The following is a 144,179-nucleotide window of genomic DNA, read 5'->3' as shown; positions in this document are numbered from 1 at the left end:
TGGGCACAGGGGAGAATCCACTCCATGGTAACAGAAACTGCCCACCTACCTCTCCTCAGGGCCAGATGGGCATATTCTGTTTTCCACTGGTACAACCATTTGGCCACCACCTTTATTCCTTCCATTGGCCTGGAGGACATTATAGCACACATAGAAGCCCTTATTAATTCACCCAGTAACACTTCATTAATAGCCAGCAAAGCTGGTCCTTACTGAACACTGAAATGTCTCTAATGAGAAAAGCTGTCCTCCAAAATAGAAGGGCCTTGAACATTATTACTTCATTGCAAGGAGGCACCTGTGCCGTTGTCCAAGCAGAATGTTGCGTGTTCATACCTGATGAGTCTGCTCAAGTATCATCTTTATTAAATATGAGGACACAAGTGAAGGCCCAGAGTGATCTGACCCCCAGCCTAGGGGACTTAGTCAATCAGTGGTTCCCATCATGGGGCTCTAGGTGGAAAGAACTGTTACTGGGGAATTATTATCGTAATCTGTGTTTTCTCTTGCATGTGCCTGTATTGTCACTGTGGTGTCTGCCTCCAGTGCAGCCAGACAGCCGCCAAATGAGCCACCTCCATGCTAGTGTAACCCCTCGCCGATCGCTCAGGGCGCCTTGCAGAAGAGGGCAGCATGTGAGACTGTAAGAGCCGGGCACAAGGGGAAGAGTGTTGAAAGAGGGCATCGAGAGGACACGACCACCAGTTGACCTGTAAGCTGAACCCAGGCGGTCAAAGGCTCCTCACGCCCTCCCCTGTCCTTGGGATGTATGTTCTGTCCCCCTTTTTCACAACCAGAGCCATTTTCAGGGATGCAGCCTGGAGAGAGCAATGTAGTGTTGAAACCATCTGGACAGTGTACGTGACTGAACCCAGGTAAAGCCACTGTATAAACTTTTAAGATTCTGGCGAGTGGGTGTGGAGATCTGCTCGTCCAGAGGCAGCCCAAGCCTGCTTATTAAACCTGCCACCTACCAGCCTGCAGTGGGCGGCTGCTTCCTTCTTCAGTCTTTCCTTGCCCTCCTTGTACTGGGGCCAGTTTCAGACTTCACCCGGCGAAGTTCCCAAGGTCGCAAAGCAACACCCCAGCACCTGGCCTTGGGCCTGACACAAATAGGTGCTCAACGAATGGTGGCTGAAGGCAGGGATGGAGGGAAGGAGAAAAGGGAGGGAGAAGTGGGCAGCAGGATGGCAGGGCACAGAACTTTGGCACGAAGACCTGCCAGGCTCTGTTACTTGGGTGCAAGTTTGCCTCCACTCTAGATTTTGAGCTTAAGAACAAAGATCGTAATCTAGAATCCTCTATATACTCTTCCAGCCAAAATGCCTAATATGGGATCAAACATAATAAAGCTTCACTAAATTAAATTTCCTCAGTGCGGTGAGTCTGCTCTTTTCTTTCATTTTAGGGAGGGTGATGGGTAGGCTAGCCATAATTTTTAAAATCCACAGATTTTTGTAGATAGGTAACTGCTAAATTCAAAATTATAACGGGGTCAGTAGGGGGAAGTGCAGCAGCATCACTGTTACTACTGTTACTGTTACTACTGCTGCTATTCCTATCTCTTGTGCCCAGGAGTATTTAAACATTCCCGTGGGTAAAGGAGACCGGAGTCTTTTAAAGACTCAAAACTAAAGCATCAGCCTTCACCTTCTCTCTAGCACACCAGCAAGAATTAATTACCTACCTGCGGGGAATTAACAGAAGCATTTTCCCATCTAGAATGGGAAAACCAGGGCCTCAGGATTCAGAGGGCTCCAAAGCTGAGCCTGCCAAGCTGCATCCATTTAAGGAAGATTTAAATGCTCTACCCAGCTTTCTCTCTGTCAGAAATGAATAACATGGCCATGAAAAGGAAGCCTAGCAATGACAGCAAGCCCCGGCTTGAGGTCTGTTGGCATAGTCTATCCTAGATACTTGAAATGTGAAGATGGCAACTGGGTCTCTGCAGTCAGTGCACCTTTGAGTTATTAAGAACAGGGATTAGAAAGAAGCCTTTCATTTAAAAACAGGTGGGTTTCTCTTAATTTCTAGGAAAGTTAGGAGTGCCCAGATGCCGCTGCTGATAGAATTGACTTCTATTCGCGTACTGCAGGTTGATGCTGTGTCATTTGTGCTTTATAAAAATCCAAAATCCTTAAGTGCTCTGATCAGTCACAGCCTAAGTAAACTGGAGCTGAAGGAGCTCCTTTGTCCACATCACCATCTTCCACTTCCCCTCTTCTGCTCTGCACCGAGCACTCTCTGATTAAAAGGCAGTCACCTATAAAAAGAATGCAGAGGGCTTCCCTGGTGGCGCAGTGGTTGAGAGTCCGCCTACCGATGCAGGGGACACGGGTTCGTGCCCCGGTCCGGGAAGATCCCACATGCCGCGGAGCGGCTAGGCCCGTGAGCCATGGCTGCTGAGCCTGCACGTCCGGGGCCTGTGCTCCAAAATGAGAGAGGCCACAACAGTGAGAGGTCCGCATACCGCAAAAAAAAAAGAATGCAGAAGCCCAGCACAGGTCATGTGTTCTTTCCCTTTGCACAATGAATGAAATCTCAAGCTTTTAACCAATCTAGCAGCAACCATTTTTAAAGATCTTCAGCAAGCTTCCTTGGTGGTAATCAGTGCAAAAGAATTCACTGATTAGTTCAACAGACTTTTCTTGAGCATCTATGTTATGTCAGGGATTGGGCTTTCAGAGGTGCTGGGCAGAGTCCATTACTAAGAGTGTATGGCAAAATGCCCCAGGCCCAAAACTCACATGCACTAAGGCCAATGTAGTCCAGACAAATGTGGGCTGTGGTATCTTCCCAAGGATACACTGGCAAGATTGAAAGATGTTCTTCATAGTACCTGTAATGGACTTTGAAACAAGTTTTTATAAATCTTGTGACTATCTTGTGAAAACCCTATTTATAGTGCACTGTATTTTTGTCTTAACAGAATTAATTGATCATAGATAAATAGGTATACACATATTTTTAATACTCTATGGTTTTTAGCCCTATTTTAACATTTCTCCATTTGTAAACATACTGGCTACCTCAAAATGTGAAAGTAGCTCAGGCGTCTCAGAGTATAAAATAATAAAGATAGCATGAAACCAAAATGACATCATTGTTTTCTAGCCCTTAAATCATCTCAAAGTAACTACTCTTTCCTTTCAAATCTTCACTAAAGGTTTCTTATTGACTCTCTTTATAATGGCATTTCACTGTGGTTTGAAATTGTATTCTGCTGCACTTTAATCTAAATCCCTCCTGCATCAGTTTCACTCCATTCTTTCTTGACCTATTGGTGTAAATAGAAACAAAGAGTCATTTACCATCTTTTATACTGGCCCTGCCTTACCTTTTTGCAGTGTATGTGGACAGAGTACTTTACTTATCATAGATGCTGAACAAATGTTCAAATTTAACCAATCAGGTCAAGTGGATTTATACATGCACACACACACACACACACACACACACACACACACATATAGGCTACTGAGCAAACTACTTCTTCCAAAACACTTAACACATATTATTTTACAACATTCCTGTAAAACTTGCTTTTATTATCCCTGATTACGCAGCTGAGGAAACTGAGACTCAGAGAGGCTAAGTAACTTGCCCTAGGTCACACAGCTAATGAATTTTAGAGTTGGAACTTAGGCCCAAGTCTATCTGACCTCAAAGCCCTGTTTTTGGCTCCAGACTAGTAGGTAGCATCTCATCTTTGGTCCCGGGGCTAGATTTGGCTGCTTTTAATTGCCAGTAGACTCTACATGCACTTTCTAATGAAAACAATTCTCAACTCTGAACAACTCTACAGAGAATTTGAAAAAATGAAGAGGAAATTTGAAGAGGTCAGAGCTTTGAAATTTTTTCCCATCATATTTCTTGAAAGTAATTGCTCAGAAAGATAAGGTGGTACTTACTTCCAGTAAAACTGGGACAGTCCCAGAAATGCTGACTCACTTGTAATGGAACATCATTCCTGGAACCATGTCCCATATAAAGTGGCCTCTCAGAGCTCTAGCAGACACAAGAGGCCTCTGTGATCATAGCACCTCTTCCCCTTCACTCCAGCCAGAGTGTTCATGGGACACCTTCTGTCTGCTTGATGCTCAGGTGACAGGTTTGTGTTAGAGAACCCAGCACTCCTCAGGTTGTATCCTAAACTACGTAGCTACCAGGGCATTTGTTTTCTTCAAAATGAACAAAGTTTGCTCATTTTTAATAATTTATTTTGTCTCCTTTACTATTTTTAGCATTTCATTTTTGGGGTTATTTTACCCTATTTCATTGATGTGCAAGTTTCTGTTTTGTTTGGTTTGGTTTTGTTTTACCACGCCACTTGTGGGATCTTACTTCCCCCACCAGGGGTCGAACCCAGGCCCTCAGCAGTGAAAGCGCGGAGTCTTAACCACTGGACCACCAGGGAATTCCCATTTGTGTAAGTCATTTTTATAGAGTTCTGTCCTATATCAGACAGAGCAGGAAGCAGGGCTCTGGACACTTTCTCTCTCCAAAACCCCCTGCCCCAAAATTTCTAGTACTCCTCTCTGGCCAAGCTTTTTAAAGATTCTTTTCTACTCTATCACTTCTCATTCTTTCTTCAGTACTCAGCCTTCAATCCACTATTCCCCTTACTACAGGAAAATGATCTCACACTTGCACCTCCAAAGAGTCACATAGCATGGATATTTGTTAGATTTCTGCAGTATGGGACTCTGTTCACCATTCCCTCCTTGAAACTTTTATACCCCTTGACTTCCTTGGTATAATTTTCTTCTCTTCTCATTTTCCTCCTGTTTGGCCAATCCTCCTCATTTTTATTCATATAAAATCTTTCATATCATTCATCCTTCTTTCTCCTGCATCTTAAATATTAATCATTCCTGGGATTCTGTTTCTGCACTTTTAACCACACTCTTCCTAGGTAACCTCATCCCCAAGACTTCAAATAGGTCCATTATACTGTGTCTACCAAATACTCTAATCATAATGAAAGCAAGGATCCCACTAATCTTGGCCTGAAGTACAGAAAATAATTAATAGATGTTTGGGCTTCCCTGGTGGCGCAGTGGTTGAGAGTCCGCCTGCCGATGCAGGGGACACGGGTTCGTGCCCCGGTCCGGGAAGATCCCACATGCCGCAGAGCAGCTGGGCCCGTGAGCCATGGCCGCTGAGCCTGCGCGTCCAGAGCCTGTGCTCCGCAACGGGAGAGGCCACAATAGTGAGAGGCCCGCGTACCGCAAAAAAAAAAAAATTAATAGGTGTTTGTTGAATGGATTAAATACCCATCTCCAGCCCAGGTCTTCCCCCTGAGCCCCAGACAATAAGTATGTATATATGTATATGTGGGCATACATATTATATACCTACCTATTGGACTACTCCACCTGAATGTCTTACAGGCATCTCACATTTATCTTTTTCAAAAATAGCTATTCTCTACTGGCCCCTAACCTCCTCCTTACCTTTGATTCTCTGTTTTAGTAAATGGCACCATGCAAATCAGACACACTGGAGGTTGTCTTTATGACCACCTCTTCACCTACATGCCCTCCCCCCATATCTAATTATTCATTAAATCCATTTATTTTTCTCTTATAAATCGTTCAAGTCTATCTTCTCTATTCCACTTACTCACACGGCCGCAACCTTAGTTGAGGCCTTCATCCTTCTACAACTACCATGGCCTCCCTCTCTCGCTCTCTCTCCAGTCCCAGATCACCCCAATGCAGCCTCTACACTGCTGTCAGAATGCTTTTTTTCTGAAAACAAACCTAATCACATACAGTTATATATCCAGTATCAAAAGTCCACGAATTTCCCTTTTCTCTGTCCTTAGAAGCACTGCAACAGGCACCTTTCATGAAAGATTCACTCAAGGCAAATGCAACCATACCCCGAAACAGGATTCAGCCAACATTCTCTAATAGGAATCAGAGCCCTAGGTCAAGAGCACCCTAGATTCCTTTGCCTCGTTCATGCAGGGGCAGCGGTGCCTGTGCCACATTCCTAGCCAATATATTTATCTTGAATAGTACTTATTTCACTCCTTTAAAATTATTGCTAGCATCCCTCAGTCTACCTGATAAACCCTCTAGTGCTAGTTGAAATGGCAGAGAGTCAAACATTTACAGTAGCTACCTGAGTAGAGTCTTTCAGATGCTTAACTAACCTCCCTTAGAGTGTGTATTTCGGATTAAGGTACTTCAAACATCAGCAATCTGCCCGTAGAGGTAGGTTAAACTAACTAAACACACACATATGTATTACACTTTCTATGTTGAATATTTTTAAACTAAATTACAAACTATATAACATCCTGTTTTGCAGGGCCTTACAGGCGTGCCTAATTTGCCTACTGTGTAATTAAGCAGAGCTAGTACATACCCAACCCTTGGCATTCTTGTCTCAATGCTCAAGACAAGAAAAGACAGGCAACAGATGCTTTGTTCATGAATAGACCAGTGACTTTACTAATCCATTAAGTATAAGGGCAAAAGTTCTGGATGGGAACTCAGAATTCATTTCATCTATCCAGGCTTCAATCTTGCATTTCTCCGACAGAAGCTAATATTAAGCTGAACCATATGAAAGTGCCGTCTTCAAAGTGGAAAAACACACAGGTTTTGGCAATTTTATATGGTTCAGTCTCCCATGATGCTTCTAAGCCACCTTCAGATAAACAGAGAGAAACTATTTTAAAGCACTTATAAGAATCAAATTCTATTCAAATGCTTAGTGATGAGGTCCCAGGAGGAGAAGCAGATCCTTACCTCTCAGTGTTGCTAGTGCCTCCAAACTCCTTAATATGCTTCGTCATTCAATAAGGGGCTGTGGTTGCCACGAAGTTGTCACAGATCAATTAAATCCTGGGCATTTCTGAGGTGACATTCAGATTAGTGGGAGGATAAAAGGAAATCAATTCTTCCTTTTCAGCCTGCACGTGCCCACTGATTTCCTGGTGTGAATCGTGAACTCTCATCTCAAACAGAAAGGCAAAGATGGCCTCTCCTTTCAGGGCCACTAGTTGATTGCTGAGGTGATGCTGGAAGAATAGAAACCACAGGGGTCTTGCCTTGCCATTAAGGGCACTGACACAAAAAGACATCTTTATACCGGGACTTAGAAAGAGGAGAGGACGGAATTCCAATTTCACCAATCCTTGAAGTAAAATTACCTTGAGAATTTGGGCTTCAAACAGGGATAAGAGCACCAGCCTTCATTTTCTGGCCTACACGTGAAGAGACGTAATGCTTTTTTTTTTTTTTTTTTTTTTTTTTTGCGGTACGCGGGCCTCTCACTGCTGTGGCCTCTCCCATTGTGGAGCACAGGCTCCGGACGCGCAAGGCTCAGCGGCCACGGCTCACGGGCCCAGCCGCTCCGCGGCACGCAGGATCCTCCCGGACTGGGGCACGAACCCACGTCCCCCAGTATCGGGAGGCGGACTCTCAACCACTGCGCCACCAGGGAAGCCCGAGACTAATGCTTTTTGAGGAAGAGTGTCACTGCAGAGTGGGGAGGGGGAAGAAAGACGAGTCAAGGTGAGGCAAAGTGAATTCCACCATTTAATTAGCAATCACCCCTGACCTGCCAGACACTGCTAGTGTAATTCCTGAATGGCTGAATCAAAGCAAAAGAGCAGGTAATTAGATAGCATGCACTAGAGCACTAGAAGCATCACATTTTCAGGGTTTGCACTGAGAGCAAACTGGATATATGTGCTATGCTTTTAATATGTTTTGCTTTCCAATTAGCAATCAGACCTGATTTGTCAGTCATCCCACCTATAATGCATAAAACACTGGAACATGGAAAAAAAGCAAGTTCAGAAAATCAATCATGCTTATATTTATATTCACTCAATGCTGAGGCGTTGCAAAAACTGCCGAAATATTATCTTTCTCTTTACAAAGGAGCAGAAAGGAAGGGTGAGATTGCAATTCAATATAATGAATAAAACTCTGGCTGTTTGGGGTAAAGTACAATAGCTGAATATTTATGAGATTGATGATGGGAAATGCATTTCATATAGTCAGCAATTGTGGAAATATTCTACCATTTATAAAGAGCATAGGAACAAGTACATGTTCAAGAAATAGAGAGTCTTTTGTTTTGTTTTGTTTTTTTTGCGGTACGCGGGCCTCTCACTGCTGTGGCCTCTCCAGCCGCGAAGCACAGGCTCTGGACGCGCAGGCCCAGCGGCCATGGCTCACGGGCCCAGCCGGTGCGCGGCATGTGGGATCTTCCCGGACCGGGGCACGAACCCGTGTCCCCCACATCAGCAGGCGGACTCTCAACCACTGCACCACCAGGGAAGCCCTAGAGTCATCTTTTACATATAAGGAGTTAACAGAAAATGTTTTTAAATCTAGCCTTTTTATTGGAAGGTAATTGGCAGAATGAGAATTTCTCATCTATCTCAAATAACACACTCACACAAGAGTGAAACTGAGTCCCCCCCAAAACCAAGGCCCTCTAAAACTGAGTTCCCCTGCTGAGTTTATGGAAGCCTCTTTATCCAAAATTTTATTCCCTTTCTTGTCCCACTCCTGTCCCCCTCAGCATTGAAGAGTATCAAAGAAAAGGGGGGATCAATACCGAGCAGGATGCTGCAGGGACCTCCCAGCTATAAAAACCTCTCTATGTCCCCCACCCCCACTCAAAGCAAGGGGATGACACTAGAAAAAGGCTTTAGTCTGTTTTTTTTTTTTTTTTTTTTGTAGAAAAAGGCTTTAGTCTCCTAGGCCTTCCTGATTTCCAAAGAGTGGACTGAAGAAGTTACTAATTAGGGAAGTGAGGGAACACAGAAACAAAGGAAAAGCAGTCAAGCAAGAAAAGTAATGATAGCTTAAATAAGAGCTCAGGTATAAAACAGAGTCCTAGTTCATCCTCAAGGGATATACACAACAATCTGATGCATAACTTTGAGTTATTCTGCAGAAACTGAGACCCGCCCCCCACCCATACCCAGGTGACTACTTGCTGACCACAGGCAGGTAGACCCCAGACTGGTTGGAACCAGAATGTTGATGATCAAGATTTCTAAAACATCACTCTGTTACGTCACCACCAACCAATCAGAAGAAAGTCCACGAGCTGCAACCCTCACCCCAAATCTTGCCTTTTAAAAACTCTTTCCAGAAAGCCATCAGGGAGTTCAGGTGTTTTGAGCACCAGCTGCCCAATCTCCTTGCTTGGCACCCTGCAATAAATGCTATACTTTCCTTCACCACAGCCCAGTGTCAGTAGATTGGCTTTGCTGCACAGTGGGCAAGGGGACCCAAGTTTGGTTCAGTAACAGAAGTAGTATATAACTTCTTTCTAGCCTTTTAAAGAGAGTAGTCTAAACTCATTTAGTTTCCCTACTTCCTCAGCTCATATTCAGTTCTCAGCCAAGGAATCTGTCTTCCATTACCCCCATTCCATCAAAACTAGCCTTACCAAGGCCTCCAGTGACCTCTTAATTTCCAATTCAGTGAATACTTCCTGGTACTCATCTTAACAGACGGCCCTGTGGCTGTTGCCACTGATGACTTCTCCCCTCTTCTTCAAAAGCTCTCATCCTTGGTTTCTGTGGTGCCTAGCTCTGGATTCTCCTTCTGCCTCTCTGATCATCCTGTTTCTATCTCTTTTGTGAGCTTCTCTTTATCTGCATGTGTCTTAAATATTAGTGCTCCCCACTTCAGCCTGCACGTTTTCCCTGAGTGTTACTTGCTTCTAGCTTCTGGTTTTAATTGCCACTGGCAGGCTGAAGATACCTAAATCTTTACCTCTTGTTCTGATTCTATACCTGAGCCTCAGGCACAACATCTCATTTCCAGGTGGACCTCTTCACCTAAATATTCACCAACACTTTATACTCAATATGTCCAAAATGGAACTGCTTATCCTTCCAGCTTCCAATCCTGCTCTTCCTCCTGCCCTCCAAGTGGCTATTCGTTGTTTGTGGGAGAGGCAGCCCCAACCATGGGCCCCAATGACTTCCACTTCCTGTTCAGACCCTAGTGTCATCCCCTTGCCTTGAGTGTGGGCTAGTGACTTGCTTCTAACAAATGGAATATGGCAAAATGTACTTCCAAGATTACGTGGTAAAAAAAGATAGTGACCTCCTTCTTGCTTCCTCTCTCTTCCTCTCTCCCTTATTCACTCAGAGGGAAGCCAGCCACCATGTTATGGGCTGGCCTACAGAGAAGCTCCCATGATAAAGAACTGGTGTCACCAACCAAGGAGTACCAGAGTCCTGCCAACAGCCATGTGACTGAGCTTGTTAGCAGATCCTCCCCAAGTGGAGCCTTGAGATGGCTCAGCTCCAAACACCTTGATTGTAACTTTGCAGAGCTGGATCCAGCTAATATACCATATACCATATGAATTCATTGTTTACTAAACAGTACATTATTTAGGAAAAATATATATACATGTGGTAAAACCATAAAAAAAGAAGAGGGAAATTATTAACACACTATTGAGAGAAGCGGTTACCTTTGGTAGAAGAATATGGAGGATAAAATTGAGGAAGGGATCATAGGAACTTCTGAGGTGTTGGTACTATTTAAGCTTAATGGTAAGAAGTGAATATTTGTTTTATTATTCTTTAATCTGTGCTTCATATGTGTGTCTGTGTATATATATAATGTACTCTTTGAATACATGATACATTTCACAGGTGTTCGATTTGGTTGTTTTCTCATAATTAGATTGACCTTAAGCCTTTTGGGTAAGAATACTACATGAAGTAATGTTTTGTCCTTCTCAGCACATATCAGAGGGTCATGCCTTATTACTGGTCATATTAACCTTGATCAAGGTGGTGTCTGTGAAGTTTTTCCTCTCTGAAGTTACTATTATTCCCTTTGTAATTAATGGAGATGGTTTGAGACTGTGCTAAAACCCTGTTTCTCCTCAAACTTTTGCCCAATGATTTTAGCATCTATCTTACTTAGTGGCTCTTTCTATTGGGTTTGCCCAGTAATGATTTTATATTTCCTTCATTCCTTCAACATTTTTTAATTGAAATTTTTTCTGTAGGGAAGAGTTGTCCCTTCTCCTTACATAAAGAGTTTTCCTTTCATAAATAAATGAAATTTATTTATTTCATTATGTATTTATATCCGTATTGACTCAAGGATACTTATTTTACTCTACTGGTCATAATCCAATGTTACTGTTATATATTTTTATTGTTTGAATCATTCCATTCTTGGCCATTGGGAGTTCCACCTTAGCTCCTGTGTCCTTATGACACAATGTCATCCTTTTTTTGAATACTTCTTTTTTCTGACATCACAAGATGTTCCAGTCGCATCTTTTATTTTTTTCCTCCCCAGCTTTTCCAAAGAGTTTCGGTTTCTTTCATAGGACAAGCGAATTTATAAACCGAGATTTTGCCACTAGGAGTACTCATGGCTACTAGAGTATCATTACTCCTGGGCTCTCTCAGTGGACAAAGATGGGAAATATACATATGAATACTAACCCACACATACACACATCTACATTTATTTCTACATATATCGATCTGTGTCTATACATATATAAAATCTGTAAATTCATATTCATGAATCATACCTATGATTCCAATCCAACACCATGAGGCTCATTTCACCTTTTTCCCTTGATTTATCTCTAACTTCTTTCCCCAACAGTGACAGATCCAGCTCTCATTTTCTACAATATATTCATTTGTTTGTTCAATACTAGTATCCACATAAAGTAGTTACACAATTGCTCATCTATACCCCTATGAGAAACAGATTTACTAACTAGATAACAGTATTTGCATACAGTTCTTTTTATCTTTAGCCTCACAGCATCCAGCCAAAATATTATTTTCCAAAGCTATTTAGGTTTGTGCTTTTCTGTCCGTTCAACCTCAGTGCAATAATGTCATCCATTTGTAATACAGTTAGGTTCATTTGTTACTGATTACATTCCATTTTGGATTTTCTCCCAGTTCTTGGTTGATTTTAATTATTAAATGGGGAGAAGGTATGTATGTGAAATATCACTATGGTTCTAAAAGTCAAACCTATAAAAAAATACTCAGAAAAGTATCTCTTCCTTTTCATCTCTACTAACCTGTCCCCATCCATTCCTTCTTCCTGCGCCTTTCCTACCAATCTCTGTAGATAACCAATCTCTTTAGTTTCTCGTTTATCTTTCCTGTATCTCTTTTGTATACATGTGCAGATACATGTGTATTTTTTTATTTCCCTTCCTTCTCACATAAAGGGTATCATGCTATATATATTCTTTTGTACTTTTCCTTTTCACTTACTAGTAAATATGTCCTGTAAACCACTGCATGTCAGTTCACAGAGATCTTTCTCATTCTTTTTTTACAGTAGCAGAGTACTCCATTGTCTAGGTGTACTATAATTTATCCAATCACTCCCCAATGTGTTGGAATTTACTTCTTGTCAATATTTTCTAATTACAAACAATGCTGTCTTAAATAACCTTGGCATATGTATTTTGTACATATTGGAAGTACATCTTCAGGGTAGAGCCCTAGAAGTGGGATTTTCTGGGTCAAAGACCAAGTACATACGTAGGTCTTTTAAGTATTACCAACTTTCCCTCTAGAAGAGCTGTACTGGTGCACATTCTCACCAGGTACTTACTAGGGAGTGTCTGTGTCCTCACAGCATCACCAACAAAACATGTTGACATAGTTTTTTATTTTTGCCAGTTTGATAGTGAGAAATTACACTTCAGTATTGTTTGAATGTACATTTCTCTAATTATAAGTGAAGCTGAACATCTTTCCATATGTTCAAATGCTCCTTATATATTTTTGTGTCTACTCATGATTTTTTCCCATTTTTCTAATAGGTTTTGGTCCTTTGTTTCTCAATTTCTACAAGTTCTCTCTTCCTCTCTCATATATACATATACCACAGACAAAGATTATATATATATGTATTTATATATATATATATATATATATATATATATATATATATATATATATAAAATCTTTGCCTGTGGTATATGTTACAGATATTTTCTCCTAGTTTTTCCTTTGGTTTTGTTTATGATATGTGGTTTTTTTGGTCACAAATCTTTTTTTATTAAACTTTTATGTAGTCAGATTTCTTAATCTTTGCTTTTATTGACCCTGGATTTTGAGTCACAGTTAGAGCCCCTGTGTCTTTAATAATGTTAAAGAGGAATTTATCCATGTTTTCTTCACATACTTGTATGTTTGTATTTTTTACATTTAGATCCCTCACTCCTTTGGAGCTTCTTCTTGGGTATAATGTGAGACGTGGATCTAATTTTAACTTCTTCCAAATGATTACCCAGTTGTCCAGCACCATTAAAAAGTCCAGCTTTAACCCAATGACTGGAGATGCCATCTGATAATTTCTAAATCTGCAACAATGAAGAGGTTATGAAAACCAGCAACAGACAAGACATTTCAAAAAATTATTTGTTACAAAAAGCAGATAGAAGAGCACTATAGAAGAGGAAGCCAAGCTAAGGAAGTTCATACAGGGGAAGGACATTTTATAATGATTTTTTAAAAGCCAATTCATCAAGAATACATAAAAAGCTTAAATGTGCGTAACTGTACTGTGTCTCTTGACTGATTTTCTAATCTAACAAAATGCTATGGCTCTCACTTAACACAAAAGTTGAGTTGGAAAATCATTTCTTTATTTGTTCTGCTGAAATTGTTTTCCATTTCACCCCGCAGGGCCAGAAGTATAATGAGGAGCTTCCAGCCACATCTACAATAACATCTTGACATCCCCAACATACTCTAGGTCCTTGGAAGACAGCTGGATATAGGAGTCATTCAATTTTTCCAGCTGTGAGTTTTTATCTTTTGCTTTTGGCTTTTCAAAATTTTACCAATTCACTTCCATTCTCCTAGAAAAGCTTCAGAAAATAAAAACATCAATTTGTTTTAAAGGGAGTGGTTCTGGGACAGCACTTTTTGTTCTAAAAGACCATAAAAAGCCAAGTAAGCAGGTTTGGCTACCTTACATAGGCCTTCCAACTCCATGCTAGACCTGAGTACTAATCTGCTTCCCAATCAGCAAAAACATTGAGAGATGAATCATTGAATTTCATAAATACTTGGTGTTAATTACAAACTGTATGATGAATTTGGCTGTAAGTAGGATCAGTTTGACATTTTGGAAACTCTCCAGAATCCACTTTTAAGGTGTTTGTGAGGTGGGTAGACTAAGTAGCGAGGGCTCATACCAAAAGATTTATCCATATCTCTGAGCTGATAGAATTCATGAGTCAGCCAAGTCTTCATTTCACGTTTATGAAATGTCTTTCCTCCAGGAAGCTCTTCTCACATTCATTATCTCTTTAATCATTCACCTATTCCGTTAGAGAAAGCAAAGTGGGGAAACATGGGTTATATTAGCCCTTTTACTCCCAGGAGAGACTATTGAGGTTCAGAAAGAACAAAAAATTTAGTAATTCAAATCTGTGAAGTTAAAAAAAAAAAAAAAAAAGCTGTTCTAGGAAATTTGTGGAGTAATCATGTAAATTTTATTTTTTTTAATCCCTTATATGTATACTGAGAATAAGAGGCGAACACTGCCTAATGAGTATCATTAGCGTTAATTCATAGTTTAATGTGATAAAAGCTTTAGAGAACTGTAGCAAAAATGTTAGTCAAAGTTTTCACATAATACACAAGCCTATCAGATTCTCTTCTGGTCAAGCTGCTGAAAGTCCTATTCCCTTGCCCACATTATGAGGATTTATGAGATCGGTCTCAGTTAGGAATAAATCACTGAATCTCCTCATCTGTAAAATGAGGCCTCTGGCCTAACCCATGCCTTGTGCCCTAGGTACTTGGTGAGGATGAAAGATCTGAAAAGTTCCTTACCCCTTAGGAAAAACAAAATTACATATGTCTAGTCAGGCAAATTATTACAGGACGAATGCCTCATGGCTTTAAGAGAAACGAGGACTTTATGACACACGATGATCTGAGTGAGAATATTAATAAAAATGAAAATATATTATACAAGTACCTGTTACTCCTTTGTGACTCCCAATATTTATTTCTGGTGGATCATGGTTATGATCTTAACCAATGAAGCGTTCATAAGTTGGTCACCATTTGAAGGTATTGATATGTTTGTTACACATATGAGGGAACGGAATTAATTAACGTTTGGGGGCTATTGTCTTTGCATGCATAATTTTAATTATTCCTGACAACCAAAGCCAAAAGAAGAAAACATTATTATCCTCATTTTTCAAATTAAATGGGGATACAGATAAAATTACAAAAGAAACTTACTCAGGATATCATAGGCAGTAGGTGGTAGAGCTGAGATTTGAATTCTGGTCTTTTGATTTTTAAAAACATGTTCATTCCAATACATGGAATGTTTGCCATCAATGATATGTTTCATATTAATATGAATTATTCCAATATTTTAAATTACGTAATTCACAAAATGGACAATGTATCTGTATTCGTTATTTTGGAAATACTGGGCTTCTGCACAAAACGGGAACAAACTCAACTGTTATAAGTAGAAGACGGATAAATGGCATCTCTCTCTGGAAGAGGCATCCCTGGGGAGTTCGCAACACGTAGGGACTCTCTAAAGGATGCTCCATGATTGCTCTATGACCTGGTATGTCTAGGGAAGGAGGTTTTATGGGTATTTATAAAATATCTGACAAAAGAACAATGTTCAAGGCTAAGATTATTACTGCCATACACTATGGCATTAGTTTTCATCTTGTATTTTGTCCCAACATCCCTATGGGATGCAATACACTGATATCAGTAATAGTGGTTTCGTTCTCTGCTCCACCAATTCACACCCTGTCTGAGTACCTTAGGGTAGGGTGGTGAGGCCCCTGCAGAAATCTGGAAGAGTCCCCTTTCTCAGATGACTCAGCTATGGGAGGTGGGAGAGGTAGGGAGAACAGTATTCCCATCCCTAAATAAATTAAGTCATTAGAACAAAACACGCTTTTAAGCAAATTATTAGAAATACAGCCTAAAAAGTTACAAGCAAGTTCCCCTTCCTCCAGCCTGATGGAGCTCCATGCCAGAGCATGTGCCTTGATAAGGATAAGGCTGTTCTTCGGTCTTGACTCGCCTCTCATGGCCAACTGGAACATAGTCTCCACAACCATCGGCAGTGACCCTTCTCAGGGACTATGAAAGCACAGGGCTCCACGTTTCACTAGAAACACAGAATGGCTCTAAGTACCTGTTAGAAGATTAAAATCTCAGTCTCTTTGCCCTTCGATAATTATCAAGAGCTCCGTTTATTTACTAAAAAAAGAAAAACATACATACCAAAAGAAGTTTAGCCTAACCAGAAATTAAAAAAACACAAATTAAAATCATTTTTCGCTTCAGGGAATTTTATCTAAAATAGGAATTTTTAGCTTTTCTTGAAAATCTAAAGATCTGGACTATCCTTAGTCTTTATTCCTGGACGACAACGGTTAGCAAGAGCTGAGTATCATCCTCTCCCTGAAGATAGGACATGCCGTCCCCAGTTCTTTGCTGTCTCCAGTGAACTCTCCCTATTGTCTCACGCATCTGCCTGCTCACTTGCCTGGCCTCTGTTGGCTTTTGAGTTTGCAATCCTTGAGGAAGTACCCTCCTCTGCTCCAATCATTTGTGACCAGAGAGGTGGAGTCAGGTGACAAGAAACAGCTCCCTGTTTGTAAGAAACGATATGGTTCTGCTCCCTCAGCAGGGGCCATGGATATAGAAAACCTTCAGAAGGGAGGTACGGGTGTGGCAGACATTCTGAGGCTTGGCTTATCCATTACATAAACAGGGAAAGTCATCTATTTTTATAAATTTCAACATATACCATTAAATTACATAGAGATATGGTCACAATATATTGTGAAAAAGCAGGTTTAAATCAGTAAGAGAGTAACCCATTTTTCATAACAAATTTATATACAGGCATTGCTTGTGATTTGAATCTAATCCTTTTCTCGGTTTGATATGTTGGATATCAAATTTGGACGGAGTGGAGAATGGGCCTTATATCTGTTTCAAGACCATCCCAAAACCCCAACCAATTTTCCAAAATTTAACTAGATATTCTTAAACACCTATATAGGGAGACAAGATGGTAGAGTAGAAAGACCTTGAGTTCAATTCCTCTCGTGAGAACACCAAAATCACAACTAACTGCTGAACAACCATCGACAAGAAAAGCCTGGCACCTACCAAAAAAGATATTCTACATCCAAAGACATAAAGAAGAAATCCAACGAGACGGTAAGAGGGGCACACTCATGATATAAACACCTATATAATAATAACCCCAAGGATTTCTGCATAAATCCATTAGGTAAAATGTCAAACACATAATTATTTAATGGGCTTTTTAATGGATATATTTTCATGTAATAGGCAACAATACAGTAGAAATTAGCTTTTCTTCTGTACAACAAGCATATACTATAATGTAAACTAAAAACTACTATATATTTAAAGTTATGAAATGAATATAGATAGAACTTAAATAAGCAAATATGAAACATTTAAAAAATGATTCCTTACCAAATAAGGAGGGATTTATGGAGAGGAAGATGGAGCCTCAGTTAGGTAGACAGTGATGCTACTCAGGGGTGGGCGTGGTGAGGGAGTGAGCTCGCAGAGAGCAGGTGAAACAGCACACACCTGAGGTGCACCTATGTTCAAATCCAAGGATCTTGTGGACAGCCTTCTCTTTTTGGCACTTGAGTCTCTAGAAGTGGGTGGCTATAAACCATTATCTGAAATAGCAGATGGCCAAGAACCAAAACTAGCAAACAAACAAAAACTTACAAAAATAAATATTTTATCTGCATAATTCCAAGTTTTCGAAAGATCCAGCAACAGGTATTTATGGCTCCCCTTCTTTCTCTTCCTTTGACCTAGAATGAACATCAGGTTGAACAAGTTTCTTGGTTGTAAGTTCTTTGTACCATCCATTTCACTAAATCTAGCCTCCCGCACAAGATTTAGGATTTTTGCTTTGTGTTAATCACTTCCTTGAAACCTTGGAAGTCAGCAACAATTGCGGGACCAGTTTTTTTCCATACTCCATTCATTGTTTGTTACGATACATGCCAAACCCAGTTGATAAATTTGAAGACCTTCTGAATGTCAAAACTCTTCCATAAATCCTTAATCGAAGCAGTGTTGCCTGCATCACCAGACTATACATCAGCACATAAGTGCCACATAGTGCATCACCATCTGTAAACAATATGCCTTGAAGGCTGCAGGACTCTCAGAGGCTACAATAAGACATAATGCTGGGAAACATAAAGACCACTGTGGTATTATCTCTGTAACTGTCAACACTAGAAGGACATCTGGGAGCATTGTCTATTATCAAAAAAGCATTGTTTGCAAGTTTTCCATCTTTGTGTACCTTTGATGAATAGAGACAGTTAGATCCTCATGTAACGACTGAATACTGCCTTGGTCACCCAATCTTTACGAGTTGATTATCACATAACAGAAAATTTACTCAGTAGTCCCTAAAAGGTACTGGGGTTTTTTAAGTGATACGCCAACGGAGGTTTTAGCTTATAAACAAATTCACTTTAAAGCAGTGTTAGCCTCTTTGGGATGGTTTATGTTCTAGGACTTTTGTCTCCTTTTTCTGAAATGAACATACAAGATAGCATTTGTTTTCAAAATAGCCCAATTTCATCAACATTAAAAATTTGCTTTGCAGTTCAATCACCTTTGTCAATAGTTTCCTCCAGTTCGTGGGCTCATCTACTTTCTTCATAGGCTTTCCAGCATTCTTAGAAAACATTTTCATGTAATAATGTGGGGAGTCTGATGAGATAATGCACAACATGTTTAAACTATGTAAGACAAGATTCAGTATTGCCAAAAGAAGAGCTGAGAATCGACTGCAACATTCTATTTTCTCTCCTGAATTTGTGCACAAATCAAACAGTTTTGCTGCTGTAATAATGTGGATTTGTTATAACAAGTCTTCCTTTCAGATGGTGAATTTTGGGAAAAAATGTTACAAGTCATTTAAACAATGATTTGGATAGTGAGATTCAGATGGCAAGGATTATCCATTATAAGAAGACTATAAAAGGATAGTAACCAAGGTTAATAGTAACTATCCGTGAAAGATGGGACAGAGTAATTTTAACAATTTTTGTTTATCAATGCTTCTAATCTATTGAAAACGAATATCTACCAATTTTATAGTTAAATGGGGAAAGTAGATAATAGAATAAAATGCCATCTACTTGGACTAGCAGAGCACCTCACACCTGAAACACACTGTTTTGGTCCTCTAAGCAGAAAAGCACTTTAACAATATTTCCCATCCACTTTTCCTTCCAAGCTTTATTAAAAATGTAGCAAGATATTAAAATGGGACTCTGTTTTGAATCAGTTTCAGCAGAGGCCACCAAGAAGCTGAGAGCCAAACAATAGATGACAAAGGAGGTGTCAGAAAGCAGTTGTTTCAACCTTTAGTTGAACCCCATATGTCATGGGTATAAGAAGGTTTTGTAGAAGAGGCGGGAAAGAAAACTTGCAGTGCTGTGACATTTTTCACTCGCCCCTCCCTTGGGAGGAAGAAGGATATTTCCTTCAGCTTTACCTCAGCTTGGAGAAAGGGGCTTTAAGGAGAACATTTCAAGAACTTGATATGTGTTTTCTGGAACGTGGAGGGCACAGGAGACTGGTGTCTGGCAGCCCCTAAAGGATCCACCACCTGAGGGAGAAGAGCCTGGAAAGAGACCAGGCGGCAGGGGGCTCTGGCTACTCTTGTCCTACTAGTGAGGGTACAGCACAACCTGCGAAGTATTGATAAGATGCTTCCCGATGCTGACCTCCCCACTCTTCCCCAAAGCAGAGGAATCCGGGACAACTTAGTCACAGTGGTAGGAAGGGAGGGTGTAGTAAGGAAAGAGAGAGAGAACATTGCAAAACCTAGAAGGAAGTAAGAAGTAAGACCTTGCCCTCCTTTATCACCACAGACTTCCAGCCCAGCCCGGAAGGAGAAGAAAAGTTCAACTTCAAATGAAGTTCAGAGTTTTCATTATTTTCATGGCCTGAACATAATAAAAACAAAATGGAGACTATTCTGGTGACCAGAAGTGAGCGGAAACATTTCATCTTTTGAGAATGCTAAGAAAACCTGAGGGACCTGTCCTAAATTTCACACAAGGAGTGGGGGAAATCAACAGGTATTAAATGATGGTAGTGTGGGAGCGGGAGAATAAAGTTGCTTATAATTGTACCCTATTGAATTCCATTTGTCGTATTTACTAAAGCTCCCATATGTGTCATACTGCTACCGTTACTGTGAAGAAGTTATGGAGAACATCACACTCTACACCAAGCATAACTTCTTAACCACAGCCCACAGGAAGTAATTTGCCCCAGCCCCGTTCCAGCAGTAGCTGTCCTCCACAGCGAAGTGTTTGTATCATGCTCACTGGAAATCAAGGAACTAGTCCTGCTGGCAGTGGAACTGGTTTTTGTTCAGCTGTTCGAGCAACCTGAATAAAACGTGTGGTGCTCTTCTAACAATACACCAGACACTCTGCAGGCACTTTGAGTGCCAACCTCAATCCTAGCTTCCACTTACCATTCCTACTCTCTTCCCCATGGTTTTCTTTTATCTTTTTGTGTAGCATGCTTTTATGCAAACCACCTCAAGTTCTTTCTGTAATCTGGTAGAGCAATAAATATACTTATCACAAATAATAAAAATAATTTGCACTAAAATTAATCTTGAACATAATTTAACTTTGTTCTGGTAATTATGAAGGTGCTTTGGCATCTTACATTGCCTGAAGGCCATCGATATGAACATCAGTTATTATTGTGCTATACATGTGATTGAGCTGATAAGGAGTCTAATTAATGGTTGATGCAATAACAAAGTTTTCTCTGTATTACTAGCCTGGGGTAGGGGGGAGGTGAAGAATACTATTCTGAAATCATCTTTAATTCTTAGGTATTTCTAAGTAAACGTTCATTTATATCAAAGGCATTTAGTTTTAAAGAAACAATGCTGTTTTTGTCTAACAGTCCTATTTGTACACGTGCAAGATCTTACATACAGATATAGACATATAGATATAGTCACTTTGACTATTACATTTATAATGTGGGCCAAGTAGGATTTCTAGTTAAAAATGCAGCTTAATCACAAATGATTACCCAATAAAGACTTCAACAAGAAAGAGTGAAGAAATAATGTAATAAAAGTGGACAGACAGAAGGGAAAACATCAATAGAGGAGAGGTTTGAACACATTCCTAAAAGATGGAAAGAGAATAAAAGCCTGTTGAAGGATAAAATCAATGGAGGAAGCAGAGACTTAGAATTCATAGAAGGAAGAAAAGCAGAGAAAAAAAGACTGTTAATCTTGATGCAGAACCCCAGAGAGACAACGAATTCAAGGTCAGAGGTAAGGATGAAGACCAGAAGATAGGGGGCTGAAAAGAGATTAAAATTCCTCTATAAACAACACTCTGGGAGGTGGCAGCGGGTGAGGGGAAGGAACCTTACAAGAAAGTCATGTCCCATCAGAAAGGTCGGGGAGAAAGATCAACAAGGGGGGAACAAGTCTGCAGAGTGAGAGGCAGGACTGGCGGCGTAAGGCAGAAAGAGAGAAAAGGGCAAGAAGAGCCAGAGAGTAGAGGGGAACAAAAACGATGGAAAGAGAGAGAGAGAGAGAGGTATACAGAATGAGAGGTGGAGACACTGAGTAGTGAAGGAAGTGGGGGGGATCCAGACAAGTGGTGAGTTGTTTGGATATGGATGATTAAGTTGTGATGTATTGATTTGTGGTTTTATAATCCTGTAAATTCTAAATTTGTTTCTATTAGACAGATGAGAATGAGAACTGCAAAACTGCTGTCTAGAAGGCATGTGCATTTTGTAACTATCTGTATCAGAAGACAACTTCCCTTTGCAATCCCTATTGAGCCAGGGGGCTGTGTCTTGACTCAGTCAGCTGTGGGTCACCCTCTTCCCTTTTCTTGGGATACGGTAGGGGATGGGGGGAGAAGTGGGGCAAGAAATGACTCTGTCACTATATGGTGCCTTTTTAAAGGAACATTAAAAGTGTTTTTGTTTTGTTTTTTGTGGGGAAGGAAGGGAGGGAGGAAGGGAGAGAGGAAGGAAGGAAAGAAGGTCCTCAGAACAATGTAAACCAAAATGTGACCTGACTTTGAGCATCTGGAAGAGGGCTTGCTGATAAGAAATGGAAATCCATTTGAACTGGATACAAGGATCATTTGGCTTTGATTGGTACCAAAGTTGAAACATCGAGTTTTGAATCCTAACACATGACTTACTTGTCTCTACACTGGACGGTATTCACTTGGTCATAATAATGTGAATGCTGCCTATCAAAGTTTAACCTTTGAATTCATCTGTAAACTGAACCTGGAAAACTTTAAAATGTTACATAACAGAGGAAAATGTTATCAATTTTGACAACATAAAATTTAAAACTTTTTTCAGAGCAGACAGCTTAATGCTCTCCACCCACATGGCCATCCCGCACTGGCCTCCATGAGGCCCCCTGCCCCAGAACACCCCTCGCACTGGAGCCTGGACAGTGCACATGAGAGCACGCCCACCATCAGCACGACCTCTCCCACCCTCAGTGCCCAGGACTCGAAGGGGCTGCCTTTCGCTTCAGGGACCTACAGGCAGACAGAGGAGAGGGTGTGCTCTGAGGGAGAAGAGACAGAGAGCGAAAAGAAGGAAGAATGATACTCCCACTCTAGAAGGTGAACAGGATGTCTGTGGAGAGTGAAAAGGGACAAAGAGCTGTTAGATGCAAGGGGGTCAGTAGACACATGATTCTAATAGTTTCCTCCAAGGGAGACTGTAGAGCATAATAATTAATAGCACAGCTAATAGAGCCATCCCAGCTTTACCACTTATTAACTGGTAACCTTTCACAAGTTATGCAAGAAACTGCTCTGTGCCTCAGTTTCTATGTCTGAAAAATGGGGATAATACTCTCTATTTCATAGGTCCAATTTAGGATAAATGACTTTATATAAAGTGCTTAGAACAGATCCTGGCATACAGTAAGCACTAAATAAATGTTTAATGTTATCTAACATCATTGGGAGTTATGAGATGCTGTCATGGTAAAATTAAAAATAAAACAAAAATAACAGCTGTTTTAAATTGGAGGTGGAAGGGGAGGAAAGTATAGCTTAAGTAGACACAATACCTTTCAGCTTCTCAGAAGTTCAGCTAATAAATAATGCCTGAAGTTTACAGTTGAAGAAACAGCACCGTTTTGTATTATTTGAAGTTAGAAAGGCAACCATTAGAAACACTAAAACCAGAAATAGTTATAAGCATTTTATTATTTTTCTAATCAAGTAAAGAATTATTCATTTAAAAAATAGAGTTATATTTGACCCAAATTAATTCTACAAAAGCTGAACTACAAAAGCCAAACAAATCAAGCCGAATCTATTCTTTTGCAAATGAATTCAGCCTGGCAGATTTATTGGGAAGTGAAAAATAATCTCTCAGCCTATGATATTTTCCTGAGTCTTTGCCACACTTTCCAGGGTTATAGCAATGTCACACCTCTTGACGGCAAGACTCAGTTCTTGGGGAAGTACAGTATTAGTGCCTTTTGTCACATTTTTGAACTCTACAAAAATTATCCTGGCCCATAGCCCAATTTCATCCAGACTCATGTGACAGCTTTGCCAGATCCAGCGTGTGGGTGCAACGTATCTGCAGGGCTGAACTGCTTCCTCTAGCAAATTGTTACACTAGTTATCAGTTTTCACACTTCTTGCAGGCAGGTGAGCCACGAAGTGGTGTTTCCATGAGTAATAACAAGACTGCTCTTTGGACCATTCCAGCATATCAGAGCTGCCACCTCTCTCATCTCTTCACCTACTACTCCTTCATGCAATGCTTAAAATCTGCATTCTCGCTAAGGCACATCTAACAGACACACGTTAGATTAACACCTTCTGAGAGGAACTAAAACATCAAAGGTATTTAGACATACATGAATGTGGTTATTCTTCATTTCAGTAATGCAGTTGGTTCACTTTCCCTGATATGCAGCTTTCCCATAGATTTTGGAACAATTTTAACAGTTATTTAGCACTTATTATGTGCTAGGAATTGACAATCTAGTTTAACAGATAAATTAGACCCCCCAAAACGTAACAGAATATAAGTTCTATGATGAAGGAAAACACAGGGTGCTGCTGGAACAGTTAGGAGGGGGACTCATCCAGCCTGGGAAGTATAGTAGAGTGACAAGTAGGGTTTCTTGAAGGAAAGAATAGTTAAGAAAGAAAGGAGAGGAAGGGCATTCTCGGGAGAAGGTACAGGATATTATAGATAAGGAGCTGGAATAAGAGTCAGACATGTTCTGGGAAGGGTTTATTTGGGGAAGTGGGAGGTAAGAAGGAGCTAGGTCATAAAGAGAGGGCCTTTACGATATGCCAAGGAACATATATTTTTCTGGAATTCTCTAGGAGAGACATTGAAACATTTTAAGCAGGACAATAAAATAATCATTTTGTTTTAGGAAGGTTACTCTGCTCTAAAGGATGGATTTCAAAAGGAGGACAGGAATATCAGTTAGAAGGTAAATCAGACACTTCTTCTGGGCCACTTCAAACCCTCTCAGACCCACCACTTTTTCTGGAAGCCACTGCTGGAGTATGTGCTACTTACCTCTCACTTTCTGCACCAGGGATTCCTGAGGCTTTGGGATGTCAAAATCGCTGCTGGGCATTCATGCCAAGTGCAGCCTGGAATTGCTGGGGACTTGATGACCATGAGACCACCCTATGTCCAGGGCACCACCCTTGAAAACTGGAATGGAAGCTGAGAAATCAATGCTCAGCTTCCTCCTTTCACATAACAGATGGAAAATTTCTACACGACTGAGCAAGAGTGGTTTGTGGTGGTAGCCAGCTTGGTAAAGCAGACTGTGTTGGCTTTCCCTCCTTCTCTGTTTCTTCATTCCTACCCCCCAGGATGAACTACCCAAGTAAACCTGAGCACAAGCCTTGTTCTCAGATTCTGCTTTTGTGGAACCCAGGCTGAGACTAAAGACTACTACATAAATTCTGGAGAAAGTCATGTGTGCCTGAAATACAGCCTGGCAGTGGGAATGGAGACGAGGAAATGGACTCATTCATAAGACCTTAAGGATGTGGGATCAGCAGCATGGCTGTGAGGAATGAGGAGAAGAGACAAGACTAGGCCTAGGATGATTCCAGGTGTCTGATTCTGGTGGTAGGGTGGCCTTTCACAGAAAGCTGTAGAGAAAAAAGAGAAACAGTAGTGGAGGGGTAAAGGAAGAAGAGACTTCAGATGTGAATATACGAAATGTGAGATGGTTTTAAATCATCCAGGGGATGATGTCTTGTGAGCAGTTTCATAAATAGATATAGATATAAATAGATATGATATAGATATAGAGATATACATAACATAGTATAGTATGCATCATAAAATACAAAGAAATGAGGAACAAATGGGGAACATCTATATATAAGGGGTGGACGATGATTCTCTATATATTCAAGGAAATATACTGAGATCTAGTTCAATAAGTGAGAAGAAAAAAACTACCAGATGACACAGAAACCAAAGGAGGAAAAAGTTTTTAAAAGGAGGGGATGGTTTACAAGAACAGAACCAGAGGTCCAACTGATAAGAACTGAAATGTATACATTAGATTTGACAAATGGAAAGTCACAGGTGACCTTGGCAAAGTTTCAGCAGCAAAGTAAGTGCAAAAGCCAGATAGCAGTGGGTTACAGGGTGACTGGAAGAGCAGTAAGAGAGTCAGAAAAAATAACATAGAATTTTCTCCTTCCCCCACCAGAGATATATAGAAAGATGACAGATAGTTGCATAGATGGATGACCTACCTGTTCTACCTATGTGATAGACAGATCATCTGTTCATTATTTGAAAATTTAGACAATAGAGAAGAAATAACTTGAAAAAATCACTGTTTCATTCATAGATACTAACTACTATTATTTTGGTATGTCTCTTTCTAGACATTTTCCTAATCATATGTAATACTTCTAGCAAAAACATGATCATATTCTATATACCATTTTATAAACTTTTTTCATATAATAGGTAATAAACATCTTTCCATGTCCATAAATCTATATCTAAAACATCATTTTTAACGACTGTGTAGTATTCCATTGCATGAATGTATCACAATTTACATAACCAATGCCCAATTAAAGGACATAAAACATGTTGTACTGACAATCCTGTAATACAGCTATGCATGCCTATTTACTTATGATCAATTTCTGGAAGGAGTCTGACTCTACCAAAAGATGCGTTTGGTTTGTTTAAAGATTCTGATAGAACTATGCACCAAAAGTTTACACCACAAGTGCTCCATAAAAGCACTGTTTCCACATACCTTTGAAAATAGTGCATCATTAGTTTTTTTTTTAACATCTTTATTGGAGTATAATTGCTTTACAGTGTTGTCTTAGTTTCTGCTGTATAACAAAGTGAATCAGCTGTATGCAAACGTATATCCCCAAATCCCATTCCTCTAGCGTTTCTCTCCCACCCTCCTTATCCCATCCCTCTAGATGGTTGCAAAGCACCGAGCTGATCTCGCTGTGCCATGCAGCTGCTTCCCACTAGCTATTTTACACTTGGTAGTGTATATATGTCCATGCCACTCTCTCACTTCGTCCCAGCTTCCCCTTCCCCTTCCCCGTGTCCTCAAGTCCATTCTCTACGTCTGCATCCTTATTCCTGTCCTGCCCCTAGGTTCTTCAGAATCATTTTTTTTTTTTTTTAGATTTCATATATATGTGTTAGCATACTGTATTTGTTTTTCTCTTTCTGACTTACTTCACTCTGTATGACAGTCTCTAGGTCCATCCCACTCACTACAAATAACTCAATTTCGTTTCATTTTATGGCTGAGCAATATTCTATTGTATACATGTGCCACATATTCTTTATCCATTCATCCGATGATGAACACTTAGGTTGCATCCATGTCCTGGCTATTGTAAACAGAGCTGCAATGAACATTTTGGTACACGACTCTTTTTGAATTATGGTTTTCTCAGCATATATGCCCAGTAGTGGGATTGCTGGATCCTATGGTAGTTCTATTTTTAGTTTTTTAAGGACCTCCATACTGTTCTCCATAGTGGCTGTATCCATTTAAATTCCCACCAACAGCGCAAGAAGGTTCCCTTTTCTCCACACCCTCTCCAGCATTTACTGTTTGTAGATTTTTTGATGATGGCCATTCTGACTGGTGTGAGGTGATACCTCATTGTAGTTTTGATTTGCATTTCTCTAATGATTAGTGAGGTTGAGCATCCTTTCATGTGTTTGTTGGCAATCTGTATGTTTTCTTTGGAGAAATATCTATTTAGGTCTTCTGCCCGTTTTTGGATTGGGTTGTTTGCTTTTTTGATATTGAGCTGCATGAGCTGCTTGTATATTTTGGAGATTAATCCTTTGTCAGGTGCTTCATTTGCAAATATCTTCTCCCATTCTGAGGGTTGTCCTTTCATCTTGTTTATGGTTTCCGTTGCTGTACAAAAGGATTTAAGCTTCATTAGCTCCCATTTGTTTATTTGTTTTTATTTCCATTTCTCTAGGAGGTGGGTCAAAAAGGATCTTGCTGTGATTTATGTCATAGAGTGTTCTGCCGATGTTTTCCTCTAATAGTTTTATAGTCTCTGGACCCGAGTTTATTTTTGTGTATGGTGTTATGGAGTGTTCTAATTTCATTCTTTTCCATGTAGCTGTACAGTTTTCCCAGCACTATTTAAGAGGCTGTCTTTACTCCATTGTATATTTTTGCTTCCTTTATCAAAGATAAGGTGACCATATATGTTTGGGTTTATTTCTGGGCTTTCTATCCTGGTCCATTCATCTATATTTATGGTTTTGTGCCAGTACCATACTGTCTGGACTACTGTAGCTTTGTAGTATCGTCTGAAGTCAGGAGCCTGATTCCTCCAGCTCCATTTCTCTTTCTCAAGATTGCTTTTGCTATTCGGAATCTTATGTGTTTCCATACAAACTGTGAAATTTTTTGTTCTAGTTCTGGGAAAAATGCCACTGGTAGTTTGATAGGGATTGCATTGAATCTGTAGATTGCTTTGCATAGTATAGTCATTTTCACAATGTTGATTCTTCCAATCCAAGAACATGGTATATCTCTCCATCTGTTTGTATCATCTTTAATTTCTTTCATCAGTGTCTTACAGTTTTCTGCATACAGGTCTTTTGTCTCCTTAGGTAGGTTTATTCCTAGGTATTTTATTCTTTTTGTTGCAATGGTAAATGGAGTGTTTCCTTAATTTCTCTTTCAGATATTTCATCATTAGTGTATAGGAATGCAAGAAATTTCTGTGCATTAATTTTGTATCCTGCTGCTCTACCAAATTCACTGATTAGCTCTAGTAGTTTTCTGGTAGCATCTTTAGGATTCTCTATGTATAGTATCATGTCATCTGCAAACAGTGACAATTTTACTTCTTCTTTTCCAATTTGGATTCCTTTCACTTCTTTTTCTTCTCTGATTGCTGTGGCTAAAACTTCCAAAACTATGTTGAATAATAGCAGTGAGAGTGAGCAGCCTTGTCTTGTTCCTGATCTTAGAGGAAATGGTTTCAGTTTTTCACCATTGAGAATGATGTTGGCTGTGGGTTTGTCATATATGGCCTTTATTATGTTGTGGTAGGTTCCCTCTATGTCTACTTTCTGGAGGGTTTTTATCATAAATGGGTGTTGAATTTTGTCAAAAGCTTTTTCTGGGGGCTTCCCTGTTGGTGCAGTGGTTGAGAGTCCACCTGCCGATGCAGGGTACATGGGTTCGTGCCCCAGTCTGGGAAGATACCACATGCCGCGGAGCGGCTGGGCCCATGAGCCATGGCCACTGAGCCTGCACGTCCGGAGCCTGTGCTCCACGACAGGAGAGGCCACAACGAGAGGCCCGCGTACCGCAAAAAAAAAAAGCTTTTTCTGCATCTATTATCATATGGTTTTTATCCTTCAATTTGTTAATATGGTGTATCACATTGACTGATTTGCATATATTGAAGGATCCTTGCATTCCTGGGATAAACACCACTTGATCATGGCATATGATCCTTTTAATGTGCTGTTGGATTCTGTTTGCTAGTACTTTGTTGAGGATTTTCGCATCTATATTCATCAGCGATATTGGCCTGTAGTTTTTTTTTGTGACATCCTTGTCTGGTTTTGGTATCAGGGTGATGGTGGCCTTGTAGAATGAGTTTGGGAGTGTTCCTCCCTCTGCTATATTTTGGAAGAGTTTGAGAAGGATAGGTGTTAGCTCTTCTCTAAATATTTGATGGAATTTGCCTGTGAAGCCATCTGGTCCTGGGCTTTTGTTTGTTGGAAGATTTTAAATCACAGTTTCAATTTCAGTGCTTGTGATTAGTCTGTTTATATTTTCCATTTCTTCCTGGTTCAGTCTCAGAAGGTTGTACTTTTTAAGAATTTGTCTATTTCTTCCAGGTTGTCCATTGTATTGGCATATAGTTGCTTGTAGTAATCTCTCATGATCCTTTGTATTTCTGCAGTGTCAGTTGTTACTTCTCATTTCTCATTTCTACTTCTGTTGATTTCAGTCTTCTCCCTTTTTTTCTTGATGAGTCTGGCTAATGGTTTATCAATTTTGTTTATCTCCTCAAAAACCAGCTTTTAGTTTTATTGATGTTTGCTATCGTTTCCATTTCTTTTTCATCTACTTCTGATTTGATCTTTATGATTTCTTTCCTTCTGCTCACTTTGGGTATTTTTTGTTCTTTCTCTAATTGCTTTAGGTGTAAGTTTAGGTTGTTTATTTGAGATGCTTCTTGTTTCTTGAGGTAGGATCGTATTGCTATAAAGTTCCCTCTTAGAACTGCTTTTGCTGCATCCCATAGGTTTTGGGTCGTCGTGTTTTCATTGTCATTTGTTTCTAGGTATATTTTTATTTCTTTAGTCATCTCTTGGTTATTTAGTAGCATATTGTTTAGCCTCCATGTGTTTGTATTTTTTACAGTTTTTTTCCTGTAATTGATATCTAGTCTTAAGGTGTTGTGGTTGGAAAAGATAATTGGTATGATTTCAATTTTCTTAAATTTACCAAGGCTTGATTTGTGACCCAAGGTATGATCTATCCGGGAGAATATTCCATGAGCAGTTGAGAAGAAAGTGTATTCTCCTGTTTTTGGATGGAATGTCCTATAAATATCAATTAACTCCATCTTGTTTAATGTGTCATTTAAAGCTTGTTTTCCATGCTTCCCCAGTGGTGCAGTGGTTAAGAATCCGCCTGCCAATGCAGGGGACACATGTTCGAGCCCTGGTCTGGGAAGATCCCACATGCCGTGAAGCAACTAAGCCCGTGCACCACAACTACTGAGCCTGTGCTCTAGAGCCCATGAGCCACAACTACTGAGCCCACATGCCACAACTACTGAAGCCCACACACCACAAGCCCATGCTCTGCAACAAGAGAAGCCACTGCAGTGAGAAGCCTGCGCAATGTAACAAAGAGCAGCCGCCACACGTTGCAACTAGAGAAAGCCCGTGTGCAGCAACGAAGACCCAATGCAGCCAAAAATAAATAAATTAAAAAAGAAAAAAAAATTAAAAAAACATAAAGCTTGTGTTTTCTTATTTCATTTTGGATGATCTGTCCATTGGTGAATGTGGGGGGTTAAAGTCCCCTACTATTATTGTGTTACTGTCAATTTCCCCTTTTATAGCTGTTAGCATTTGCCTTATGTATTGGGGTGCTCCTATGTTGGTGCATATTTACAACTGTTGTATCTTCTTCTTGGATTGATCCCTTGGATCATTATGTAGTGTCCTTCTTTGTCTCTTGTAACAGTCTTTATTTTAAAGTCTATTTTGTCTGCCATGAGAATTGCTACTCTAGCGTTTTTTTTTTTTTAAATAAGTTTATTTATTTTTGGCTGCATTGGGTCTACGTTGCTCTGTGCAGGCTTTCTGTAGCTGTGGTGAGCGGGGGCTACTCTTTGTTGTGGGGCGTGGGCTTCTCATTGTGGTGGCTTCTCTTGTTGCGGAGCATGGGCTCTAGGCGCCTGGGCTTCAGTTGTTGTGGCTCGCAGGCTCTAGAATGCTCTAGAATCCATTCTTCTGCCTCAGTTGTTCTGTTATTGATTCTCATTGTGGTGGCTTCTCTTGTTGTGGAGCATGGGCTCTAGGCGCATGGGCTTCAGTTGTTGTGGCTCGCAGGCTCTAGAATGCAGGCTCAGTAGTTGTGGCTTAGTTGCTCCGCGCGTGTGGGATCTTCCCAGACCAGGGCTTGAACCCATGTCCCCTGCATTGGCAGGCGGATTCTTAACCACTGTGCCACCAGGGAAGCCCCTCCAGCTTTCTTTTGATTTCCTTTTGCATGGAATATCTTTTTCCATCCCCTCAGTTTCAGTCTGTATGTGTCCCTAGGTCTGGAGTGCATCTCTTGTAGACAGCATATGTATGGGTCTTGTTTTTGTATCCATTCAGCCAGTCTATGTCTTTTGGTTGGAGCATTTAATCCATTTACATTTAAGGTAATTATTGATATGTATGTTCCTATTACCATTTTCTTAATCTTTTGGGGTTTATTTTTGTAGGTCTTTTCCTTCTCTTGTTTTTCCTGCCTAGAGAAGTTCCTTTAGCATTTGTTGTGAAGCTGGTTTGGTGGTGATGAATTCTCAACTTTTGCTTGTCTGTAAAGGTTTTAATTTCTCCATTGAATCTGAATGAGATCCTTGCTGGGTAGAGTAATCTTGGTTGTAGGTTTTTCCCTTTCATCACTTTAAATATGTCCTGCCACTCCCTTCTGGCTTGCAGAGTTTCTGCTGAAAGATCAGCTGTTAACCTTATGGGGATTCCCTTGTATGCTATTTGTTGCTTTTCCCTTGCTGCTTTTAATATTTTTTCTTCATATTTAATATTTGATAGTTTGATTAATATGTGTCTCAGAGTGCTTCTCTTTGGGTTTATCCTGTATGGGACTCTCTGTACTTTCTGGACTTGATTGACTATTTCCTTTCCCCTGTTAGGGAAGTTTTTAACTATAATCTCTTATTTTCTCAGACTCTTTCTTTTCCTCCTCTTCTTCTGGGACCCCTACAATTCGACTGTTGGTGCATTTAATGTTGTCCCAGACGTCTCTGAGACTGTCCTCAATTCTTTTCATTGTTTTTCTTTATTGTGCTCCCTGGCAGTTATTTCCACCATTTTATCTTCCAGCTCACTTATCCATTCTTCTGCCTCAGTTGTTCTGTTATTGATTCCTTCTAGAGTATTTTTAACTTCAGTAATTGTGTTTTTCATTACTGTTTGTTTCCTCTTTAGTTCTTCTAGTCCTTGTTAAATGTTTCTTGTATTTTCTCCAGCCTGTTTCTGAGATTTTGGATCATATTTACTATCATCACCCTGGGTTCTTTTTCAGGTCGGTTGCCTATTGCGTCTTCATTTATTTGATCTTGTAGGTTTTTACCTTGCTCCTTTGTCTGTAACATATTTTTGTCGTTACATTTTTTTTTTTTTTTTTTTTTGATGGGTGGTGCTGTATTCCAGTCTTACTGGTTGTTTGGCCTGAGATGTCCAGCACTGGAGTTTGCAGGCAGTTGGATAGAGCTGGGTCTTGGTGCTGAGATGAGGACCTCCGGGAGGGCTCACTCTGACTGATATTCCCTGTGGTCTGAAGTTCTCTGTTGGTCCAGTGGTTTGTATTCAGAGCTCATGCCCGGCCTCCAGCCTGGGAACTGATATCCTGCAAGTTTTTTGGGGCAGTTTAAAAAAAAAAAAAAAAGGAAGAAAGAAAGAAAAAAAAAAAGGAGAAGTACAATATCAAAGAATAAAAAACAAAGTAAAATTAGAAAGATAAAAAATATATTAGGAAGGGAAGAGATATGGGGACATATGTATAACTGATTCACTTTGTTATAAAGCAGAAACTAACACACCATTGTAAAGCAATTATACTCTAATAAAGATGTTAAAAAAAAGAAAAATATATATTAGGAAAAATAAAGGTATAATTGAAACAACTGAAAGGCAAATTAAAACCGCAACAGAAAAAAGAAAACGAGAAAGGGGGGGGGTGGAACAAGCCAAAAAGAGTGATCACGAACTAAGTATAAAGAATAAAATTAGAAATATAAAAAATTTATTAGGAAAAATAAAAATATAAAAATCAACAACAATGAATCAACAAGGTAAAACAGAGCCCCATCTAAAAGAGGAAAAAAAAAAAGCCTTGGCTATGGGGGTGGAATTTAGGCGGGGGTGGAACTTAGGCAGGGGCAGGGTTTAGGGTGGGGTGGGACCTAGGTTGGGAGGCTGGTGACGCTTGAGTGCGGGGTGGGGCCTCTGCTTAGCACCTGCCCGGATTGGAGAGGCGGCACATGGAAGGAGGGCCTCTGGAGTGTGGTGTTCTGGAATTTGGAGGTAGGGCCCTGAGTGAGGGCGTGTGGGTGGGGTTTAGGTCCAGAGCGTTGGAGGGGGTCTCCAAGGGTAGAGGTGGGTCCCTGGCTGGGGTGTAGGGACGGGGCTTGTGCTCTGCGTGGCAGGAGGGAGGCTCCGAGGGCAGAGGATTAGCCCAACAGACTTCCGGGTGCCTAAGTGGACAGGGAAGGCACTGGCCCTGTTCTCTTCCATTCCCTCGTGCCCCTCCCCATTTCCCCAGGGTCTCCCCATTGCCGCTGGACCCTTAACCGTGGGTGGGTCCCGCTGGGTGTAGGAACTCCTCCCCTCCACCAGCCACCCCACAGGGGTGCCAGTCCCCTAGTCCAGCCTTTACTTTTGCTCCCCCTTCCCTCCCTCCCACTCCCTCAGGACCCGTGCAGCTGGAGGGGGACTAGGTTGGCAGAGGATCAGGCCCAGCATCTCAGCAGGTTCCTGGGGGCCCCAGTGGGCAGGGGAAACCTGGCCATGCTCCCTTTCGATCCTCTGCCCTCCCAGTGGTTCCCCAATTTCCCCCTTTAGGTGTGGGATCCCTTCCCCTCCCCAAGCCACCCCTCAGGGGCACCAGTCCCGACCCGCCTCCAGTTCTCCTCCCCCTTCTCTCCCCTCATGCCCCATGTCCTACCTGGTCGCTGGGGGTTCCTCCTGTCCCCTCAAGTGTCCGTGGTCCTCCACCAGTGCCTGGTAGGTGCCCTAGTTGTGAGGAGACGCGAATTCCATGTCCTCCTAGTATGCCATCTTGACTCCACTCCCCTCATTAGTTTTAATACAGACCTACCTTGTTATATTACACTTGGCTTTATTGCGCTTCGCAGACACTGCAGTTTTTACAAATTGAATTGTTGTGACAACCTTGCATCCAGCAAGTCTATTGTCACCATTTTTCCAACAGCATTTGCTCAGTTTGTGTCTCTGTGTCACATTTTGCTAATTCTTGCAACATTTCAAACATTCTCATTATTATTATTATATTTGTTATGGTGATCTGTGATCAGTGATCTTCGATGTTACTACTGTAATTGTTTTGGGGGCACCACAGTCCATGTTCATAGTGAACTTAGTCTATAAATGTTGTATGAGTTCAGACTGCTGCACTGAACAGCTGTTCCCCCACCTCTCTCCCTCTCCTCAGGCCATTATTCTCTGAAACACAAGAACATTGACATTACGCCAGTTAATAACCCTACAATGGCCTCTAAGTATTCAACAGATTTTCAATGTAGATAAAACAGCCTTATATTGGAAGATGCCATCTAGGACTTTCATAGCTAGAGAGAAGTCAATGCCTGGCTTCCAAGCATCAAAGGACAGGCTGACTCTCTTGTTAGGGGCTAATACACCTGATGACTTTAAGTTGAAGGCAGTGCTCATTTACCATTCCAAGAATCCTAGGGCCCTTCAGAATTATGCTAAATCAACTCTGCCTGTGCTCTATAAATGGAACAACAAAGACTTGATGACAGTATATCTGTTTACAACATGGTTTACTGAGACCTGCTCCTCAGAAATAAAAGATTTCTTTCAAAATATGACTGCTCATTGACAATGCACCTCGTCACCCAAGAGCTCTGATGGAGATGTACAATGAGATGAATGATGTTTTTATGCCTGCTAACACAACATCCATTCTGCAGCCCACGGATCAAGGAGTAATTTTGACTTTCAAGTCTTATTATTTAAGAAATACATTTTGTAAGGCTATAGTTGCCATAGATAGTGATTCCTCTGATGGATCTGGGCAGTCAGTTGAAAACCTCTGGAAAGGATTCACCATTCTAGATGCCATTAAGAACATTCATGAGTCATGGGAAGAGGACAAAATAGCAAAGTTAACAGGAGTTTCGAAAAAGCTGACTCCAACCCTCATGGATGACTTTAAGGGATTTAAGACTTCAGCGGAGGAAAGAACTGCAGATGTAGTAGAAAAAGCAAGAGAAGTAGAATTAGAAGGGGAACCATAAGATGTGACTGAATTGCTGCAATCTCATGATAAAACTTTAACAGATGAAGAGTTGCTTCTCATGGATGAACAAAGAGAAGTGTTTTTTTGTGATGGACTCTACTCCTGGTAAAGATTCTGTGAAGATTGTTGAAATGACAACAGAGGATTTACACTAACTTAGTTGATAAAGCAGCACAGGGTTTGAGAGGACTGACTCCAATTTTGAAACTTCTGAAGTAAAATGCCATCAAACAACATTGCATGCTGCAGAGAAATCGTTCCTTAAAGAAAGAGTCGATCAAAGGGGCAAACTTCATTGCTGTCTTATTTTAAGAAACTGTCAGCTACCCCAGCCCTCAGCAAACAACACCCTGGATCAGTCAGCAGCCATCAACTCGAGGCAACACTCTCCTCCAGCACAAAGATTCGATGAAGGCTCAGATGATGGTTAGCATTTTTTAGCAATAAAGTATTATTTAACTAGGGTATGTACATTGTCTTTTTGTTTTAGACATAATGCTATCGCACACTTAACAGACTACAGTATAGTGTGAACCAACTTTTACATGCACTGGGAAACCAAAAAATTTATGTGACTTGCCTTATTTCAATATTCAGTTTATTGCAGTGGTCTGGAACCAAACTTGCAATATCTCCAAGGTAGACCTGTATATGTAATTTTTCACCATATACAAACAACTTATTTTTATGAAGTAAAACATGTCTATCTTGACGTTTTTGTCTTGTTTCTTTTCCCCACACACAGGTTATGACGATATTTTCCTATATTTTATTGCTTTTATATTTACAAACGGAACTTAGTTTCAAAACGATAATAAGCTGTAAATATAACTTTGTTTTCTTCCAAACGGATAGCCCATTATGCCAGTATATTCATAAATAAACCATCCTTTACATCCAAACTGAAATGACACTCTTATCATTTATTACTTTCTCATATATATTCTGATCTTTTTTTTTCCTGTATCTTCTATGTTATTTATCTAATCTAGTTGTCTATACCATTCCAGTACTAAGTGGGTTTAATTATAGAAACTTTGGGAGGCAAGTCCTCCCTAACTTGCAAAAGAACTTTGGCTAGTCTCAGATGTCTACTCTCCCCTACAGACATTAGTATTAGAATCATTTTGTACTATTCTAAACCAACCAACCAAACAAACAAACAAAAATAAACAAAAACCTATTTAAAAAAACAAGTGGGACTACATCAAATTTAAAGGCTTCTGCACAGCAGAAGAAACTAACAACAAAACGAAAAGGCAACCTACTGAATGGGAGAAAATATTTGCAATCATATATATGATAAGGGGCTAATATCCAAATATATAAAGAACTCATTCAACTCAAGAGCCAAAAAAAAAATCCAATTTAAAAATGGGCAGAAGATCTGAATAGACATTTTTAGACATACAGATGGCCAACAGGCAACATGAAAAGGTGCTCAATATCACTAATCATCAGGGAATTGCAAATCTAAACCACAATGAAATACCACCTCATACCTGTTAGTATGGCTATTATCAGAAAGACAAAAGAAGAGCTGGTGAGGTTGTGGAAAAGAGAATGCTTGTACACTGTTGTTGGAAATGTAAATTGGGGCTGCTGTTGTGGAAAACAGCATGAAGGTTCCTCAAAAAATTAAACATATAGAACTACATATGATCCATCCTGGGTATTTACCCAAAGACAGAGAAAACACTAACTTGAAAAGATATATGACCCCCATGTTCACTGCAGCATTATTTATAAAAGCCAAGACATGGAAACAAGTGTCCAGTGATTAGATGGATTAAAAAATGTGACACAAACACACACAAACAAAATGGAATATTATTCAGCCATTTTATTAAAAAAAGGAAATCTTGCCATTCTGACAACATGGAGGGAACTACTTAAGGGCATTATGCTAACTTAAGTAAGTCACACAAAGACAAATACTTTATGATCTCACTTATATGTGGAATCTTAAAAAAAACACAAAACCCACAACACACAAACACCGCCAAAACACGAGTTCATGGACATAGAGAACAGATTGGTGGTTGCCAGAGGTGGGGAGTGTAGGGTGGAGGGTGGGCAAAATGGGTCAAAAGGTACAAACTTCTAGTATTAAATAAGTCATGGGGATGTAATGTACAGCTTGGTGACTGTAATTAGTAATACTGTATTGTATATTTGAAAGTTGCTAAGAGACTAGATCTTAAAAGTTCTCATCGCAAGAAAACAAATGGGTAACAGTGTGTGGTGATGAATGTTAACTAGACATATTGTAGTGATCATCTTGCAGTATATACAAATATTGAATCATATTTATAACTGAAACTAATATAATGTTATATGCCAATCATATCTCAATAAAAAATTTATAAACAAGATTCTAAATGGAAATGCAGTGAATTTAGATATTAATTTAGACCTATTTTAAGTATTAGGTATTCCCATCCAGGAAAAAGAAGTCTCTATGATCATTCAAGATTGCTTTATGCCCTTTATTTAATAAGGGTCTGTATTTACACAGGGTCTGTTCCTTTTTTATTAAATTTATTCCAAGGTATTTTATAAAGTCTGTCACTATTGTAAGGAGAATTTATCTGTTGCTTCAAATGCTAACTGGATATTGCCAACTTGAAGAAAAGCTTTTGATTTCTGTATTACATATCATGTAACCAGCTAAATATTAATTCTAAGAATTTTAGGGAAATCTTTGGAGTATACAGCCACATCATTAATAATTTCCCTATTCTTTTTTATGATGTATACCAATCACTTAATTTTTTTGTATTTTGAATTAGCTAAGGCTTTAAAAACCGAATAAACAGTTGTGGGGGAGGGTAAATCTATCTTTTCTAATTTAATGCAATGGTATGTGTATTTCATGTAACATGATATTTGCTGTCAGTTCTTACAAAGTATTACATTTAGATGATTTCCCTCTATTGCTATTTTATTTTGAGGACTTTTTTCCTCTTTAAAAACTTTTGTTGTGAAATATATAATACAACTTAAAATTTAAAATGAATATTATGAGAATAACAAAATAAACGCCCATGTATACACCATGCCGTATTAAGTTACCAGTACCTTAGAGTCTCCCTTTATGCTCCTCTCTGACCATAATCTCTCTCCCTAAACCCACCCTCCCAAGAGGTAACTGTTATCCAGAATTTTGTGCTAGTTATTATGCCCTTGCTTTTCTTTAAAATGTTACCAGCTATCTATCCCTAAATAACTGTCCTTGTTTTTGAAGTTTATATTGTTGTTGAACTTTATATAGACAGAATAATGCTGTATCTATTTTTCTGACTTGCTTTTTCACTCAGTATGTTCCTGAAATTGTTACTGGACATAGATAGAATGCATTCACGTCATCACTGTACGTCATTAAATTGTATGACTATCCTATAATTTACATATCCATTCTACTGTTGACATTGGGTTGTTTCCAATTTGGGAATACTATAAACAATGCTGCTGTAGGCATTCTCACACCTGTACACCAGCAGACACACGTGTGCAACAGCTTCCCTAAGTAAGAATGGATATAGGTTTGGTCATGTACAACTTTACTACATAATGACAAACTGACTTCTGTACAATAAATCAATTCATCAATACATCAATTTACCTATCCTTGCACCAAATACCATTTCATTTATAAGTCTTGGTATCTTGTAAATCAAATGCTCTCACCTTGTGCCTCCTCACGAGTATCTTAACTTTATTGGCTATTTGCTCTACCAAGTCTATTTTAGAATAAGCCAGTTTAATAAATTAAAAATTCTTATTGAGGATGGACAATCAATTTGGGGAATTTCTATCTAAGAATATACTCTGTACTGTTAGATTAATGACTTCTAATAAAGTTTTAATTTTCTGCATAAAACTCTTGCAAATTACTTTTTTTTTATTATAGCTTTTGATTTTTGCTGGTACATAGAAATAAAATTGATTTTTACTTGTTTCCAGAACCTTACTAAACTCTTATTAATTCTAACAATTTATCTGCATATTCTTTGTGGAGGTGGGGAGGGAAGATGGGCCTATGCACACAATAACTCCCCTGTGAATAAGAATATATTTTTTCCTCTTGAATTCTTTTTATTATTATTTTTTTAATATTTATTTATTTATTTGGTTGCACCAGGTCTTAGTTGCCCCATGTGGGCTCCTTTTGTTGCAGCAGACGGGTTCCTTAGTTGCAGCTCCAGGGCTACTTAGTTGTGGCATGCAAACTCTTAGTTGCGGCATGCATGTGGGATCTAGTTCCCTGACGAGGGATTGAACCTGGGCCCCATGCATTGGGAGCGCGGAGTCTTATCCACTGTGCCACCAGAGAAGTCCCTCTTCTTCAATCTTAGACCTTTCTTTCTTTTTTTTTAAATTGTCAGTGCACTGGCTAGGACCTCCAATATAATGACATCCTTGTATTCTGATCTTGAAGGAAATGCTTTTAAAGTTTCATCATTAAGTAAGATGTGTGCTGTACTCTTTCTTGGTGAAAGTCCTTTACTACCTTAAGGAAGTGCTTTTTTATGCATTAAATTTTTCAGGGTTTCCCTGGTGGTGCAGGGGTTGAGAGTCTGCCTGCCGATGCTGGGGACACGGGTTTGTGCCCTGGTCTGGGAAGATCCCACATGTCACGGAGCGGCTGGGCCCGTGAGCCATGGCTGCTAAGCCTGCACGTCCGGAGCCTGTGCTCCGCAACGGGAGAGGCCACAACAGTGAGAGGCCCGCGTACAGCAAAAAAAAAAAAAAAAAAAAATTTTTTCAGATGTTTTTTATTTATTACTGAGATGATCCTATGATTTTCCCCTTTATCTGTTAATGTGGTGAATTACATTTTGTATTTAAAAACTGATTTTGCATTGTTAAATCAACCTTGCATTCCAGAGATAAACTCAACTTAGTAATGATGCATAATCTTTTTTATGCAATGCTGAATTCACATTGCTAATATATTAGCAATTTTAGAATTTTTCCATTGATAGTCTTAAATGAGATTAGACTATAATTTTCCTTTCCTTTTCTCTTTGTTCTGATATCAAGGTTATGCTAAAAACTCATTAGAAAATGGAAAATGTTGGGATTTCCCTGGTGGTCCAGGTGGTTAAAAATCCACCTTACAATGTTGGGGACATGGGTTCGATCCCTGGTCAGGGAACTAAGATCCCACATGCCACATGGCAACTAAGCCCACACTACAACTACTAAGCCTGTGTGCCACAACTAGAGAGCCTGTGTGCCGCAACTAGAGAGCCCGTGTGCCGCAACTAGAGAGCCCGTGCACTCTGGTGCCCGCATGCTCATCACAACTAGAGAGAAGCCCGCGCGCTGCAATGAAGAGCCTGTGTGCCAGAATGAAAAATCCTGCGTGCCGCAACTAAGACCCAACGCAGCCAAAAACAAACAGGTAAATAAATATTCAAAAATAAATAAATAAATGGAAAATGTTCTCTCTTCAATCTGTTTCTTGAATTTGGGGTGTACTTACCCTGAAACTATCTAGGCCAAGCATTTTCTTTGTAAGAAAGAATTTTAACTTTGGAATCTATTCTTTAATAATTATAGAACCAACCAGGATTTTTTTTTCTTAGTCTTTTTTTTGTATTTTCTTCAGAATTTATCAATTTCAACTAAGTCTGCAATTTGACTGGCAGAAAGTTGTTCATAATATAATATGCATGTGTCAGTGTACTATATCACGTCTAACATTTTATATTTTCTCTCTCAACCTTGAAAGATGTTTGTCAACATTATTGGTCTTCTTAAAAAGCTAAATAAAACAATAAATTACTATGAAGTGAACAAGTATATAACATAAAGGTTAAGAAATAGAATGCTGCCAGAGTACCTAAATTGCCATGTGCCTCTTCCTCATTTTCCCCCATGGAGGTTATACTATGTTGGCTTTTAGAGTAACAATTTTCTTGTTTGTCTTTAAACTTTTACCAGATAACTCTACAACCTTACACAATAAAGTATCACTTTGTCAATTTTTAAACTTTATATAAATAGAATTTAAAAAATAGTTATTTTTATATCTGTTTTCTTTCACTCAATACTCTCAAGATTTATCCAGGTCATTGCATGTTCAGGAGTTTGTTCAATGCATGACTATAATACAGTATATTCATCCATTATAATGTTGATATAAATTTCTGATTTTTCATTTTCAGGCTATTATGTATAATGTAGCTGTGAACATTCTTTTGTACATGGATTCTGGTATTTGTGTGCCTATTTTTCCTGAAATAAATATCTGGGATTACAACTGTTTGGTTTTAAGGTATGCATACCTTAAACCTTACTGCTTAATGCCCAAGCGTTTTGTAAAATGATTATACAATTCACACTCCTACAAGCAGTGGAAGAGACTTCTCTGCTTCCCATTTGTGCTAAGCAAATATGGTGCATGTGCAATGGTATCTTACTTGCATTTTCTGCATTATGAATGAGGAACATCTCTTAATAAACTTACTAGCCATTAGGGTTTCTCACTTGTAAAATGCCTTTTTTTCTATAGAGATGTCTGATTTTTCAGATTTTTACGTTATTTACATATTCTGGATATGAGTCGTTTGTCAGTTGCATAAGTTGCAAACATCTACTCTGTGACTTTCACTCTCTTAATGATGTCTTTTCATGACTAGAAGTTCTTAATTTTAATGTAGATTTATCAATCTTTCCCACTATAATTAGCTTAAACAAAGTAACAAGTTTAAGTAATCTTTTCCAACCCAACAGATTAAACATACTCTCCTATATTACCTAGTAAAATCTTTATAGTTTTACCTTTCATATTTAGGTCTACAATTCCCTTAAAATTCATTTTTGTATATAGCATGTGAAGAAATTAATTTCCTTCCCTTCTTTTTTTAATAGATACCCATTTTTCTCTGCACCATTTATTGAACAGACTATCTTTTCCCCAATGTTTTAAAGTGCTACTTTTGTCTGTTTATGTATTTTCAATTATAATCCATTAATCTATTTGTGTTCAGTACACCAAAACTTCCAACACCTCAACGTCTTGATTGCTACGACTTTATAATAAACCTTGTTCCTAATAAAGTTCCTCAACTGAGTGGTTATTCATAACTCTTATATTTCCATATAAATTTTTTAAACTGTTATTTTACACACACACAAACACACACACTTTGTATTTTGACTGGCTTTGTTTGAATCTATAATTCAATTTGGGGGAAACATTTTTCAAAAGTAAAGTAACCAATCCATGACTATGGTATAATATCTCTATTAAGGTCTTTAATTAATGTAAATAAAGTCCCATGGTCTTCTCTTGTACATCTTTTATTAGATTTATTCTTAAGTACTTCAGTGGTTTTTATGCTATTGTAACAGGTATCTTTTAAGAAAAAGCATTTTCAACCTGTTTGTGGCTGGTGTTAATATAATTCATACTTGTATACTGATTTTGTATCAGAATTTAATTTAGTAACTTATCTGTAGATTCTTTAGGATTTCCTATCTACACAATCATATCATCTGTGAATAACAGCAGTATTGGTTTTTCCTTTCTAATTTTTATACCATTTCTTTTTCTTACAATACTGCACTGGGAGGGACTACATTAAAATTTTGATTAAAGGTGAAGTAGGCACCCCACTCCTTTCTGATCACAAAGAATATGTTGCCAAGGTTTCATCATTAAGTATGATGTTTTTTTGGTAGATAATCTTTTATAAGTTTAAGGATGTTCCATTCTACTCCTAATCTGCAAAAAGTCTGATCAAAAGAGACAAATTTATCAGATGTTTTCCCTGCAACTACAGAGGTAATATAATTTTTCTCCCTTAACCTATTAGGAAAATATACTGATAAATTATCTAAAATTAGAATAACCTTGTGTGCCTGGCATAAACCCAACTTGGTTATGATATACTATTCTTCTTATATATTACAATATTTCATTTGTTAACATTTTGAAATATTGCATGTATTTTCACAAATAGGATTAACATTTCTTAAAATGTCCAAAGTTATCCAGAACTCATTAAATGAGATGGGACGTTTCCTTCCTCTATTCTCTTTAAGTATTTGTGTAAGATTGGTATTAATTCTTCATTAAATATTGAATAGCATTATCCAGTGAAGCCATCTGGGCCTGGTGATTTTTTTCTAGGAATAATTTTAAATGTGGATTCCATTTCTATAGTGTTTATAGGAACATTTATATGTGTTCTATTTCTTCCTGTATCAGCATTAATAAGTTACATTCCTCTAGAAATATGTCTGTGAGAATTGTGGTATTCTGTTGCAGTAATGAGTTCCAATTTGCTCACATCTTCCTGCATCCACACTCCTGGGTAAGAGTACCTTCCCACACTGACTTTAAAGCTCCCTTTAAAGTTAAAATTAACTACCTGCTACACGTTGCCAGTGAACATCCAATACATTTCCAAGTTCATGCCTTTTCTCACATCACTTCCTCTCCCTGGAAAATCCACATCTTTGGAGGCAACCATAGCTCCCTCCATCCCAATACAATGATAAAAGTTGTGTATTTTCTGCCAGAAAAAATGCATACATGCACATAAACACAAACTTTTATATAAACTATCATAGGATTCACTACCTCCATTCTGCAAAGTAGATTCCAGATTAATGACTCCTAACTTACACATTGCCCAGTATACATAATGCTTACAAATACTATAGAGGGAGGAATAAGCAATAAATATGCAAGCAAATACACAACAGAGCAAAGGTTGATATAAGCATTCATACTGGCTTATGAAAATTTGTCTGAAAGAACTGTTTAAAACATGAAACATAAAATATACTTGAGTTTTAAGTATTTATTTACAAAGTTCTTCCTAATACAACTGCTTTTAAAATATAGCAATAAAGGATCATTTACTATTTAAAAGTGGTACATATGTGGCATAGAAAAAAATCTATATAGTCAGTTAAACTATTATAACTGATAACTGAAAATTGTTAAGTGACAGTTAAACATTTGCAGTACTCCCTAAACAGGTAGGAAATAAAAATGCATTTATTCATAGGAACTTGATTAATTTGTATTACTGACTTAAAAAAAGACTACTGTGAAAGATAACATCAGGGTTTGAAAAGTATTTTACAAAAGCAAATAAATGTATTTCAGTTTTACACTTAATTATGAGGCCATGATAAAAATTTGACCATACACATATCTATGTATTTTACAGCAGGTTAGCCAACTTTAGAATTATTTCATAAAGAATATAAACAATCTTTACCACAATTTCCCCATGGTCTTATCCTTCAAAATAAAATTCCACACACTGTCAAACTAAATCAAGATTTGCTAGTGGCTAAAATCATCATAAGTATATTGTCCCTTAAACAGCTACAAGTATACACCAGTATCATGTTTGTGCAAAATATACATTATTTTCTAATCTTTCTGCCCTTATCTCAATTTGCAAGCGTATTTTGAAACCATCTCCTTTAACTGTTATTCTTGTTAATAGCGGCAAATCTTTTAAAATCCACATGCTGTATCTTTATTTATAAAATAAACTGCAAAAGGAGCAGTTAAATAACTACTTTAAATAGCACATGTGGACCAAGAACCCACTATTCAGAGATCTATGCAGGTTTTTATCTAGTAAGTACTGTGGTATCACTTAATTTCTGAACAAATTGAGATACACAGTTATTTATTTCCAAAAATTCATTCATGGACACTATACAAAGAGATTCACAGCAGTATTTGGCGTCAGCCAATAAAATTTATTTACTGTATCACATGGCAAAGTTACTAATATCATGAATAACTTAAATGATTGGTCTTCAATTGCATTCAACAAAGAGAAAAATTACATCAAAATCAATATAATTTTTTACATGAATTAACTCAAAAAATGTAAGAGGTTAATCTTACTCTTTCAAGAAGAAAATAAAATGGCATAGTTTAGTGTTACCTTCTTTCCAGCGTTCAGCAAGTGCTAACGACAAGTACCATTTAAGTCAGTTTCTTATTTGAATATGAGGTTGTTTAAAAGTTTCTACAAATTAAGATTTTTTTAAGCTTCATATCAAATGAGTTGTAGATCTACTTAAAGTATGACTTCTCCTTTCAAAGAAGGAAGGAAGGCTGACAAGGGAAGGAGATGGGATGCCCTGTAAAGACAAAATATTGTGTATTTAAAATTTTTTCTTTTAAAAATTGTAATATACAGTTTAGTATCATACATGTCATTTTTACATTTTACAAATTATCATAACAATTAAGATATCTGAAAAATCTAAACTCTTTAAATAAACTTAAAATTAGGGGGAAGGGTGGGGAGAACACATAATTAAAACTATTTCAGAATTCTGAAAACAAGAAACAAATGTATAGACTAGTTTACTACATATGAACTCAGTTGAAATAGATATATGCTTAGTGTTTCAGGTTTTTTTTAAATTATAAATTAGAGTATAAGTTTTGAGGTTAAAAAGATAAACCCTAGTGGTTTCTTCTTAACTTAATCATAAAGCATAATTAAGAGGAGTAAAATTACTTCGTGGGAAATAATTTTCTAAATTAAAAGTCATAAACTCCAAAAGAGTTTTTATATTATGTATGCAACCCATATTTATATGTCTGTATGTGTTTGTGTGTATGTATGATTTTGCTCCATGTAAAAATTGAGCAAAACAGCAGTGCTTTTGATAATAGAGATTATTAATATACTAAGCTGTCTAAACTTATTGTTTCAGAGTGTCAAAGTTAAATATCATCAGATTTTTAATAACAAAGAAACATAGACATGAATACCAAACACTCAAGAGGGGGTGTAAATCAAAACAAATTATAAAGGTACTGTTTTATTTTAGCAGATATTAATGGCTAACTGTAACTAAACTTAGAGCCAGCAAGGTAGCTAGCTATAAGTTCTCTTCAACTAGGTAGTAAATAAAATGACGTGTTTAAAGAGCTAGGTTGGTAAAGTATTACCATTCAAGTGATAGCAAAGAAATGATTTAAGTAGATAGTATAATAGTTTACATTTTCCTCAGGTAAAACCTTTACGATTTGCCATATTAAAAGCATAAATTTTACATAAATGTCATAAATCTAAGATTAAGAATCAGATCTGTAATATAAATCCACTTCACAGGACAATTACTACTATTTTTTAAATAATCATTTTCATAAATAAGAAAATCTCTAATGGGACTGATTTTTTCTGGACTTATGAGTAAATTACCTTGCAAACATATCTTTATGTGCCAATAAGCAAAGAAACTCTATTAAGCCTATGTTGTGAATTCAAAGCAGTTATAAAGTTGTGAATTCAAAAGTCCCCACCCATCTAATAAGTAATTCAGTGGAGAAAAAAACTTTCTTTTTTCACAAATGCAAACTTCAAATAGCTAATAAGCTCACATTAAACTTCACGAGGCTTGTTTCCATTACTGGTTGGCATATCTCCTAATTCTTCACAAATGTCAAAGATGACTTGGATAGAACTTTTTTTGAAATTTGAAAACTCAGTATTTCCTTCTAGCATCTCTGAAAAACTAGCTCGTGAGGCAGAATGACGTATAGATCGAAACCAGGAGTTTTGAGAGCGCTCACCAGTAGAGTTTGAGCGCTGAACATAACCATGCTTAGTAAATCCAATTATAGTGCTTGTGGAAACAGAATGGGTAATCTGTTAGAACAGAAATAGGCAATTGAGAAGAGGACATGAACGTCTTAAAGATATTTTAGGTACTTCTTATTTATGTTGTCTACATAAAATTGACAAAACCATAAATAATATATATTAATTTTCCAAAATTCTTCTATTAAATCCAATTATCTTCATTTGAAAAGCAATAATGTTTATAATAGTTACTATAAATGCAGGAAATAAACAAGGGATAGTACTTTGGACTTCAGAAAGCTTACAGTCCGATTTTAGTAAATGAATGCTAAATTTTGTCAATTTCAATATATTTTTCATTAATCAAATTTCTTTGCAAAAATTTATATCATCAACTAAGTACAACTTCTCTCTCACTGGAAGGTTAATCTGGATTAAAAGTTCTGTATAAACATACTCATATTAGCTGTAACCTTTGATGTATATTAACTAACGACTTAACTAGCTTTATAAAAAATAAGTTATGAAGCATTATGTGCCTTTTCTGTATAAACTTTAACAATTAAAGGTAACCATTTATAAAACACCAAAGCACTCCCTTCGTGTATATTAACTTATTTAATCCTTACAACTACTACTTTAGATTCATTTTACAGACAGTGAAATTGAAACAGGAAGATCTCTAATAAGCTGACAAAAGTCACACAGCTAGCAAATAGCAGAACCGGGATTTGAACATGTGAGTTCCAGAGTTCATGCTCTTAACCACTACTCAAGCTGCCTTTGAGTACAAAATCACATTATACGTGAGTGTGTGTGTGTATTTACTCTCTACAATAACACCATAGGTAAGTACTATTAACCTCTTTTCTCTCATCTGCAAAAATGGGGATAAGAGAGAATAGGAAACTTGCTGAAGGACATACAGCTAAGAAGTGACAGTCACTTGCTTTTCTTAACCTTAGTAGGTAAGGTTAATAATTTTTACAAAGGACAGATACATCACTATTTAGTGACAGTAATAAATGTTAGAAATGCCCTTAATATTAATTAAATGACTAAAATTCTGACACTGTTGGGAATTTGGATTGCTCAGGAAACATTTAAAAATATATACATGAATTTAGAACCCATATCATCCTTTGATATTCACAGCTTCAGAGATTATATATTCATCACATAAATAATGAAAGAAATAAAACTCAGTCTCTGCTATATTACTGGAGCCAATCTATAAATAGAATCATGGCTATTTACATCAGTAAAGTGATAGGCCAGATTGAAACATGTTTCTTAGAGACCTACAACTCAATCCCAGTAAAATTTCATATCAAACTACACATTAAGTAAGTCTCTAGTTCATTAAGTGAGGTTTTCTCAGTTACCTAACCCAGTAAAGAGGTCAGATGCTTAGATATATCCAAAAAATTGATGGAGATATTAATATTTCCGTCTTTAAAAAGTTAACAAATTCCACACCAACTTCATAAATTTGGAGTCATTTAGCCCATTAAATCAAAATCACTTACTGCTAATGAAGATGTGCTAGACAGACGACTCATTACATGCTTATCATTGCTAGAAGGACTTCTTCCCTCCACTGAACTTTGGGATGTCATAAGAGCCCTTCGTAGAGCTCTTTTTGGAGTTTTGGAGAAAGAGAATGCTCTTGTAACCTAGAGTTAAATTACAATTAATTAAAAAACCTAGACAAATCTAACTGATTAGAACAATTATATGTAAACAAAGCCAAATTCACACCAAAAGTTTTTCTATAAAAAGTATATAGCAAAATTAGAATCTCTTTGGACAAAGCAGTGAGAAAATGTAGTACATTGTAGATTACTCCATCTTGGTTTCATAGAGCACCTACACTAGTCCAGCAGGAGAAAGTGGGAGGGAAAATTTGGCATGAGAGAAGAAACCTGGGTGTTATCTGATTTTGCTACAATTTAGTTGTGAGATCTTTGATCCAAAGTCACTTAAACCTCAATTTCTTTAATTGAAAAAGTGTAGGAGTTTATTTGAATCATCATTGTTAACATGTTTATCTACTATACATCATACATGTTAAATGCAGAGATAAATGATGATTAAAGTATAAAGCCTCCCCTCAAAGGCAAGGAAAACAACAACCAAGACTTATAAACCTAGCAAGTAGACTACAGTTGCAAAATTTTACCTGTAAAATTAAAAGTCTAGTTCTACTTTTAAAAAGCCCTATTACCAACATTCTTGTGTAGTCCTCAACAACTTCAATACTGTAAGGTAAGTAACAAAGCTATCTTCATCATTAGAAGTCTGAAACACACTTATGGTAAGGAATAGATCCCAGGTTTCCTGACTCTACTGTGTGCCCTTTGCTGAAAAATATCTGATTTTTAACATGAATGCAATTCATGTTAAATGCAATTTCTAACATGAATGCACACGTATCTATACCTAAAACACCATCAGAAGTATCATAGTAACTAAAATGGGAAGGATAACAATTTGTTATAATTACTGTGCCAAAGAATTCACTGAGCTAAACTATTATCTCTGTGGGCCATTGCCTAGAACCAAAAACAGCTTTATTTTATACACTACCTGATGTCTATGGCAATACTATTTTAATATACTCTGAAAAATACATTTTGGAGATATGCTGAATAATAATTTCACTAAGACTCACCTTCTTTGAAGTCTTTTTTATTGCTCTAGATGCTCTACTCAATGTACTGTCCATATCTTTTGTATTTACTTCAAAGGATTCTGGATCAGCAGTGTAAATAAGATTCTCCTGTTGAAAATTAATATTTTTATTTTAAAATAAACAAAATAAAAATACACAACTGTTCCTAAAATCAAACCTTTAAGAACTTATATGCTCACATAGGGAGCATATATAAATGAAGCTACTCAAGATTTCTGATGTGTTTGATATAATTTCTACTCTGAAATTTATTTAAGGCCTCAAAAAGTATATAACAGAAGAACAAAAACTGATTCAAAGAATCAGATTTTTATATTTTTTACAGTGTGTGTGTGTGTGTGTGTGTGTGTGTGTGTGTGTGTGTGAGAATACAGAAATATTTTCTCTTCAACATGGCAAAAGTTCTCAAATGATAAGGCACCGACTCAGGGCTTTTAAAAAATTTACTATGCATAATATTTGAAATGTAGGAAAGAGCTCAACTGCAGTTGCCTAAAATCTGAATTTACAAACATTTCTTAGTAACAAAATTTCACAACTGGGAAGAATTCTGTGGTTTAACACAGTATAAATCAGGATATAGTTAAATGTTTGCTGCCATCTTGTGGTTAATTCTACTTTATGAAATATTTTCATTAACTGTTTATATTTCAGTTCTAGAATTATTAGTCATCCTGTGGCTAGTAATTCAATAGACTTTATTTTAAGGAAACTTTTCCATTAACCATTTACATTTCAGAATCATGGTTATAAATTTAGAAAGGACTGCATAAGCCACGTAGTCAGACATTGTGATAAATGCAGGAGTAATCTCTATAATAGGCAATCACTATACTGCAGAAATCCATTTTATATATGGATATCTAGAACTATGAGAAAAAATTCTTCCTTATAATGAGCAGCTTTTTGGCTTTACAAAAAGCTGTCTGCGGGGCTTCCCTGGTGGCGCAGTGGTTGAGAGTCCGCCTGCCGATACAGGGGACACGGGTTCGTGCCCCGGTCCGGGAAGATCCCGCATGCCGCGGTGTGGCTGGGCCCATGAGCCACAGCCGCTGAGCCTGCGCGTCCGGAGCCTGTACTCCGCGACAGGAAAGGCCAAAACAGTGGGAGGCCCGCGTACCGCAAAAAAAAAAAAAAAAAAAAACAAAAAGCTGTCTGCATCTCCTTTCTCATCAGCACTCTGTTGTACACACTAGCACTGTATTTCCTTCCATGAACCTTTCTGTGGAACAATCCTTTATTTATAACAACATATTCTTGGCCCACAGAAATTTTTTTTTGGCGGTACACGGGCCTCTCACTGCTGTGGCCTCTCCCGTTGCAGAGCACAGGCTCCGGACGCGCAGGCTCAGCGGCCATGGCTCATGGGCCCAGCCGCTCTGCGGCATGTCGGATCTTCCCGGACCGGGGCACGAACCCGTGTCCCCTGCATCGGCAGGCGGACGCTCAACCACTGTGCCACCAGGGAAGCCCCCCACAGAAATTTTTAAAAAATAAACAAATCAAGGGCCAGAGGAGGTGGTGGAATAGAGAAGGAAGTGGAACTCACCTCTTCCCACAAATATACCACAAATACATCTACATGTGGAATAATTCTTACAGTATACCTGCTGAATGCCAGCAGATCTCATAAAACCAAAATGCAAGAAAGATGACCACCTAACAGGGTAGGGTGAAAGAAAGAAAACGGGAATTGGGACGGGATCTGTGCTCCTGGGAGGGTGCTGTGAAAGAGGAAAGGTTCCCTCACCGTGGGAAGCTGCTTTACCAGCAGGGGAGATCAGTGGGGAGAGAAAGGGAGCTTCAGAAGCTTGGAGGAGAGTGCTGCAGCCAGTGTGCAACAAGAAGAACATAGAGAGACCTGCACAGAAGGCCCTGGCCATCTCACTGCAATCCCTAGCCTAGGACCCACATCTGCTGGTACACACAGGGGCTGAGTGCTAAAACTTGGGCTTCAGAGGACAGACCTGAGAAGACTGGCATTGGCTGCATGGAGACAGCCTGAAGAGGCTGGAGTGTGGTCCACAGCTGCAAACAGGGGCATGCGCAAGAAGGAGCCCAGATCTGTCACCGATGTCCCATTGTTAACCTGCAAGCTCGAAGGGAGGGGCGGGGCCTGGAACAGCAGCCTCATTCTCGGTGTGCTCACAGAGGGTGAGGCTCTGCCTCTATGATTTGGGAGCGAGCAAGCCTGGGTGAGCTGCCCACACATGGAGGCAGGGCTGAAACCGTAGCCTATGGCCAGCAGCCGCACAACTTCAGAAGCAGGGTTGAAATCTGAGTGTTCCAGCAGCTGTGATATCTGCAGATTTGTGCATCTGAGACAGCTTTGTAAACCCAGTGCCTGCAGGACATCGGAGTAGATTATTGGCGCTCCTGTGGCTGGGGCAGGTCTGGCGGTAGCAGGCTCTGCTGGCGCTCACACACAGAGGCGGGGTCGGGATCTGGGCTGACTCAGTAGCTCCTACGGTGGGTCCAGGTGCTTGACCCAGTCCAGGTGCACGACCATGGTATACCAGTTCTTGAACTCAGTGGTTCCATGTCAAAAGATCTATGCTAGTGGCTTTGTGAGCACAGCACCTGAGGGATACCCCAGCTTACTGTCTGAATTCCCATGGTTGAGGTCAGACTGAGGGCAGTGCCAAAGACAGTATACATTGGTGAGCCAACAGGACAGGTAACAAGCAAAACCACAGAGCGACTTCCCAGTAGACAGCTTCTGCAGAGGAATAATCAGGGGCTCCTCTCCCAGCAGGGGCATTCAAGCCCAGCTACCTAACACCAGTCCAGAAACAGAGCTGGTGGCATCTACTCCAACAACTGGGGTGCAGACCCTGCCCCTGACAGAGCTGTGACAACCAAAGAGCAAAGAGGAGGTCATGCTCAACATCAGTGCAGGCTCTGGTCATCACAGTAACAATCATACCCCCTATCAAGGGGATAACGGCTAACACACACTAAAGAAAAATGTGGCAGACATCCATAATAAAAACAGCCCTTGCACAAAAATATTACACTCACGAGGGCTACACAGGGAAACACAAAAAACAGCCCTTCAAGACCACAGCAGATAACTATTTCTCCTTAATTCACACAGTCAGAGAAATAGAAGTAAAATGAAGCAGAGGAAACACTCCCAATTAAAAGACCAAGAGAATTCCCCTGAAAGAACAATGAAACAGACATCTGCAGTCTAGCAGATCTGTAGTCCAAAAAGGAGGTAATGAAAATACTGAAGTAATTAAGCAAGTCTATCAACAGAAATGCACATTACTGTAAAAAGGAACTAAAAACTATAGAAAGGAGGGAATTAAATTAGAAAACTCATTTGCCAAAACAAAAGCTGAACTCGAGGCAATCAACAACAAACTGGATAATGCAAAAGAACTTATAAGTGATCTGGAAGATAGAATAATGGAAATCACCCAATCAGAACAACAGACAGAAACACAAATGAAAAAAAAAAAGGAAAGCAATAAACAAGACCTATGGGATAATATAAAGTATCCAGATATATGCATAATAGGGATCCCAGAAGGAAAACAAAGAGAAGAGGGGATCAAAAATTTATTTGGAGCTTCCCTGGTGGCGCAGTGGTTGAGAGTCTGCCTGCCGATGCAGTGGACATGGGTTCGTGCCCTGGTCTGGGAAGATCCCACATGCCACGGAGCGGCTAGGCCCATGAGCCATGGCCGCTGAGCCTGCGCATCCGGAGCCTGTGCTCCGCAAGGGGAGAGGCCACAACAGTGAGAGGCCCGCGTACTGCAAAAAAAAAAAAATTTATTTGAAGAAATTATGGCTGATGACTTCCCAAATATAAAGAAGGAAACAGATACCCAGGTACAGGAAGCACAGAGGGCCCCAAACAAGAAGAACCCAAACAGACCTACACCAAGACATATTATAATTAAAATGGCAAAAGTTAAAAGATATGAGGATTCTAAAGGCAGCAAGAGAAAAACAAAGCGTTAATTACAAGGGAAACCACATAAGGCTATCAGCTGATTTCTCTACAGAAACATTGAAGACCAGAAGGGAGTGGCAAGATATATTCAAAGTCTTGAAAGGGAAGAAGCTGCAACCCAGGATACTCTAGCCAGCAAGATTATCACTTAGGATAGAAGGAGAGATAAAGAATTTCTCAGACAAGCAAAAACTAAAAGAATACAGCAATATTAAACCTATCCTAATAGGAGTATTGAAAGGTCTTCTTTAAATAGAAAAGAAGCAAGAATCTAGAGGAAAGAGAAATATCTCAACTGGAAAGTAAATCACTTAAATAAGCCAGTATACAGATTAAAAAAATAAATTTTTGTGAAAGCAATGATAACTACAATGAACACCAAAAGAATAAACATGAAGATGTAAAAGAGGACATCAAAATCATAAAATGTGGGGGAAGAGAGTATGAAAAATATACAACAGATTCACAAAAACCAAAAAGAACAGAACAAAAGCGTAATACAAAAGAAAACCATCAAACTACAAAATGAAAAAAAGAAAGGAACAAAGAAGAAATACAAAATCAACTAGAAAACAAGATTTAAAATGGCAATAAATACATATCTACCAATAATTACCTAAAATGTCAATGGACTAAATTCTCTAATAAAAAGACATAGAGTGGAAGATTGAATAAAAAAACAGGAGCTTACAATATGCTGCCTACAAGGGACCCACTTTAGGGCGAAGGACACACATAGATTGAAAGTGATGAGATGGAAAAAGATATTTCATGCAAACAGAAATGACAAGAAAGTGGGTCTAGCAATACTCCTATCAGACAAAACAGACTCTAAAACTAATGTAATAAAGATAATAAAGGACACTCTATAATGATAAAAGGGTCAATACAAGAAGAGGCTATTACACTCATTAACATAACACTTGTTAACATATGCAGTATAGGAGCACCTAAATACAAAAAGCAAACGGTAACAGACATAAAGGGAGAAATTGACAGGAATACAATAGTAAGAGACTTTTAACACCTCACTCACACCAATGGACAGATCTTCCAGATATAAAAATCAGTAAGGCAAGAGAGATCCTAAATGATACAATAGAACAGTTAGAATTAATTGATATTTTCAGGACATTACATCCAAAAAAACCAGAATACACATTCTTTTTAAGTGCACATGGAAATCTCTAAGACAAACTACATACTAGGACAAAAAACAAGCCTGAACAAATTTAAGAGGATAGAAATTATTTCAAGCATCTTTTCTGACCACAAAGGCATGAAACTAGAAATCAACCACAAAAAGAGAAATAAGAAAAAAATGATTACATGGAGACTATAAAACATGCTACAAAAACCAATGGGTTGATGATGCAATCAAAGAGGAAATCAGAAGATACCTTGAAACATATGACATAAAAACACAACCATACAAAATCTATGGCATGCAGCAAAAGAAGTTCTTATAAGGAAGGAAATAATAAAGATCAGAGAGAAAATAAATAAAATATAGATTAAAAAACAAAAGAAAAGAGCTGATTCTTTGAAATGGTAAACAAAATCAACAAACCTCTCTTCAGGCTCATCAAGAACAGAGGACCCAAATAAACAAAATAAGAAATGAAAGAGGAGAAATAACAACCAGTACAACAAAAATTTAAAAAACATAAGACAATACTATGAACAATTATATGCCAACAAATTCAACAACCTAGAAAAAACGTACAATTTTCTAGAAACATACAACCCACCAAAACTGAATGAAGAGGAAAGAAAATTTGAACAGACCATTCACTAGATGTGAAATACAATATGTAATGAAAAAACTCCCTGCAAACCGAAGTCAGGACCAGATGGCTTCACTGAGGAATTCTGCCAAGCATACAAAGAAGAACTTATAAAAATCCTCCCCAAACTCTTCCACCAGAAGATTGAAAAGGGAACACTCCCAAAGGCATTCTAGAAAGCCACCATCACCCTGATACCAAAACCAAAAACAATACCAGAAAAGAAAATTAAAGGCCAGTATCTTTGATGAATATAAATGAAAAAATTCTCAACAAAATATTAGCAAACCAAATCCAACAACACATAAAAACAAGATCATATACCACAATCAAGTTGGATTCATCCCAGGGTCACAAAGATGGTTCGACATACAAACATCAGTGTGATAACACCACATCAACAAAAGAAAAGACAAAAAACACATGATCGTCTCAATAGATGCAGGAAAAGCATCTGATAAAATTCAATGTCCATTCATGATAAAAACTCTTAACAAAGCAGGTATAGAGGGAACATACTGCAACATAATAAAAGCTGTTTTGACAAACCCCCAGCCAAGATAATACTCAATGGTGAAAAGCTGAAAGCCTCCCTGCTAAAATCTGGAACAAGACAAGGGTGCCCACTCTCACCACTTCTATTCAATATAGATTGGAAGTCTGAGCCACAGCAATGGACAAGAAAAAGGAATAAAATGTATCAAAATTGGAAAAGAGGTAAAACTGTCATTACATGCAGATGACATGACACTAAATATAAAAAACCCTATAGACTCCACACAAAAACTATTAGAACTGATAAATTCAGCAAGGTAATGATACAAGATTAACATACAGAAATCTGCTGTATTTCTTTACACTAACAATGAAATATCAGAAAGTTAAAAAAAGAAAAAGAAAAAATCCCTTTTAAAACCACATCATACACACACAAAATATTTAGGAATAAACCTGACCAAGGAGGTCAAAGATTTATATGCTGAGAATGCTAGAAAATTGTTAAAGAAAACTGAAGATGATTCAAAGAAATGAAATCATGCTCTTGATTGGAAGAATTAATATTGTTAAAACGGCCATACTACCCAAAGCAATCTACAGATTTAATGCAATCCCTATCAAGTTACTCATGACATTTTTCACAGAACTAAAACAAATAGTTCTCATATTTATATGGAACCATAAAAAAAACAGAATTACCAAAGCAATCCTGAGGAAAAATAACAAGGCTGGAGGCATAACCCTCTCAGACTTCAGAGAATACTACAAAGCTACAGTAATCAAAACAGTGTTGTATTGGCCCCCAAACAGACATATGGATCAATGGAACAGAACAGAGAGCCCAGAAATAAACCAACATACCTACAGTCAATTATTCTTTGATAAAGGAGGCAAGAATATACAATGGAGAAAAGACACTCTCTTCAGCAACTGGTGCTGGGAAAGCTGGACAGCTGTATGTAAATCAATGAAGTGAGAAGACACCCTCACGCCATACATAAAAATAAACTCAAAATGGTAAAGAATTAAATATAAGACAAGACACCATAAAACTCCTAGAAGAGAACACAGGCAAAACATTCTGACGTAAATTGTACCAATGTTTTCTTAGGTCTGTCTCCCAAGGCAATAAAGGCAAAAATAAACAAATTGGATCTAATCAAACTTATAAGCTTTTGCATAGGAAGGAAACCATATAAAGAAAAGACAACCTACAGAAGGGGAGAAAATATTTGCAAACGATTCAATCAACAAGGGATTAACTTCCAAAATATACAAATAGTTCATACAACTCTATAACAAGAAAACAACTCAATCAATAACTGGGCAGAAGACCTAAATAAACATTTCTCCAAAGAAGACATACAGATGGCCAAGAGGCACATGGAAAGATGCTCAACATCACTAATTATTAGAGAAATGAAAATCAAACCTACAATGAGGTACCCCTCACACCAGTCAGAATGGCCATCATTAAAAAGTCTACAAATAACAAATCCCAGAGAGGGTGTGGAGAAAAAGGGAACCCTCCTACACTGTTGGTTAGAATGTAAACTGGTGCAGCCACTATGAAAACAGTATGGAGGTTCCTTAAAAAAACTAAAAATAGAGTTATCGTATGACCTAGGAATCCCACTCCTGGGCATATATCCAGAGAAAACTATAATTCAAAGATACATGCACCCCAATGTCCACAGCAGCACAATTTACAATTGCTGAGACATGGAATCAACCTAAATGTCCACTGACAGATGAATGGATAAAGAAGATGTGGTATATATACAAAATGGAATAGGGACTTCTCTAGTGGCGAGCTACAACTACTGAAGCCCACGTGCCTAGAGCCCATGCTCTGCAACGAGAAGCCACCACAATGAGAAGCCTGTGCACAGCAACGGAGATTAGCCCCCACTTGCCACAGCTACGAAAAAAGCCCGTGCGCAGCAGCAAAGACCCAATGCAGCCAAAAATAAATAATTAATTAATTTAAAAAGAAAAAAAAGTTTAAAAAAATGGACTGACTACCCCTCAGCCATGAAAAAGAATGAAAGTATGCCATGCAGCAACATGGATGGACCTAGAAATTATCATACTAAATGAAGTAAATCACAAAGAGAAAAGACAAATACCATATGATATCACTTATATGTGGAATCTAAAATATGACATAAATGAACTTATTTACGAAAAAGAAACAGACTCACAGACATAGAAAATGTAAAAACTTATGGTTACCAAAGGGGAACGGGGGTGGGAGAGGGATAAACTAGGAGTTTGGGATTAGCAGATACAAACTACTACATATAAAATAGATAAACAACAAGGTCCTACTGTATAGCACAGGGAACTATATTTAGTATCCTATAATAAACCATAATGAAAAAGAATATGTGTGTATATGTATAACTGAATCACTTTGCTGTACACCAGAAACTAACACAATGCTGTAAATCAACTATACTTCAATTAAAAAACAAAATTTAAAAGTCTGTTAATTTTTCTAAACAGTTAGGTAAATACTTTTAATAAAGTATTTACTTTATAAGCAATAATAATTATACCTCAATGTCTTTTAAGATCAGATTTAACTATAATAAACTGAATGTTTTATTCCCACAGGAAATGTCCAAGTACTATACTGAAAAAGGTTATCTGTCTATACATTCTCCTCCATCTATGTCATTTGTGCAAAGATGAAGGGATCTATATCTATCACATGTCTCTCCCATATATAATGAAGAAATCAAATTATCTTTTTTTTTTTTTTTTTTGCGGTATGTGGGCCTTTCTGACTGTTGTGGCCTCTCCCGTTTGCGGAGCACAGGCTCCGGACGTGCAGGCTCAGCGCCATAGCTCACGGGCCTAACCACTCCACGGCACGTGGGATCTTCCCGGACCGGGGCACGAACCCGTGTCCCCTGCATTGGCAGGCAGACTCTCAACCACTGCGCCACCAGGGAAGCCCCCAAATTATCTTTTAATGGACCTAGATTTCATCCAAGATCTACTACAAGCTACCTGATTTCTGGTGAGTTATTTAACTTCAAGAATTTGATTTTCTCATATATCTTCACTTTAATCTGTACAGGATAAAAATGGTTATATATTCATAATGGCATTTGATTTTAACAGATTGGACTAAGAAAACTGCATTGGCAACTTGCCTGACAGGAAAAGCAACTTGCTACAATTCACCTATTGCTCTCAATAAGATAAAAGAACAATAGATCAAAATACTCTCTCACAGATAGCCAAGTCAAAGAGCACTAATGAAAATACATTGTAAGTCCCAAAAGCTTCACTATAGCAGAGCCAAAGGAGCTGTAAGGCTATGAGGCCTTATATATGAGGCCCTGTCTGTAAGCTAGGGACTCAAAGAAATGTTTCATGTGTCTATATTTTTAAAAATTTCCTCCAAAACAACTTTTAAATCAGTTTTCCTCAATAAACACAACACAAACTCTCCTTCATCCATAATTAACAAGTCATTAGAAACGTACACGTTTAGTCTGTATATTACCATGGAGTTTAAACTTTCATTATAATAGTGGTTTAAGAACTTACAGCATCTGCTTTACAAATGGTGTTGGCTACATGTCGACATAGCATCTTTAGCCAGTTTTCTTTTGGAGGTTCCTCTGATGTCATCTGGAAACTGAGCAGCACATTTGCCTGCTCTGTAGGTGGCCTCACAAGCAAGGCAAAAGCATTATGGCAATCTAGGGTTCCAGAATAATCACAAACATTAAATGTTACTCCTTGGAAAATGACAGACTTAACACAAGTTCCCTCAGAGCAATGAGATTCCAAAAAATTATCTCTTCTCTACCTTTTCTGTCCCCTCTTTTTTTTTTTTTTTTTTGCGTTACACGGGCCTCTCCCTGTTGCGGCCTCTCCCGTTGCGGAGCATAGGCTCTGGACGCACAGGCTCAGCGGCCATGGCTCACGGGCCTAGCCGCTCCGCAGCACGTGGGATCTTCCCGGACCAGGGCACAAACCCATGTCCCCTGCATCAGCTGGCGGACTCTCAACCACTGTGCCACCAGGGAAGCCCTCCCCTCTGTTTTTAACTGGACAAAGAATAGCATCATATTAAGTTGAAACACTGGAAAGAATTATAATAGTATGTACCATGTGAGGAACCAACAATGATATTGTTAAGTAAGCAGTATTTTCCATGACATTTCATATTTTCTTTGATGGAGTTTTAAAAAATTAGATTATATCATTTCTTAGAATTCTAGAAGTTAAGTTTTAAAATAAAGTGACATTGTAAGAATAATTCAATAATTCAACCTATTTAAATCTAGTTCAAATAAAATACTCAAATATTAAAATTGTTACAAAATGTTTTATGACCAAGATGCTAAAACAGAACGTATTTTAAACAATGAAGTCTTCCATAATTATAATCCAAAAATATAGAGATCATTTAAGTGAATGTTCTATGTAACCTTTAATAAATCCAGAATTTGACAACTGAGTAAAGATAGCAATATAAGTTGCCATTCAAGGGTTTTTTTATTGTTTCTCATAAATTAAAAGCTTTCCATCATTTGAGGATAGGATCAGTAATGGAACCAGTTTACACTGTAAAAATATATGCCTAAACAAGCAAAATATTGCCAGGCATGCACATCACTAGGTACTATTTTAAAAACTGATACTGCGCCAGTAGGTATAAACTTTTCCCAATTTCAGGCCTTCAAAGAATCCTTTCTAACACTCCCAAAGTATAGAGTAAAAGCTTTCCTTAATACACATTTGAGCCCATGTTGAGTCTACCATAGTTACTTTGGGTGTACTTACTCATGCACATCTATTCCTGGTCATATCCTACGTGTATCCCTAACAATACAGCCATTGGCAACAGGGAAGGTTATAAGCTGTGGGGCACAGGTAATAGACTACAATTGTCTCTGGATTCTGAAGGAATAAAAATAAGTTTTGGTGTGGGAATGGGCACTATTTTGACATGTAACCACTTAAAAGCTCTCTGTCCCTTAAGAGATGAAGATATCCTTCAGACTGAGATAGTATTTTCATTTGAAAAAAACTAAAAATCTCCCAGTTCCTAGAGATGTAGTTGAAGTATAAGAACAATTACTTTGCCAGAACTAACCAACAATATTTAAAGATAATATACCAGCTTAAAAAATATATATAAGGGAATCAAACTTTCAATGAATATAAACTATTTTTATCTAGCCAATAGTTTATCCAATGACCATACCTTCTGTCTCTCGTATGTCTAGCACCTTCTTAATCTGAGAAAGAGGCATTAGATGAATATGCTTAAGAGAAGCTGGGGGTCGGGTCTGGCCATGAGGACTCCTAAAAGTGCCAATAACCTTGTGTCGTTTTCTTGCTATCTGATTATAGGAAAAAAAAAAAGTCATCGTCAGTAACATAAAAACAAACACCAAATGCTTAAAAGTTAAATGGCACTAATCACATAAATCTATATGCAGCTTATTTAACTACCAGTCGTTCCAAAATTACTATCTGATAAGAAGCATAGTTACTATGTGACAAATTCATACATGTAACTATGTAGCAGGAATGCTCATGTTTATATGAGAAGAGCTCAAAAGTCAGGAAAACAGGATATATGGAAACGACCCCAGAGGTGTGAAAGAACTTAGAAGCACTGTGAGAAGTAACAGGATCAAAGGATGAAGGAACCTTCAATAAAAGGCCTTGAATTCGGAAAGGGGAATAGTTGCTCTGGGATTGCTGCCTTGGGTTCAAAAGATAATTGATTTCAGTGTAAGAGCAGAATACACAATTATCTCAGATGCTTTGCAAGGCACTGAGGATAAAGGAGTGAATAATACAGAAATGGTTCTGGCTCTCATGATACCTACATACTACTGAAAAACAGGAAAATTAAAGTAACTAAATAATACATTAAAAATTGATACAAATTATAAAGTCAAGGTGCTATGTTAAGATATAACTTTACCTAAACTGGGAACTCATGCAAAGGAAGACACAGGTAAAGTAATGCTGGAGAAGACAGGAGCAAAATCAGAAAGGACCCTGTGACTCATGATGTATTTGAGTTCTGTGAATTTTATAAGGTCTTTAAATTTATTGTTTTCATTTCCATGAAATCCTAGTATATTATTTTGCCTTTTTAAAAGAACATTTCTTTGGGGATTATAATCATCAACTGAAAGACATTAACACAAAATGATATAGATTAAGCTACTTAATGAATTGAGATTGACTGGTCATCATCATGAATATGACAAAGTAAGGCTGAAAAATGTACTGTTGATAGCTTGTGTTGGCTAATGAGACAAGATCAAAAGGCAGTCGGTATCATACTCACATTGATGCAGAAATATGACGCAGATCTATGATACATATCAAATATTAAAGCCCCATTTACATTAATATATGAAGAAAGCTGATTCTTTAATTATTTCCACTGTACTATTTGAATATACTTATAATTTAGCTAAGCAAAATAAATAATTTTAAGGTTCATTTTTAAAAAGGAAAAACAATGACAAGTGCTAATATTGATGATACAAATGCTAGTCCATCAAGGTAAAAACTCAAAATACAGATACATCACCTGTCATGTTTAAGTGAAGTCAGTTTAGATCTTATCTATTTTAAATACCTCTAACTTTTACCATTCTCTTCATTCCAAATTTGCTCAACGTTTTTTTTTTTTTTAAACAAACAAGCTAAAGAATAAGAGTTTATAAATCTAAAAGTCCAAATTATAAATTTGGAGTTCAAATTTAATGTTAGAAATAGAAATGTTACAGTTAATGTGATTCTGACATGGAGACTAAGAGAGAGTAGAATAAAAAGTCACTGAATTCAGGAAGATGAAGGAAATGAGAAACCAGGGTATCAGATAACAGACTTGGAGGCTACAAGGAATGACCAATGGCAGGAATTAAAATGGAAGGTAAGTCAATGAGCCAGTTGTAGAAGACTTCACAAAAATTGAAGGGGATGTAAAATTAAAAAATTTAAAGTAAGTCAACTATCTAAGGATTAAGAGGATAAAGACCAGAATGGATTAGCAAAGGAAGTACAGATAACCTAACCTATTAGATGAATGGAGCCAGCTGACCTATGAACGTCAACAGGAAAAACTTACAAAAGCTTTAATGAAAGCAAACAAACAACTACTAAGCAGCTACATGGTACTCAGTGAGCATGATACTGCAGATTCAAATAAAATATGATCAAAAATTGACTCTACCTAGTCCCTGTTCTGAAAAGCAGAGCAGGCTAAAGCTCTCATTACAGGGGAGACAAGTAGTTCAGAATTATCTGCCTCATGATTTTTTATAACTTTCTCAGTTCAGGGTAAGGTCAATTGTGTACAGTATTTTCACTGCCTTTACTTTTGTGTTTTGTGATAGTACTGACCAAATGAAAATACCATTTTTCACTAACCTCACAACAACAAAACTCTTTAACACAAGTAAATTTTTGGTGAGATTTTATTGCACCTGTAACTGTACCTGGCTTGTTCTCTAAGATTCCGTTGTATTTATACTTTAAAAACTAATGTGCAGGAGACCTTCAAGATGGCGGAGGAGTAAGACACGGAGATCATCTTCCTCCCCACAAATACATCAGAAATACATCTGCGTGTAGAACAACTCCTACAGAACACCTACTGAATGCTGGCAGAAGACCTCAGACCTCCCAAAAGGCAAGAAACCCCCCACGTACCTGGGTAGGGCAAAAGAAAAAAGAATAAACAGAGACAAAAGGATAGGGACGGGACCTGCACCAGTGGGAGGGAGCTGTGAAGGAGGAAAGGTTTCCACACATTAGGAAGCCCATTCACTGGTGGAGACAGGAGGGTGGGGGGGGGGAAGCTTCAGCGCCATGGAGGAGAGCACAGCAACAGGGGTGCAGAGGGCAAAGTGGAGAGATTCCCACACAGAGGATCAGTGCCGACAAGCACTCACCAGCCCAAGAGGATTGTCTACTCAGCCGCCGGGGCGGGCGGGGGCTGGGAGCTGAGGCTTGGGCTTTGGTCAGATCCCAGGGAGAGGAATGGGGTTGGCAGCATGAACACACCCTGAAGGGGCTAGTGCACCACAGATAGTCGGGAGGGAGTCCGGGAAAAAGTATGGAGCTGCCGAAAAGGCAAGAGATCATTGTTTTGGGGTGCACGAGGAGAGGGGATTCAGAGCACCGCCTAAATGAGGTCCAGAGACGGGTGCAAGTAGCGGCTATCAGCGCGGACACCAGAGGCGGGCATGAGACACCAAGGCTGCTGCTGCAGCCACCAAGAAGCCTGTGTGCAAGCACAGGTCACTACTCACATCTCCCCTCCAGGGAGCCTGTGCAGCCTGCCACTGCCAGGGTCCCGTGATCCAGGGACAACTTCTCCGGGAGAACACATGGCGCACCTCAGGCTGTTGCAATGTTATGTGGGCCTCTGTCGCTGCAGGCTCGGCCCCACATTCCGTACCTCTCCCTCCCCCCGGCCTGAGTGAGCCAGAGCCCCCTAATCAGCTGCTCCTTTAACCCTGTCCTTTCTAAGCGGGAACAGATGCCCTCAGTCGACCTACATGTAGAGGCAGGGCCAAGTCCAAAGCTGAACCCCAGGAGCTGTGCGAACAAAGAAGAGAAAGGGAAATCTCTCACAGCAGCCTCAGGAGCAGTGGATTAAATCTCCACAATCAATTTGGTGTACCCTGCATCTGTGGAATACCTGAATAGACAACGAATCATCCCAAATTGAGGAGGCGGACTTTGGGAGCAACTGTAGACTTGGGGTTTGCTTTCTGCATCTCATTTGTGTCTGGTCTTATGTTTATCTTAGTTTAGTATTTAGAGTTTATTATCATTGGTAGATTTGTTTATTGCTTTGGTTGCTCTCTTCCTATTTTTTTTTTAATACATAGATTTTTTTCCCCCCTTTTTCTCTTTTTGTGAATTTGTGTGCTTCTTTGTGTGATTCTGTCTGTATAGTGTTGCTTTTACCATTTGTCCTAAGGTTCTGTCTGTCTGCTTTTTTTTTTTTTTAGTATAGTTTTTGGCACTTGTTATCCTTGGTGGATCTGTTTTTTGCTTTGGTCATTCTTTCTTTTCTTTTTTTTAATTACTTCTTATTTTTTTTATTTTTAACAACATTTTTATTTTAATAACTTTATTTTATTTTTCTATCTCTCTTTATGTCATTTTTTTCTCCCTTTGCTTCTGAGCCATGTGGCTAACAGGGTCTTGGTGCTCCAGCCAGGTGTCAGGCCTGTGCCTCTGACGTGGAAGAGCCAAGTTCAGGATATCGGTCTACCAGAGAACTCCCGACTCCATGTAATACCAAACGGCGAAAGCTCTCCCAGAGATCTGCATCTCAACGCTAAGACCCAGCTCCACTCAACGACCAGCAAACTACAGTGCTGGATACCTTATCCCAAACAACTAACAAGACAGGAACACAACGCTACTCATGAGCAGAGAGGCTGCCTAAAATCATAATAAGGTCACAGACACCACAAAACACATCACCGGATGCAGTCATGTCCACCAGAAAGACAAGATCCAGCCTCATCCACCAGAACACAGACACCAGTCCCCTCCAACAGGAAGCCTACACAACCCACTGAACCAACTTTAGCCACTGGGCCAGACACCAAAATCAATGGGAACTACGAACCTGCAGCCTGCGAAAAGGAAACCCCAAACACAGTAAGTTAAGAAAAATGAGAAGACAGAGAAACACACAGCAGATGAAGGAGCAAGGTAAAAACCCACCAGACCAAACAAATGAAGAGGAAATAGGCAGTGTACCTGAAAACAAATTCAGAGTAATGATAGTAAAGATGATCCAAAATCTTGGAAACAGAATGGAGGAAATACAAGAAGTGTTTAACACGGACCTAGAAGAACTAAAGAGCAAACAAACAATGATGAACAGCACAATAAATGAAATAAAAAATTCTCTAGAAGGAATCAATAGCAGAATAACTGAGAAAGAAGAACGGATAAGTGACCTGGAAGATACCATAGTGGAAATAACTACCGCAGAGCAGAATAAAGAAAAAAAGAATGAAAAGAACTGAGGACAGTCTCAGTGACCTCTGGGACAACATTAAACACACCAACATTCGAATTATAGGGGTCCCAGAAGATGAAGAGAAAAAGAAATGGACTGAGAAAATATTTGAAGAGATTATAGTTGAAAACTTCCCTAATATGGGAAAGGAAATAGTCAATCAAATCCAGAAAGCAAAGAGAGTCCCATACAGGATAAATCTAAGGAGAAACACGCCAAGACACAAATTAATCAAACTACTAAAAATTAAATACAAAGAAAAAATATTAAAAGCAGCAAGGGAAAAACAACAAATAACATACAAGGGAATCCCCATAAGGTTAACAGCTGATCCTTCAGCAGAAACTCTGCAAGCCAGAAGGGAGTGGCAGGACATATTTAAAGTGATGAAAGGGAAAAACCTACCACCAAGATTACTCTACCCAGCAAGGATCTCATTCAGATTTGATGGAGAAATTAAAACCTTTACAGACAAGCAAAAGCTAAGAGAATTCGGCACCACCAAACCAGCTTTACAACAAATGCTAAAGGAACGTCTCTAGGCAGGAAAAACAAAAGAAGGAAAAGACCTACAATAAGAAACCCAAAACAATTAAGAAAATGGTAATAGGAACATACATATCAATAACTACCTTAAATGTAAATGGATTAAGTGTTCCAACCAAAAGACACAGACTGGGTGAATGGATACAAAAACAAGACCGGTACATATGCTGTCTACAAGAGACCCACTCCAGACCTAGGGACACATACAGACTGAAAGTGAAGGGATGGAAAAAGATATTCCATGCAAAAGGAAATCAAAAGAAAGCTGGAGGGCTTCCCTGGTGGCGCAGTGGTTGGGAGTCTGCCTGCCGATGCAGGGGATACTGGTTCGTGCCCCAGTCTGGGAGGGTCCCGCGTGCCGCGGAGTGGCTGGGCCCGTGAGCCGTGGCCGCTGCACCTGCGCGTCCGGAGCCTGTGCTCCACGATGGAAGAGGCTGCAGCAGTGAGAGGCCCACGTACCACACACACACAAAAAAAAGAAAGCTGGAGTAGCAATTCTCATATCAGACAAAACAGACTTTAAAACAAAGACTGTTACAAGAGACAAATATGGACACTACATAATGATCAAGGGATCAATCTAAGAAGATATAACAATTGTAAATATTTATGCATCTAACATAGGAGCACATAAGGCAAATGCTAACAGCCATTAAAGGAGAAATCGACAGTAACAAATTCATATTAGGGGACTTTAATACCCCACTTTCAACAATGGACAGATCATCCAAAATGAAAATAAATAAGGAAACACAAGCTTTAAATGACACATTAAACAAGACGGACTCAACTGATAGTTATAGGACATTCCATCCAAAAACAATAGAATACACTTTCTTCTCAAGTGCTTACAGAACATTCCCCAGGAGAGATCATATCTTGTGTCACAAATCAAGCTTTGGTAAATTTAAGAACACTGAAATCGTATCAAGTATCTTTTCCAACCACAACGCTATCAGACTAGATATCAATTACAGGAAAAAATACAAACACATGGAGGCTAAACAGTACACTAGTTGAGAACCAAGAGATCATTGAAGAAATCAAAGAGGAAATCAAAAAATACCTAGAAACAAATGACAAGGAAAACACGATGACCCAAAACCCATGGGATGCAGCAGAAGCAGTTCTAAGAGGGAACTTTATAGCAATACAATCCTACCTCAAGAAACAAGAAACATCTCAAATAAACAACCTAACCTTACACCTAAAGCAATTAGAGAAAGAAGAACAAAAAAACCCCAAAGTTAGCGGAAGGAAAGAAATCATAAAGTTCAGATCAGAAATAAATGAAAAAGAAATGAAGGAAACAATAGCAAAGATCAATAAAACTAAAAGCTGGTTCTTTGAGAAAATAAACCATGTTGATAAACCATTACTCAGGCTCATCAAGAAAAAAAAGGAAGAAGACTCAAATCAATAGAATTAGAAAAGAAATAGGAAAAGTAACAACTGACAATGCAGAAAATACAAAGGATTATGAGAGACTATTGCAAGCAACTCTATGCCAATCAAATGGACAACCTGGAAGAAATGGACAAATTCTTAGAAATGCACAACGTTCCAAGACTGAACCAGGAAGAAATAGAAAATATGAACAGACCAATCACAAGCACTGCATTTGAAACTATGATTAAAAATATTCCAACAAACAAAAAAAAATAAATAAATAAAATAAAATAAAAAATATTCCAACAAACAAAAGCCCAGGATCAGATGGCTTCACAGGTGAATTCTACCAAACGTTTAGAGAATAGCTAACACCTATCCTTCTCAAACTCTTCCAAAATATAGCAGAGGGAGGAACACACCCAAACTCATTCTACGAGGCCACCATCACCATGATACCAAAACTAGACAAAAATGTCACAAAGAAAGAAAACTACAGGCCAATATCACTGATGAACATAGATGCAAAATTCCTCAACAAAATACTAGCAAACAGAATCCAACAGCACATTAAAAGGATCATATACCATGATCGAGTGGGGTTTATCCCAGGAATGCAAGGATTCTTCAATACACACAAATGCCCATTGACAGATGAATGGATGAAGAAGATGTGGTACATATATACAATGGAATGTTACTCAGCCATAAAAAGGAACAAAATTGGGTCATTTATAGAGATGTGGATGGATCTAGAGACTGTCATACAGAGTGAAGTAAGTCAGAGAGAGAAAAATATTGTATATTAATGCATATATGTGGAGCCTAGAAAAATGGTACAGATGAACCAGTTTGCAGGGCAGAAATAGAGACACAAATGTAGAGAAGAAATGTTATGGACACCAAGGGGGAGAGTGGTGGTGTGATGAATTGGGAGATTGGGATTGACATATATACACTAATATGTATAAAATGGATAACTAATAAGAACCTGCTGTATAAAAAAACAAATAAAATAAAATTGAAAAATTAAAAAAAAAAAAAAACCAAAAAACCCCAAAACACAAAAAGTCATGTGCCACAATGTTCATTTCAGCTCTATTTATAATAGCCAGGGCATGGAAGCAACCTAAGTGTCTGTCCATCAACAGATGAATGGATAAAGAAGATGTAGCACATATATACAATTGAATATTACTCAGCCATAAAAAGAACAAAACCGAGTTATGTGTAGTGAGGTGGATGGACCTAGAGTCTGTCATACAGAGTGAAGTTAAGTCAGAAAGAGAAAAACGAACACCATATGGTAACACATATATATGGAATACAAAAAAAAAAGGTTCTGAAGAACCTAGGGGCAGGACAGGAATAAAGAGGCAGACGTAGAGAATGGACTTGAGGACATGGAAAGGGGGAAGGGTAAGCTGGGACGAAGTGAGAGACTGGCATGGACATATATACACTACCAAATGTAAAACAGATAGCTAGTGGAAAGAAGCCACATAGCATAGGGAGATCAGCTTGGTGCTTTGTGACCACCTAGTGGGGTGGGATAGGGATGATGGGAGGGAGATCCAAGCAGGAGGAGATATTGGGATATATGTATATGTATAGCTGATTCATTTTGTTATAAAGCAGAAACTAATACACCATTGTAAATCAATTATACTCCAGGGCTTCCCTGGTGGCACAGTGGTTGAGAGTCCGCCTGCCAATGCAGGGGACACGGGTTCGTACCCGGGTCCGAAAGGATCCCACATGCCGTGGAGCGGGTTGGCCCATGAGCCATGGCCGCTGGGCCTATGCGTCTGGAGCCTGTGGTCCACAACGGGAGAGGCCACAACAGTGAGAGGCCCGTGTACCGCAAAAAAAAAAAAAAAAAAAAAAAAAATTAGACTCCAATAAAGATGTTAAAAAAAAAAATACTAATGTGCATGATACAAGAGGGTAGCACTAGATAAGAAATGAAGTAGAAAGGAATAAAAGGAAGAAGTATAAATTTTAAAGAAAAAGGCAACTCATCAAAATCACTTCAATGAATGCAACAAAAAGTTACCCAATAACACAAATGTCAAATGAGTCTCCTGGTTAATGACTTTATCATTAGAAGATAGAATGTGTTCTATTTTCTGAGATGAAGGAAAATACATTCCTTTATATCCCCCAATTAGACTGTTTAGTTGATTAAAAATACACGAATAAAATAATGAAAGAAAGGGGTTAAAAAAGCACATAAATATAATTCAATCTGCCTGTAGGAGTAATATGGGGAAAAAATTTAACTTGGATAGATAAGAATTTTAGAATTAGAATCATTGCACCGCATCTGATAAACTGACCATTAACTCACTCTAAAACCTGCAGACTTAAGGAAGAAATCAGGGGATTATAAATTCATTGTATTAAATAATCAACTTATCTCCTTCTTCAACAAAATACTGATTTCTTTGCTGGAAAAATCTACTTAAATTTCAAAAAGAACTCATAATTATTTTGTAAATCTTGAAGAAATATACATAGATATAAGAAGTTCCTAAAATTCTTCACCTAAGTATTTATTTGCATGGAAATAAACTAAATTTTCATTGTGACTTGGATCTGAAGTCATAAAAAATCATCACATTTCTTAATATTAGGCCTTCTCCTAAAAGCATTCAATTAATAGTATTAAGTCAACAACCAGTCTCATCAAAAAAATGTGATTAAGTTCACTTTAAGCTATTTACTTTAATCACTTAATTAAATTAATTTAAAGTTATTGTAATTAAATCAAAGTTTGGTTTAAACATTCAGTGAAGTCACACAAAACAGCAGTGTTATTATACTGTATTAAGGACAACTTTACCTCTAGGCAGTCATTGAAGAGGAAGAGGGTTACTTGTTCTCCTCTGTCACAGGGGTGCTCACCTAGAGAAATTGTTTCAACTCGCTGAACTAAGCTTCGGTGAGAAGATAAAAGATTAGCCTAAATAGATTGAAAATATTAATAAAAAAGATTACTTTATAGCAAATAATTTGTAAAAGTTATAATTTAAAAGAAAGTTGTGTTGAGATTCTGTTTATATTATAACTGCAGAATCTAAATACAGTTGAGCCTTTAACAACACAGGTTTGAACTGTGTTGGTCCACTTATACACAGTTTTTTTCCAATAAATAAGTACTCCAGTACTACACGATCCATGATTGGTTGAATCCATGAATACAGAACCACAGAAACAAAGGGCCAACTATAAAGTTATATGCAGATTTTCTACTGCACTGGTGGGGCTGATGCCCTTAACACCCAGCTGTTCAAGGGTCAACTGTTAACAAGAAAAAGAAAATAAGTTGACAATCATCAAAAATGAATACCTACTGGACATCCATCTACTTCATAAACAACATCGAAAATTTGCTTTTGAGCTTCTGTCTTTCTCTTATCTTCATTAATATGGCTGAAAAATTAATAAGGTTACTTTTAGAACAAGATTATAAGAACTGTATATACATACATCTCATGTCACAAACAAAAATCCTTCCATGTGAGTCTATCTTAATTTTGATACCTGTATCAGTTAAAATATTCCCTAAAAGTATCCCACATTAAAAAATATTTCATACAACCCTTCAGAGAAGTATATTTTGCTTTAGTCCTTACTATATTGTGTCTTTTTTTTAAACTATACTCACTATACTCACTCACTTCCTAAAATACGTTACAATGGTATAAACTTCAGGTTCTCATAATCTAAGTGTAAGTTCAGGTAAGGTTTTATGCAAATCATTCCTAAGTCATATGCTAATCACTTCACTGAAATAAAAATTAAGACTAATGGACAAGATGGAATAAGGAGGAAAAAAATATACTCTGCCTGAAACAACTAAAAAAATAAAAACAATCAAAGTATAACGAAACAGGGTTCTTTCTTAAGTCACTGGAAGTCAATTCCTGTGAGACAGGAAACAATGCAAGGCCAATTATATCCTGTATACAAAAGATACACTTTACATACAAAGACATAAACAGACTGAAAGTAAAATGATGAAAAAGAGCACAATATATTCTCCTCAAGTGTACATGGAACATTCTCCAGGTTAAGCCATAAAATAGGCCTCAAAAAGTTTGAAAGGACTGAAATAATACAAAGTATATTTTCCATAAACAATGAAGCAAAATCAGAAATTGATAACAAAAGGAAACTTTGAAAATTCACAAATATGTGGGAATTAGCCAAAACACTCCTACACAACCAATGGGTCAAGAAGTAATCACAAGGGAAATTAGAAAATACTTTCAGATAAACAAAAACAAAAACACAAAATTTATGGAATATGACTAAAGCAATGCTTAAAGGGAAATTTATAGCTATAAAAGTATACAATTAGGGGCTTCCCTGGTGGCGCAGTGGTTGAGAATCTGCCTGCCAATGCAGGGGACATGGGTTTGAGCCCTGGTCCAGGAAGATCCCACATGCCACGGAGCAACTAAGCCTGTGCGCCACAGCTTCTGAGCCTGCGCTCTAGAGCCCACGTGCCACGACTACTGAAGCCTGCACGTCTAGAGCCTGTGCTCCACAACAGGAGAAGCCACCACAATGAGAAGCCCGCACACCGCAATGAAGAGTAGCCCCTGCTCACCGCAACTAGAGAAAGCCCCCGCACAGCAAAGAGGACAAAATGAAGACGCAGTGCAGCCAAAAATAAATAAATAAATTTAAAGAAGTGAAAAAAAAAAAGTGTACAATTAAAAAAATGATCTCAGGCTTCCCTGGTGGCGCAGTGGTTAAGAGTCCGCCTGCCGATGCAGGGGACACAGGTTCGTGCCCCGGTCCGGGAAGATCCCACATGCCGCGGAGCGGCTAGGCCTGTGAGCCATGGCCACTGAGCCTGTGCGTCCGGAGCCTGTGCTCTGCAACAGGAGAGGCCACAACAGTGAGAGGCCCGCATACAGCAAAAAAAAAAAAAAAAAAAAGATCTCAAATCAGTTTCCTAACCTTCTACTGTAAGACACTGGGGAGGAAAAAAGAGCAAGCTAAATCTAAAGCAAGCAGGAAAAAAGGAAATCATAAAGATCAGAGTGAAAATGAATGAAATAGAGAATAGAAAAAAAATCAACAAAACTAAAAGCTTTTTTCTTTTATGAAAATACGTTAACACTCACTGCTTAATTCGTAGTTTGTAGAAAGGATCAAGTAAAATAACGTGTGAGTATGTTAAACCACAAAGTGTTGAAAAACACTATTATCCTGATCCCAAAATAACAAAGCAAAAGCATGAAGGCTGGCTGATTAACATATAATATATAAACATAAGCAAAAGCCAAAATATGCATAATGCTTTCAGCAGCAACAGAAGCTGGTATTCATTAATTTGAGCATTATACTACTGCTGGATCCTTTCACTAGAGATAGTAATCTTTCTCTCTAGAAGCTCCTTTGCAAGTATTTTTAAGAAACGCTATTTCACATAGAAGCACCTCATGGAATCTCAGAAATCATTTAAATCTATTGAATATGCTTATTATGTAAAGCTCAAAGAAGTGAAATGCCCTCGCCCTTCATGAAGCAAAACAATTAACAGCAACAGAGTTTTCAATTTTGATCATATTAGTCAGGAAAAAATCATTTCTGATCAATGCTATGTCTTCAAGTTAAACCTACAGTAAACGGCTTAAGTTTAACAATCAAGTTCCCTAGTAAATTTCTTTGAGTTTATGCTTCTAATACATCTCCAACAAACCGTATCAATTTAATTCCATAGAATTCAAAGTAAGAAACAAAAAGTCAAAGCTAATGTGAAAAAAGTATTATAAACTTCTTCTTTACATCATGGTCAAATTACCAATTTCCATTTGGGTCGTTTATAAGAATATGAAGACAAAAACAAGCTAAGACTGGAGGTATATGAAGAAAATGTCTACTAGTGTATTTTTTACAATTTTCAAATTTCTAAACCATTGTTACTCTCTGCCTAATAGCTCAATACCTTCAGAAATATGTTTTAAATTAATTATTGTATGCTTAACAATACTTCTAACATTGTCATGTGTGACTACACTACTATAAAATAATTTAGATACTATTACAGAATTATGCTACTGATATTTTTCTCACCATTTATGATTCTAGTTGTTCTACCAATTCCATTCTAAATCTAAGGAGCAATAAAAAATTGAAATAGTGTACTTACGTCATTACTTCCTTTAGTGATCCAATAGCTTTTTCTAGAGTGCTTTTGTCAGGATTTTCTTCAGCTGTATGCTTCTTAAGATCTGTAATGATAAAATGTTTTTTCTATGATTAAAAAAAATTCATTGGTTCTCCAACTATGACTTAAAAATGCTGTCCACTTTGATAGATACAGGTTGATTAATTTTTTAAAAATAATATCTAACTTTTACTTGTTTTATGCAGGCTTCCCTTGTGGTGCAGTGGTTGAGAGTCCGCCTGCCGATGCAGGGGACATGGGTTCGTGCCCCGGTCCAGGAAGATACCACATGCTGCAGAGCGGCTGAGCCCTGTGAGCCATGGCCACTGAGCCTGCATGTCCGGAGCCTGTGCTCCGCAACGGGAGAGGCCACAACAGTGAGAGGCCCGCGTATCGCAAAAAAAAAAAAAAAAAAAGTTTTATGCAATGTTCCCTTTTAAGAGCTCTCTTCTTAAATGTATTAAAGTTTCCATGTTTTTTCATTGACTAAATTTCCATAATATGTAACAGATTTTCTTACACTATTTCAATTCCCTTCTAGTAAAGCTTGAGGACTCCTAGATTCTTCAAACTCTCTCCATAGTGCTGAAGGAAAACACATGATTCTCAATTAGCTAAGAAATCATTATATATGCCATATTTCATAGCGGGGTCCATGGCTCCATCACAGAAAGCAGTTGGTGTCCTCAAGAGATGGTTTTGTTTAGTTTGTAGGTTCATGAGATGCTTACACTTTGACTCTTCTTATCCAAGTTGCTTATAATGTTCCATCTAACTGTTTGTTCCCCAATACCAGGCCCAACTAATCTTTTAAGTGGAATGATAGAAGAAAGGCTTAGAAATCAAGTTCATTTTAGTCATGACAACATTTGATGGGATTCCTATAAGTACTTAAGGAAACAATAATGAAGATAAATTAAAAAAATACCCTGCTTTGTAAAGTTAAAAGTTCATGTGTTCATATATTCTTCTTATAATCTGTAAAACAGGATAGCTTTTAAAGACTGGGGAAATCATCTCATATGTTAGTAATTCTAAACTACATTAGATAACCTCAAAGAGAATAAAAATGATCAATTTTTGTAGTTACAACCATAACTCATAGTTTAACCAATATACTTTAAAGACAATAGATTAAACAGTCACAAACTTAGCCTCCTCATCTGCTACACACACTATTGTAGTTAAGGTTTGGGGACCAAAATGCTTTATTATACTTATTCCTATTTGTAATTTAATTTTCATACTTAAATTTAAAAAATATAAAAATTGGGCTTCCCTGGTGGCGCAGTGGTTGAGAGTCCGCCTGCCAATGCAGGGGACATGGGTTCATGCCCTGGTCCGGGAGGATCCCACATGCCGCGGAGCAGCTGGGCCCGTGAGCCATGGCCGCTGAGCCTGTGCATCCGGAGCCTGTGCTTTGCAACTGGAGAGGTCACAACAGTGAGAGGCCCGCGTACCGCAAAAAAAATAGTAATAATTAAAAGAAATAAAAATAATAAAAAAAAAAATTGACTGTCCTAAAACTATTCACTACTTTAAGTCAGGTAATATAAAAGCATATAAATATGCCTTTCTTTTCATGCAGGCATAATTTATTCATATTTATTCATAAAAATTAACTCTGCTATAAAAATCCCTTTCATTTATATCTGTAGTTTAAGTTTTAGAATAAACGGATGTATGTTTCAAGAGTGTTCTGCACAATGTAAGAAAAAAAAGCATAAAATGAAGCATAAAGAACTTTTACTAAGATTCAGAAAAAGACTAAATCACTTGAGACATATTAATCATCTCTGATCTTGTAATTTTGTGGGTGAATTTCGTGTGGATGTAAACTGATCGTGAAATTAGTGATGCACCATGAAATATAAGACGACTTTTAGTAGACAGACAAAAAGTACAATACTAGTCAATATAATTGACATCACAACAAATAAAGCATTTTAGGCCAGAGTGAATTTTTGTAGCACCAGTGATTATTCAGATTATCCATAAAGACATTTCCTATGTAAAAGATATAAGCTTTAAAGTCGAAACCTAAGAGGATTTTGAAAATGAGAAATTTTTCAAATTTTTTAGAACAAAACAATTCCATAGAAACATCCAAAATTGTCTGGAAACAGATCAGACAAGTACCATTTAAAAGTAATGCAACACTGGGTAACCTCTGTACTGGTCGGATGAGAAGTTCAACAAGGCTTTGCCGCCCACATTCTGGTTTAGCTTGGTTTATCTGAAAGGAATTAATTTATTCATTAATTATTTAAAAGGTTTTCTGCAAAGATTAGACATTACATTTACTAGATTATACTTTTATCATTTGTGCCCTGATAAGAACTAACAGAAGTAGGGTGGCAGTTGTTCTCTGGCAGATTACTGTGGCTAAATAATCTCCCAAGGCCTGAAATGGCCTCCTGGCAAGCCAAGGATTAACAACACCTTAAACAGAGAGTGAATTCTCTAAGCACTCTTATACATTTCATTTGAGTTTCTCTACATCTACACCATTCAAAAGAAAAAAAAACAAATTTAAAATATTAATTATGCTGATACCATTTGGATAAACAAAGTAAGGCACTGGTAAGAAAAAAAAATCATTAAGAGCAAAACAAAACTCACTGGAAAATTTTTAGAGGTGTTTGAGAACTAAAACATGAATAAATTAGAAAAAAAAACCCACAGACAACATTCATATTCATTCAGCTGCCCCTTGGATCCTGCTTGTAGCATGTCAAAACTTGTGAAGCCAAACATCACTGCCACTCTCAGGTAAAGTTAACAGATAACATTAAGGTGTTCTTACATGGATACATTTTTACTAAAAGTATAATTTTAATGAACTCATTAGATTTTTATTTGAAAGAAATGCACATTACCTTCAGAAAAGCATGAAATCTTGGTTTCTGTTTTTCACATTTAATAATTGTTTCCTTGCTCATTTCAAAGAAGTTCACAAAGGGAGGGTACGTTTTTACCAAATCTTTTGACTAGCAACAATTAAAAAAAACAACACATTAATTGGTAATGGATGTTACCCTTAGTCAATGAAACTTAAAGTTGAATAATCAATAGTCAAAATCTGACATACTGGACCCAAAATAAAAGTTTAAAATAAGTTTCTTCTCAAGTTAAATACAGGAATTTATTTTATAAACTTTTCACTAACTACTGTGTTAACTGCTAAACAAAATGCATCAACTGGTACCCAGAGCCTAAAGCCTGAAAAGCAAATAAAAAGAAAAAGAAGTATATTAAAGCTTATAGTATTGATATAAATATGACAAAGTTTTAAAACTTCTATAAGTTCAGAATATAGTAATTATAGTTGATCTATACAGAATCCAAGAACATGCTATTATCTACTGAAGAATCCAAACCACCATTAAAAGACCAACTGTACTGGGTAATTTTTAGGTAAAATGAAAACAAAAAAAGGAAAGTGTCTTACTAATTGAGACTAACAGGTATCAAAAAGATATGGGACAATAATTTGCATATTTGGAATTCTCAACCAACCAGAAAAAAAACATCTAAGGGATATAGGGTAAAGATTAAAGTTAGGAGACCTCGGAAAACAAAAGTAAATGGGCAAGAATCCAAGGCAGTGAAACTTACAAATCATATCCAAAGAGACTGAAAGAAATTTATAAATCCTATTCACAGCATCTCATCCAAAATTAATATACTTTATTTGATAAACTATGTTGTTCTTATCTTAGAGAAGAAACAGTTCATTAGAAACTTTTATGCAGACACAAAGACAGTAAAAACTGCTATCAACAAAGGAAAGAAATGACTAAAACTCGATTACTGAAAATTCCAAAAAAATCATTAATCTGTGGCTATTTATAAGAGGCAAATAACATATATATAGTAAAATGTTTGTAGCACAATACAACAATTAGTGTTCCTAATGATGACCTTGAGCTATCAAGAAAGTGTTAGACTGTATAGAGAAGGCATGTTTCAGAAGAGAAGAACACTTGTAATATATTTTACAAACACAACTATGTCAAAGTGTTTAAAAAGCTCTCACATTTAAACAGGTAACTTTCATTCCCTGTCAGTCCTTGTTGAGATGATACTTTAACCTGAAAACTTAAAAAGGAAATAAAATACTTACATATTTAAGAAAGATATCACCAATACTTTTGCTCTCATCCCAATTAACAATAAGGTCTTCAAGATCATCCTGAAAAAACACAAAATGGGACAAGGAGATTGACTTTGACAATCCCTTTAACATCTTTTTATATTTAAGATATTCATTTGAAAGATGCACTTTACAATGTATCTTACTTAATTTGATGTGTATAACAATTAATAACGTTCTTTCTCCTCAACAAGAAATTAACTTTTTGACTATGAGGAAAATATCCTTTGAAAAATAATTAAGAAAATATAAAGAATGTCAAGTCAATAAGATTTAAGTCTAGGGACTTCCCTGGGTGGCGCAGTGGTTAAAAATCCACCTGCCAATGCAGGGGACAAGAGTTCGAGCCCTGGTCCGGTAAGATCCCACATGCTGTGGAGCAACTAAGCCCGTGAGCCACAACTACTGAGCCCACGCACCTAGGGCTCATGCTCCGCAACAAGAGAAGCCACTGCAACGAGAAGCCCGCACACTGCAATGAAGAGTAGCCCCCACTAAAAAAGCCCCCACTAAAAAAAGCCCGTGCACGGCAGCAAAGACCCAACGCAGGCAAAAACAAATAAATAAATTTATTTAAAAAAAAAAGAAGACTAAGTCTAACTTCCCAGTATGATGTGGTAGTTCAGTATCTTTTCTAATTATTAACTATAAAGCTGATGGTGTGATTAATTATAGAATTAATTAATTATAGAAAACTACTTTTGATCTTGCTGCTGAAACATCAGCCATTAGAAACTGTAATCTATAATGGGGTCGGCAAACTTTACTTAAAGGGCCAGAAGGTAAGTATTTTAAGGCTTGCAGGCCACATGGTTTCTGTCACACGTCCTCAACTCTGTCCTTGTAGAGTGGAAGGAGCCATAGATAATATATAAATGGTTGTGTGTGACTGTGTATCAATAAAACTTCCCTTACCAAAACAAGCAAAACTTTACCAAAATCCTAAATTGGCTGGATTTGGTCCACTGACTACAGTTTGCTAATCCCTGGCCTATAAAATTTCTCAATCATCATCCTAAAATACTATATATTTTCAAAAATTTAGAAGACACCCTAAAAGCTTTCTAGGATAATAAAATAAAACACAAATCAGATGATAAAATGAGATACCAAGAAATGACATGCCCTAATTGAAATCCTAAAAGTGACTTTAAAGTAGAAATTAATCAGTAAACTTATACAAGAGCTTTTTAAAGTGTTATATGCAGACCCCCCCAAAACACACTTTTTTAGTGGGATCCACGAGATTAAACTATTTTTACTACACTACTAAGGCATTATTTGACTTTTTTATTCTAATCCTCTCATAAGGATACAACAGAGTTTTCTAGAGGCTATATATATGATGTGTGATACTGCAACAGAATGAATTAAGAAGTAGGCAGGAGAAATAGTCTTCTATTAAGCCAGACAGAAAAAAAAACATAAATCAACATCACTCCTCACAATTTGTTTTGGAAATTAGTTATTTTTTAAAAAGAACACGTTATTTATCTATCATATAATGAGTCATTATTACTTTAAATTTATTAATGTATGTTTTAAAAATTGGATATCCACACAAAAAAAGATGAACTTAAACCCTCACCTCAGCCAAAAATGAACTCAAGATAGGTTCTAGACCTAATTGTAAGAGCTAAAACAATACAACCTCTAGAAGAAAATATAGGAGAAAATCTTCAAAACCTTGGGTTAGGAAAAAATTTCTTAGATATGACACCAAAAGCACATTACATTTTCAAAAATGGATAAACAGGACTTCATCAAAATTAAAAATTTTGGTACTTCAAAAGACACCACTAAATAAATGAAATGACAAGCAATGACAGGGTGGGAGGAAATATCTGCAAAACACATAGCTGATAAAGGACTTATATCTATAGTTTACAGAGAACTCTTACAACTCAGTAAGACAACAAACAACCCAAACAAAAAATGGGCACCAGATCTAAGCACACATTTCACAAAGGTAATATATGAATGGTTAACAAGCACATGAAAAGATGCTCAACATCATTAATCATTAGGGAAATGTAAATCAAAATCACTTCACATCCCAGAATGGCTATAAAAGAAAAAGGATAAGTATTGGCAAGAATGTGTAGAAATTTGAACTCTTATAGATTACTGGTGAGAATATAAAATGATGTAAAAACCTGGCAGTTTCTCAAAAATTTTAAATATAAGACTATCAATATGACCTAACAATTCTACTACTCCTAAGTATCTACGGAAGAGAATGAAAGCATGCCCAAACGAAGATTTGCACATAATGTTCGTATCAGCATTATTCATAACAGCCAAACACTGAAAACAAGCTAAATTTCCATCAGTTGGTGAATGGATAAAGAAATGTAGGATAGCCGTATAATAGACTATTATCTGGCCACACAAAGGAACAAACTAACGTACTAAATCATAGATGAAATTCAAAAATATGCTAAGTGAAAGAAGCCAGACATAAGACACCACATATTATATATTCACATTTATATGAAGTTTCTAGAAAAGGCAAATTCATAAGAAAGTAGATTAGTGCCTGGACCAGGGCCTAGGAATGGGGTTTACTACAAATGGGTATGAAGGATCTTAATGGGGAAGGTGAAATGCTCTAAAATGGATTTATGGTGGTGGTTGCATGACGTGGTAAAGTTATTAAAATCACTGAATCATATATTTTAAAAAGGTTGAATTTAAAGATGTAAAATGTACCTCAATAAAGCTGTTAAAAAAACTGAGGCATCTTTAAAAATACTATTAGATTTTTGTTTTAATTTCAAAAACAGTTACCAATAGATAAAACCCATATAGGGCTTCCCTGGTGGCGCAGTGGATGAGAGTCCGCCTGCCGATGCAGAGGACACGGGTTCGTGTCCCGGTCCGGGAAGATCCCACATGCCGCAGAGCGGCTGGGCCCGTAAGCCATGGCCGCTGAGCCTGTGCGTCCAGAGCTTGTGCTCCGCAACGGGAGAGGCCTCAACAGTGAGAGGCCCGTGTACCGCCAAAAAAACCCAAAAATAACAAAACCATACAAACATAAGTTCCTCAGTCATTTTTAAGAATGAAAAGGGACCCTGAGACCAAATAATTTAAGAACCACTACCCTATATTCTGCAGATTCAGAAAAGCCAAAAGGGAAAAAATTTACTTCCAATAGCAAAAAGGTGAACTCAAGCAAGAATAATTTAACAGCTCACTGTGTCAAGAACAAATATTTAACTGTTTAAAACTGCACTCGAAAGAAACAAAAGAAAAAGATTACAAATAAGACTAATCTTGGAACAATATAATGTAGTGAATTCTGGCACTGACTAGTTAGTTTTAAATACTGGTTCTAGAGCCTGTTAGTTTTGTGCTGTTAGGCAAGTTACTTAACCTTAAAGTGCCTCAATTTTCTATTATGAAAAATGAGGATAGTAATGACTCCTATCTCATAAAGGATTAAATTAGTTAATACTTGATTAGCACTTAGAAGAAACCCTAACCCTAACCCTATAGTAGTGCTCAATAAGCTATTATTAACTATATTTTCCTATGTATTTAATATAAATAAGGGAGATATTTGGAAAACTGTGATGCAAAAAAAAAAAAAAAACCTTATAGCACTGCCAATATAATCTAGTGGTACATTTTTAAAGTGTAAAAAATTACAGGATGGCTGCATATACTTATATAAGAATATTGTTACCAGAGAGCAAAATAATCTCTAGGGGATCCGAAAAATAGTCTACTGTTTCTGGTTAACCTTTAAATCCTCATGCTTGTTGATTAAATAAAGATCTCTGCCCTAATCAACTGTTAGCTCAGGGACTAAGTAAAGAAACTAAGGCTTAGAGACATTAATTTGTCCCAAATCACACAGTTGTGAACGAGTATTTATACTCAGGCTTGTCTGACGCCTGATTCTATGTCATTCTACTTGATCTATACCACAGTTCTCCCCATCAGAAACGGGGAGTCAGGTGGGCAGGCGAGCCCCAAACAGCATTATTCATAGTGCCACCATTTCTTACAATGTTTCTGTAGGAATATGCTTGACTCAGTTTCAGACAGACCCTGGGACATGTCTCCTCCTTCTCCATTACACAATTCTCCATCGGATGCTCCCAAAGTTACCTCCTGGCCATAAGAAAGGAGAACTCTATAGTTCTAAGACATAGAGCATAGCTCCCAAAGCACATTGCAAAAGTAGAGGAAGTTGTAAGCAGATGGGATTAAGAAAGCTAAGCTCCTTCCTTCTCTTCTTCCTCGCTAAGATTTCTTCTGTCCTGTCACCATCTATTTTTATACAAGATAGGTTTCTCTTTTGCTTAGCTCACAATACACCAAATTAGCAGATTTCCCAGTATACACCTGTTCCTGAAACAAGTACAAGGTACCTTAGGACTTACACTAAATTAACAAATAACAAAGCACGAACACAGAAAGAAAACATTCTCCCTCCAACCCTTTCCTTTCTCTTTTGTTTCATCATAGTTCCATACAAAAGCAGGCATTTGCACATCAAGGACCAATGGTGATTAGCCCTGAAAAGGAAAAATTCACACATAGGAAAAGAGGTGTTCATAACAATCTCAAAAATTCTCAACTTAATCTAAATATTAGCATGCTAAAAGTTGGAGGCAAATTAAGAATAAGGCTAAAGGTATCCACATGATATCTAGGATGACAAAATACACTAAGTTCCAGTCCTAATTTGGACATTTAAAAGTAGCATGACCAATGTTCAGCAAATATTTACTGATAGAAATCTAAGTGCCAGAGAGTGGCTGTAAACACAGTGGGTAAAAAATGATTTTAGTGCTTCACAAAACATCTAAACATTAGTTTACTTGCCTTCTAAATTTAGTTTATTGGTAATATGAATTGCTATTGTTATTTATTGAATGCTCAGTGTTAGGCACTATGCTTAGTGACTTATAAAAATGTAAAAACTGAGAATAAAAATTTCACAACCACCCATGATTCAGATACTACTATCCCCATTTTACAGATAAGAAAACTGAAGCAATTAAAGTTACCTTACTTCAAACCCAAATCTACTTTATTCCACAGTCCGTATCTGAAACCACTATGCAATGCTATAAAATAGATACCAGTGCAGTGCTTCTCAGGAATACCATATCAATAAGATGATATGAAAAACTGTACAAACTTAAGCCACATTTACACGGTTTATTCATTTACATATTAAAAGAATAAATCTACAGCATGATAATCAAGAAGCAGTACAGCATTAGTAACAGTCAGGACATGGAAAGAAACTAAGTATCCATAAATGAATTAATGGATAAAGAAAATGTGGTATATACAATGAAATATTATTCAGCCATGAAAAGAAGGTTATCCTGCAATCTGTGACAACATGGATGGACTTTGAGGGCATTATGCTACGTGAGATAAGTCAGAGAAAACAAATACTATATGATCTCACTTACATGTGGAATCTTTAAAAAAAAAACCTCATAGATACAGAGAACAGATTGGTAGTTGCCAGAGGCAGGGGAAGGAGTGGGTGAAATGCGTAAACGTGGTCAAAAGGTGCAAACTTCCAGTTATAAGAAAAATAAGTCCTTAGGCTGTAACGTAGAGCATGGTGACTATAGTTAACAATACTGTTTTGTATATCTGAAAGTTGCTAAGGGAGTAGATCTTAAAAGTTCTCATCACAAAGAACAAAAAAAAAACAACTATGTGTGGTGGCAGATGTTAACTAAACTTATTGTGCTGACCATTTTGCAATACATATATCAATCCATTATGTTGTACACCTAAAACTAATACAATGCTATATGTCAATTTTATCTCATTAGAAGGGGGGGCAAGACAACATTAGGGTTTAGGAGAACAGACTGAGACAAAAAAGGGTTCAAATTCAGTGTCCAGCATTTATTATATGACTGATTTTAGAAAAATTATTTAATCTCTGTATGTAGCAGTTTCACATCTGTAAAATGTGGACAATTATAATATCAGCTTCTTGGTAATGTTCAATAGATGTGACAATACTTGATAAATGGTGGGCTACATTCAAAAGAAGAAAAAAATGTTATGCATAAAAAACAGAAAGAAAATACAACAAAATTTTAGGAGTATTTGGGTTATGGGATTATAGGTTTTTTCTACTCCTTTTTCCTTTTCTCCTTTATTTTACAAATAAATGTTTGACAGCACACATTGCCGTCACTGTAGAAAATAACATAGGCTTTAAAATTTTAAACGTATGACAAACCTGAAATCAGCTAAAAAACAACTACTAGTTGAAATACTGGTAATCCAAGTTCATAAAAGCTTAAAAAATTATGTTACACATTAGAAAACTAAAGGGTGACCATCGTTTTCAAAGCTCCAGTGACTCACTAGTGAATGAAACAAAAAAGCAGACTCACAGATATAGAGAACAAACTAGTGGTTACTGGTGGGAAGATGGAAGTGAGGAGGGCAATTTAAGGGTAGTGTGGAAAAAGAGGGTTATTATGGGATTAGATGAAATTATGTATATGAAACTTTTGAAAACTGTAAAGCGCTACAGAATTTAAAGACTCTTTCATCTAGTAAAAAAGAAATTTTTTTTTAAAAAGATCCAGTCAATCAGAGAACATGATTTTCTGAATTGAGATTATGATCCTATACACATAAAAGTATGTAACATTTTATATTGGATGGGAACTTGCACACCCAGACTGGCTAAATGACTAACACAAAGTGAAAACACCAAGATGAAAACCTGCTTGTCTCTCCACTCTACCTTTATGCCTCTCAGTGTTTCTTATGAAAAAAACAAACAAACAAAAAAAACCATTCCAAGAAAATTTTACTCATCAAATATTCAGAATCATAACTGGAGATAAGGAGAAACTAGCCTGAGATTCTATAGTTTTGTTTTTTTGGGGGGTACACGGGCCTCTCACTGCTGTGGCCTCTCCCGTTGCGGAGCACAGGCTCCGGACGTGCAGGCTCAGTGGCCATGGCTCACGGGCCCAGCTGCTCCGCGGCATGCGGGATCCTCCCGGACCAGGGCACAAACCCGTGTACCCTGCATCAGCAGGCGGACTCTCAACCACTGCGCCACCAGGGAAGCCCGATTCTATAGCTTTTTAAGAAAAGACAGACTCTCCTTCAAAATTACTTGTAAATCTAGAAATAAGTGAAATATGGTCAAGAATATTGATAAAATATACAATACAAGCATTTGATAAATTGCATTTTTATTAACTTATAAGTCTTTTATATTTTTGTCCACAACGTGCAGTAAAATCAAAAGTAAGTTAATGTATTTGTTTGAAAACATTCTGTAATTCAGATAGGTCTTTTTATTGTAATATAGAATAAACATTTAGGGAAAAGTTTTCAATTAGCAATAATAGCACGCCTCAGATAAACCTCATTGGGTATGATACTGCCACTGCACAAAGCTGGAAGAGACATTAATATGGGTTGTTTTGAGAGGAAAACTGATAAATTTTGCTCAGGCATCACATAGGTAAACTAAGAGGAAATAATGCTAAACTACTTTTAAGGGTTCAGCTAAACCTGCCCCAAAATTACTTTACTATGAGAGATTGATACCTGGAATTCATGGACCCTTCATCAAAGAAAAATCATTAAAAAGAGGAGAGCATTGTCTTACACGGTTTTGGCATTTATCTGACCATACAGATAGAGAGAAATGAAAGAAATGATCTCGAGTCCCTTCCAACTTCACAGTTTTTCAAATAAACCAAAGCAAAACAAAAACATACAACTTAAGATGAACAACAGCAGGAAAATAAGAAAAAATAGTACTAGCAAACACATGTCTCTATAGAAAAGACTTCATAAGGTCTAAATTCCTTATTTTAAAATTAATCAAAATCAAAACACAGGCAAACAGCAAATATTAATAAGGCACTGGAGCAAAGGGACAAATGATTCAAAGGAATAAATGAGGGATTAAGCAATTTTAAATACAAAACTTATTTAGCTAGTCAGAAGCACCTGAAAAATCGTACTAAATATACACAATGAAAAAAGAATTACTACCATACTAACACATACAAATTTACCTTTATCTTAGTGTGCACATCAAAGATATCTGGAATACTACCAAAAATAGTCTTAATCTCTTCTGGTGCAAGGATAGGCCCACCTCGTTGTCCTTCCTCTTCCAAAGGCACTTGAAATAGCTAAAAGGTAAAAAAGATTAGTTTAGGTCGATTGTGGAAAAAGAAAAAAAAATTAAAAATCTAACATACAGACAGTGATAAAGGAGAGCTATGATGTTAATGGAAAAGAAAAAAAAGTTGAAAAAAAAAATACTTCTCCCTAAATTTGAGACCTTTTCTCATAACGTTTTCTAGTCTGTTTTATCCTATTTATTTATTCATCTCTGTGTGTATATACAATCTTGTAATAAAATGTTACATTAGGGCTTCCCTGGTGGCGCAGTGGTTGAGAATCTGCCTGCCAATGCAGGGGACACGGGTTCGAACCCTGCTCTGGGAAGATCCCACATGCCATGGAGCAACTAGGCCAGTGCGCCACAATTACTGAGCCTCTGAGTGTCTGGAGCCTGTGCTCCGCAACAAGAGAGGCCGCGATAGTGAGAGGCCCGCGCACCGCGATAAAGAGTGGCCCCTGCTTGCCGCAACTAGAGAAAGCCCTCGCACAGAAACGAAGACCCAACACAGCCAAAAATAAATAAATAAATAAATTTTAAAAAATAAAATAAAATGTTACATTAGAATCTAATAAAATTTATCACAGTTCTATAAATCATTAAAATTGTTAGTAGAATTCACAGTAATTTCTACTTTTTTATTCAAGTAAGTAAGGAACAAAGCAATAAGCAGTCATACACTTAATGTAAGTACTAAATGTTTTTAAATGATAGCAAAAAAACTTGGTTTGGGGGAAAAGACTGGATGTGAAGCTAGAAGACCTGTTTATAACCATGTTGATCTAAGGTGGAGCTGAAGCAGTGATGCTAGCACAGGGGAGTGGCTGCAAATATAGATCATCATTAGCAGAGAGGTGTGACTGCACAGAGACCATAATAAATCAATTGCTTGCAGACTCATATCAAAACCCTGTCAGAAGTGGCAAGTGAAAACAAGCTCAGGAAAAAAAAAAAAAAAACAAGCTCAGGGCTCCCACTAATTCTGCATTATGGTGAGTTGTATAATTTTTTCATTATATATTACAATGTAATAATAATAGAAATAAAGTGCACAATAATGTAATGCCCTTGAATCATCCCGAAACCATCCCCTGCACCCCCACCATACGTGGAATAACTGTCTTCCAGAAAACCGGCCCCTGGTGCCAAAAAGGTTGGGGACTACTGTATTATATGATTCCATTTTATGACATTTTCAAAAACCACAGAATTATAAAAATGGGGAATAGATCAGTGGTTACCAGGAGGTGGAAGGAGAAAAGGGTGTGACATAAAGGAATAGTACCAGGAGTTTTTTGGGGGATGGAAATATTCTGTATCCTGATTGTAGCGGTGGTTAAACAAATTTTCACATGTGTTAAAATTCATGGAAATGTACATCAAAGAAAGAGTCAATTTTACTATATAATTAATAAAATTTGACTTAAATTTTAAAATGTTCATTGACTATTCAAAGTAAAAATAATAATGTATTATTGTGTTCTTAACATATGTGGAAGTAAAATGAATGACAACAGCACAAAGGGCAGGAGGGGATTGAAGGAAGGGGGAAGAAAGTACATTCTAAATAGTAAGAAACTTCATTAAGATTATGAATTGTTCCTATTTTTAAGAACGACTACAATTCTACAACAGTTTATCCCCCCTTAAAAAAATATGTGTGTGTGTGTGTGTGTATATATATATATATATATATATATATATATATATATATATTCAGGCTTTCCATTTCTGTAAGTATGGTGAAAGCTACCTGCTGAAAACAAAATACTGAAGAAAAACCTCTTTCTAAATACAGCAATAAGCTGACAAGAAAGTGAGGTACCTTCGGAGGCCAAAATCTAAGTGAAAGTAGAAGTTGAGTACTAAATCACCTTTTGCCCCAAAGACATTTGCCTAAACTGATGAAAGTTAAGCTTCACCTATAAAAGCCTCAGTGGGAACAGGAGACCAACACAAAACCTGGTTTCCAACATACTAACAACTTCCAGTAAAATTAAGTGTGTTTAACCAATGATCCAGAAATTCCAGGTTTTTGCCCAGAATATGTCCTCAAGGAGCCATGAATAAGAATATTCACAGCAGCACTACTAGTAATAGTAAAAACAAACAGCAACGAAACACTAAAACAAATTTCAATGTCAGCAACGAAACACTAAAACAAATCTCAATGTCTATTAAAAATAAAAGTTAAAGTTGAAATATTCATACAGGAAAATGAATTACTACTACATGCAGTGACACAGATGTGTTTCAAGAACATTTCTATCAAGTGAAAAAAGCAATTCACTAAAAAATATACACTGTTACATTTGATGTTCTACACATATGTGATAGATCTATAAGGAAAATGATAAGCACAAAATTCCAGATTACAGTTATCGCTGAGAGAGGGGAAAGAAATGGAATTGGGAAAAAACACAATAGAGGATGCAAAGATATCTGTAACCATTTATAAGCATTCCTTTAGCTAGTCAACATTTAATTAAAATTCCTAAACAAAAATATTAAGACACCAAAATACATCAAGATTCATTAAAACTTCTCAGTATTCTTAAGACACAATACCTTAAAACAGTTCTACTGTGTTTGTTTTAATCCCTCATATAAAATTAGTTAGCCAAAAAACTATTGATTCTACCTTTCCAATATTTCTCAAATCTATCCTCTTTTCATTCTCACTGATACTATCCTAAGAAGTTCAGGTTCTCAAAATCTCTAACCAAGACTGCCAAAATAACCTCCAAGTAGATCTCCTTGCCTCCACAATTTCCCCTTCTTCAATACCTCCTTCAAAGTGAACCAAGTTCCCTTCTAAAATACAAGTCAAGTGATATCATCCCCCCTCCCATCAAAAATTCTTCTATAATTACACGTGACACACTGTACAAAGGCCGTCTCCAGTCTGGCATAAGCAGTCTTAACTCTCACTGTATCCATACTCCAACCCCTATCCCAGTCCACTTAACCCACCCTCAACTCTAATCCCCCTAGACTACTCTGTAATACTTTGAATGATACGTATCTTCAGTTTGTACTGTTGGAATAATCTCAAATACACTTCCTACCATACTCTTTGCATGCACCAATCATAATTATGCTTTAAAACTCACTTCAATTTGTATCTTCTTTATGATACTTTTCCCAGTGTTCAACCATTGAAAATTCCAGACCAAACCTTCCCTAAGCTGGAAGAGGAGCAAAATTCTCACCATACAATCTCCAAATACCTTAACTAAACCTCCCTCATGAAGTTCATAACCTTCCACTTGGTATTATAATAGGTGTGTATGTTTTAACTCCTCTCCCAGTCTAAGTTCCTTTAAAACAGGAACCCTCTTTAACACTTGTCACAAAACTTTATATTAATAGGTACCTAAGTATTATTTGGAATACATCAAGCTTCTGGATAGTCACTTAATTTGGGAGCTAAGTTAAAATTAAGCTATTCCAAAAAAAAAAAAAAAATTAAGCTATTCCAAATCCAAACTAAAAAAAAAAAAAAGACACATTAGTCCTAAAAAAAAAAGCTTAAAAAGAACACTATCATGAATTTAGACCACAATCTTTTAAATAAACTTAGGTGAGTTTATACTAAGCACAGTGGTATGAAAGTCTGTCTACAGTGTAATAATTACAAGTGCTTTTGAAAAAGAAGTTTTAGTGAATTTAATTGATATGCAAGTTAAAATTCTGAAACTCCAGTGCCTTTACCACAGCCTGAAAGGATTTACATTTCTAGGTAATAAATGCTACCAAAGTACACGAACAGTATATGCCAAGGGGATTTTCTGCTACTCAACCACATTTTGGCTGACTATAAAAACTTCAACAAGAAACTCATCTAGGATGATTTCCCTTGAGGAAGAAGAGCAGAGCTGACTTAAAACAAGTGAAGTTTAATATAGCAGAGGGCCTCATAAAACCCTGACTACTGCTCAACAAATTAACTGTGAAGAATAATCTCTCTGTGAATACCAAGAAAGAAGTCTTTTCATTTCTTATTCATGCATTTTATCAATGGTACAAGCAACTAAAGGCCATTATATTGGACCTTAATGAGATATATTAAGATTTCAAATAGAGATCAGTTAAAAATTAAACCCAAATCAGAAACTCCCTATTATTTTTCTATTCAAAGTCAAGCTTGGTGGTATCGACCTTATTTTCCTGACAAATTATTTCCTTCATTACCACAAAGTTATTCCTTCTTTCTACAGATTCCAAAATAATGTCCTATTATTGTATCTTTCAGAACCTTGAATTTTGATTTATTCCTTAATATCTTCTTCAATCTCAACCTACAAGGATTCATTAGAATTGTTTTTCTTCAGAAATAACTTCATAGTACATTTTAATATTAGTAAGCAATGAGTCAACATTTGACTACTGCGTAATTTAAGAAAACTCGACACAGTAAAGGATTACTAAAAAAAGTGACTGACAACCATATTGTTATGCTTCATTGCTAACTGCTTTTCCATATATATACAGTACTAAATAAAGCAGTGACTCTAGAATACACATTATCAGAAAAAGCTACCACTTCCAAATATAAATGCAGTATCTTGACATGGAAGCTGCTAAATTCTAAATTAAACTCAGTCCCCTCTAAGATTGTCTATTGAGGATCCTCCTCTCTTTAAAGTCACTATTAAAAAAAGATGCTATTTCTGCATGAATAAAACACTACTCTTACAGTTATGCCATTTCCCTAAGAGCAGTTTTTGTCATACATTTTCATTTTTAATATCTGTTCAAATTCTATGCTTATATAATTTTCTTATAAAAAATAATACCACTTATGATTTTTTTACTTATAAACACTGGAACAGAGAACATTTTTCCAAACTCTTACCTGAATAATTGTGGCCAATATATTTACGTAATTACTTTCAGTCTGATAGAGCTCTCTTGCAACTTGCCACCTGGCTGACTGCTTTGAAGGAACTGGAGTAGAATTTTTAGATGACTTAGTACAAGACTTTGGTGTTTCTGAAAGGTAAAAAGGAGGAAAGATTTAAAATGGAAGTCAGATGTAAGTACCAAACACTACAAATTTAATAGAAAAAAAGGGAAAGATATCTACTCTTATAAATATACCACCATACACATTTTCATTAAAGTAGAATTTCCTCCTAGAATAAGTCCAGAAAAAAATAATGGTCATGTACTCTTCAAAAATATCGGTCATTAAAAACAAAGATTGATTAAAAAAAAGAACTGTTCCAGATAAGAAGAGACTAGAGAAAGATAACACAACAACCTGTGATCATGGATTGGATCCTAAGCCAGAAAAAACTTTTTTCTTTTGCTTAAAAGCACATTAGGACATTAGTGGAATAACTGGTAAAATTTGAAGGTCTATAGAGTAGATCATAGTATTAAATGTTAATTTCCTAATTATAATACTTATACTGTACTTATGTAAGAAATGTTCCTGTATTTTGGGAAATACATAATTAAGTATTTAGAGGTAGAGGCACATCATATCTCCAACTTACTCTCAAAACAGCACAGATATAAAAAATACACGTGTATGTAAAAAAAGAGAGAGAGAGAGAATGAATGAATGTATACTAAAGCAAATATGGCAGAATATTTCCATTTAGGAAATCTGAGAGTACAGGAATCTTTACAGCAATATATAAAGATATTTAAGTTAAAAAAGAAGGAAAAGGTTGTTACGATTACACCGTCAAAATAACGGAAAACTTTTCATATATATATGGAGAAAGACTCCCTTAAAAAAAAAAAACAAAAAAAAAACCCCAACAACATTAACTAAATTCTCTGTTAAAGTATCTTAACATAAGATATTCAGTCTAACCCAAATTGGAGGGAGGATGCATTAGTATATTTTATATGTATCTCAAGAAAAAATTTTTAATGAAATTTCATGAAAGCTTAAAATACATTTTCTTGAGGGCTTCCCTGGTGGCGCAGTGGTTGAGAGTCCGCCTGCCTATGCAGGGGACACAGGTTCGTGCCCTGGTCTGGGAAGATCCCACATGCCGCGGAGCGGCTGGGCCCGTGGGTCATGGTCTCTGAGCCTGCGCGTCCAGAGCCTGTGTTCTGCAACGGGAGAGGCCACAACAGTGAGAGGCCCGCATATCGCCAAAAAAAAAAAAAAAAAATACATTTTCTTACTATCAATATGGTTAGAATACTTAAACATTATATACAGAATCTCCTAATAGCAAGTTTCTCAATAGGAAAAGGAATGTATAACACATAATAGAATGACATGAAAGAAGACAATATATAGTCCCAGCATATCAAATTTACTCAATGATAAATAATCTTAAGCATTAAACAATCATGCATACTGTGGAGTTCTGAATGTTTAAAAAAAACAAAAAAACAGACTTCAAAGAATTTCCCACTTGCCATATATTATTTTGGGCTACACTCACCAGACCCAGGAGCCTCTGCCATTATGGTATACTTTAGGGGGAAAAAAACTGACATACACTGATCTAATTTAATTATTGTGTCTAAGCAGTGATCTACAAACTGGGTATTCTATTATTCAGAATACCTAATATATAACAGTTGTCATATATGTTTTCTTTAGTGGTTCATTTTCTTCTATCCTCTCAACTTCATATTCAAGCTTCAGTCCTTTATGTTCATCTCGTACCATCTCATGCCCATTAGGTCCACCATGATCACAGAACCAGTAAATTCTTAGATCTACATATCTAATCATAATCCCCCACCCAAGCACCTGGTTCAGCTCTTCCAAATGCCTACTGGACATTTCTACCTCAATTTAACCTGGATTTTCTCTCAAACTACACTCTTTCCTCCAAAATATAAACTTTCTATTTTTGCTAAGGAAGAATTTCTTCCATTTAATACTTTGCCATCTTCTCCTCTTCCTCCCCATCACTCCATTCTATCAATATTTCCCCAGTGCTTTTCACTTTTCTTTCCAAACATCATCAACTCTAGTTTAGGGCCTTATTACCTTGTGGCCCAAGTCTCTAGAGATTACTTCATGGTCAGGCTATCTCTAAACTGCCTTACTTCTAATCATGCTTCAGAATAATCCATTACAAATTACTTACTCAATGAATCACTCTGCTGCTCAAGTTTCTAAAGTTCCTTGCTGATGACAATATACAGATCAGACATGCCAGTCTGATCTCAAAGTTCTCTAATATTAGGCCCCAATCAACCTTTTTCTAATTTGACTCTTACTCCTCCATCCTCAATCAAACTGACCTATTCACTTTTCCCTAAAAACTCACTTTGTACGCTGTTACCTGTATTCTTGCTCCTCTTATAATCTCAAATCCACCTCAGTTTTCTGCGCCTACCTTAAATTGACTTTCAATTCCTTCCATGAATATTTAGTGAGTACCTACTCTATACTAGGCACTGGGAATAAAGCAGAGAAGCTAGACAAGGTTCTTGTTCTCTTCCAGCTTACATTCTGGTGAAGCAAGTAAAACAGAGCAGTAAACAAACAATTTCTAACAGTGATAACTACTACTGAAGGCAACAACCAGGTAACGGGTTGGTAGGAAGGAGTAGTGGGACAGAGACTTAACTTTAAAGAGAACCCCGATAAGATTTAAGACAGGGAGAGCAAATATAAAGTTCCTGAGGTATGGTTGTAGTAGAAAAATCTGAAGAATAATGAAGATATTATGACTGACACCCAGAGAGGATTAGTGGAGGACAAAAGCACATGAGGTTAGAAGTAGGTGAAGAAAGATTACATAGGAACCTGAAAGCTACGGTAATACAAAGCCATTGAATGACTTCATGCAGAGGAGCGGCATGAACTAATTTATACGTTTTTAGAGACTGGTTAGTCTGCATGTAGAAAGGCAAAAATGAGTACAGGGAGACCACCTTGGGGACCACTGCAATTGTCTAAGAGAGACCATTTTTACAGAAAAGGTTGATAAAGGAAGCGTAACAAAGGAACAGAGTTGGAGTGGCAGAGAGAATCAAGAGTTCTAATTTGATTATGTTAAGTTTAGGATGTGTATTAGACATGAACAAGGAGGTGTCAAGTATATTGTTGGACAGGGAAAACGGCAAATTTGGGAGTCAACAGCACATAGAAAAGCCATGGAATTAAATGAGATAATTTAGGAAGAATTCAATGGAGAAGAAACGACTCAGGAATAATATTCCACATTTAGAGTTAGAGAGAGAAGTTAGGTCAAGGAGAATGTGAAACAAGTGATATGCAAAAGCCAAAATTAAAAAATGTGTCCAGGAAGGAGAAGCTGCTAACGTGTTGAATGCTGCTGATCACACAAAAACTGTCAGCACCCCCAGCAAGAGCAACTGGAATGAATGAAATTCAATTGGAATGAATTGAAAGGAAAATAAAAAGCAAGGAAATGAGACAATGGATCAAGGTGATTCCTTCAAGAGTACCTATATGAAAGGGAAGAGGGAAATGGGACAGTAAGTGGAAAGTATTACAGAGTCCAGGGAAGGTTTTGATTGTTTCATAAATTAGAAAACACAACAAATTTGTGTGCAGACTAAAAAAAACAGAGGGGAAAAACTGAAGATCAAGAGAGAAGAGCTAATTATAGGTGGCTTCCTGTATCAGCTGAGAACAAAGTAAATTCACCTTCCTCTGACTTCACTGTACCTATTTTCTCTATAATCTATGTGACATCTTCTATGATTCCTGTGTGTTAAGAACCTGCTCTTTGAACAGTTCTATCACTTTCTAGCTGTGTGACCCCAGACAAGTTTTACTTCTCTAACCTCAATCTAGTCATCTGTAAAACAGGGACAATAAAACCTATCTTATAAATATACAAAACACATAAACAGTTAGTATATAGCAAGCAACTATTAAATGTAAGCATTTTCATGTGCCTTTTCTCCTCAGACAGAACAAAGGTCATTAAAAACAGAGCCTTTCTGGGACCTCCCTGGTGGCTCAGTAGTTAAGAATCCGCCTGCCAATGCAGGGGAGACAGGTTCGAGCCCTGGTCCAGGAAGATCCCACATGCCGCAGAGCAACTAAGCCTGTGCGCCACAACTACTGACCCTGCGCTCTACAGCCCGAGAGCCACAACTACTGAGCCCACGTGCCACAAGTACTGAAGCCCGCGTGCCTAGAGCCTGTGCTCCGCAACAAGAGAAGCCACCGCAAGGAGAAGCCCGCACACCGAAACGAAGAGTAGCCCCCGCTCGCCACAACTAAAGAAAGCCCGCGTGCAGCAACGAAGACCCAATGCAGCCAAAAATAAATTAATTAATGTAAAACAAAGAGCCTTTCATATTCACTGTAGTAGGGATTTATCTATCTATATTCTAATAATTATTCTATTCCACTAAATTTAAACATCAATTTTTTAAAATGTGAATTACCTCCGTAGTTAATGCTAGATTCTGGTGTGTTGGAGATATCTAGGAGTGACCCTATAGAAAGGGAATGTTCAGCTGACGGGCGCTTACGGGGAGGGAAAGGTGACATGTCTGTCTCTCTTGAAAGCTGAGCAAGTGTCTCTTTTAAACGACGTCTTTTGCGATTGCTGTTTGGGGTATTTAGAGAAAGCAGTGATACTGATTTCTTGAGCTCAGGTGTATTAGCCTGCAATCAAAAGCACAAAAGCTCAATTTTACTTCAGTCATTCTTTACTGAGACAGGAACAAAAGAAAAATATATTTATGAGTCTGACAAAATCGGGGTTTTGCACAAGAACTGTACATCTATATACTCTTCCATGTAATTCAGAAGCTTCATGAAACATAATAATCAAAGGAGCATTGTAATTATCTAACCCTTAACACCTAATGCTTTTTCTCCATAGCACTATTACTATTACATATTCATCTGTAAGCTTCTTTATTGTCTACTCCCCATTAGGCCATAAACTCCAGGAAGACAAAGACCATTCATATTTCATTCACCATATCTCTGGCATTTAGCACAATGCTTGGACATAGTGCTCTCCAATATTTGTCGAATACCACTTGATTTCAGGAGTTCTCTTCTGAAATCTAAGGCATATTTTTTAAACTTTATGTCAGGAACCTTACATTGAGAATAAGAGTCCAAAGAGAACACAACAGAGTACATATTTACATTTTATAGAAACACAATAAATCCACACCTTCGCTTTCAAATATTCCATTCAAAATTATTAAATCTCGAACTGAAGTAAATTTTCCTTAAAGCCTGCTTCTATACCTTTATGTCACATTTTGGTGAATGATACTACTTTTCACCAAGATCCAGCATCAAGGCTGGATTTTTCCTTGCCTATATTCCTTCTACTACAGTCATTTTTAAAATGCCATCTCTCCCCTTAATATTCTTCAGTGGTTCCAATACTTACAGGACAAATCCAAACCCTTTAACATATTAAAAACTTGATTCTGCCTATCTAGTCAGCTTTATCTGTTGGCCTTCCTTCCCACACTCTTTTCCAAAGCCATACTAAACTACTTGCTATTTTAATGTACTTTCAAGTTTTCATTCCCTCTCCCACCTGCTATCTAACATGAATGTCCTTACCAGGTTAGCCTAGGAAGCTGGCTCATATTTATTTGTTCTTTCAATCGCGCCTGAGACTCTCAGAGTGAAGCTAGTTAGAATACATACATTACTCAATTATAGCACATTTCTGCACGTCTCTCTTTCCTATAAGGTTCTAAGTTTTTGAAGATAGGGATGCATTACTGTTCATGATGGTATTACCAAGAGTTTGCACAGAATGAAAATCTACATAGACTATTACTCAATATCCAACTGTTGAATTATTCTGAAACCCCTAAATATGACAAAAAAGATGACCTGTGTGCTAATTATACTATGCTCTTTTGGGATAAAAAAGTGTCATCTTTATACAATCAAATTCACAGAATAAATGACAAAAGGGACAAAAAGCATACCTTTTCATATAAATACATAGTTTCTCCAGCTCGGGCATCCATCTGAATGCTTCCCCAGAACCACTAGGGGAAAGAACATTTTAATTAAGAATTTATCTCATCAGATAAGCTATCAATATTACCAATGTTTTTTAAAAACCAATCTCATTCTAGAATTACTTGCCTCTTGCTTGACAACATAAAGTTTCTTTGAAGGTTCAAATGGAAGTTCTTTTACTATATTTTCTTCAACGATAAGGTGAGTGCATCTTTCATCTCCAACAGGTAAATAGTTTCCTCCTAAAGAGGAAAGCATACAAGCATACATAAGCCCAACTATTTAGCCCCAGGCCCAAATTTTTAAAGAGGCATATTCACCTCCTGATCAGCAGGAGTAAGAAATAAAATACATATAACTTCTAAATTATGCTAAATTCTACCTTGCATTTCAGTCATTTCTTCCATATTGGTTTTCTCTTCATCTGAAAATCCCAGGAAACTTAAAATGCAATCTTGAAATGGAGGAACTTTAAATTCATTTCTAAATTCATCAAACGATGCACAGAAATCCCTAAAAACAAAACACACTCTTCTAAAACCAGCTTAACTGAAATTCAATAAGTTAGGCAGATTAATTTATAAATCTACAGTAATTCTCAAGGTTTTAGCATAACCTGTTTACTGAAAATATTTTACATTTGGTCCTGAAATGTTCATAAAAACCTCAGTTAAAAAAAAATTGACGTGTCCTCAGTCACCCCAGAAGTAACATCTCAAAGTTTAATCACAGGTAATCTTTACAAGATGCAAATCTCTGCTCTGTACATGAAATTTTATATGCATTCCAGGAGTTCTATAGTTTCATAAAATCTTAATAATGAAGTACAATAGCAAGGAATTATGTGATTGTAAAGCTTAACAAGGTTACGAAATGCAATCACCACTTAAAATGTAACCAGACAAACAGAAAATAAGAAAAAATACGGCACAACCCGAACATCCAGATGCATTAAGCTATTACCTGATAATTTTAGAATGTTCTTAATGGTTATTAAATTATTTCACAAAGTGAAGTTCAAAGATATCATAGATGTCTTGCCATTTTCAATTTTTTATAAACAAAACTTTGCTCCTCCTAGACTTTATTCCCTAAGCTTCACAAAGACTGAATTAATTTTTTTATATACTAATCTATGAATTTTGGGCATGTGGGTTTATCTTCATGACACAACGTGACTGATTTACATAATTAACTACTGAATTTCTAAACACTTACTGTTCATTCCGCCTTTCCCAAGCTTTATATATCCATTCTGGTTTCATAATTGGAGTACCCAGGCTCACAGCTATCTAAAAACATAAACATGTTTATCATTAATTATATGGTGAATTTTTATCTTGAATAACTGCATTCATGCAAGTTATAAGCAATTATATACATACATTTTGCCAGTCTTAGATCATTGTTCATCTGCTTTGTAACAAAATATAAAGAAAAATTAACAGAAAAAACTATCTTTCCATCATACAATTTAGGTTAAAATAACTTTGAAACAAGTTCCATGATGTCCAAACTGTTTCACTGTATTTTAGATAAAGACATCTGTGAAGTTAATTAAGTTCATCTTTATTACATTTCTATTTCTCTTTGTGTTTACCTCCTTGGAAGTACTAACCCCCAAGACAGCAGTAAGAGTAAGAGAAAATTTCTGATTAAGTCACTAAAACCTTAGATATGAATTGTAAATATACCTCCCAGGAATTCAACAATACTCTAAAATTACCATTTGCTACATAAATACACTGATGGAGGGTGGGAACAAAGTGATAAACTCTTCCTAACATATTCAAGTGCAATCTTAAACTAAGACTTTAATCCCAATGAAAGTATTTTCTCCCATTCTTTTATAATTTTCACAAGTTAAATCTTGGAAACATTTTATAAGAACAAAGTTCTGCTCTTAGATAAGAGAGAAATATCTGCCCTCATGACCTTCTGACTTCCTTATTCACCACTGCTCATAGTAATCTTTGCTAATATTATTCATCTGCCTAAACTGTTGTCCACCTACCAACCTCCACAATCCCCAGCATCTTTTAAGACCTAACTCAAGTTCCACTGCCTCCTTCAAACCTCAGGGGCCACACTCCTATGATTTAAAATTTTTACTAAATGTTCATATAGCAAAAATTGAATTTCTGATCCTCAATAAATTATGGGGGAAATAGACAGGATAAGAGCACTACTGTTAAATCCATCCTCAAACAGTGCTATATTGAAATATACAAAAATACCGAAGTTTACATACCCTGAATTTTTCTCCTTGTGTACAATTTGCCACCAAATGTGTAACTTTTGAATTAAAGTCTTTTCGAATAACTCCACCCATGTGATGAACCAATGTCACCAATCTGACCTCAAAAGAAAATGTAAACATTGACTTTATCATTAATTTGAACAAAATTTTAAACTATGTTTATAATTCATTTAGCATTTACTGAATACTTTCTATTTATAAGGTACATATGTGAATTTTTATAAAGATAAATTTTATGTCAAAAAAATTAAAGGTTCATTTGCCTTATTGGCACAGGCAAAATTATACAGAGATAAGCTAGTAAAGATGATCACACAAAACTAAGTTAATTAACAACTGGCTTTCACACAAGTAAGAAAGTAAATATATTACTTTTTGGAGGGGGGTGAAGTAGAAAAGAATAGCATTATTGCTTTGCCAAGCAAAGGGGGACATATCAGGCTCATGCCTGGAAAAACTGTGTGTTCCAGTACATTATTTTTTTAAAACCAGGTTGCCATCACACCAAGATTCTTCCCACAAAATTAGAGTAATACCCCATTAGCTCCAACATAAAAAATTTTATGGATCAAAGAAAGAAGTTTCTATGAATTCTCTAGAGCAATGAGAATGCTTTAAGGCTGGACCTGCATAACAAAAAATCACAATGCGTAAACAAAAACTTCAAATAATGTGGCTCATGTGATACTTAACAAAAAGACAGTTTAAACAGATTAGATAGTCATGAAATTTTTCTAATTCACATACCAGCTATCCTAGATGAAATATCTGTTTCTTTACAAGGCTCTTCAGAGTATTTCTTCACAAAGTTTAAGACCTAGTATATTCATAGTAATTTCTCCTTCAATATTTTAAAAATAAAACCATGATATAACTACCAAAAAAAAGCTAATTTAAATTAATTTTGCTAGAAAAAATATTCTTTGAATAGAATGTTTTAAAATACTTACTAGTTCTTCTTTCTTCCTGAATCCAGTAAAACATAGTACTAGATTCATCATGCTTGTACAATAGAGTGGGCGACATGAAAATGGCAAAGGCTGAAGGATACAACAATTTTAAATCTGTGAGCTTCTTTACAGTAAAAATAGAACACATCTTTCTCAAGCTAAACGTATTTCCCTCTCTTGCCAATTAACTTTCCCAATCCAAAGATATACTTCCACCTTTCAATATGCAACAAATAGCAAAAACCCAGTTTCACAATAAAAATTTCCCATGATTCCCATATTGTATTTGATACATATCATCTAGACACACTTTACTACTGGCAAATAAAACATAAATATTCATACCCAAACCTTTATTTCCAAAATGTACTTTGACACAGATGAAGTATTGTAAGGAAAGATTTCCATACGTTACTGTAAATGCTTGAAATTAAAGTTAAAAGAGGTCAAAAATAGTTTCTAATAAATACTAATAATACATATACTTGAACCAAATATGATTCCAATTTTTGGGCTAAAAAATGGAGATAATAAATAATTTAACAAATGGTTTTATCTATCTGTCTATACATGAAAGAGAATGGATAAAAATATATATTTAATTTCCACTATTATACAGGAATGTTCTTTTCCATAATTGTGGCCTTTAAAAAGTTTGTGTGGTTTCTGAAAGCAACACTTCTGAATCAAAACAGAGAATTAATGATTATCATGTGCTCATTACTAGTATCTATAACAAAAGAAGCACAAAGACCCAAGCAATTTAAAGTTAAGGCAAGCTTAAGAATGCCAAAACAGAGCAATAAAAACCAAAGAATAGGTATTAACTCTACTACAACTCTTACACTGAAATGCTATTTAAAAACAAAAAGCTAAAGTAGGACTTCCCTGGTGGTGCAGTGGTTAAGAATCTGCCTGCCAATGCAGGGGACATGGGTTCAAGCCCTGGTCTGGGAAGAGCCCACATGCCGCAGAGCAACTAAGCCCGTGCGCCACAACTACTGAGCCTGCGCTCTAGAGCCAGCGAGCCACAACTACTGAGCCTACGTGCCACAACTACTGAAGCCCACACGCCTAGAGCCTGTGCTCCACAACAAGAGGAGCCACCACAATGAGAAGCCCGCGCGCCGCAACGAAGAGTAGCCCCCTCTCGCCACAAATAGAGAAAGCCTGCACGCAGCAACGAAGACCCAACACAGTCATAAATGAATGAATGAATAAATAAATAAATAAATAGCTAAAGTAATTTCCCTAATTTTAAATCATGCAGAAACTGATAAAAATGGAATTGTGGTACCAGTTCTGTGCGAAGGAAAATTAAAGTTTATGTACATATACACATCTTTAGAACTCAAGTTTAAGCAAACTACTACTTCCCAAGATACTGCAGGTATTGAGACTAAATATATGTAAATAATATTGTTTAGAATTAAAGGACTATATTAGATTAGCCACTACTATTCCTATCCTAAATATTCACATTCTCAACAATTAATGAAATTTTTCTGCATAAAAATTCTTTAATAAAAATTTAACCTTGAGAAGTTATAATACGCATATATTCTTTCTTACCTCTCCTTTTTGTGCACAGTTTAATACAACTGGTGGTCCAATAACTCTACAGTCGGTCTTATATAACTCATTAAAGACAGAATCCTGGAAGTCCATGACTATGAATACATTTTCAAATTCTGGAGAATCCAAACTTTTAAATTCTTCAACTGATTCCATCTTCACAAATGGCACTTTAATTTCCTTGATTTTTTTCACGGAGTTATTAGAAATAAAATATTATAAAATTAATTCATGTGTCTCTCTAAATAAGACCTAAAAATCAATTCAATATCAACATTTTTATTTTTATATTTGCAGAAGTTTAAAATCATACAATAAGCATTATACTTAATAGTGAACAGTCATATTTCTTTACTTATGTTTTTATATAAACGTATCTCCATCCATATTAAGATGTTAAATTTTGAAGATTATTATAAAGGCATAAGTTTCTGACATGACTTGGTAGTCATTATAAAGCATCTAGTATGCATACAAAATAAAGATGATGAATTTTTTAAGTACACGTATTTATAGTAAGATGCATTATAAAGATATCCACTACTGCTCTTTATTCTGATCAAGAAAATGACGCCACGCATATAGTTCTTCCTGCACAAACTGTTTTCAGAAAAATAGAAAAAATACTATGACATGCAACATCTACAAAAAGGATGGAGTTAACTTAATGATTTCAGTATATACAAGGGAAGTAAGAGAAATATATGAAATATGTAGGCAGTTGCAGCATGGCAAACACAGGATATAAAAAGGCAAGTGAGTGTTTAACACTTTATACTGTAGATCTATGAAAAAGAATGAAGATTTTTTGGTATCTATATGCCTCCCGTTTTTAAAGAACAGAACCATTTAAAAGAAAATTCAAATGGGTCAGTAAATTATTTGGGATTTATTTGCTAGGCTGATGTGTAGGGCTGAATTGTGTATATCCAAAACTCATGCTGAAGTCTATAGGGATACCTTAGAATGTGACTATCTGGAGATATGGCCTTTGAACATGTAATTAAGGTTAAATGAAGTCACAAGGGTAGATCCTAGTCAGATTGGATTAGTGGTGGATTGGTGTCCTTATAAGAGGGGGAAATTTGGACACACTAAAGAGCAGAGATGTGCATGTACAGAAGGCTGTGTGAAGATATATGAAGAAGGTGGCAGCCATCTACAAACCAAGGAGAGAGGCCTCAAGAGAAATCAAACCTGCTGACACCTTGATCTTGGACTTTTAGTCTCCAGGAAAGTGAGAAAATAAATTTCTGTTGTTTAAGTTGCCCAGTCTGTGGTATTTTGACATGGAGGCCCTCACAATCTAGTATAACTGGTATAGAGTTAGATATATTTCACATGCTGACATAAATTCCCTGATGACTGTCAATTATTGTGATTTGTAATTCTGGAAATAAAGCAAGAATTTAGAATAAATATAAAATTATTGAGAAAAAAGAAGCTAAAGAGTTTAAAGTGTCATCTTCATAAATACATAAATGGAATGTCATTTAAATCTAACAATGCCAAATTACTTTATAAGGATTTCATTATTTATGAAACATTGTATTTTTGGGTTTCAGAAACACCCAAATTTTAAAATAAATGTAATAGTTTCTAGTAATCTAGCTTCAGAGTGCTCAGAGTATAACTTGTGCCTAATTTAGGTCCAATCACCATAAGTGGACTCTACAAATACAATCAAAGGAAGTGCAGCATGCCACATGCAATGAAATGCTTGACCTACCATATTAACAATACTTTTTATTAATTTTTCATCCGATTTTCCAGGACAACTTTCTTTTATCTTTATAACAGGGACTTCCATTATTTTAATAGTCTGTGGAAAAGAGACTTAAGTGTGAGGTTAAGAAAACTATAAATTTATTTATACACAGATGGAAGAAAAATATTTTAAAAAACCCAAAAATCTAAAAACTAAATTCCCATACCTTTAAGGCTTTTATAAGTTCTTCTTGTTTTCCAGCTTCTTGAACCAATATTATTCTTGTTTCAATCTGAGGCATTTCTTCTATTAAAATTAAAAATGTTTAAGTAAAACATTTTTATTCACTAACATCAAAATCAACAGCACATGCAACTTTACGAAAGATCCATTTATACAGTGAAAAAGGAAGAAGTGGCTCTTCTCCTGACCAGTCATAACTGACTATATTCTAGCTAACAATGTTGCAGCTAGACTGCCCTCACATACGGGAAAAGCAATATCCAACAAGATGCTTTCACCTTCAAATTTGGGAAGCATTTATCCAAACAATAATAAAAAATCTAGTGTAAAGAGTTTCTGTTAACAAATTTTTACTGAATACCTGTAGCCTAGCTTAACAGTATTACAGTTAAATCATAAGAAAGTTACTAGTCAGTAAGTTTAGGATTAAAATAGTGATTTGATATTTTAAAGCAAATAACATCTTTACCTTCAACATATGAACTAGATCCAATAAATAAGTTTTCCTTAGAGGTTTCAGTAACTTTAGAATCAAAAATGGAAGAGTCTGCCAAGCTTGTACTCCCAGTAGTGGATGTTAATGCACTATTTTCCGCCATTATTTGTACTTTTCTGCAATGGCTGAAAAAAACAAAATTTGAATAAAATTACATGAAACAAACAATTACTGGGCAAAAACAAGCATTATACCTAGAACTTATAAAAAGTATCACTACCCTTTTTTTTTTTTTAATACTGAACCAAACAAAGTCACTCAACTTCTCTGAGCCTCAGTTTGCTCTTCTGTAAAGTAAAGATACTAATAACTGACTCACAGGGATACAGTAAAAATAACAATGTACCAAAAGTACTCAGATATTACCTGACAGTCAAAAAGTACTCACAAAGGTACTCATAAATACTATGCTACCTCTCCACTCCATACCTTTGCCCTCAACCAAACTATTTCTCTTCCTGTATTCATTTATAATACCATCATCCCCCAAATAATCCCAGTCAAAACCACGAACCAGCCATACTCTTTCATCTGCCTCATTCGCCCTGCCCCAAAGCATCTCTGTATCTCTGGGACCCAGCCCCCCTTTCTATGGCCAATGCCATAGTGGCCACTTGGTCAAATACAACAGTTCCAAACAACTTTATCACCAGTTTCTTCAGAGGTCACTTTCCACATGGTTTTCAGGGTATGCTCCTAAAAACAAATGTGACCATATTATTTCGCTACTTAGAACTTCCATGAGCACTGCTCCCTATCCGATCAAGTTCAAATTCACCATCCACTTTACACTTTAGTCCTAGCCTACCTATTTAGCCTCATCTCCTGTATTTCCCCCAGTCCACGTCGACTGTATGCTCCAGCCACAAAGCATTTCCCAGCATTTTTCAAATACAGATCATAATTTACTCCACACCTACTTGTATTTAATAGTGCTCAATTATCCACCTATCATGTCTTTCAACCCCTGACCCACCACTCTTGACTTATCCTCTGTAGATTCCTCCAAACCTCTCATGTATAACTGGACTGCTCCCTTACTTGTATTTTTATATTACTTTACAAATGTCTAAAAGATTTCACGAGACAATTAACACATGTCAATAAGACTCTGGACTATGAAAGAAAATCTTTGTTTTTAAATTTCCAGGACTTAAAGAGTTGAAAAGTTAAGCAAGCAGGGAATAAAGAAAAAGTTGAATAGATCTTCATCAATTTAAATTGGGGTTTTTACATAAGTTTATTATCTTGAAGTAAATTTCCAGAATATTGGGCAAATATAAAGAGGAAGCCCAATCTTATCTGGAGGTCTATGCCTGATCTCTTTCCTACTTTTTCAGAATAATAAAATATACAAATAACTTCCACCAGATTTTTAGCAAAGTAATAGTTTCAGGTATCATTAGCAGCATTTCGGCACGGTGATGTCAAATAGTGTGAATATGTACAGACTAATAACAACAGATCTAAGCACAATTATTAGGTGCACACTTCAAAGACAAGCAACTCAGCTTCCTGTCTCAGCTCTGCACTTAGTAGGTTAAGCCTCAGCTTCCACATCAGGAAAAGAAATAATAGCACAACTCAAATCCAATTGTGATTAAAAACTGAATAGATGATGTCTCTAAATGAGTGATGATTATTCATTCTCATATATACTCACAATGTGGACATTTCTCATTGTCTTACCAAACATCCACGGCAATCATTATTCTAAGGCTCTCCAAAGAAGTGCTCCAATAGTTGTTAATAAGAGCCTTTACTTAGAATCAATGATAAATTCTATCCAGCACTTATCTTTTTGTTAAGTCTCACACTTAAATGTTTCCAGTGAAAAAGAAAGGCTCTATCTAAACAGGCTTTCATTTAAAGTCCCCTTAAAAGAATGTTAAAAAGAAAAACCGGGGCTTCCCTGGTGGCGCAGTGGTTGAGAGTCTGCCTGCTAATGCAGGGGACACGGGGTTCAGGCCCTGGTCTGGGAGGATCCTGCGTGCCGCGGAGCGACTGGGCCCATGAGCCACAACTACTGAGCCTGCGCGTCTGGAGCCTGTGCTCCGCAAGGGGAGAGACCGCGAGAGTGAGAGGCCCGCGCACCGCGATGAGGCGTGGCCCCCGCTTGCCAAAACTAGAGAAAGCCCTCACGCAGAAACGAAGACCCAACACAGCAAAAATAAATTAATTAATATCCTTCTTAAAAAAAAAATAAAGAAAAACCAAGAGATGAATTAACCTGCCTTAAGGAATGTAGGAGGAGGGAGACTTTAATAAATCAAAAACACCATGAGTTTACATTTTTCACCTATGCCTCTCTGTTTAAAGACCATCAAAACAGGTAGGTGACTGGGACTTCCCTGGTGGTCCAGGGGCTAAGACTCTGCGCTCCCAATGCAGGGGGCCCAGGTTCGATCCCTGGTCAGGGAACTAGATCCCATATGTTGCAGCTAAGAGTTCGCATGCCGCAACTAAAGATCCCACGTGACCCCTAAAGCTCCCACGTGACCCCAACGAAGATCCTGCGCAACGAATATCCTGCATGCCACAACTAAGATCCCACGCAGCCAAAAAAAAAAAAGTAGGTGATTAAAAATTAAAATTGACTGATGACACTGTATGTGATCAATTTACTGCCAAAACAGTTTTAAAATTTAGAAAAAAGCTGCATGCTAAACTCATCACATATCAACAGTCTGATTACAAACTGAAATACACTGATCACTTTTTCACATTCATGTATTCTGTAAGTTTTTTATAACAAACACAAAAGGATCAGTGTTCATAAATCCATACAGATTACTTCTCATCTGAGAACATACTCAAGGAGCTTCTAACTAAATACAACTCATGCCTTTTTTCATCACAAAGATAAAATTTGTCATTTAAACAAGTTTTCTTTTACTTATTTTTTTAGGCAATCATCTTTCAGGGTGGAGGAGCTAAACGCCTTCCTGGGTATGTTGGTGGTGTTATAATAACATTGCTAACATTACATAACACTGTGACTAACAATATTTATTTAACGCTTAATATGCGGCATTATTCTAAACCTTTAGACATTGTTCTAAACTTTTTACTTGTATTCATTTAATCTTTGCAACAATCCTAAGAGGCAGGTACTATTATCATATTCCTCTTACAGGTAAAGAAACCTAGAGCGGAGAGATTAATTCCCCCCAGGTCAGAGTGTTGTTAGTGGCAAAACAAGGGTTCAAATCCGGTCTGATTCCAGAGGCTGCGCTTTTAACCATTAAGCCATACCCGTCTGTACGCGGGGTGGGGCGCTGGAACGAGCTGGCGTTTTATCTTAAATACTAAAAACTAAAGAGAAGACGCCAAGAAGAATCCAAGGGTGAAACCACTAAGTAATCTGAGATAAGCCCCCAAAGGGCGCAGCTGCCGGCCCCCAGAGCCGCAGAGCCCACTGCGGTTTGCCAAGACCCCTTTCCCGACAACTCCCCACTTTGCCCAGAAACTCTTTCGGAAGAAATATTCAACCAGGTGAGCGGTGACGACGCACAGCAGCCAGGTGGACCTCGGGCTCCCACTCCGCATCCCGGCCCCGATGTTGGGAACGCGGCGGTGTGGTTCCCAGAGCCGGGAAGCCAAGGCTGGGAGCTCCGGAATTCGCGGTCACCGGGGCGGGGCCGTGGGACACAAGCAGAGCGGCCCACTGCTCCAGGGACGCCGGCCCTCTCCCACCTCCGCCACCCGCACCCACAGAGCCCTCACCACTCTCAAAAGACGCCCTGGAAGTTCCACCTTTTCAAGAACCGACCCTCCTCACTTTTACCGCCATTCCTCGCCGCCGGCGGCCGCAGCCAATTCAAAAAGTGACCCGCAGAGGGGCGGTGATTGGCCGCCGCTCCCCGCCCACCTCCCCGCAGGTGCCAACCGATTGGTTGTGCGTGTGTTTCAAATAAACCCAACGGCTCCGACGTCAGAACGTCCCGAATTTGTAGAGAAGTGCCCGGATGTTACCAGGAGGTGGTAGTAATGGCTCCTGGGCTTCTGTGGGAGTAGCAGGTGTGTCTGTGACTACCGCTTGTTTACTCAGTAAACATCCCGTTTCCTAAGGAAAGTTTGAGTGGATTCTTCGTCCCCTCGGCTTTTTTTTTTCCCCCCGCCACCAAATCCTTTAAACGTAATCAGTGCCTTGGCAGATGAATTTTTCTCCAGTGATTCCTGTGAGCTGTAAGATTTTTCTGCCTGAGCTTTAGGAATTTAAAGTTGGGTTAAGGGGTTTGGGGTTTGGTGGTTGTGTTGGCGCGGCGGGGCCCAGGACACGGGAACTCGGAGTCTCTCCAGATGGACTTCAAATCAGCAGCCTCTTATTTAAATCCTGACGTATGTAAAGCACTGTGCTCTGGTCTAGGGAATTTCACGGATGATTAGAATAAATTCTTAGTGTTTCTAAGCCTTTTAAAAAAAATATAAGCTTGCATTTGAACAAATGTAAAAATATGTCACGAGATTCTAGACTCTTCTGGAGCCAAAGTAAATTGTCAGCTGCTGCGCCCGCCCCTCCCCCCCTTCCCCGAGGTCTTTTGCTGCTTTCCTCTGAAGTCTAGCCAAGAATTTATCGGTTTTCCTATAATTACGATTGCTATCATGAAAATCTTTTATTTTCTTTGTTTTCTAAATATAATATCTTGTCACACAACCTCTTAAAAAGACACCTCCCGAAGGTGAGTTTTGCATAGTTCCCACCTGATCGCTGGTTTAAATAAAGGAAGAAAGGAGAATCCGCTGCTGAAACCTTAAATTTCAACAAGAGGAGGAGAACTTGTACTTTGGAATGGAACACTTCTGAACGTCTCAAACAGGTCGTCAGGATTTGGAATTTTTCCTAACTTTGTCAGGCCACCTTAGAATGCCTGAAAAGTTTGTAATGCATTCCACAAAATGAGTGAACCAGTCTGGTAATTATTGGTTTCCCTGTTGATAATTGAAGAATATTTACAGTCTGCCCTTCATTTAATGCCATGATAACCGTTAGGGAGAAAGCAAAGAAAAACAGTAATTGAAATTTCACTTTGGAATGTGCTTGCATACTTAAACTAGGGTGTGCCCAGCATTCCAAAAGGTCTCCTCACTGAAAATACATTGAGCTAGTGAAGAAAGCAACCTGTTTCCTCTGTGCATTGCTCCCTGTTAGGCTTTGCACCCAAATCTATTGATTGCCTACACGGTATCACCACACAAATTGTATGCTAGCCTAACGAAAGCTATACTTGATTCCTTTTAAGGGTTATATGGCAGTCTGACTAGCAAATAAACGGGCAATACAGTCTTCTAACATTTCCTAACCATGTGACATCCTTTTCCATTTCCTAGGCAAGTAACCTCAAGCAAATAATTTAACCTCTCTATGCCTCAGTTTGAGTCTTTATAAAAGGGCATGATAATACTTACCTCAGAGTATTGTTGTGAGGATTAAAAGTTAATATATGTAATTAAAACATATTCTAGCATATAATAAACATTCAGTAGATGTTAGCTGTTAATATTACTACTACTTTGCTGCTGTGGCTGCTGCTACTATTACCACTACTGTTACCTCAGCTGAGGCCCTATACTTGCCTGATGGGACTGATGGCCCTCTACACCGCCTTCTCACCCCTGACCACAGGAGCAATGGCAGCAGTGTTTCTGTTCCCTTTGCCCCACCCATTCCCAGCCACAAATCCTGCCACCCACCAGACCAAGCTTGGTGCAGTGAAGACCTCCATTGCATTCTTTTGCTACCAGAGAGAGGACAGTCCTTCTACACCAAACCTAATCTCTCTTCTCTTTTAAGGGAAAGCCTGCAATGCTCAAGATGTCTCCTCTTGTCTAGAAGATACGGCCTTCTTGCTGCTGCCCTTGGCCAGGCTTCTGTCCCCTTCCAAGGCAAGTCCAGCCAAGATTCTTTATGCTAAATGCAAGCCTCTTCCTTCAGGTGCCTTCACTGGAAATGTAGTTATTGAATTCATATGTCAAGGGGACAAAACTGTTTACAGTACAGGATAAATAGATAGGTAGATAGATAGATAGATAAATATGAGAAGTTCCTTGAAAGAATAAACCATTTAAAAAATTCTTACATGTCATTCACAGCTCCTAAGATGCTGAATGAACAGTTTTCAACAAAAAATACTAAAGGAATTGAACTAAAGTACTTAGTATATTAAAGTACGTGACATATTTTCATCAAACAATATGATAATTTCTGAGGTGGGGAAATGAAATGTGGAAGATAGAACTACTGAGATTCTTCCTTTGGAGGATCAACTTCCCCACCTCCATCTCTGAATTGAGTGACACGCTGGACCATCTTTCCTGACTCTCATCTTAACACTTGTTCCTCTTCCAGTTTATTCCCTCCTCTTTATTTATAGTTCCTTTCTTTCCTTACGCCCTCCCCTTTCCATCTCCATCTTCCTTTTCCATATGTACTCCTTCAGGGCAGCAGAGAATGGGGAGTTAGGAGAGTTAGTTTGGGGTTATGGAGTATCTTTTTCCACTCTATATCCACCCGCATTCACAAGTATGCACACTGCCCACGCCATCACTCTTCAAATCAAAATGAAGAAGATTTCTCACACTTTTGTAGTTTGTTCTAATCTGCTAATAAGAATTAGTATATCTGAAAAGACTATTAAGTTTTTGCAATAAATGGGCAATATTTGTTGTGGTGGATTTTGTTTTTATTACCTAAAGTTGTGATGAAATATAATTTCTAGGTTTTACTTTTTATTTTTTAAAGGAACGTTTCTTTCTCTTTTTTTAAATAAATTTATTTACTTATTTTTGTCTGCATTGGGTCTTCATTGCTGCACACAGGTTTCCTCTGGTTGCGGCGAGTGAGGGCTACTTTTCTTTGCGGTGCATGGGCTTCTCATTGTGGTGGCTTCTCTTGTTGCAGAGCATAGGCTCTACGTGCATGGGCTTCAGTATTTGTGGCACATGGGCTCAGTAGTTGTGGCTCGCTGGCTCTAGAGCAGAGGCTCAGTAGTTGTGGTACACAGTCTTAGTTGCTTCGTGGCATGTGGGACCCTCCTGGACCAGGGCTTGAACCCATGTCCCCTGCATTGTCAGGTGGATTCTTAACCACTACACCACCAGGGAGGGAAGTCCTAGGTTTTATGTTTAAGTATGAAATGTCATCGACCAATAATACCATCTACTTTATAGTAAATTTAACTATTTCATCATAGAATTAAATGTTTTACTGTAACTAAATATTAACATTGTAATGGCACATAGAACTCATGTAATTGTTTTTCTCCTCTGTCACCATCCTTACCACCTCAAAGCATTTGTGAAATACATAGCTATGTATAAAGCCACACTAGGTACAGTTACAAAGATTCAGTCCCTCTAAGAATTTATCACTTAAGATTTTTGTTTCAAAATCTTTAATGAGTAGCCATGGAATTCTGTACTTTCTTGGAATTATTAACATTTTCCAATTAAAATGTTGTATTTCCAAGTTGGTTATAATATAGCATCTTCTAACCTGTCATCTCTGCCTGTGAAACAAGCTTTAGAAATTATGATCACTGTGAGCCAGAAGAAGCTATTTTACATACCTCAACAGTCAGTAATTAGGATACGACATTGGCAGTTTTATTCATATGACTCATTAGGCTGTAAATCACTTGACATAGATTTGCAATACTATACAAATTTACCACTTAAAGTTTCACTTGGACAAATAGAATTACCGTTCCTTGATGGAGCAAGAGGTTTCCAAATATGGTGAGGCCATTTTTCAAATTATGTAATTTGATTAGCAAAATTTTAGATGTAGAAAAAAAAATCTCAGTTCACTAGTGTCATTCTTTATTTTACAAATGAATTTTATCGAGGCCCGCAACATAGAGCTTATATTCCTTTACCAAGGTCAGGTAACTGGTTAATGGAAAAACCAAGATCAAAAATTTTATTTCTATTAAATCTATTTTGTCTTTATTAAATTAAAGATACTAATATTTATATTTTACATTAAACTTATAAAAGTACCAGTATCTTTATTCATACTGCTTATGTATTTTACTTTTGAGGACATTAAGATGCTTTCAGGGACTTCCCTGGCAGTCCACGCAGGGTGCGTGGGTTCCATCCCTGGTTGGGGAACTAAGATCCTGCATGCCACCCGGCATGGCCAAAAATAAAAAAAATTTTAAATTAAAAAGAAAACGATGCTTTCAGTCCCATAAGATCCTTGTTGGTCTTGTTCACCAATGTATCTATCTCCAGCACCTAGCAACAGTTCCTGGCATATAAGATGTTCTCAAAAGTTGTTGCATGAATAACACTGTAATTGATCTTCAGAATCCATATTGCCTTCTTCTAATTAATTCTCAAGTTTGCATTTAGAGTGACATTATGCAAATCCAAACTCATCATATCACTTCCTCCTTAAAACGCTTCAATACTACTAGGCCTCCATGGCCTGACCTCTACTCATTTCCAGCTTCATCTTACACCAGGTTCACTTTCTTTCTCTTGAGTTCTATACCTGCCTTCCTTCTCAAGGATTTTTGGATCTGCTCTTCTCTCTACCAATTCCTTTGATCCCCATTCTTTTAACCTAACAGACAACTTCTAATCCTTTTAGCATTTGCTCACTTACTACTCCTCAGAAGATCTTTGCTAACTACCCATATCATCAGAATCCCCGTTATATAGCCCCCAGCACCATGAGTATCTCTTTTGTGGTACTTATCAAAGATGTGATTATTGGATTAATGTCTCTCTCCTCCACTATCGAAGCTACTTGAAAGGGAAAATGTCTTTTTGTTTACCATTTTGTCCACAGTGAAGGCACTCAATGAAATATTTATTGAAATAACAAGTAAATGAATTAATGATTAAATGAACTTATTTTTATTATAATATCAGTGATGTCCTTTCTAAAGTTATTTTAAAAGTTTTCTTTTTTTTTTTTTTTCTGATTTTGTTTTTCTTTGGCTGTTCTGTGCAGCTTGTGGGATCTCAGCTCCCCAACCAGGGATTGAATCCAGGCCACAGCAGTGAAAGTCCAGAGTCCTAACCACTAGGCCACCAGGGAACTCCCCTAAAAAAGGTTTCTATTATTTTTACTTTTATCTAACCCATTATTTATTACAATTTTTCAGGAAAGATTAAGTGACATATTTCCAAAATTAAAAAATTTACAAGAGGATAAAATAATTTACATCTTTTATTGACAGTTGAGTAAATTACCCAAGGATTGAATGCTTTTTATACCATGCCTATTCCAGCTATGAGTGGAAGAGAGTTAATGCTAATAGTACTAAACTGATTGGATAAAACTTGCCAGTGCTTATGAACATAGGCAATTATCCATATCAAAAATTCAGTTTTTATACAACCTACACTTTCATACGTTATAAACTGATACTTATAAATTGCCTCTTCCACACTGTCAACTGACTTGTAGACATCAAAGTTATCCCAAAGTGATTTTGTCTTCAGTTTAGTTTTGACAGTAACTCCGTCTTTGTAGAGTAGTACTGATATTTACTGTGACAACAATTTGAATACTTTGATTGTATTTAGCAATATTTTGCTGCTGCTATTCAAATGAATGGAAAAATGGAATTGCTAATGCAACTGAAGTAAAAATGGAACCCAGGTCCTCAAAAAATGGTGGATATTTGACCTCAGTTGGTATGAGGATTTAGCATAAGCAGATTAACTGTGGGTTTAATAATGAAGGAAATAGAAATACATTTGGGAAGATATTTTAAAGGTGAGATATACTGTTGTAAGTGATATTCAAGTGTATAGTGCAACTATATGTAAATCCTATGCCTAGGAAAAAATTAACATTAATGAAATACACAAAATGTTCTTAGTGTCTCTATCTTGGCCATTGCATTTACATTATTTCCCCTTCTTTCCTTTTTTTTTTTGGTACTTTTCAAATTTTCTATCATGAGCATTTTAGTGGACAGTTGTTGCTTTCCTGGCTGTTGAACATTTAACCATTCCTTCCTAATAATAGTCTGATTTCCCTTTTGAGAAATCCCTCATTGAATATGGTTTTAGTGCAAGGTAATGGTCATCTGTTACCATAGATCTGAGTGGAGCCACATTCTCTTCCCATGCTTAAAGCTCAGTCATCATCTGCTCTTTCGAAGGATTTTGAATTTTTAGCATGTGCTAAAGATATGGGAAGGGTTAAGGATCATATATTGATACATTCTAATAGCATCAACTGTGTGCAGACCAGCTTCTTTGAGTCCAGTAATCTTTGATGGTATTTCCACTGACTACACCTCTGGAGCTCTCTAGCTCCTCCCAATTCCCAAGGCTGACCCTCATACTGATTCTGTGAATTTGCAGAATAAATTAAATCCTTTTTTCCTTCAAGATAGTTAGAATTGGTTTCTATTGCTTGTGACCAAGAATGCCCAGATGTGTTGCTTTTACAAATCCAAATCTTGTTGGCTCTACCTTCAAAATATGTCCATAATTAAACTAGTTCTTATCCCTCCATTACCCTTTTCTACACTACCATCATCTCTCACCTGAATTATTGCAATAGCCTCCTAACTCATGCCCCCAGTTTTACCCATAAATCTTCACCATCTATCCTCAAAGAAGCAACTGGAATATTCCTGTTAAAATATAAGTCAGATCATGTCACTCTGCTCAAAACCTTTATTGGCTTCCAATTTCTTTCATACTAAAGCCAAAGTTCCCACAATAGTCTTCATGGCCCTACGTAATCCTCATTGACATCCTCACCCTCTCCCTTTCACACCTTTACTTACCTCTACCCACACTGGCTTCTTTGCTGCTCCTCAAAGACAGGAGGCACACTCCTAACTCAGGCTGATTTCTCTGCTTTTATGTTCTTCCTTCATATGTGCCTGACTTACCCCCTCTTCTCCGTCAATTCTTGCTCAAATTCACCATATCAGCTAGGTGGCTACCCCTCCAAAAATTGCAGCTCCTCCTCAAGCTCTCCTGGTTCCCTTTGCCTTGCCCTTTTAATTTTATAGCCATTATCAACTACAAGTATATATTTATTTGTTATGTTGTTATTTATTGTCTGTCTCTCCATACTAGAATGTGAGTTCCATGAAGGCAGCAGGGGGGTTTTGTCTGTTTTTTTCCTAGTATATTTCCAGTGACTAAGTCAGTACCTGCCACATGATAGGTACTCAGAAATTTTTTGAAGAAAAGAATAAATGAAAGAAGAAAGGAACGAACGAAAATAAGGAAGAAAGGAAATTAATATTTCTAAATATTACTTACATAATATAATGAAAATTTAGTTAATAGTTTATACACTGTTTTCAAGCTTTTTGCATATTTCTTCAAATGAAATGTCACAGTGAACTCCAATATGTAAAACAGATAAATGCCAAGCTGAATTGACATAGAAGAAGAGAGGTCATGATTATCTTCATAGAGACTGCAGGAATTTTAATTCTTCTAGAACATAGAATTTGAAAACCACTGACTACTGACAGAATTTGAAAATGATTGACCATGGTATCTGAAGGGCCAAACCCTTTATTTACAAAACAAGAAGATGAGATTTACTCCTAATAGATATTCACACCCATCTATGAAGTTATCTAGCAAAAAAAAAAAAAAAATTCTTTTTGAATTTGAATCTAGTTAATCTCTAGATCTGATTTTTTAGGAAATACAGAGAACAGAGAAACGTGAAAAATTATAGCACAGGGATACAGTCAGTAAGATCTAGCCTTGTAGAAACTCTACAAGAAACCCTGATTTCTTCAACAAATAATTGAAAGGGGAAAATGATTAGTAAAGGGATAATCAATAGATGAGACTTAAAAGACATAAAACCAAATACAACATGTAGATTTTATTTGGATCATGATTCAAACTTTTTAAAAAATTATGACAACGGGATTTCTGCTTCTCCTATAGCTGAGTAAACTGCTAAACAACCAACTCTTTCACAAATAACTATAGATATAGGGGAAAAGTACAAAAAACAATTATCCAAAAGATTGGAACAGTGAACAAAAGCAGGTAGACTCTGCAGAGGAGTAAAAACTTGGATTGGCATGGGGTGTTTAAAAATGTTATGACTTTTAGAATAAGAAAACTCTGCAGTTATTGTTATGCAGAGGCCAAAACTAAGAGAAAAGACAGTCTTTCTGTCATAAGGAGCAGAGGACAGAATTTGGGGCAACCACAGCTGCTGGAAAGTAAGGGGGTACAGAGGATCCTCTAGAGAGCCTAAGAGAAGCATGCTAAATTCTGCATATAAAATGAAACGATCTCTAGCTGAATCCTTAACCATGCAAATACAAGGAGGACTGCAAGTAATCCTGTCAAGGAAAAAAGAACAGAACTGAGATTTGAGCTGCTGCTCAAAAGACAGAGTTTTCAGTTTCAGTTCAAACAAGTAATTGCCTGACAATACAAAAATATCAGCATTTTTTTGAAGAATAAAACAGAATTCAGAATCTCCAAGATATAACCATCACGTCTATGTTCTGTGCCACATCAAAAAAAAAAAAAAGGGCTTCCCTGGTGGCGCAGTGGTTGAGAGTCTGCCTGCCGATGTAGGGGACACGGGTTCGTGCCCCGGTCCGGGAAGATCCCACGTGCCGGGGAGCGGCTGGTCCCGTGAGCCATGGCCGCTGAGCCTGCGCGTCCGGAGCCTGTGCTCCGCAACGGGAGAGGCCACAACAGTGAGAGGCCCGCGTACAGCAAAAAAAAAAAAAAAAAAACCAGGCGTGACACATTCTAAGAAAAATAAACCAATAGAGGCTAATTCTGAGGTAGCCCAGATTTGAAGGTTAGGCTACAAGGACTTTAAAGCAGTTATTATAACTATGCTGAACAAGATAAAGGAAAGTAGTCTTGTAATTAGTGAAAACACAGAAAAATCTCAGCAGAGAAATAGTATTAAAACGAATCAAATGGAACACAAAAAGCAAGAATCATAATATAAATTAAGAAAAATTTTATAAATTATATTTCGTAAAATTAAAAACTTCTACCCTCCAAAAGTCACTGTTAAGAAATGTCAACAGTTAAGAAAGTGAAAAGACAAGCCACAGACTGGAAAAAAATTACTTTCAAAATACCTATATGACTGAACATTGATATTCAGAATATTTAAAGAACTCTCATGACTTAATAAAACAAGCAACCCACTTTTTTCAAATGGGCAAAGAAAGATTTGACAGATACCCCACCAAAGAAGAGATACTAATGGCAAATATGCACATTATAAGATGCTTAGCATCACATAATTGCCAAATGACCCAATAATCCCATTCCTATGTATGAGAATCATTGAGGAAATTTTATTCATAATTGCTAAAAACTGGAAAGAACCCAACTGTATATCATTAGTGAATGCATAAACAAGTACATCCAAAACATGGGAAACTACTCAGCAGTTTACATGCAACAAAATGGATGACTCTCATAAGCATCATTTTAAGTGAAAGAAAACAGAAACAAAATACATGTTGTATGATTCCACTGATGTGGTATTCTGAAAAAGACAATGATAAAGGGACAAAATACAGGTAATGATTGACGGAGGCTAAAGGGTAGGAGTGGAGGCCTACTACAAAATGGCACAAGAGAACTTTGGGGGATGACGGAAGTATGCATGTCTTGATTGTGGTAGTGGTTACACAAATGTATATCTCTGCCAAAAGTCATGAAGTTACTGTATTGAATAATGTCTTAATAAGCATAACTTAAAAAAAAGAACAAAATGGGAATTCTAGGATGGAAAATAAAATAGCTAAAACAAAAAATTAACTGGATGAACTTAATAGTAGATTATGAGCCTGGCACACTGCCTACTGTGCTAAGGAGACAGATGGATGGACCTAACAGAAGAATGAAGAGTCAGTCAGCTGGAACATAGACCAATAAAAGTTATCCAATCATAAGGACAGAGAGAAAACTTTTGGATAAAAAATGAGAGCTTTAGGAACCTGTGGGAAAACATCACATGTAATTGGAATCCCAGGAAGAGAGAGAGAAAGAGGAAAAAATAATTTTAAGAAATAATGGCCGAAATTTTCTCAAATATGGGAAAAGACATAGCATTTGCCAGAAGAAAAGGTTTCTATTTCCAGAAGCTCAGAAACCCAAATTAGGATAAATACAAAGACTGTCTTTCATATCATAGTCAAATTGCTGAAATCCAAAGATAAAGGCAAAATCTTAAAAGTGGCCATGGGGGAAAAAAAAAAAGACACATTACAAATAGGAGAACAAAAGTTTGCAAATACACTAACTTCTTATTAGAAACTATGGAGACGAGGAGACAGTGGTACAACATCAAACAAATACTGAAAGAAAAAACTATTAACACCAAATTCTATATCTAGTGAAAATATCCTTCCAGAATGAAGGCAAAATAAAGACATTTTCAAATAAAAGAAAACTAAGAATTAACTCCTAGCACACTAATATTACAAGAAATGCTAAAGAAAGTTTTTCAGGCTGATGTGAGATGATTCCAGCTAGAAACTTTAATACTCATGAAGAAATGAAGAACTTTAAGAAATGGTAAATAACTGAGTAAATATGAAAGACTATTTTTCTATTGATTTCTTTAAAACACATGTAACTGCTTAAAACAAAAATTATAGGCTTTTTTATGGGGTTTATAATGTAAGTAGATGTAATACATATGACAACTACTGCATAAAGAAAGGCAGGAGCTCTAAACGAACCCACATGGTTGCAGAGTTTGCACATGTTGTCTTAATCTGTTTAGGCTGCTTTAACAAAAACAACATAGACTGGTTGGTTTATAAACAGCAGTAATTTATTTATTTTTATTTTATTTTTATTGTTTATTTTTTGACTGTATTGGGTCTTCATTGCTGCATGCGGGCTTTAGTTGCGGTGAGCAGGGACTACTCTTCATTGTGGTGCACAGGCTTCTCATTGCGTTGGCTTCTCTTGTTGTGGAGCACAGGCTCTAGGTGTGCGGGCTTCAGTAGTTGCAGCACGTGGGCTCAGTAGTTGTGGCTTGCAGGCTCTAGAGTGCAGGCTAGAGCTAGAGCAGGCTAGCTAGCGCAGGCTCAGTAGTTGTGCCGCACAGGCTTAGTTGCTCCGTGGCATGTGGGATCTTCCTGGACCAGGGCTCGAACCCGTGTCCCCTGCATTGGCAGGCAGTTTCTTAATCACTGCGCCACCAGAGAAGCCCCAACAGCAGTAATTTATTGCTCACAGTTCTATAGGCTGAAAGTCCAAAATCAGGGTAACAGGTGGTAAGGTTCCGGTGAAGACCTTCTTCCAGGTTGCAGACTTCTGACTTCTCACTGTGTCCTCACATGGTGGAAGGGGTGAGGGATCTCTGTGCAGTCTCTTTTAAAACAACAGTAATCCCATTCATGAGGGCTTCAGCCTCATGACATAAGCACCTCCTAGAGGCCCCACCTCCTAATATTATCACATTGGGCATTGAGATTTCACCATATGAATTTTGGGGGAATGCAAATATTGAGACCACAGCACATGTTATACGAGGTAGAATATGAAAAGTTGACTGTATACTGTAATCCCTAGAGAAAACACTAAATTAATAATTCAAAGAGGCATAAATAAAAATGCAAAGAGGCAGAGAAAAAAATTAAGTAAAATTCTAAAAACATTTAAATAAACCAGAAGAAGGCAGAAAAAGGGAAAGGAGAGAATAAAAAACTGAGAATCCAAAGAACAAATAATAAATGATAGATCTAAATCCAGAAGGTTTAAACAGACACTTTACAAAAGAATACAAACTAATGGTAATGACCAAGAAGCACATAAAAAGGTGCTCAATGTCATTAGTCATCAGAGATAAGCAAATTAACAGCAAAATGAGATAGCACTATACACTCATTAGAATGTAAAAAGACTGATAATTAAAAATACTGATAATACCAAATGTTGGCGAGGATGTGAAAAAATCAGAACCTTCATTGTTGGTCCATGTAAAAAGCTACAACCTCTTTGAAAAAAGATCGGAACCATTTCCTGTAAAATAAGTATGCACCTACCCTATGACATTAATGCTTACTCAAGAAAAATCAGTACATCTGACCACAAAAAGACTTGTATAAGAACTTTCATAGCAGCTTTACTCATAATACCCCAAAACTGGGAACAGCTCAGATATCCATCAGAGACTATATAAATAAACTGTGGTATATTCATACAATGGAATATTATTCAGCAGGAAAAAAAGGAATGAATCACTGATTTCCACAACAATGTGGATGACTGACTCTCAAAAACATTATGCTGAGTGGAAAAAAGCCTCACACAAAAGAGTAAGGCTATTTATATAAGGTTCAAGAACAGTAAAATCTAATCTATTATGGAAAATAATCAGAACAGTGGTTTTCTCTTAGGTAATGGAGATAGGGAGTAAATGGGGAGGGTCATGATGGCAATGGCAATATTCTGTATCTTGACAGCAGTTTGAGTTACAGATATATGCATTTGTCAAAACTCAATATATACTTAAGATTTGTGCATTTTATTGTTTGGAAATTTTATGACAAAAGAAAAAGTAAAATATTTTACTGTAGTTAATGATGTGCATATTGAAGTAAATATTTAAGGGAAATTGTACTGATATCTGTAATTTACTTTGAAATGTGTAAAAAAAAATAGATGAACTAATGGATACACAGAGGGATAGATATATGATAAAACCAGAAATAGAAAAACATTAATGGTATCATCTAGGTGGTCTGAAAATAGGTGTTCACTGTAAAATTATTTCGACTTTGCTGTATGAAAATTTCACAATAAAATGTTGGGGGAAAGATTCAGTAAAAATTTATTTAAAATAAGCGGATATCAAAGAAATGTGAATGCAGACTGGATATTTGATGGTATTAAGGAATTATGTTTATTTTTGTGTGTGTGATAATGGTATTGTGGTTATAGTCTTTAAAGGTATCTTTTAGAGATGCATTACAAAAAAAATCACATTTTTGAGACCCTTGCATGTTTTTCTTTGTTTGTTCCCCAAATTTATACTTTTTTATTCATGTAAATTGACCTTATGGGCTTCCCAGTTCTCTGTTTTCCTATGATTGTGATATATTGACCCTGAATATGATACCTTTACTAAATTATGGAGCAGAAATAGAACAAAAGAGTGACTGTTAGCAGGATTCACAATTTATGGGATATGAGTTTAAAGGCACTGGGACTCGAGAGGTTTTAGACCCACGATGACTGAGCTTCTAAAACTCTAGCAAGCGTTAGGGATCAAGTAGTATGTAAGATGCTAGAGACCAGAGCCACACACAGGAAAAGAAATTCCATACTTTGGACAACAAAGGTGAATCAGAGGAAACCTAAAATTCAGGCAATTGTGTGATTCCAGAAGTTCTTAACCTTTGCCCTATAGCAAATAAGCTAATGGGTACCCCATGAAGTGGTCTGTGAGTTTTTGTGCAAGTTGTATAAAATGATGTTAGTGCTTAGAATAATGACACATAGAAAGCACTCAATCAATGCTAGATATTATTATTATTATGTATTTGACAAATATTTTAGGTACTTATTATACATCAGGCACTGTGCTAGGCACTGGGGATAAAATTATGAAACAAATTGGTGCAGCCTTTGCCACCATAGAGCTCAGAGTTTAGTGAGCTCTATGTAGAAAATCCTCACTCCATCATAGTGCTTTCCTTTTTTTACAACTGGAGTTCACAAGGCCATATAGCATGCTAACCATCCATAACAGGTAATTTTACATTAATATGTATAAAATAGAAAAATGTTTCCCTAATGCCTACTAACATGAAAGTTGTGATGCTTGGTAGAGTCGCAGATGTGAAAAAAAAAAAACAACTAATGCTTTATGTCTCATTATTTTTACCTTCTCTTTCACACACAGTTGAACTTATAGAGGCTATTAAAATATTAGGGTATTTTCTCCTTCATTAAGCATAATTTCCTTTAATTTTTTATTAACATTTTGCATGCTTCTCTTTTTGAAGATTAAATGGAGCTATTATGTATAGTATCATAGAGTTGAGATGTTTATCAATATTTTCAAATTATATTGTTTCATTTTCCTAATTAAAATCCTTTCTTTGTTTTCTTTTTTGCATGAATGTGACTGACCAAGGAATTGGTATATATTAAATCACTGCTTTTGAGAACACCAATGTGAGATTAAAAGCCAATATCTTATCATATAGTAGATACCTTTAGACAGCACTTGTATGTTGATTTTTTTTAAATTGTAAACATGGATTACTTATATAATTTAAAACTTGGGAAAATGAAGCAGTCCTAATTATGCCATTTTCTTTATCAAACCTTTGACTTCCTGTTACCAGTAGCATATGTCCAAGCACTTTCCCATGAACATCCAAGGCCTTTTACCAACTCTCTCCCAAGCAGAAAGTACAAATATGTTTCCATGCTTTGAAAATAAGGAACATAAGTTAAAAGACCCATTTCCTGGAAACTCTTGGAATACTTTAAGGTAGAAACCACAATTCATATATTTATCTGAAGTTTTAATAATATCTAATTAGATATTAAATCATCTACCCATAAACTTTACAAGTATAGTGTAAATCTCAAAATAAAACAAAGCTTGAGTTTCTAGTCTATTCATCTATTACATTATCTTGTTAAAATTGTAGTGAATATATTTAGTATTTTACTATCTTAGGTTCCTAAAGAAAAACCAAATATGTGTTTGATTATCACAAGATTATCATAGGGAAAAGAAGTTTTAGTAAAACAGACTTTGTACTGTCTTAATCAAGGTCTGGCTTGATTTCTTGAGGGTACTTTAGAATTCCTCAAGACAGAAAAAAGTTTTATTATTGTGGCACAATTACTTTTCTTGAACCAGGAGAAGGGGGTTTAAGTATAGGCTTTGTTTCCTAGGCCATAGAAATGAAGGACTGGGTTCTAGTTCACCATCTTTGGCTTATACCACATTACTGGGCTTTACCTCCACCTGCTTCACTTGGTGGTCCTTTTTTATATCTCCTCTCAAATGTGGACACATTCACCAGGAACCAGGGATCCCACAGTGGTCTCCCTTTTCTATGGGTCCTAAATAGCTTAGGCTGAGTCTGAGTACACTGGGCTCCACTATATTTGTAAAGGATGTGAATCTGCTCCACAATCATGGATCCAAAAAAACATCATTTTCTTTATTGTTCTAAATTAGATATGCATGCCTAAGCTTTCTACTCAACAGGATTTGTGGGATATTTAATCCATCTTGTTTAGCTGATTATACAGGAGAATGCATATAAGGCAGACGGGCTGCACCCCTCTCTAGTATCATAAACAACCTGGGTCATTGTATACAATCCAGAAAATTTGGGGGAAAGGATTCTGGTCTTCAGTCCATTTTGATCAGCGCTGAGATGTTAATTATTGCTGCCTGCATAAATTATTTACAGGCAGCCACCTCTACTCTTGTCATACCATGCTTGAAGAAGAGTACCATCTGTTCCCCAAATGATGACACTTCGTTTCAGTCCCCAGGCATCCCCAAGCTGCCCCTACTCAGCAGCTGCCCCGTTTCTTACTTTTCCTGGGGAGCCACGTGGGAGTGGGTCTGAGATCTTCATCACTCTCAGGACTGCCTCCACCATGTTTCAGGAAAAATGCCCCCAAAGTCAGGCCAGAATCCATCTTCACCTCAGGGAACTGGTCTCTATCTTCTCCCTCTCCTTCTTTCCAATCTTCTGAAACACAAAATGGCCTTTTTCCTTGAGGGCAACGGTGGGAGTGCAGATGGGATCTTCAATGTTATGGAGCTTTTCACAGAAAGGAATGCTCACTCCTATATGTATTTTGTTTAATGCTAACTTAGTGCACTAACTAAACATGAGTTATTATGAGACACTAAATCAAAACAAATTTAAACATTATTTATTTAATGAAACAAGTGTATAATAAAATTTCATATTAATTAAAAATCATATCTGATATATCAGGTCTTCTTAAATAATATATACACATTTATCAAACTAAAAAACACAGATTATATTGATTAAAAAACTTATTACTACTTTTATACTTCAAGCGATTAAAAAGTATTAATACTATGATTTAAATTTGTTTTTCATTATTTCTATACTATTCTCATTCTTATTTCTCATTACTCTTAGTGGTTGCGTTCCTAGGGTTACAGAAATATTAATTACCTGGAGGAGTATAGTGCCAAATTAAAAAGCAGGAAACATCAGTGCAGGGTAGCCAAGGTTACAGTTTCTGGATTGTTGGTATGTTGGGTCTGGCTGTATCTTTCAAATCTCAGCTGCTGATCTCCAGACTGTACTTCCTTTTCATAATTATTTTTGTAGCAAAGACCCTAATGTGAAATTTATGATAAGGTATTGTGGGCAAAGCAGAGCCAGAATCAATAAGAACAGCAGGGGATAAACCATGGAATATTAAAGCTAGAGAACACCTTAAAGTCAGTCTCTGCTCATTTCATTTTTCAAATGAGGAAAAAGCAAAAGAAAAGACGCTGGTGGTAAGGAGACAATTAAGATGGCCTTTTTTTTCCCCCAGAAAATTGTTTATGTGATACTCGTCTTTTTGTTAAATAAATTTATTTATTTGTTTGTTTGTTTTTGGCTGTGTTGGGTCTTCGTTGCTGCGCGTTGGGTCTTCGTTGCTGCATGCAGGCTTTCTCTAGTTGCGGCAAGCAGGGGCTATTCTTCGTTGTGGTGTGTGGGCTTCTCATTGCGGTGGCTTCTCTTGTTGTGGAGCATGGGCTCTAGGCGTGCGGGCTTCAGTAGTTGTGGCATGGGGGCTCAGTAGTTGTGGCTTGCAAGCTCAGTTGCTCCACGGCATCTGGGATCTTCCCAGACCAGGGTGCAAACCCCTGTCCCCTGCATTAGCAGGAGGATTCCTAAGCACTGCGCCACCAGGGAAGTCCAAGGTGACCTTTTTAATAGCCCAGGAATTGTGATTCTATGGTCTTGAACAAGGATGGCAGCAGTAAAAAAGAAGGCAGATGTCAGAGGCAGGGTAAACAAAACTGAAGACTTGCTGCTGACTAAGTTGAAATGCAAGTTTCTGTAATTGGTAACATGCTATGGGGAGTTGATTTGATAACAAAAGTGTAGTATATTTACAGCAGAGCTTGCCTTGTTTCTCAAAGCAGTAAAATTAGTAGAGCCAGCCAGTGAATGAGTGATTGCCATTGAACAGTGTTATATCCCCAAAAGGATTGGTTATCAAATTGGTTTTTCTTCATACTATGCAGTAATTTTAGGTGTTCTAAAACAATGTTACCTAAGGTATGATCTGTAGATCAGAACCAGTCTATAAACAGTTATCAATTCACAGTGAGATAAATACAGAAATTGTGAGTAAGCATTTAGAAACTTTAATACCAATTTAACATTGCTGTGACATTCAACTGCATGATCAGAGTAACTTAACAAAATATTGATCTGAAAGGATTGGAAAAATCCCTGGTCCTTCACAGTTTGAGAAACTCTGTTTTCAAAGACAAGGGAAGACTGATGGCACAGTGGTTAAGAATCCTCCTGCCAATGCAGGGGACACGGGTTCGATCCCTGGTCCGGGAAGATCCCACATGCCACAGAGCAACTAAGCCCATGCGCCACAACTACTGAAGCCCGCACGCCTAGAGCCCATGCTCTGCAACAAGAGAAGCCACCGCAATGAGAAGCCCGCACACCTCAACAATGAGTAGCCCCTGCTCGCCGCAACTAGAGAAAGCCCGCGCGCAGCAACGAAGACCCAGTGCAGCCAAAAATAAATTAATTAATTAATAATTTTTTTAAAAGACAAGGGAAGATACTCACAATATATGAAATTACAAAAGCAGGTGACAAAAACTTAATATTGTATGAAACTATTTTTATAAATATATACACCTATCTATAGTAAAAATAGAAATATATTAGCCAAAAAAGAGATTAAATAAAATAATGTATATAAAATACTTAGAACACTGCCTGGTACAGAGAAAGAAATACTCTATAGGTGTTTCTCATTATGGTGATGACAATGCTGGGACCGATCTGCGGTTGCCAGTCCTATTCTGACTGTTCTATAACCATCAAGGATTTAAATTCTATTGCATAGCTGCTTCTACTGCCACCATTGTGCTTGCTGGTCCCTCACTATTGGTACAGACCCCACCCCAGGGTGTCTGCCTTATCACTGTGCCATTCCAAACACACATTCATCATTAATCATGGATTGTTCCCTCGGCAGCAAAGCCTCATGGCTCTTTCTCTTTCTGAGTCAGTTTCAACAGGAGTTAACAGGATGTTAAGCCTACCAAGAAACGTAACAATACTTTAGGCTGCTTAAAAATCAAAATGCATAGAGTTGCTTGTGAAAGTCAGCTTACATCTTCCTTGTGGTTCTTATCTAGACTTACAAAAGAATACATTTATTTAGAAGAGTATAGCTGAAAGAAACACAAGAGATCACCTAATGAAGGTTAAAGAGTATAGCTTTGGTAACAATGTGTCAAAGTCCATAGTCCAGCTCTGCCATTGCCTAACTGTGTGACTTTGGGCAAGTTACTTAACCTCGCATAGCTCCTCTCTTAGCCTGAGAGAGTAATATTACTTATCACTCCTTCAGCAGTGACTAGCAAAGTATGTGCTCAATAAATAATAGCTGTTGTTATTAACACAACCCTACCACTTACAGAGGAGGAAACTAGGTCAAAGAGGCCCAAGATCACATGATTGGTGCATTATTGAACTAGGACTAGATGCCAATGCTTTTTCTCATACCCCCTCGCTGCCTTTCACAACTCTGTTCTGAAATTCTATAAATTCTCAGAGATGCCTCAGCATTGTGTTTATTTGTGTCTTGGAAAACATGGGCAAAAATATAGATATCAGGTTCAGCATATGTTTTTATTTTGTGCATTCATTAATTCTGGAAATGCGGTGGTATAGACCTATAGATGGATGTATACAGAGGAGGAAAGGAGAGGAGGAGAAAGAACAAATGCAACTAAGTTGTAATTCCTCTGTATCCTACGGATGTGCCACCACTGGCTAGCCTCTACGTTCAGGAATTCTCATATATTAATGATCTGGGTTTATAAAATATTAAAAATCATCATAATTGTGAATTTATTCTGTAAACGATTGTATCTGGGCTTTCTGTTATAAACAACAGAACCAACTCAGTCTAGCTAGTTTTAACAGAAAAGGACCAATCATTCTCAGAGGCTAAAGCTTCTTGGAGCAGTGCCCAAAGCCATGAGACTGTCCACTGTGTCTCTGGGAACAATGAGGACAGACAGTACCACCAACATTCACCTCTGACACCGCTGAGAGCTCTGTGCCTCTCAGCCAGACTCTTCATGATGCTCTTTTGAGTCAAAGGCATTCCATGAGTGCTGCTAATGGCAGAACCTAGGGCACATACTGGGTGTCTGAGATGTGAAAGAGACTGGAGAGGTGACATTTATAGCTTCTAGCTTGCAGACCTGGGATTTACAATGTGGGAAATTACCAACATTTAGAGTGTTCACAAGATTCTGAGAGGCCACAGATTTACAAAATGCCCACTATGATCCTCATGCAAGTTTTTTTGGAATAGTGTCCCATTCACATGCCCCCAAACATATTTACTGTAAGATGTATGAAGAGTCAGATGATTCACCTTTTAACATGGAATAAACTGAATATTTCTGAGGAGTTAAATAGTTAAAATTTTTTCTTTTTGTTCTCTTTCCCTCCGACACTCCCTCTTTATCCCCTACTTTCCTTCCTATTCTCCCTCCTTTTTCTCTTGTCTTTTTTCTGTATCTGTGATTTCTCTAAATACTTATCAATAAGCTGTATAAGTGACAATTGTCATTAAATTTTAAGAAAATATTGAGTGAATTTAGCAAGTTTTTTCATACTGTTAATGTTTTAAGTATTCAAATCTACATTTCACTAAGATCTCTCTCCTGAGATCCACACCTATACATTGAACTGCCTCCCAGAATCTCCCTTTGGAAGTCTCACAATTACTCAATCTTCAGTTCAGCCCCAAACTGAACTCAATATTATCTTACACAGACCTTCTTCTGCTGTATTTTCTAAGTGAATTGTGCCACCTACCCAATTGTCCATGACTTTAGAAACTTTGGAATCATCTTCCACTCCTCCCTTTTTCCAAGCTGTAATAGCCCAGCAATCCTGTGTACTATGCTCCTCTAAAATCCATCCAGTTATTTCCACCCCTTCTGCTGCTGTCTTATTCAGGGTCTCAGCTCTTTTCACACAGACCTTGAAGTGATGCTTCCAGGCTAACATCCTGACTTTCATCTTGCCCTACCCACTACAGCAAGCATATGTTATCAGAATTATCTTTTTAAAAATGTTGATCTGATTATGTTATTTACCTTCCATTAGACTGTCTCAAACAACTTCCTTAGCCTTCAGGTCAGTACAAAGCTTAAGCTACACCTTGACAATCAAAGTCCTTCATGATATATTTACTGTCCCCTTCTCTTGCCAAGCGGTAGGGCTTAACCTGAGTTGTATATTGGAGTCCAAGGGTCCAACTGGGGCAGGGCACTCTACCTACCTAAGGATGGCATATATGCACACTTTGGACCAAGGACAGCTTTGCAGCATTCCAGGTTACCTTCCTCAAGTTTTTGAAGGTTTGCATTTAGCAAGTGAGTGATATATATTTGTTTAGTATCTGAGACCATTCAAGGTTGAACATTTGTACTTACTAGATTAAGCTTAATCAGCAGGGATTTTGGTTAGTCTTAAGAGAGATAAGTGTTTTCCTGTTAGTTTGATTAATCCTGAAAGCAAGTTGTCAAATCTCTAGAAGTGTTCAAAAACATAATCTTTTTTTGTTTTTGCGGTACGCGGGCCTCTCACTGCTGCGGCCTCTCACGTTGCGGAGCACAGGTTCCAGACGCGCAGGCTCAGCGGCCATGGCTTATGGGCCCAGCCGCTCCACGGCATGTGGGATCTTCCCGGACCGGGACACGAACCCGTGTCCCCTGCATCGGCATCGGCAGGCGGACTCTTAACCACTGCGCCACCAGGGAAGCCCCCCAAAAACATAATCTTATTTTAAGTAATTAGACATTAATCTAATACCAGGAGACATGCAGTTGTAGGAAAGAATTTTTTTTAAAACAAAACATTTTATTAACAAAGTAATGGATTTAATATACACAAAAATATTATATCTTATCACAAGAAACCATGGTCCACTCTATATACTAAGGGGATAAGACACAAGCTTAAAGTTTTATGGGGAACGTCATCCCCCCAGTCCTGCTGGAGTAGCTCTGTATTCATCCATTTGACCTCATTTGGAAATAATTCAAGGTTCATCTTTGAGGTTGTTTGTTGGTGTCAGTTCAGGGCCAAATGGCCCTCTGCAACAACCCCTCCCTCCAGTTTCTGGTTATGACTTTTATTTTAAAAGAATACTCTTTGTTCAAATAATCAGTACAAATTAACAATGCTAAAATAAATAGCTACACAGTTTCAGGCAATGCTTTCCAGAAGAGTCTCTAAATGTTCACTGATTCATCAAGGGTAGGTTCCCACATCCTCTTTTGAGGGGCTTTAACTTGCTGCAGAAGACCTTGGCAAAGTGATATGTGATGGTTCCCTGCTCTGCCCCTGAGTGTTGGGCTGCAAAAAAGGGCCAGGATCAGGCAAGAGAAACATGGATTTTAGAGCTGAGCCCCAGCAGAAACTTATTTAGAGTTTGTGTCAGTACTCAATATGGGTGTCTACAGGGCATTCACTGTTCCCTAGGGAAGGGTTATATCACCTCAGCACTGAGACATGAATGGAGTTTCAGTCAGGCCAGTGGTCACTGTCACAAAACAGCTTTGCCCACTGTGCCAATCATACTGTCATTCTTGTTGACCTAAAACAAATAGACTGCCAGTTATTTCACCAGCAGGAAGGAAGTGAGTTTATTCAGGATCAGCAGAGAATTGCAGTTTGGGTTCTACAACCATGATGAGCCACGGGCAAGTCCTTGCATGGCAAGGGAAGGAGAACGCTTTGACAAAGGGGTAAAGAAAGTTGGGAGGGCTATAGTAAACAAAGAGTCCATGGCTTTTCATTGGTTGAGTCCTTCCAGGAAACCAGTCTTTTTTCTTCCTGTTGGGCTCTGCTATCATTCAGGGTGTGAGAGCTCCCCCTTCTGGCTTCCCAACTCAATTTTTTTGAGGTTTCTGTTCATTAATATTTTAGTTGTAATAATTGTTATCATTGGATCAATACCTTCAAATGTATATCACTCTTTACAATTTACATTATACTCTCACTTGCATACTCTCAGATTGTTCTCCCAGCCATCCTATGATGTGGGTGTTATTATACCCCCATGTGTCAAATGAGGAGACTGAGATTTAGAGAGATTATCTCACAGCTAAGTCATTGGCATAGCTGGGATTTGAATTGAGAGTCCACGTTCTTTTTTTGGCCGTGTCACACAGCTTGTGGGATCTTAGTTCCCTGACCAGGGATTGAACCCGCGCCTTCGGCAGTGAAAGCAGGGAGTCCTAACAACGTGCGAGAGTTCATGTTCTTAACTGCTCCACTGCAACCATCTCAGCCAGAGCCTCTCCATCCCCAAAGCTGGTGCCAACCAGACTCTATTTGTTGAAATAGTCTGCTTTAGTGACTCAGCAGTCAGTGCAGTGGAGTGAAACGAGAATGGCTGTGCAGTCAGACCCAGGTTCAAATCCCAGCCATCTATCTGAGTAACCTTGGGCAAATGACCATGTCATTCTCAGCCCCAGCTTCCCGTTGCGAAATGAGGCTATTGAAAGTATGCCTCAGGGAATTGTCATGGGGGATGATGGATGTGGGTGGGCAGGGCAGGAAGGGCAGAATTCGCTACTTCTTTCACCTTTATTGTAGCTGTGGCTATGTTGTATGTTGAATGTCACACATATGATCTGGTCCCTAACTTCAAAGAGGGGAGGGCCTTATGTAAAGTGGGAAATGAGTTAGAAAATTCAGAATAGGAATTAATTCTGCCAAAGGAGGCTTCGCCCAGAAGAGAGTATGCAAATAAGGCTTTGAGAGAGATGAGGACACTGGCTGGCTACACTCATATCTGCACAGGATATGTGGTTGACAAGGAATCTCATACCTGTTATCCAGTTGATCTCCACAGTAATGCTGGCCTGAGAAGGGTCTTTAGCAGATTACACCTTTGCATTTGGGGAAACAAGCAGACTATATTCATCAAGGTCACAAGTCAGCAGGGAGCTTCCTGCCTGTCTTCTGACTCTAGACCAGTGCCCAATGCCTCTGTTCCTCTCATAATAAAGTGACCCCAGGGTACCCGACTATCCCTGAACGGCTTGACAGAGCTTGTGTGCCTTTCTTTGGTCTCTGGCTGTAGAGATCAGGGTTATTCACATCTCCCTGGATTCCCACAGGGGACAGGCCCCACTTACTTCAGAAGGGGAAGGTGCCCAATTTGTGCAGATTCTCCTTCAGTTTCCCATAGTCCACTTCTTCAGTGTCAGTGGAGGGGGTGGTCATGGAAGTAGATGTTTGTGATGCCCACCTTCCTCCCCTCCCTGATGCCCAGCCGCCCAGGTTCCTAGACAAGTTCAGGGGCCCAGCATCTCTGCAGGAAGGAGTGGCCCATTTGGTCTCTGCCCCAAGGGAGGCTGAGTTTGGGCTCCTTCCTACCCCTATTAATGATAAATGTGTCTAATTAAAAATTTGCTACCCCCTGACTTGTCAGCCCTGGGGCAGGCCTGGGCTGGGTGGACTTAGAAAGTCCACATGGACTTAGAAAGAAGAGTGGAAAGGATAACATTTTAAAACAACAAAAGTAAAAGAGTTAGCATAAAAGATAACTTTTAAAAACTAGGGAGATGCAGTTATTAAGTAGATGATCAAAGAATGTATAAAATTAATGAGACCTTCATTTAATAGAAATAGACCATTATATACAATAAAAAAACTCATTATATATATGTTTTTCAGGCTAGCCTAGGAAGTAAGTTTCTTCTTACTTCCTTGCTAGGACTAGAAAGAACACAACTTCCTTTGTTGGATGCTGAGATCTCTACCACTGATTATAGAATTGATCTTGTAATTCAATTCATTAAAGCTCTATTTATAAAGTAATTAGTAATGAGTTAGTCATAAGTATTGCAAAAACCGAATGATTCATTTTACCTAAGGAAAGGAAAAATAAGTTTAGGCCAGTGAGTCTAGAAGAGCTTAATTATGCTCCATGTTTTTTCCCAATGATAGAATTTCTTGCCAAATATACATTTCTGTGGATTATGATCACCTATTGAACTAATACTGTATATTAATGATTCCTTATTTTTTCCCACATAAATTACTTTTTTTGTGTGATAGATTTTGTATTTTTCTTATAAAAGTACATTTTTAGAGCCTTAAAGTGCCTTTTGGAATATGATTAGCCTGTATTTGCATTCTCATATGACTGGTAGCTCTTGGAGCTAGAAGAAATCTTAGAGATACTAGGTCCAAACTATTATTTTACAGATGAAGAAAGTGAGAGTCAAGAATGATGAGTAATTTTCCCTAGGTCATATAGGTAGCCTGTGATAGAGCCAAGTCAATAACTCCCAGCCAGCTTCCTTTCTATTAGGATAGGCTGTTTGAGGCAAATAAATTATAAAGAATTGTTTCATAAATAGAATTTTAAAACTGGATAAACAGATGTAAATAATGTAACTTTCAATGAAAGTCCAGGTTTATCTGGTATAAGATGGTTCCAGTACCAATTTTCTTTGGCATCTTTGTGACTTTTTGTTTCTAAGTTAGTTTTAAAACATTATAGAGTAATGAATGAAGAAAATAGAAAATTTCAAAGTAGTAAAAAGAAAATAAACGTATTCAAAGTTCTGTTATACAAACACAAATGCATTTGAGGTTTGGGTGTATTTCCCTCCATTTGTTGTATTTGTGGTGTTTTTTTTTTTTTTTTTTTTTTTTGCGGTACACGGGCCTCTCACTGTCGTGGCCTCTCCCGTTGCGGAGCACAGGCTCCGGATGTGCAGGCTCAGCAGCCATGGCTCACGGGCCCAGCCGCTCCGCGGCATGTGGGATCTTCCCGGACCGGGGCACGAACCCGTGTCCCCTGCATCGGCAGGTGGACTCTCAACCACTGCGCCACCAGGGAAGCCCTGTGTTGTTTTAAACATAATTGTTGCCATCATATATATTCATTCACTTATAACTAAGCAGTTGTTTGTGGTGGTGGTATCCTGTTTTTTAAATTATTTTAAGGAGGTGTTCTATTTACATTTAGATATTTATTTTACTATGTAGAAGAAACATTTTAATATGTAGAAGAAACTTATATGTATTTATTTTAAAATAAATATTTTTCTACAAGAAAACACTTACATAGTTTCCAAGGTGTTTTTTAAGAAAATGTAGATAACTAATCTGTACTAAAGAATGTTTTCTACATAAAGATTCATAGCATCATTTATAAAAGGAAACTGGATACTGTCTATTTACCTACCTTCCCCAACATCTGTGTAATCTATTCTAACTTTATAATTTTTTGGAGGAAAAACAGGACCCTGGAAATTATTTTACATTCCTTGACTCTTGGAAGGTTAAACATTTTCCTATGTGTCTCTTTACTACCTGTGTTTTCTGCTACATGAATATAAACATTGTTAAAATGTACTTATTTTATCAATGGAGTTTTATATTGATAAAAATTTTTAAATAACAGAAATTTTTAATGTTTAAACAAATGCATCAAAAGTCTACCATATTTTTTACTATGTGTAGCAAATTATCATAGCTGAGTTATAAACTTGAGGGAAAAAAAAATCCTGAAACAGAGTTGACATGATACAATGCTGCAATAGTTGAATCACTTTTCAGGAGTCTTGAAATTACAACTTGCTGAATTAATTGTAAAACTCCCCCTTTAATGACACACATGCACAAGCAAAAAATAAAATCCTGCACATTTTAACAATTTTTTCCCTTACCTTTTAATTCTTTGTTTCAAGAGTTTGTTTGTTTGTTTGTAAGGGTGGGGGCACTGATATTAATATGATGGTTCCATAGATATCCCTCATTTCTGTCTTCCCTCCCACCCCAGCAACAAAAAAGTCAGCATCCATCCACGGGCAGAAGTGCCTTTGAGGGGGCTGTGGGTCCCCACATCATATGTCAAGGGACCCAGGAGGAGTCTTGCCTACCCCTGTGTCAGGTAATAGGCAGATAAACCTTGACTCCAACTGTGAACCTTGCAGTGACCCATAAACCATTTCCAGCTTTTCTCGGTCAAGATCTGGGAGTCCCTAGAGAACACTGACTTGGACAATCACTCACAAACCAAAGAGCCTTTGTGGAAGTCCATGTTTGCAGAGAAGTTCCCACACTCCACTGGAGAAAAAAAAAGTTGAGACACATTGAACTGAGCATTTAGTAAAGACTAAAATGAGAAGACAGCAACACAAAAACTCCAAGGAACATGAAAAATCAAGGACACATGATACCACCAAAAAAATCACAATAATCTTCTGGTGACTGAACAGAAAGACATGGAGATCTCTGACTTACTGAACAAACACTGCAAAATAACTATTTTAAGGAAACTCAGTGAGCTACAAGAAAACACAGAAAGACAATTCAGCAAAATCAGGAAAACGATACACGAACAAAATGAAATTAACAAAAAGATAGAAATCATCAGAAAGAACCAAACAAATTCTGGAGCTGAAGAATACAATGAATGAAATTAAAAATGCAATAGAGAACATAAGAGCAGACTTGATCAAACAGAAGAAAGAATCAGTGATTTTGAAGACAGGAGCTTTGAAATTTTCCAGTCAGAAGAGAACAGATAAAAAAGAATGGAAAAGAGGAAAGAAAGCCTATGCGAGTTATGGGATACCATCAAAAGGATCAGTTTGTGATCATTGCTGTTACAGAAGGAGAAGAGAGGGAGAAGGGGGTAGAAAACTTAATTAGAGAAATAATGCTGAGAAGTTCCCAAATCTGGGGAGAGATTTGGATATCCAAGTTCATGAAGCTCATAGGTGACTAAACAAAATCAAAGAAACCCTTCCAAGACACATTAGAATAAAATGTCAAAAATCAAAGACAAAAAAAATCTTAAAAGCAGAGAGGAAAAAGGGAAACCCTCAAAAGGCTATTAGTAGACGTTTCAGCAGGAGCCTTACCAGCCAGAAGAGAGTAAAATGATATATTAAAAATGCAGAAAGGGCTTCCCTGGTGGCGCAGTGGTTGAGAGTCCGCCTGCCGATGAGGGGGACACGGGTTCGTGCCCCGGTCCGGCAGGATCCCGCACGCCGCGGAGCGGCTGGGCCCGTGAGCCATGGCCGCTAAGCCTGCGCGTCCGGAGCCTGTGCTCCGCAACGGGAGAGGCCACAGCGGTGAGAGACCCGCGTACCGCAAAAAAAAAAAAAAAAAAAAAAAAGTGCAGAAAGAAAACTGCCAACCAAGAGTACTTTACCTGGCAAAGCTGTCCTTCAGAAATGAAGGAGAGATGAATATTTTCCTAGACAAACAAAAGCTGAGGGAATTCATCACTACTAGACCTTTCTTGCAAGAAACGCTGAAAGAAGGTCTTCATGCTGAAATGAAAGGATGATAATTAGTAACATGAAAACATATGAAGATATACAACACACTGCTAAAGGTAAGTATGTAGTCAAATTCAGAAAACTCTAGTACTGTAATATGGTGGAGTGTTAAACACTTAACTCCAGTATAGAGGTTAGAAGAGAAGAGTATTAAAAGTAATTATAGATACAATAATTTGTTAATAAATACACAATATTAAAAAAAGGTAAATTGTAACATCAAAAACATAAGAGGGGGGCTTCCCTTGTGGCGCAGTGGTTGAGAGTCTGCCTGCTGATGCAGGGGACACGGGTTCGTGCCCTGGTCCGGGAAGATCCCACGTGCCGCGGAGCGGCTGGGCCCGTGAGCCATAGCCGCTGAGCCTGCGCGTCCGGAGCCTGTGCTCCGCAACGGGAGAGGCCACAACAGTGAGAGGCCCGCGTACAGCAAAAAAACCCCAAACAACCAAACATAAGAGGGGAGGAGTAAAGGGTAGAGTTTTTGTATGCAATCAAAGTTAAGTTGTTACCTGCATAAAATAGACTGTTATGTTTATATCTTATGTAAGCCTAATGGTAACCATGCAGCAAAAACCTAAAGTGGATTCACAAAAGATAAGGAGAAGAGAATAAAAGCATACCAATACAGAAAGTCATTAATTCACAAAGGAGGGCAGCAAGAGCGGAAGAAAGGAACAAGGCAACTGCAAAACATCCAGGAAACAATTGATAAGATGGCATATGTAAATTCTTACCTATTAATGATCTCTTTTTCACAGTCAGGCTTTCAGATCTAAATATTAGACTTTACCAGCTATAACATTTATTGAACTTCAACTATGTGCCTAGAACTGAGAAGAGACCTGGGTATAGGGCTCAGAGCAGGCACCGGAGTAGATGATAACTTTAATTTTGCATTCAAATTTTTAAAAAGAATAACTTTCTGGGAATATGCTACAGAACTAACAAAAGTCAATGCCCAAAAGATCTAATCAATAGTTTATTTTTCCAAGATGAGTATTTAAAAACCATGAGGCAGTAGAGAAACCTAACTGTATACATAACTCACTTGATTTACTTTTAACATATCTAGTTGCTAAAATTAAAATGTCATTTTGACTACTTCACCAGACATTTTTAATAGCTAGTTATTACAAAGCATATTTTTATCAATATAAATCATTTATTCCTGAGAAGTATACACTGATTATGCTATCATTGATTTACATAAATGAAATTAAATCACTGAAATGAATTATGATTGTAAATTACTAACTCGGGTCCCACCAGTAGTTCAGTTAAAAACAGACTTGTTTATATGATTCATAAAATCAACAGAAGTTGCTCCTTGAAAGTGTCATGCTCTTGCACCCAAACCTTTGATTACACAGTATGCTTGCATATGCCTTTCTGCCCTTGTCTGTGTACTTCTAGTCAGATATTCTTTCTACACCTCTCCTATAGCACTTAGCAAGTTTTCTTCTGTTTATTTATTTTCTTTCCTACTAGACTGAGAACTCCTTCCCTACATGGATATTATCCCATTCCCAAGAATGAAACAGTGTTCAATACTTAGTAGGTCACCAGTAAATGTCTACAGATTTTGAAAATAAATGACATCTATGTCCAAAGATAATAAGGGAATTGTAACATATTGTGATATTATATAAGTTTAAATATTATCAATTCCTTTCTACATAGTTTCATGCATAGACCATGAAAAGATGTCTGGTTCTTGAATGCACACATAAAATGCAAGGAACTACTTTATATCAAGAACTATGAAATCATTTTCTCAGGGTTTAAAGGAATATAAGCCTTAAATGTGTTACCCACAGTCGTTTGCGTCAATCTGAAAATCTGAAAAAAAAATGGAAAATGGAGAAAAGATACTTAACCAGAACCCTACTAAAAGGCTAGCTTTTAAGCAGGCAAATATTCAATAATCTTTCCAAAACAAGATTCTGAAATAAGAAAATCATGTTAGTGTTTCAGAAATATTGAAAATTACTTTAAAATAGGTTTCTTCAGGATACATATATCCAATAACATAACTTTCTGTCTAACTCAACCCCTTTACCCAGAGGCAGGTCCTTTAAGTTGGCTTTGTGAGAAAGGTAAGAGTCTTAACTGCTAACTGATCAGGTAGCAGTTATAGAAGGTGCTTCTATGACAAGCTTCAAGGTCCAAATGTATTACATGTTTAACATTGTAAGATATTGTCACTCTGAGGAAGTGACATTTAAACAGATACCTAAATAATAAGAATGGGCCAACTAGGATGAAAAGTAGAGGGCAGAGAGTGCCAGGTAGAGGAAATGGCACAGAATGACACAAATAAAGACCCAGAGGCAGAAGAGCCTTCATAGAAGTGACTTACTGAAAAGAAGCCAGTGTGGCTGCAGCATAGAGGACAGGTGAGGAGGGCACTAGGTGAGTTACAGAGTAGGCAGAAGTGGACCAGCCAAGGTTGGTAGGCTTGGGAAGAACTTTGGAATTTATTTGAAGATTATACTCAAATTCACAGGTGACTGACTGGAACCCTGATTTCCAACTCATCACTTTCCATCAGATGCACCCCAGGATCAACAACCATGCCCAGTCATCTACCTGGGTCACACCTTTTCCGGTGGATAGATCCACCAAGGACACCTTAATAACAATCAGTTCCTTGGAGAGCACAGAAGATTTTAGATAATGGAATGTGCCTGACTTTAAATGAGAAATACCTTTGGTTAAAGATCCCACCTTGTATCTTATTGCTGAGTACCTTTCTCCTTTGGGAGTACCTGAGCTAATGCTGACCAGATGCTGGTTTAAAAGAATGGTGTCATGTTTTCTACTGACCTTATTTACCTTCTGATTTTTAAATTTATATCTTATTTTATTTTTTAATTTTTTTTAAAATTTAAAAAAAAAAATTTTTTTTTTTTTTTTTGTGGTACGCGGCCTCTCACTGTTGTGGCCTCTCCCGTTGCGGAGCACAGGCTCCGGACGCGCAGGCTCAGCGGCCATGGCTCACGGGCCCAGCTGCTCTGCGGCATGCAGGATCCTCCCGGACCGGGGCACGAACCCGCATCCCCTGCATCAGCAGGCGGACTCTCAACCACTGCGCCACCAGGGAAGCCCTCTATCTTATTTTAGAAGATGTGTGTGTGTGTGTGTGTGTGTGTGTGTATGTGCGTGTGAACGCGCATGCATGCTGTAGATTCTTTGAGAAGTGCCATGGCCATGTTTCTACAAACAGCCATCACCACTGGCCATAATCCTCCCCACATATACTCTTCTTGTATCAGCCTGAAATCTGAACAGGACAGTTTTTTTGTCTTTGTCAATCCAAAGACAAAAGACTGAGCTTCAGAAGATGAGCAAAGGGAACATCACCTGTATAGGAACTGCCCAAACTATCTCAGGAGGCCTGGGAACCACGTGCACAGCCACTGTGGGGGAAGGGGCAGGATGCCCAGCTAATGTGCTTCCATTACTCATCTGACTCTTGGGTACCATACTGGATTGAGTAGTGCCACACACCCTTCCCAAATTCTCTTCCTTCCCAGTACCTCAGCATATGACCTCATTTAGAAATAAGGTTGTTGCAGATGTAATTAGTTAAGATGAGGTCACACTGAGATAGAAAGGACCCTTAATCCAATATGACTGATGTCCTTATAAGAAGATGAGACACAAAGACCTGTACACAGGGGGATAGTCATGTGAAGACAAGAGGCAGAGATTGGATGCATCTACAATCCAAGGAACATTGAGGATTGCCAGCAACCACAGAAGGTAGCATGAGCGAGGCAAGGAAGTATTGTCTCCTAGAGCCTTCAGAGAGACCATGGATGTCTGACACCTTGATTTTAGGCTTCTAGACTCCATAACTGTGTGACTATAACTTTCTGTTGTTTTAAGCCACTCAGTTTGTGCTACTTTATTACAACAGCAATAGGAAGCTAATACATTACTGAGGGCAAGATCCAGGAAACTGGGAGATTGGACGTCACTGTGGTTGCTGAGTTGTGTGTTTATGATGGGAAGAGGAGGCAATATGATGCTCCCAATCAAGGAGCATCACAGCTGTTTTTGTGAAGTTGCCATAGGCTGGTCCATGCTGGGTTTGTGTGTGTGTGTGAAGTCATAGATCTTTGGATGATACCATAATAGGATGGTTGCAAGAAAAAAAAAAACCTTCCTTTTGTTCTTTGAACACAAGCCAAGTTTTTCTGTCTTAAGAGAGTATAATGTCACAATTGGCAAGATCAAGGATGAGCTTCAAACCATAATCAGTAGAGGGATTATGAAAATTAGGCACATACATTATAAATATAGTAATTCACAAACTAATTTTCTTCAACATATCATGTAGTGGCTTTGACCTTAATCAAATATTTAACACTGAATCTAGATCATATTGATAAGGATGTTGCTGAATATAATTCTTAGTACGTCACAGCGCTGAACTCATCATCTTACCCTCAAACCTGCTTTGCATTCAATATTTCTTATGTCAGTTGATGACATTACTCAAACCAGAAACTTTGAAGTCATTATTGACTCCATCTCTCTCTCCCCTTTCAAGAATCCAGTTAGGAAACTCCATAAATTTAACTTCTGAATGAGTTTCTCTCACTTTCACTATCCATCATTACTCAGTTGTCTAGATCAGACAGTCCCCTTTCTGACCACTTCTTCTTGGCCTCTGTTGTCAACTTGTCCTCTTCCTTCTCCTAATCAGTAAATGTCAAGGCCCTCAGGCCTGGCTTTCTTCCTTGCACTTCCCAAGCTCTTAGCTTCTCTCTCTTCCACTGTCAGGGCTTCAGTTATAGGATGAAGACTCCCACACTTACATCTCTAGCTTGGACCTCTCGCATGAGCTCCTGACTTGTTTGTCTAGGAGTCTACTCAATATCTCTTCTTGGATGTTCCATAGAAACCTTAAACCCAAATACTCCCCAGTGAATTTGTCATTTTCCCTCAAATCTTTTACTCTTCCACCATTCTTTATCCAGTTGCTTCAACAAGAAATCTGGGAAATCACCTTTTCCCTCCCTCTCCAAGTCCTTCTGATTCTACCTCTTAGATCTCTTCGGACTCTTCAACCCCATTACCAACACTTCATGTAAGTCTGAACTACAATAGCATCATCTTTCTCGGACACCTTGGAAGCAACACACTGCCAGCAGCTTCCCCTGCTCTCCTCCAGACTGCATACCCTCTCCATTGTCACTAGCTCTAACATAAATCATCCAGTGCCTCCCCACTGCCTAGAGGATAATGTTCAGACTCCTTGGCACAACCCACCAGGCCCTGCATCTCATGACCTCTGCCTAACTCTTCAGGTTAATCTCTCCACCTTCCTGCATTTGATACCCAAGAAGTACCTGAACTGCTTGCAGCTCATACCACATTTCAGGACTTTTGTGTGTGCTCTCCTCTCTGCTTGGGATGATCTTACCTAATATCCACCTGCACACTCCTGTCCAACCTGCCCAATCTGCTCAGTCATCACCTTTCTTGTAGGTCTTCTTACTCCTCACTCTTCTAGAACAGATCTACTCATGATTTCTTCCTCTCTATAGCTCTGGAATTTGTATATTTCAAATAATAAAAAGTTTATCTGACTTTCTGTCTGACTAGAGTGGACATTGTTTTGTGGGAAAGGGACTATTTTTATCATGACAGCACCTACCACAGTGCTTTGTAGACAGCAGGACTCAGTAAGTGTTTGCTGAACTAAAGTTCTGCTTGTCCTTAGATGAAGAAGCCCACTTCACATGGCGTAGTATATGGCATTTTGGGTAAATTATTTCAAGTAATAAAAGTAAAAATTCTGTTAAGCAATGATATTATTATGTCATATTATTAAGAGATCTTAATAAAAATGAATTTAAGATATTCTATATAAATAGAAACGTCAATTGCCTAAACATCAAATCACACATTATTTCCTTAGAAGCAGAGCATTTTATTGACTATTCTCCTTTTATCACCCTTCACAACCTGTGAGTATGTCCTGTCTCCCCTATCTCTAAAATGTATTCTAAATCTGCCCCTTCTCTCTGTCCTACCGTTAACACTGCCCATCCAGGCCACCATCATCTCTGATCTGGATGACTGAAAAAGCCTCCTGTTCTCTACACTGCAGCTGGAGTGCTTCTTTTCAAATACAGATCAAATTCTCTTGCTCCCCTGCTGCAAAGTCTTCAGTGGCTTCCCATGCCACCTCCTTAAAATGACCCACACAGTCCTAGATGCTCCACCCTTCTGCATCCATGCTACCTCTCTGACTGTGCCTGCTCTACCGCCCCTTGCACATTACCCCTACCTCTCCAGCACTCTCTCTGTTCCCTGACCTCGTTAACACCTCAGGGCCTCTGCACTTGTTCCCCACCCTCTAGATTTCTGCATGGCTGTCTCCTTAGTCATTCAGCTGTCAGCTCAAATGGCATCTCCTTAAAGAAGTCCTCTTCATCACCCAGTTTAAAGCAGCAACCAGCCACAAGGTATCACACTACCCTGTTCTATTTTCTTCCCAATCCTAACCACTCGGCAGCAGAGTTGAGCAGTAAAGCACATGAGCACAAGGGCCAAACTCCATGGGCTCAAATCCCAGCTATACTTCCCACTACCTAGGTGACTTGGGGCAAGCACTTCATCTTTCAGTGCCTCTGTTTTCAGAATAAGAGCACATACTTCATAGGAATTGTTGTGAAGACTAAATGAGTTAATGCATTCAAAGTGTTAACCACAGAACCTGGCTTGTGGTTAGCATTCCATGTCTGTTAATTGTTATCATTTATCTATTGTTTGGCTCTCCTTTCTCTACTTTCCTTACTCTCACCCCACAACTATCATCACTACCAAGCATGCAAAATCAAAAAGAGCAGAGACCTTACTGCCTTGCCTCCACTCCTTTATTTCCTAGTGTGGACCAGGTATATTTGTGGAATGAATGAAGTATTAGAAACAAGTGATGAAGCTGTTTAAATTTATCTCAGATTGGTTTCATTTTATAAAGACTCTCAGATCTACAGAAGAAGCACTGAGAATCATAGTGGTTTCTTTGTTTTTTCTTGGTTTCTATCTCTTAGTGCACTGCTGAAGGGAAGCTACAGAGCACTGAGAGGCAGGAGTTAATGCATTCAAAGTGTTAACCACAGAACCTGGTTTGTAAGTTCTATCACTTACAAACTAGAAGACTATGAACAAGCTGCTCTGGGCCTCAAAAGACTCATCTATAAACCAAGCTTGTAACTACTGGCTGAAGATGGAAGGATGGGTCAGGTGTGGGGTTGTTGTTGTTTGTTTATTTTGTCATCAGCTCTAAGATCTATGATTTTATGAATATAATCAAAATCCAGGAAGAAAATATTAAAGTCTACAAGGTAAAACTTTGAATTATTTTACAGATTACCTGAAAGAAAATTATGTGAATCAATCCAGTTGTCAATTTGGTTGGTAGCTCTGGGATTGTTTGTAATCACCCGTGGAGATTAGCTTCTAACTTTATGCACATACATTCACTCACAAACTTATATATCTCTTTCTGTTTCGACTTATATGCTTAACTAGTAACTGCAAAGAAAGATAAAATGATGATCTCAAACCTGAATGCTTGAAACATCATTGAAGTGTACCCTTCATATAAATGTTTTATTCCAAACTTTGAATAGGAAGCCAACTTTCTCCCAAGAATCTCGTTTTCAGTCCCAAATTTATGATTATTTCATTACTTTGGATTAGGTTAAATTTAAATTACTATATTAAGTTGCAAAAGTATATGTACCAGGTGTTTTAAGGCCTCGATCAATAAGTTTGGAGTTATTCTCTAACCACCTCCTTAAAACAGTTCTTCCAATTTTTTTCTTCTGGATCTCTGGTTGTAATTCTGCTGGTGAAGTTCCTCTCTCTCTCTCTCTCTCTCTCTCTCTCTCTCTCTCTCTCTCTCTCTCTCTCTCCCTCATTCTATATCCCCTCCCCTACTCCCATCTTTAATAGGAAATCTGGATTCAAATGCTTTTTCTGT

The 144,179-nt window shown here is 37.6% G+C and overlaps 1 protein-coding gene and 1 non-coding gene across 13 annotated transcripts; both read right to left on the bottom strand.

Annotated features, from left to right (window-relative positions):
- Window positions 1-44,236: 44,236 nt before the first annotated feature.
- On the bottom strand, window positions 44,237-108,449 carry ECT2 (epithelial cell transforming 2). Of its 12 annotated transcripts, none has more exons than XM_032630844.1 (26): window positions 108,328-108,449; window positions 104,575-104,726; window positions 104,089-104,168; window positions 103,884-103,976; window positions 102,152-102,334; window positions 100,580-100,669; window positions 99,621-99,728; window positions 98,588-98,661; window positions 97,752-97,882; window positions 97,496-97,611; window positions 97,333-97,395; window positions 95,806-96,028; window positions 91,307-91,443; window positions 86,336-86,455; window positions 78,261-78,329; window positions 77,014-77,124; window positions 76,274-76,370; window positions 74,117-74,198; window positions 71,304-71,382; window positions 70,793-70,912; window positions 61,198-61,336; window positions 59,529-59,683; window positions 49,695-49,802; window positions 48,550-48,696; window positions 46,819-47,086; window positions 44,237-45,563 (listed from the first exon to the last, which is right to left on the bottom strand). In XM_032630844.1, the coding sequence occupies exons 2-25, from the start codon at window positions 104,702-104,704 to the stop codon at window positions 46,820-46,822; spliced, it is 2,922 nt and encodes a 973-aa protein (XP_032486735.1). In that variant the 5' UTR covers window positions 104,705-104,726; window positions 108,328-108,449; the 3' UTR covers window positions 44,237-45,563; window position 46,819. The 12 variants fall into 12 exon arrangements, with proteins under 12 accessions (XP_032486735.1, XP_032486738.1, XP_032486737.1 ...); XM_032630847.1 differs by having other exon boundaries at window positions 95,893-96,028; XM_032630846.1 differs by having other exon boundaries at window positions 104,089-104,165.
- On the bottom strand, window positions 85,567-85,707 carry LOC116753731. The gene has a single exon (XR_004349831.1). It is a non-coding gene; the product is annotated as a U4 spliceosomal RNA (small nuclear RNA).
- Window positions 108,450-144,179: the final 35,730 nt, after the last annotated feature.

The sequence above is a fragment of the Phocoena sinus genome, chromosome 4 (assembly GCF_008692025.1).
Source record: "Phocoena sinus isolate mPhoSin1 chromosome 4, mPhoSin1.pri, whole genome shotgun sequence".
NCBI classification, from domain to species: Eukaryota; Metazoa; Chordata; class Mammalia; order Artiodactyla; family Phocoenidae; genus Phocoena; species Phocoena sinus.
This window is presented reverse-complemented; position numbering and strand designations above follow the sequence as displayed.

Bases quoted from the DNA above. Each gene is read 5' to 3' on its own strand.
- ECT2 (XM_032630844.1), bottom strand. From the start codon at position 104,704: ATGGCGGAAAATAGTGCATTAACATCCACTACTGGGAGTACAAGCTTG. The intron at 97,396-97,495 runs GCAAGTAATTCT...TCTTTCCCCTAG, and splicing joins TTTATGTTGTCAAGCAAGAG to TGGTTCTGGGGAAGCATTCA. The intron at 78,330-86,335 runs GTAAATTTGTAT...GTGTTTTTTCAG, and splicing joins ATGTGCACACTAAGATAAAG to GATGATCTTGAAGACCTTAT.